This window comes from Nicotiana sylvestris, chromosome 12 (assembly GCF_000393655.2).
Source record: "Nicotiana sylvestris chromosome 12, ASM39365v2, whole genome shotgun sequence".
In the NCBI taxonomy this organism is placed as follows: Eukaryota; Viridiplantae; Streptophyta; class Magnoliopsida; order Solanales; family Solanaceae; genus Nicotiana; species Nicotiana sylvestris.
The window spans coordinates 48,360,864-48,505,042 of NC_091068.1; the positions used below are offsets into that span (position 1 = coordinate 48,360,864).

A 144,179-nucleotide genomic window follows, 5' to 3' on the forward strand; every position below is an offset into this window, starting at 1 on the left:
ATGACTTCCCCAACATAACCCGATGACTCTCTCCCTTTTCCGTCATAACTCGATGACTTCCCCGGCATAACCCGAGGACTCTTTCCCTTTTCTGGCATAACCCGATGATTTCCCCGGCATAACCCGAGGACTCTCTCCATTTTCCGGCATAACCCGATGACTTCCCCGGCATAACACGAGGACTCTCTCCCTTTTCCGGCATAACCCGATGACTTCCCCGGCATAACCCGAGGACTCTTTCCCTTTTCCGGCATAACCCGATGATTTCCCGGCATAACCCGAGGACTCTCTCCCTTTTCCGGCATAACCCGATGACTTCCCCAGCAAAACCCGAGGACTCTCTCCCTTTTCCGGCATAACTCGATGAATCTTCCCGGCATAACCCGTGGACCCTTTTCGGCATAACCCGATGACTTCCCCGGCATAACCCGATGAATTTTCCCGGCATAACCTGTGGACCTTTTCCGGCATAACCCGATGAATCTTCCCGGCATAACCCGATGAATCTTCCCGGCATGACCCGATGAATCTTTCCGGCATAACCCGATGACCCACCGGCATAACCCGAGAACTCTTTCCCTTTTCCGGCATAACCCGACGAATCTTTCCGACATAACCTGGACAGTTTCCAGAGCAATCCTCCCAATTTAGGGCTCCGATCCCTAAGTTGAGCAAGTTTCCATTTAGCCAGCATTAGGGCTCCAACCCCTGAACTGAGCATTTTTCTGTTAGCCAGCATTAGGGCTCCAATCCCTGAACTGAGCATTTATTTTCTATTTAGCCAGCATTAGGGCTCCAATCCCTGAACTGAGCATTTATTTTCTGTTAGCCGACATCAGGGCTCCAATCCCTGAGTTGAGCACTTTTCCATTCAGCCAGCATTAGGGTTCCTATCCCTGAACTGAGCGTTTTTACCTTATGGCGACATTAAGACTCCAATCCCTGAGATGTGTTTTGTAGACTAGAGTTTTCCAATCCCCTCATCAATGCTGTAAGTTTTTATGGCGATTAATTCACGAAATTTTCCTAGTGAAACTGGGGCAGAAAAATTTCGTTCGTTTGTTTTGTTTGTCTTAGCAGGTCTGACCTCGAGGCGCATGGATCGAGACGACCTACGGGATGAGTTTCAATCCAGAATAAAGAAAAGAAGAAAGGAACAAAAAGAAGATGTTCCGAGATACTGGAACAAACAAACGGCGGATCGCTCCAAAATTCGATCAAGGTCCCGAGCTCCGCCAATTCCGTTTCACTCAATACTGCAGAAATAAACAAGCGCCTACAACTTGCGAGCATCAAGATTCGGATCGAAGTCTACAAGCAGAATCAGCTAAGACCCATGATCAAGTTGCAAAAGAATTATAGATAGGAATCTTGTAACTAGCGGTTGACAGGCATAAGTAGCTATTTCAGTTTCAATTTCCTTTGGTTGTAATAAGGAGGTCAGTAAAGCGGTAGTGGCAACAGCATCAGCAGTAACAACAAGCATCGCAATCCCAGGGTAGTCCCAACTACCAAAGTTTCCCGAACTACATTAACCTGATTCCTGTTTAGCCCAGGATATGTAGGAAATCTTTGAAGCAAAGATCCGGTCAAATCTTTCAAAATGTGCTTCACACGGAGTAGTCCAATGGGCAAAATCGCTCATATCCGCTCACTTTATCTTTGCACGAAAACTCTTCGTGTTTTCGGACAAAGAGGGGCAGCTGTGAGCACGTGATTTTTGTTTACACGACAATTACTCCAAAAGAAATCAAAAATAATAACAAATGGTCTTGCTGTACAATTTTGGAATTTACGTGGCATTTTTGGTAGTTATTTGTTGGTCTTGTCCATTCTTATTTAGGCTTATCAAACAAAAATACAAAAAAATATGTCGTATGTAATTAAACCATAATTCGGTTATTAAAAGGAAAACACAAAATATGCAGGTGTTATTCTATTTGTTGTCCTTGAGTGATTTTAAATGTTAATGTGTGTGATAGTTGTTTAATATTTGTAATAGTTTTGTTTTACAATTTAGGTGAGATTTTTAGAAATTAAAGAAGAAAGAAGAAAGGGATTTTCAGATTGGGCCAGTTTGAATTAAATAAGAACAGGCCCAAACCAAAATAACCCAGTCCGAATACCCTTTTATCCGGTCCAATTAGGCGGGCCACACGACCGTCCAAACGACGTCGTTGTGTCACCCTCAATTTGGACCGTTGATCTCACTAGATTGACGGTCCAGATCACTCACCCATAACCCCATACCCGACCCATTACCCCAACAAACCCCGACCCCAACACTAAACCAAACGACACCGTTTGATTAGCTCTTGGATCTTGGCCGTTGATCTTGACTGATCCAATGGCCAGGATCAAAACACCCCCCCCCCGTATATAACCCCTCATCTCTTACCCCGCACCCCCAAGCCAGACCCCTCCCTCATCTTCATCTCCCTCACCAGACCCAGACCCCACGAACCCTAGCGCCACCCCCTTTCCCCCTCACCGTAAAACCGGCGGCAACAACGCCGGTGACCCCCAGACTAACACCCCTAAGGCACCTCGACCCCCTGAATACAGATCCACCAGCCATGGGTCTCGAATCTTCCTCCACCATCTCGAATCTTCATTTGAAGATTCGAGCCGGACCCCAACCTATGCCAAACCCCCCCCCCCAAAATCCATGCCAGGTACTCCCCTGACCTCCCTCGTGGCCAAACCAGGTTTGGTTTTGTCCAAATCCAACTAGGAAAACCTGAACCCCAAATCCGCCCTAGGAACCCTAGAAGTCCTGAGTCCGAGTTTTTGTCCGTTTGAACGAGAAGATTAGGGTCTAATGGACCTTGAGAACACTTTGATTAAAGTCCGTTCAACCCCAAAGAAGTTTTGATTCGAAATCCGAGATAGTGTTTGTGATTTTTTTTCAAACCTTTAAGTTATTTCTGCTTTTCTTTTCCCTGTCAGTTCATTTTGTTGTTTTGTTAAATGTCTGTTCATATGTCCAAATGTTTAGTTGATTTATTTTTAATTTTTGTATCGAATGTTCTGTCCATCTTGCCCGGACCTTTTATTTGGTCGAATCTCTTTTACTATTCATTGATAAGTGTATGTGTTTAACAGTGTAATCGATTGAAATGAACTTCGATCGATTAATTAGTTCCCAGGATCATTTCTTGTTTTGACAGTGCAATCTGAACCCCCTGTTCAATACTGTTCGATTCTGATCATTAGCTATTGATTGTATGTGTTGTAATTCGCGTAGTCGATTCGATATATGTCATCGATTAGTTTCAGCTTTAAATGGTAATAATTTGACGCACGTTGTTTGATTTCTGCTAAAGCATCATTCGAATCCAATTACGAATTGATTATAGCTCTTATAGTTTGTGTATTTGAATCAGAAATCGTTTAAGGATTGCTTATAGATGCAGTTTTAACATAGATTTCAAAGTTCAAATTGACATAGAATTTGTCCCTACGTGGACAGCATGTGCATTATCAGTGGTGAATGAGTTAGGTTTAATTGGACAGCATGTGCTGTCAGGGCATATTCAGACTGCCCATACTTTTGCTTAGTTTAATAAATGATAAACCATTTTAATAATGAAAAAGAGGCTGTCAAGAGAATCTCATGGGAAGGGTTTTTAGTTTAATCTTTTAGTGGAAAAACAGCAAGAGAACATGGGAGGGAGTTCAGTGGATTTTAACAAGCTGTTTTGAATGGGTTGATGCTAGGATAAATAGAGGAGGATTCCATTAAATAGAGGGGGAACGAGACAGTGAGAGGGCAGAAAAAAGATAGTTCAGAAAATCAAAGATAGTTTTGAAAATCAGAAAAGAATGGTTTCAGAAATCAGGGAGGGAGATAGAAAAGAAAATTTCTGCTGTTTGATTGAAGTTGAAAACTTTGCTTTTCCTCACCTTTTGTGTTTGAAATCAGCATCAACTGCTTTGTTTTATTCGAAATTTGGGGTTTCTTTCCTTTGAGTATCTGAAAATCAGAAACTGTGTTTCAATCTTGTGTCGGATTCATCTATTACCTGTTTGATTAACATTGGAGTTTCCTGGGTCTCAACTGAGCCTTGTTGAGTCTTTTACTGGGACATTGGGTATTGTTTCATTGAGTTACTGCTGTTTCATTCTGCCTGGGTGTGCTATTGCTGCTGTATTTGTTGTTGTTGCTGCTATCCTTTGCCACTGCTGCTGACTTCTCTATCCTCCTTCTTCTTCTTTGCATTTCAGCATCTAGGTACACATTTTGAATCTCACCTTGATGTAACAGTAACAATGAGTATGAAATGAAAGACGCGAAGAACTTTTCATTCATTTGGTGCTGTACCTATAGTCTTATAAAGTGTTAGTAGATTTGTGCAAATCTTTAGGTTGTAACTCAATAGGAAAATACATCAGGTAGTTTCGTATCTAATTGAAAACTTAGTTTATTTAATTATTGTGATTTACAATGGTTTAGCTTGTTTAGTTTGTACATATGATGTAATTGTGTAATTCGTGGAATGCACGAGTAATTGGTATATCGATAACTAGACTTCATTTTCAGTTATACTCTGTATGTATAAGGTAGATTGCTACTAACCTGGACAAACGCAATATAGCTTTAAATCATTTAATTTAACTCTGTCACGTCCGGATTCCATTAGGCAGTTTCGAATCCAATTAGTAGCATCTTCTAATAAGTAGTTGATTCCATTAATCAAGCCCAAATAAGTTAGTTTAAATTCGAACTTGAAGAACATTTAGTGTAAGTTTAGTATTTTATTAATCTTGCCTGCAATCTCATTTAGCAAATTGACAGCATGCTCCCCCGTAAAATAAGGCACGAAACAATTCCCGCCTCATAAACAACTAATCAGATAATCAAACAAGAATCCGGAGTTGGCCAAGCATGCAATTTAATTAGAATGTATTTTCTTTCTTCCATTTCTTAGAGACGAACATAATAAAGATGGAGTCATTGTAGGTTTACCCGTTTCATAAAATGAGACGAGCCTCGCCAAATGAGATGCACAAACTGCGGGGCCCTCATAGATGTATATATTGAATACTTAGAATCTGGGATGGGTCATTTAGTGAATTTCATGACCCTCCCCAAAAATAATAACGTGATAGTCTCTTTAGGCGCGTTTTAATAATATTACTTTCTTAAATTCGGGTGCGCATTTATGTGACCCAAGTTCAAATCTCAACGGAGTCGAAATGTGTTAACAACTACGGGTGCATTGATTGTGACGTGGTTCGAGATGCATTTTCATGACGTTGCAACTCTATAAAAATAAATGATAATAATAAAAGCGGTTTAAACTTAATAAAAGCACATAAGTCATAACGTGTATTTAAATCAGATATTTAGCCATTATAACAATTTAAGCGACCGTGCCAGAACCACGGGATTCGAGGGTGCCTAACACCTTCCCTCGGGTCAACCGAATTCCTTACTTAGAGTTTCTGGTTCGCAGACTTCATTTGGAAAGTCGAATATTTTCCTCGATTTGGGATTCAAGATAAACCGGTGACTTGGGACATCAAAATCCAAACCTTTCCCAAGTGGCGACTCTGAATTAAATAAATAATCCCATTTCGAATATTGTCACTTAATTTGGAAAAACTCCCTCACGCATTTATCCTTCGGGGTAGGCGCGCAAAAAGGAGCATTTAGGAAAGACTATGGAGGTATATATAGATGATATGGTTGTTAAAACTCAGTATTCAAAAGATCACATATCACACTTATCTGACACATTTTCAATTTTGCGCAAATTTAATATGAAGTTAAATCCCAAAAAATGTGTATTTGGCATTGCATCAGGTAAGTTTTTGGGTTTTCTTGTTTCTAACCATGGTATTAAAGTGAATCCTGCACAAATTAAGGCCATTGAAGAAATCCCTAATATACTTTCAAACAAGAAAGAAGTTCAAAGATTAACAGGGAGAATTGCAGCCTTGGGAAGATTCATTTCTAAATCATCAGAAAAGTGTTTTAAATTCTTCTCAGCCCTTAAGAAGCAGGATCATTTTGAATGGAATAAGGAATGTCAACAGGCACTCAGGAATTTGAAAACGTACTTATCAAATCCACCTTTGCTGGCAAAACCAAAGGCTGGGGAAAGACTACTCATTTACCTTGCTATTTCGGAAGTTGCGGTAAGCGCTGTTTTGGTCCGAGAAGAACAAGGTAAGCAATCACCTATCTATTATGTTAGTAAATCTTTGTTAGATGCGGAGACGCGGTATCCTCAGTTAGAAAAGCTTGCACTTGCATTAATCATGGCATCTAGAAAGTTAAGACCTTACTTTCAGTGTCATCCTATCGCTATAGTAACTGTCTACCCTTTACGTAATATATTACATAAGCATGAGTTATCAGGTAGGTTAGCTAAGTGGGCAATAGAGTTAAGTGAATACTAAATCACATACCAACCTAGAACTGCTATAAAATCACAAGTGTTAGCTGATTTCGTGGCTGATTTTAGCTAGGGGATGCAATTAGAAGCAGAAAAAGAATTATAGGTATTCATGGAGCTAACCCGGGAACTTGGACTTTATTCACTGATGGCCCATCTAATGTAAAAGGTGCAGGTTTAGGGATTGTCTTGGTACCACCTACGGGTGAAACCATTCGACAAGCTATTAAATGTCACTCCATAACTAACAATGAAGCGGAGTATGAGGCTGTGATTGCAGGTCTAGAATTGGCACGAGAGCTTGGCATAAATCAGATTATAATCAAGAGTGATTCGCACCTCATGGTTAATCAAATACTGGGGACTTATATAGCTAGGGAAGCAAGGATGCAACAATACTTAAAAAAGGTACGGGAATTGATAAATCAATATCAAACCTGGAGAGTTATTCAAATACCAAGGGATGAAAATGTTGAAGCGAACGCCCTAGCTAATCTCACATATGCAGCTGATGTGGCAAGCGATGCAAACGCCTCAGTTATACATTTATTTTATTCAGTTCTCGATCCTAATAAGAATGAGGTAAATTTTAATAATTTAACTTGGGATTGGAGGAACGAGATTGTTGCTTTTTTGTAGTATGGTACCGTCCGTGATGATAAGAAAAAAGCTCATGCACTTCGAAAGAAGGCTGCTCGGTACTGCTTAAAGCAAGGCAATTTATATCGTAAAATGTTCGGTAGTCCCTTAGCAAGATGCCTCGGACCTTTGCAAACGGAGTATGTAATGAAAGAAATACACAAGGGACATTGCGGGAATCACTCAGGAGGAAGGTCATTGGTAAGAACCTTAATTAGGGCAGGTTATTACTGGCCTAAAATGGAAGAAGAAGCAGAAAGTTTTGTGGCCAAATGTGATAAATGTCAAAGGTACGGTAACAATATGCATAGACCTGCAGAGTTATTACATTCGGTCATTGCATTGTGGCCATTTATGAAATGGGGAATGGATATTGTGGGTCCATTACCACAAGCAAAAGGACAGGTAAAGTTTTTGCTCGTACTCACTGATTATTTTACTAAATGGGTGGAGGCAGGAGCATTTAAACAGGTGCGAGAAAAGGAAGTCAAAGATTTTATTTGGCAGAATATCATATGCCTATTCGGTGTACCAAAGGAGATCGTGTGTGATAATGGCCCTCAATTTATTGGAGCTCAAATCATGGAATTCTTTCAAAGTTGGGAAATTAAAAGGATTACGTCAACACCTTATCATCCGGTGGGTAATGGGCAAGCAGAATCAACGAACAAGGTTATTATCAATAATTTAAAGAAACGATTAGAGTAATCAAAAGGTAACTGGCTTGAAGTGTTACCTGGAGTTTTATGGGCATATCGCACAACTGCAAAAACAAGTACAAGAGAAATACTGTTTTCATTAGTTTATGGAGCTGAGGCTTTAATTCTAGTTGAGATAGGGGAACCAAGTACACGGTTCACACAGGCGACACAAGAATCTAATGACGAGGAGATGCGGGTCAATCTAGATTTACTCGAGGGGAGGAGAGAAGCTGCATTAATAAGAATGGCAGCACTAAAGCAAGTCATAGAACGATATTATAACCGAAAAGCACGCCTCAGATTCTTCAAAGTGGGAGACTTCGTGCTTAAAAAGGTTTTTCAATCTACAAAGGCGCGGGTAAATTAAGTCCAACATGGGAAGGACCCTATAGAGTTCGTGATATTGCAGGAAAGGGAGCATATGAACTGGAGACAATCGATGGCAAGATACTACCTTCACATTGGAATGCTGTTCATTTGAAGAGATACTATTTCTAAGGAATACCCACGGTCAGGTATCACCATTTTAAATTTAATTTTTGAATTGTTAAAATTTTACTAACGATTTTAGATGATAAGCAAAAAGCTTACCCGTACTAAATGATGAGTCACGACCTGTAAGGCACACAGAATAACCTAAAATTCCTGGCCTAGGGTTACAATTATTCTGATAGAAATTCAAACGGGTTAAGAAGTCTTCATCTATAATCGCACCTCCGAGTCCCGTATGTTTTTCCTTTTCAGGAAAAGGACTAAATGAGAGAAACTATCAAGTGCTCGAGGCTTCATACTTCAACACTCAAACACTTGGGGGACTACATAATATACATAGAGATGTGTATAAAGAAGGCAAAGAAGATTGAGGAAAAATCAAGCCTAAAAGAGTCAAGTGCAGAGTAAAAGTCACAAAGTCACGAGATGGAGCCACGAGCTAAGGCCAAAGAAAAACCTCACTATAGTTAGGGTAAAGGCTATGTACTAAAACGGGTTATAAGGAAAAACCCCGTGTCTATTATTCTTCTTTTGTAAAAATCTATTACAAGAAAAATAGTTACGAGAAAGTTATAGATGTAATTCAAATACATGTAAAGTATTATTCTAAACTTGTCAAAGTTATTTCAAAGAAACATGTGTGTTCCTATTTCTTTTATCGTATGATAGCACCATTATAAAGTTGAGACGTCTTCTTCATTAAGTGTCGAAATATAAAAGGGCCCTCTTTTATAAAACTCATGTTTAAATTAGTTAGTCATGAGATTAACAGAAGCATTTTCAAAGAACAAAAATGCAAATTATTCTATAAATCCTTAAAAAGAAAGTCAAGAATAAAGCAGGCAGAAGTTTAAGATAATAACATGAAAAACTTCTTAATACTTAAAAACTGAAGACTAAGTACGAACTTAGTCATAAAACTATGAAATTGTTTATACAAATTGCCCCATAAAAGACTTGGGGACTTGCGTTTCCAAAATCAACCATCAAATGAAGCTAAGGGTTTGATTACAATTTTCCAAAATAAAAATAAAAACAAAATCATTCAAATGATTAAAATTGGTCACTGAGAAGTTTGTGGAACTGAAGTAGGAGCATCTATAGCAGCGGGCTCAATTTGGGAAGGTGTATCAACAGATGCGGTTTCAATTTGGCTTGCAGCAATAGGCTCGATTGGGCTTGAAAGAGTTGGGATACCCGTATCAGCTTCAACATTCACGGGAGCTTCAACAACGAGAGAAGGGAAGTCCTGAGTTTGCTGAGCTTTTTCAATGGTTTCATTGATCTTATCTAACTCGGACTCCAGGTTGAAGTTTTCTTGGTCAGCTTCAATTAGGGTATCACGACGTGAATTCAAAAATGCCCAACTTACCTCAACAATAGATTTTTCTTCAAGGATCTCATAATCCTTTTCCCAATCAGCAATCTCATTCTTTAGCTCTTCATTTTCAGCTAAGGCGGAGTTATAAGAAGCTTGAAGAGACGTATAAGAGCTCTCTAAAGCACTCACCTTATCAGCAGAGACTCAAAGGTCTTCTTGTGCTTGAGTTAAGCTTTGCACGAGCTCCCCAGCATAAACTTCTTTTTGACTCAAAAGAGCTTTCAACTCTTTGTTCTCTTCACTGGCCTTAGATAGTTGTTCTGAGAAGGAGGATTCGAGACGTTCTTTTTCTTTTTCTGCTTGGCTTGAGGAAGCTTTTACAACCGCAAACTCTGAATTTAAAACCCGCACCTGCTCCTCTAAGGTACTCTTGCTCTCTTGTAAATCTTCCATATCAATTTGTGCACTCTCAAATTGTTCCTTCCAATTGATCGCCTCCAACTGAGAATCACATGCTATCTTCTCTGAATCACGTGCTACCTTCTCCAAGAGGGGGATTTTGTTCATCATTTCTGTGCCGATAAGATTGGCCTAAAAAAGAAAGGGAAATAAGAATCCCAAAGATAAAAAAAATTTACAAAGTAAAGAAGGGAGAGAAGGAAAATACCTTCAAAGTGGCATGCACGATATCATTCATTAGAGTCAGGGAACTATGGCTCTCCAGCTTTGCTTTTTCAATTGGGTCAATTAAAGGCTCCAGCCATACATCTGCCTGACCTAACTTCATCAAAAGGCTGCTATCAACAGGAACTTCAATAGTTACCCTCCTCATAGCAGCACTTCTACTTGAAGAGCCCACTTCCGTATGACGAACGATACGAGGGGAAACTTCAACTTCGTCATCAGAGACGATGCGTCTCCTAGCTCGTGGCCTCGTTACCAGGGAGCCCCCATCTTCCTCTTCTTCAGAGTCTTTCTCTTCAACAGCTTTCCTTTTCGCAAAAGAAGAACCCAAGACTATTTATCGGGCTCTTTCTAAGTAGATATGGGTCCCCAAAGGAGTACGGGTTCCCGAAGAGACACGAGAGGCCGCAACTTCTTCAGTAGTAACTCCTCGAATAGCAAATCCTGATAAAAAGAAGGATGTGAGTTACAGCAATAAAGAAATATATATATATATATATATATATATATATATATATATATATATATATATATATGCGTGAAAGATGAAATAAAAACTCTTACCATGAGTCTTTACTTTCCAACCGTAACGGTTAGAAAGTGTTCTCCAAGACCTACTATCTATTGGTGCGGTCTTCAGCAATTTATCTACCCAACCACGGAAATTGGGAATATCCTCCACAACTCCCATGGTTGCTAAAAAAGGGGGCAAAATTAGAGAAGTTGATAAACTTGAAGAAAAAAGGCACAAGAAGGATAAAAGACTTACGTTCAAAATTCCACTTCTTAGGGAAAGGAACGTTATCCTCACCCACTAAGCCAACAGTGGGGGCAGCAACAAATCGGGAATACCAGCCACGGTCCTTGTCATTTTCAGGGCTCACCAAAACCCTCTTACTCCTGGCCACTAGGGTAAAAACGCCATTACAGAAAAGCCTAGGGGAGTAAAGATGAATAAGGTGAGAAAAAGTAAAGGAAACATCGGCCATATTGGTTAAATGCCTCAAACAGTCAATAGCCCTCCATATGATTGGGCCAATTTGACCAAACAGACATTAAAAAACGGCAAAATTCAAGAATGACTGGTCAATAGCTGGTTTGAACCCTAAAGTGAAAGGGTATGTATAAACAAAAGAGAACCCAGTCAAGTAAGAAGTAATTCTCTAATTTAGATTAGGGATAATTATGGAAAAATCATTACTGCAATGGCAGTTTTTGCGAACTACAGGAGTCAAAACTTCTTTAATTTGAGTAGGGTAAGCATCATCACGATCTAAAGCGGAAACCTGGTTTTTAAGAGATTCCCTATCATGGTAAAAAGATAGTTCTGTATGGACTATCTCCTCTACTAAAGGCTCACGTAATGGTTCAGAAGGTTCTTTACCCCTAGAAGAAGATTTGTGAGAAAGGGAACCTCTGGTTCTAGAAGAAGGACCGGAACTAGGAGAAGGTATAGACGAACCACCACCACGAGTAGACTCTAAGCTACAAAGCCTACCTCTCTTTCTATGCCTAATGGGGGCATCAGGGAAGGTATCAACAATGGGAACTATCCTAGGGTTAGGGTTTGGTGAAGACATGGCGAAGAAGTATAATGTGAGGAAGAAGTGAACTGAGATTTGAGGAATTAAGTGTTCAATAAGATTTATGTGGTAAAAGACAAGGAAAGAAGCTATATATATATATATATATATTAATAAGCAACCGCCAAAGGTAAAAGTGTAGTGATGGAAGGACCATAATAATGATAACTGGCACTTCGTGAATAGTGGAGCCGTAAAAAAGCCTTGAAAAGGGCTGCAAAACTGCAGAACTAATGGAAAAATGACATGTGTACGGAGCATTAAATGGAAGCGACAATTGAAGCGTCAATTTTGTCATAGCATTAATGGTGACAAAAATTCTCTTTCAATGAAATCCACTTCCCAAATATTCAACTGATGAATAAATGGAAAGTGGGGGGGGGCTATCTGTATTGGGAAAAATTGTATTTAAATATAAAGGTGACGTGTCGAGACACGTAGACTGGTCAAATAGTCAAAGAATTACAACTAGCCAAGAGGCACGAGTTGCAACAGATACGAGCAAATGGCAGAGGAAGAGGCATGGGTAGTTATTCAAATAACTCAGCGCCCGTACCTATCTAAGTCATTTATGTTCGAGAATCAAAAGGAATGAATCTGACAATAGAAAAGAGTGAAGATACGGTATTTAATAGGCATTAAATGTGGAATACGTTAGAGAATTTGTATTGAATGTAATGATTATGTAACGTAGCATTCAAAGTCTTTAATTACTCATAATAGCCTCATTATGATTTGGGCAAAACGTATATCTCCAAGATATCTATAAAAGGGAGATATCTGATCAATTGTAAGGACACGAAACACTATTGGAATAAACTTTGATTTACTTGTTTTTCTCTTGATTACTCTCTTGCTACCTAAATTACTTCCTTTTATACATTCTTTTGATTATCAGTAACCCGTGTTCTTCTAAATTCTAGCTTTGACTAAAATTTCATTTTTTGGTTAAACAACTTAAAGAAAGAACCAATTAAAAAAAAGGTTTCATGTTGCATATTAGAGGCTGTGTTTAGTTGGCTTCAAAATGAAATACAACACGAAATCGTCTTCGATGAGTAAGACTTAAATCATCCATGAGATACGTGGAAAACGTTTTATTGGTAATAAATTTGCCGATTTTTATGCAATATTCTATGTATATGGTCAAAATCAGGTATGCTCGATTTAGTGGGCTTGAGGAACCATCTCAAGAACAAGTCCGAGGTATACTGGGTTCGTGGCCAATGGCAGAGTTCGAAGTTCAAAGGTTAAAGTATCCGATGAATATCGAGGCCGAACGTGACCGGCCTCGAGATAATGCCGTTGTGGTTTTGTAAAAAAAGTGCAAGATTTCCGCCACGTCCCCAAGATCATAGCGAAAATTCCAGAATAGATTTGTATGAGTTGGTACAAATCCGTACTAGGCGGTAAGACAGCTGTCCCAATAAGATTCCCTACTATGAATAGAAATGTACCTTATTTAGGGTTCCCCTACTATATAAAAGGGATCCCAATCATTTGTAACGATCATCAATCATTGACAAAAGAATATATTCTCTTACTTTATTGTTCATTACTCATTAGAATTGTCCTTTAACTTTTTTGTTCTTACTTTATTGTTCTTAACCTACCTCGAGGCCACCTGAGCTCGAGGTCGAGACTAGCTTGCACACTGGTTTGATTTTACTTACTTCTCTCATTTATTCATCAAATTTCTTGGTTATTAGTTAGTATTGAATTAAATCACGTATCTTTAAAACCACAAATAAGTTTAATTGTTACTCGTATTTTCGAGGTAAATAGTTTAGCGCCCACCGTGGGGTTAAAGATAATAGTGTTTATTTTGGTACTGATTCTGATAACACACGTTATTTTCACACTTGTTCTTATCAAAGATTCTTTATTTTCAAGATAAAACATGTCAAACTCATAGAATGCGCCGGTACATGGTGATGACGGTCTTAGGTTCCACGTAGAAAATGACAACATAATTGCTCGGGAGTCGGGGTGCCACCGGTTAACCCTGGGGAAGTGCATGCTACCGACCCAGTCGATGTCAGTTCGCACATTGCTCTAAACGCAGATTTAGGTACGGATCCCGGAGGGCGTGTACGCAGGGAAAGCCAAACTGGTTGTCAAGGAACTCAGGGCATAAGAGATGGGGGAGTCAGTCTCCAAGTAATATTCGAGATGTTACAAGCTCAACAGATTGCTATCGCTCAGCTTCAAAGTCAGCATAAAACCCCAAGTGTGGTCAAACCAGGAATCATTCGTCGTATTGGGCCAGTGCTTGAAAGATCGAATGGTAATGGCTCGTGGACTGACCCCACGATTATGAGGATGCTCGAGGAGCTCACCAAAAGAATTGAGTTGGGGAAGAAAAAGATTGAGGATAATGACAAAAAGGTGGAGACGTATAACTCCCGTGTTGATCAAATATCGGGGGCACCCTCAGTCTTGAAAGGATTGGATGCCAAAAAATTCATGCAAATGTTGTTTCCCCCGAGCGCGGCTCCGATGCCCATCCTCAAGAAGTTCTGTATGCCTGATATACCCAAATACAATGAAATGAGCGATCCAAATGAACACATTACCTCGTACACTTGCGGGATTAAAGGAAACAACTTAAATGACGATGAGATCGAGTCAGTATTGTTGAAAAATTTGGGGAAACTTTGTCAAAAGGAGCAATGATTTGGTATCATAACATGACACCGAACTCTATCGATTCATTTGCTATGTTAGCAGACGCCTTCATGAAAGCACATGTCGGGGCCATAAAGGTTGTGACAAGGAAATCAGACATTTATAAGATAAAACAGAGGAATAATGAGATGCCAAGGGAGTTCGTATCCCGATTTCAAATGGAGCGAATGGAATTTCCACCGGTCTCGGATGATTGGGCAGTGCAAGCTTTTATACAAGGGTTGAACGAGCGGAGTTCGATCGCGTCACGACAGTTGAAGCAAAATCTGGTCGAGTATCCAGCCGTGACTTGGGCAGCTGTATATAACCATTATTAGTCAAAGATCAAGGTCGAGGACGACCAGCTGGGAGCCCCTTCGGACTTAGTTCATCTGAACAGATTGGCGGTTAAGGCCCCGAGGGATATAGACAGGGAGCCAAGGTCAAATAGGGACAGGTATCAGCCATATGTCTCGGATCGAAGAAACAACAGCTCAAGGTGCAATACTCCTCGGAACGATCAGAGAAACGATCAAGGACAGAATTCTTGGGGACTTATGAGTAAGCATGGTTTCGATAAACATACCGATCTCGCAGACGTACCTAGGCTGTCGGAGTATAATTTTAGTGTAGATGCATCGGGGATTGTGTCAGATATTGGAGGAATCATAGACACCAGGTGGACCAGGACTATACAAACTGATCCTTCTTAAAGGAATCCAAACTTGATGTGTAAATATCATGGCACACATGATCATAAGACCGAAGACTGCAGGCAGCTGAAGGAGGAGGTAGCTCGATTTTTCAATGAGGTCCATCTTCAAGAGTTTCTCAGTGATCGAACTAAGAACCACTTCAAGGAAAGAGATGCAAACAGAAAAAATGAGCAGGAAGAACCGCAACATTTAATTCATATGATCGTTGGCGGTGTCGATGTTACACAAGGGCCTGTATTCAAACGCACTAAAGTGTCGATCACCAGAGAAAAATGGACTCGGAGTTATGTGCCCGAGGGCATCCTATCATTCAATGACGAGGAAGCAGAAGGCATATATCAGCCGCATAATGACGCCCTGGTAATTTCTATTTTGTTAAATAAAAATCAAGTTAAACGTGTTCTAGTGGATATAGGTAGCTCAGTAAATATAATCAGATCAAGGGTTGTAGAGCAGCTCAGCATGCAGGACTAAATTATGCATGCATCTCGAGTCCTAAATGGCTTCAACATGGCAAGTGAAACAACTAAGGGGGAGATAATCATACCAGTAAACATGGCCAGGACCATCCAAGATAAAAAATTCCATGTCATCGAAGGCGACATGAGGTATAATGCACTACTCGGGAGGCATGGATCCACAACATGAGGGCAGTACCTTCAACCCTTCATCAGATGATGAAATTCCTAACAGTGGATGGTATGAAAATGGTTTATGGAGAACAACACGCTCCAAAAGAAATGTTTGCAATCGATGTGGTGACACCGATACTAGTGCCTTCAACCTCGGAAAAATCGAGCACCAAAGATAAGCAGACGGCCAAATAGCAATCACCGTCCCCAGCCTCGACCGAATCGGAGGAACAGGTCATCGAAGAAGGAGAGGATTTCCTTACTCCTCGAGATTTTGTTGTTCCCAAAGAGTCAGATGTAACCAAGTCAACGGTCGAGGAACTGGAACAGGTCATACTGATCGAGTACGTGCCCGAGAAAAAGGTATACCTGGGAACGGGGTTAACCCCCGAACTCAGGAAAAAACTCATTCAATTTCTTATCGATAATATGGATTGTTTTGCTTGGTCTCATTTAGACATGACAGGGATCCCGCCAGAAATAACAACACACCGGCTAAGCCTCGACCACAGGTTCAAACCGGTAAAGCAAAAAAGGAGGACCCAGTCCGAGGTGAAGCATGCATTCATAAAGGATGAGGTAACTAAACTTCTTAAAATAGGGTCTATTCGGGAGGTAAAATATCCCGAATGGTTAGCCAACCTAGTTGTAGTCCCTAAAAAGGGGAACAAACTTAGAATGTGCGTAGATTATAAGGATTTGAACAAGGCATGCCCTAAAGACTCCTTCCCACTACCTAACATCGATCGCATGATTGATGCCACGGCCGGCCACAAGATCCTTACCTTTCTCAATGCCTACTCCGGGTACAATCAAATTCAGATGAACCTAGAGGACCAGGAGAAGACCTTATTTATCACTAAGTTTGGAACATACTGTTATAATGTATTGCCCTTCAGGCTAAAAAAATGCAGGAGTTACATACCAATGCCTAGTTAATAAAATGTCCTAGGAATAGATAGGAAAATCAATGAAAGTTTACATTGATGATATGTTAGTTAAGTCCCTGCGCGCAGAGGACCATTTGATTCATTTGCAGGAAGCGTTCGAAATCTTGAGGAAATACAACATGAAACTTAACCCCGAAAAATGTGCCTTCAGGGTCGGCTCGGGCAAGTTCCTCAGCTTCATGGTGTCCAACCGGGGAATCGAAATCAACCCCAATAAGATCAAGGCCATTGAATATATCACTATCGTAGATGGTGTGAAAGCTGTACAAAGGCTAATAGGTCGGATAGTTGCCCTAGGCCGATTCATTTCGAGGTCATCAGATCGGAGCCACAGATTCTTTTCCTTACTCAAAAAGAAAAATGATTTTGCATGGACCCCGGAATGTCAACAAGCATTGGAACAATTGAAGCGATATTTATCAAACCTACCTTTGCTTCACACGTCAAAGGCAGGTGAGAAGTTGTATTTGTACTTGGCAGTGTTTGGAGTGGCGGTAAGTGGTGTATTAGTTCAAGAAGAGCAAGGTACGCAATTCCCTGTTTATTATGTGAGTCGGACCTTAGGAGATGCTGAAACTAGATATCCACATCTAGAGAAATTGGCACTTGCATTAATAAGCGCATCTAGAAAATTGAAGCCATATTTCCAGTGTCACCCCATATGTGTGTTAAACTTATCCTCTCCGAAATATTTTACATAAGCCCGAGCTATCAGGCCGATTGGCCAAATGGACAATCGAACTTGGTGGGTACGATATTGAATATCAACCCCGGACGGCCATCAAGTCTCAAATCTTGGCTGACTTCATGGCCAATTTTACACCAACCCTCGTACCTGAAGTAGATAAGGAACTTCTACAGCATCAGGGTACAGCATCAGGGGTATGGACCCTTTTCACGGACGGTGCCTCGAATGTGAAAGGGTCCGGGCTCAACATTATTTTGAAGCCACCCACATGAAGTACTATAAGACAATCTATCAAAACTTCTAGGTTAACTAACAATGAGGCCGAGTTTGAGGCCATGATTGCAGGTCTCGAGCTAGCTAAAAGCTTGGGGGAAGAAGTTATAAAAGCCAAGTGTGACTCCCTGTTGGTGGTGAACCAAGTAAATAAAGCTTTGAAGTTCGAGAGGATAGAATGCAGAGATCTTTGGACAAGTTATAGGTGACATTGCACTGCTTCAAGGAGTGGACCCTAGATCACATGCCTCGAGAGAAAAATAGTGAGGCCGACACACTTGTAAATCTGGGATCATCGGTTGAAGAAGACGAATTTGTCTTGAGGATTGTCGTCCAATTATCGAGATATGTGGTCGAGGAGGGTTATGCCGAGATAAATTTTACAAGTTTGACTTGGGATTGGAGGAATAAGTATATCGAGTATTTGAAAAATGGAAAGCACCCATCGGATCATAAAGAATCGAGGACTCTACGAACCAAGGTCGCTAGGTTCTCATTGGATGAAGATGGAACGTTATACAGGAGGACGTTCGATGGACCATTAGCGGTATGTTTAGGGTCGGGAGATACCAATTATGTTCTACGAGAAATCCACGAAGGCACTTGTGGGAATCACTCCGGCGCCGAGTCTTTGATTCGTAAAATTATTAGAGCAGGGTATTACTGAGATAACATGGAAAATCACACTAAGGAGTTCGTTAGAAAATGTGATAAATGTCAAAGATTTATTCCAATGATTCATCAGCTCGGAGAGCAACTTCACTCAGTCCTGTCCTCGTGGCCTTTTATGAAATAGGGAATGGATATTGCCGGCCCTCTACCAATGGCCCCAGGTAAAGCTAAATTCATTTTGTTTATGACTGACTACTTTTCAAATTGGGTGAAAGCACAGGCCTTCGAGAAGGTCAGAGAAAAAGAAGTTATTGACTTCATCTGGGACCACATCGTGTGCCGTTTCGGGATACCTGCCGAAATCGTATGAGATAATGTCAAGCAATTCATCGGTAGCAAGGTAACGATATTCCTTGAGGCATACAAAATAAAAAGAATTTATTTGACGCCATATCATCCGACCGGAAACGGATAGGTCGAATCAACAAACAAGACTATTATTCAAAACTTGAAGAAAAGGTTGAACAACGCTAAAGGGAAATGGAGAGAAATTCTGCCCGAGTTTCTTTGGGCATATCGAAGAACATTGAAGTCAAGCATGTGGGCTACCCCGTTCTCCCTAATATATGGCTCCGAGGTTTTGATTCCAGTCGAGGTCGAAGAACCTAGTGCCAGATTTTGACATGCATCGGAGGAATCAAATAACGAGGCTATGAATACTAGCCTCGAACTATTAGATGAAAAATGAGAAGCTGCACTTGTTCGGATGGCCACGCAGAAGCAAAGGATCAAAAGATATTATAATAGAAGGACCAACCTCCGACACTTCGGAATCGTGGAGTTAGTTCTACGAAAAGTCACCCTCAATCCTCGAGACCCGAATGAAGGGAAACTAGGCTCGAATTGAGAAGGACCGTACCGAGTCATCGGAGTTATTGGTAAAGGATCTTACAAACTTATCACAATGGAAGGCGTACAATTGCCAAACAATTGGAATGGATTACTACTCAAACGATACTACTGCTAAGGCATGACCTTCTCCTTTTTTCCATTTGTATCTAAAACTATTTCATTGTAGGTGTTCGATCGAAGATGTCGAGAGAACCTTTACACCCGAAGACCATAGGTTTTAAAGCACGCGTTGCACTCTTTTTCCCTTAGATCGGGTTTTATCCCAAATGGGTTTTTCCGGCGAGGTTTTTAATGAGGCAACAACTATGTGCTACCTAAGAAGAATTCAACAGTATCCAAGGCCTCTTTTCAATCAACCTCGAATATTGGGGGGGCATCACCATCGTAGGTTATATTTTCGAGGAAAATACTTTACGCCAAAGAGGGCCTCGATAGGGAAACCTTGTAATGGGCCAAACGGCCGAATGAACCATGTCCATATAGAATAGCCGAGCCCCGATGGAAAAACATGTACGCATGCATCAATTATTCAAAGAAGAATTCCTTTTATATCATAATACTTTGTGTCTCAAAGAAATTTGCTATTATACAAACTCCATACTTGTGATTATTGAAAAACGGCTCAAGGGCCAAAACACAAATACACCTTGAATACTCGGGGATTGTCGTCGACAGCCAACACATTCGAATATCTAAATTCGAATTTATAAGACCTCAAAGAGGCATCCCCCGACTCGAAGAGAAATTTTCACTAAGTCTTTTAACCGAAAAGAGGAAAAAATTATAGCCGTTTTAGAGGCCGAATTGGACCAACTTAAAGAGCCTAAGGGCCAATATAAAAGAGCCTAAGGGCTCAAACATGTAGAGTTAGAGACCTTGCTCTCACTCAACTCGGACCCAAGAATCCAATCATCCCAAGCTCGCATCAAATCGACTTAAGCACAGCTCGAAGGTTAACAAAAAACCTTAAGAGGTGTTCTATTATAAGTTCTAATATCTCCCATTGATCACTAAAAACCCAAAGGTTTGCTCTATTCTGAGTCCGAGCCAGTACTCACTGGATCATTGAAGTTATAACATAAAAAAATTTCACAAAACGAAGACGAAGAAGAATTTGAAACAAGTCGGAGATAGAGCGAGAAGAAAAGGAATTCCATATATTCATAAAGGGCATTTACAGTGCCCACGAGGGGCCTTACACAAAAACAAAGAAACAAAAACAAAATCCTAAGAGCCTAATCTACTTTGGGAGACGCATCCTCGGGAGCCTCACCTTCGAGGGCCACTTCTTCGGGAACCTACTCATCGGGTACTCCATCTTCATCACCCCCGCTCTCAGAACCACTAGCAAAATCTTCATCGTTGGAAGAAACGAGAAACCTGGCATCAGTTTCCAGCTCCCTTGCTTGAGCTATCTCTTCAGTGAGGTTGAAACCTCGGGCGTAGATCTCTTTGAGGGTCTCCCTATGATGGGTTTTCAATGTCTTTGCCTTATGCTTCTTATGTTTTGATGGTCTAACAAACTTATTATAAAGAACCAAATAGAGAATCTGACCCACATGCTATACATTTCAAATGAATAATGTCCAGTCTGATCTCCAGCAAATGAATGAACAACCACAGGGAGGAACACAACAGGGACCTGGTGACTTGCTCCCTTAGGGTTCTCCGATAGAAGTACAAGTTAGTGACTGTCCGCAACCATTGTAAAGAGGAACACAACAGGGACTTGGTCCCGTAGGGTTCTCTGACAGAAGTTCAATTCAACTATACAGCTGGAATGTAACAGCAGGAAGTGACCATCTCGCAACTGTTACAAAAGAGGAACACAATTGGGACCTGGTCCCTTAGTGTTCTCTGACAGAAGTACAAGTCAACTATACAACTGGAACACAACTGCACAAAAGTGGTTGTGCAGCAGACAGTGCAGCAGTCACTTCTCATTGGAAAGAAGCGTGTACCAAGAATTAACATCACTATCCATTGTGATGTCTTTTGTGATATAACAACCTAGTGCAAGGCACAACATTTCACTTGTGCATTCAGTGATATTCTCTCAAGCATAATAGTGTTCATCCGGCATTGAAGTCACTGGTGTGTTAAGAACAAGAAGACAACCCACTAAGGATCAGTATGAGTTTATGTATATTCATAGTTGAGTTGTAATCTTGTTATTTGTTGTATCTCCTATTTTGCTTTTTTAGAAGCTTTGTCTTAGGAAAACCAAAACTCCGTAAACTTCCGAGTTTATGTTGTGACTAGGATTAGTCATAAGTTTAAAGTCTTTGTAACTAGAAGAGTCACAAAGTGGCTTGTGGTGAGAGCATCACAAGTTAGTTGAGGTCTTTGTAATAGGGTTATTACAAAGTGGCTTGTAATAGTGAGATTGCAAGTTAGTGAAGTTAAAAGCCTACAAGTGTAGGTCGTGATTTTTTGACCCCCTTGTGTGGGATTTTTCCACGTAAAACTCCCTTGTCTTCTTTACTTACACTTTTAGCATTCTCAGCTTGACCTTATAGAGGACCAGGTACTCTACTATTTGGTGGACTCATACAAACTAACAATTGGTATCAGAGAAGGTTCTTTCTAAAATGCTAACACCTAGAAAGGATCTCAATGGCTGCTCCACCCAACTTTGAGGAAGGACAATCAACCTACAGACCTCCTAGATTCAATGTTCAATACTACGGCTGGTGGAAGACTCGCATGCATGATTTTATAATGGCCAAAGACTCAGAACTATGGGACATCATCTGTGATGGTCCACATGTTCCTATGAAGAAGCTTGAAGAAACTGGACCAATGGTGCTGAAAGACAGAAAAGAGTACAGTGACATTGACAGAAAAGCCGTAGAAAAGAACTATCGCGCCAAGAAAATCTTGGTTGGTGGCATAGGACCCGATGAGTACAACAGAGTCTCGGCTTGTGATACTGATAAAGAAATATGGGAAGCGTTGCAAACCGCACACGAAGGAACTACTCAAGTCAAACAGTCCAAGATTGACATGCTCGCCATAGAGTATGAGCTCGTTAAGATGAAGGATGATGAGTCTATACAAGATATGCACACTAGATTCACCTCCATCATAAATGAGCTTCATTCACTTGGAGATGTTATTACCAGAAACAAGCTTATAAGGAAAATACTCAGTGTTCTACCTGGTTCTCGGGAAAGTAAGGTAAATTCCATCACTGAAGCTAAAGATCTACAAACTCTAACCATGGATGAGTTGATTGGTAATCTGAAGAAATATGAGATGAAAAGAAAGAAAGACAATGAAAGGAGAGAGTCGAAGAAGGAAAATAACCTGGTACTCAAAGATGAAAGCAGTGACTCAAGTGATGAAGATAGTGACATGACCTATCTTACTAAATGATTTCAAAATATGGTTCGAAGAAATAGCGGTATACTAAAAAGGGGCAGTTCAAGTAAAGCAAGGAACAATGATCTCTGTCACAGGTGTGGAAAGCTAGGGCATTTCATCAAAGACTGCCCACTCGCGAAACATGAGCAATACAAACAAAATCCTGACAAAGCACCAAAAAGGAACCTGGTTCCAGACAAACGATTCAGTCGAAAAAGTACAGCTGACAATATTATGAAACAAGATCTTGCTACTTAGGGAGACTCCTCCAGTGTATTAGAAAGGGAACCAGATGCAAAAAACAGTTCCATGATGGCAGTAAAAACTGAAGCAATGAAGTATGATTCACTGTTCACACTGATGGCTCAGTCTGATGATGATAAAGACTATGAAGATGATGAGGTAAATTTCAGAGATGTTCCGAGAAATCTAAAATCTTACTCTTCTAAGAAGTTAAGTTCATTAGCAAATGTTCTAATTGATGCTTATTATAGCCTTGACAATGATAAGGAGACCCTGACCATAGAACTAGGAGAAGCTGAGGAATCTAGAGATGATCTGGTAGTCTGTGTAATGGACCTAAATGAGACCATAGCCAGCCTTGAAGAAGAAAAGAAAACTCTAAATGAAAAAATAACTAGTGTAGAAAATGAGAGAGATGACCTGATGGTAGTAGTTGTTGACTTGAAGGAAACAATAGAAGGTCTTAGTAATGAGAAATACATTCTAGAAGAAAAAATTGCTGCTATTGAGCAAGAAAGGGATGGAAGTAGTCAGTGAGACACACATCAAGCTTGAACATGAATTAAATAATGTGAGGACTAGTCTATGAGGTGAACTTGAGAAAAATTGGCAACATCAAGCTGAATTGGAGAAAGTCAAAATTGATCTTGAGAAATCTCTGAAAAGGACCTGGTCCTTAGATGTTGTGACTACCATGTATTTGATTAATAGTGGAAACAGGCAGGGAATCGGGTTCCAAAGGGAGAAAACTCCTTACAACCCTCACAGCAAGTACGTCACCATTCCTGATAACTGGTTGTGTACCCACTGTGGGAATAATAGGCACTTCAAAGAAAATTACCAGGCCAGGGTTCAATCTGTTTAGAAAAACAAAGTATTTACTGACAAAGTGACTACTGACAAGGGACAAGGTACTGGTCGCAAGAAATGAACATTGCTTGTATGGACTAGAAAAGCCCTTATCCATCCCTTTTATCATAACAAAGGACCTAAACTAGTTTGAGTTCTTAAATCTAACCCATAATTTACATGTGCATGGAATAGTGAGAAGAAGCGGACTACAGTAAACCAAGGGCATTGGATGCTCAAATCACGTGACTGGAAGCACCATAGATTTCTTCTCACTGAAAGCCCTACAGGAAAGGGATGTATCTATTGAAAAAGGAAAGGGTACATTCTCAGTGTTGGAAAAGTTGGAAAATCTCTTTGTCACTCAATTGATAACGTGTACTATGTGGATGAACAGAAGTACAATCTCCTGAGTGTATCTCAAATCTGCGATAAAGGGAACAAAGTAGAGTTCTTATCAAAAGTGTGCACAGCTACCAATCTGGTAACTAGGAAAGTGGTTTTAGTGGCAAAAAAAAGAACATCTACGGTGCTAACTTTGAATCTTTAAAAGCTGGTGATATGAGATGCTTAAAGTCAGTTGATAATGATGCAGAACTTTGTCATGGAAGATCCGGGAAAGCAAGCCTCTCACTTCTGAATAAATTGATTCAGAAGGACCTGGTTCGTGGTTTGTCAAATTCAAGATTCACCTGGACACTGGTTCTGAAAATAAAGAATGAGACCTTCTAGGTGTTTTAGGGCCTTTGTCAAGAAGATCCAAGTTAAGATAAAATTGAAGGCAGTATGCATTAGATCTGACCACGGGACTGAATGCGACAACGCCAAATTTGATGAGCTTGTAACAAAAATGGAATCACACACATCTTCTCAGCACCAAGGACTCCATAGCAAAATAGTGTTGCTGAAAGAAAGAACAGAACTCTGGAAGACATGGCAAGGACAATGCTCATCGACAGTGGAACCGCCAAGAAAATTTTGAGCAAAAGCAATAAACTCTTCTTGCTACTTGGTGAACATGTGTATGATCAGGTCCCTCCTGAACAAAACCCACTATGAGCTACCAAATGGAAGACAACCAAGGACAACTTATCTGAGAGTCTTTTCGAATGAAAATGCCATGGTTTCAACAATAGGAAGGACCAGCTAAGGAAGTTTAATATAAAAGGCGATGAAGGAATCCTTCTTAGATACTCTCCACAAAGCAAAAAGCCACAAATTCTACAACAAAGGGCACACTAAGTGGAAGGAAGTGCTCACGGGGTATTCAACAAGATACCTTCCTCAAACCAAGGAAGAAACAGTGATGGTCAATATAATGAACCATTTCTGGTCCCTGGGAAATATCTGAGGTTTCAAATAGGGAGGTTGATATGATAAGTAAGATGAAGGAGACATGTGAAAGACAATGCAACATCATCCTTCACTTCTCACAAGGAACCTGGTACTCCACTTACTACTACTGAAGCTGAAGAAAGAGTGGAGATGCAGTTCATGGAGCTCCACAAGTAACAGAACAAAGAGTGTAGGGAAATCAAATTAACCTCCTAAGTTCTCCTACCAATAAAGCCTCAGTCCCAAACTGGAAACACAAAAGCTCTTATCTATCTGATAACCTAATCACTCCCTTTTCTCTAGGGTTAGACAAGTATTAAAAAATAAAATAAAAAATTGTCCCTTCTATATTCCCACTCCAAAATAGAACCCAAAGTCAAGTCCTTAGCAATCCTACTTGAGGGCCGCCAAAAGAAGTTTGAGATATCTTAAAAGAACTCAGGACTTGGTCCTATATTACCCCTCAGGTGACAATTTTTAATCCTGTTGGGTATGATGATGTTAACTATGTAGGTTTTCTTGTGGACAGAAAAAGCACTTCTGGAATAGTTCACTTACCATGTTCATATCTCATTCTTTAGGGAACAAGGAAGCAAAACTCAATGGCCTCGTAAACACCTGAGGAAGAATGTGTAGCGGGAGCATCCTGTTATGCTCAAACCCTATGAATTGAGCAGCAACTGGAAGATCTTGCGGTATCTTCTGATGGTATATCTTCTCTATCCAGGTCAAAAAAAGAGGACCAAGCACATTGAGGGGTAGCATTATCTTCTGAGAGTCAATATGGAGAAATGGTTGATCTGTGAAAAATCCTGCAGCACAGAAGACCAAATTCCAGATACTTTCACCAAAGCTTTGAGTAGGGAACATTTTGGAAGAAACAAGGTGAAGCTGGGGTATTAAGATCTAATGGAGAACTTGATTCCCCATTAGATTGGCTATGAAAAACACCTTCAGGTAAAATTAGCTAAAGTGTTTTCTGGCCAAGCCTAACTCACATCAATACCATTGCAGGTAAACACGCATGACAATCATAGAAGCTAAAGGTACAGTTATGAACTGCGAAAGAAGAGCTGCTAAAACCCTTTTCAAAAAACTGTTCAGACATCAAGTTCTTACACCACAGGTTAGTAGTGATGTGTTTATTCTGCATGCCTTCTCAAAATTGTTTAACAAAATCAACTCAACTGCCACATCATCCGACTTTTAAAGTCTGCATGTCATGTCTTTTCTTTCAAATCCCTTCATCCTCTCTACATGATAATGTTTTCCCACAAACCTACCGCTGTTTTCAGAACTATTCAGAACCCGTTTCTCTCTCTTCTCATCATTAGTCCTTCTTCCAATAAAACCTTCTTTCTCCCTCACAACAAGTCATGAACTTTCATCTCTCCTGTATAGCTGTGAACCTCTCTTTATCTCTCCCTCTCACTCCACTTATCTTCCAAATACTCCTATAAAGGCAATCGAACGATCGCCTCATTCTTCCACCATTAACACCACTCCCACTTCCCTATCATCCTTGAAATCATTCCCAAAGATTCACTATTTCACTCCTTCCAATACTGTACACACATCTGGTTCCTTCTTTTTCCTATAGTTTTTCCTTTTCTGACAAACCCTATTTTTCTCCCATATATTAGAACTTTATGTCTCGTCACTCCTCTGATCTCATCAAAGAACACTCAGAGGGTTTCACCTCTCAAGTGTCAAAGGTCCCTGAGGATGATCCTAATCAGTATCTGAACTCCTCCATTTTGGACTTAGTGACTCTCACGGAGTCACCAAAAAAGGAAGCATCACATAACATCAAGGCTATCACTGCTGAGAATCTGATGAATGAAGGAGCATATCTCTCGTCTGAGTATCAGGGGAAGAAACTCCATTACTAGGCGATGTAAGAACCCTAGTAATCCTCGAGTCTTTGGCTCATGAGACATTCCTATAAAAACCTACTAAAGAACCTGATCCTCTTCTAGGCAAACCCACTTCTGCACCTCCTGATCAGCCTAAGCTCTTAAAATCCTCCTCCAAGTCACCCACTATCAGGTCACAGCTAAAAGAGGGTTTTGAGTCTACATTGCAGAAAAGTAGGAGGAGTGTCAAGACAAGGAAAAAAGAGGTTGATGAATCAAGGAGAATTTGTCGCTGACAAGAGTGTTCCAGTAAGTGGGATTAACAAAAATGCTCCAAAGGAACCTGTTTCCATAATGCAACAACCTTTGAAAGCTCAAAAATCTGTGGATAAAGCTTCCGATAAAACTATTGAGAAACAAAATGGTGCATCCGTGAAGGGCAGCAGCAAGTCTAAGAAGAGTCCAGTTGAGCAAGCCATGTCTGAATATGATGCTGCGGGGCTAGTAAGCTAGAAAGAAAAGTCTGTTGAAGGATCTAGCAAATGAAAATGGGAAACTGTTAGAGAACCTGGTGCTCTAAGGACCATGTCCAGTGATAGTGGTCTTTGGCAGCAGAGATTAAGAACTCAAAAAGTCTTGTGGGGTCATACATTTGACCCAGCAATTTCAGAGATGGCCGGTATGAGACAAATTCTAGAGATAGTAGAATTTCAGCAATGGGAGCACTTGTTTGAAGGGAGTATGCCTCTGGTGTACGAAGATGCGGTACAAACTTTCTACGCATCTCTCTTCACCGTTGAGGGGGATCACATTTGTGCGCTAGTAAATGGAATATACATTGTACTCGACGCTTCAACATTGGGAAAGGTTCTCAGAATTCCATGTGAAGAAATGTCCTCAGTCAAGGGTGTTTGTGGTGTCAACTTTAGGAGAGCCATCATGAAAGAGCAAGCTATTCAACAGGGGGAACAGGTGCGTAAGAAGGTACTACTTCCTGAGTATCAGCTTCTCTTTGAACTGGTCAATAAGGTGCTCTTACCTCGTTCTAAGAGGCGGTCTATTGCTACAAAATTGGATATGACCTTAAAGGAAGCGATTGATGAGTTTGTCCCAATCAATCTGCCAGCAATCATAATAGATCATATGCAAAAGGTGGAAAACTTTAAAGGTGGGAATCATGGGCTACCATATGGCTTTCTCCTCACTCAGGTGTTCAAATTCTACAAGGTCCCCTTGGGGAATCCCAGAGTGGGCACACGCAAGCAAACCTTCTCTAAAACCATTTTAGAAGAATGTGAATGTGTAGAAAGAGTTGGTGGAAGCATCTCGACCAATTCTCAGCTGATCAATCCTCAAAGTGTAGCTTCTCAAGAGATCAGAAGGTTGAGGGCTCAAAATGCCATACTAGAAACTCTGCTCAGTCAAGCAGTTAAAGGACCTAATTCTGTTAATGAAGAAGTTTCCCGACTGACAAAGAAAAATGATAAACTTCGGGCACAATTGCTTGAAGAACAACTGTCTGCAAATGCTCGACTAGACCTGGTTCTCAAAACCATTGATGCCTCTCCTTCCAAGCCTCCTTCTTCTAGTGTCCCCTAGGATCCTCTTAGTGGCCAGCTAATTTTGCTCTAATATTTTGTGGCTGCTGTTTTCTTTTTGTTTGCCTTTTTTTATGATGGCATGTTGGACTTCACCGTTATTGCTCCTGTCTTGCTTAGTCCATTGTTAATATTAATGAAATCGCTCCTCTTTTAGCCTGTACAATGTTGTGTTCCTCTGGCTTCTCTTTTCTATCATGTTGTGTGCACATATGTGTCATGAATTAGCTGTGTTAGACTTCTTTATGCTGATTATCTGCTTGTGTTCTTTTTGGTGATGCCAAAAGGGGGAAAAGGTCATCAGGGATTTAAGGGAGATCTGAGAATTAAGGGATTTAAGGGATCTGAGATTAAGGGGGAAATCAAAAGCAAATGGTCAGGGGGAACTTGTGTAGTTTCTGGTATCTTATCTAGTTATTTCTGCTCTAAACAAATACTATCAATGCCTAAGTTTGTCATCATCAAAAAGGGGGAAATTGATGGGTTTTCAATGTTTTTGCCTTATGTTTCTTATGTTTTGATAATCTAACAAACTTATTGTGAAGAACCAGATAGAGAATCTGACCCACATGGTATACATTTCAAATCAATAATGTCTAGTCTGATCTCCAACAAATGAATGAACAACCACAGGGAGGAACATGGACCTGGTGACCTGGTCCCTTAGGGTTCTCCGACAGAAGTACAAGTCAGTGACTGTCTGCAACCATTGTAAAGATGAACACAATAGGGACCTGGTCCCATAGGGTTCTCTGACAGAAGTACAAGTCAATTGTACAGCTGGAACGTAACAGCAGGAAGTGACCATCTCACAACTGTTACAAAAAAGGAACACAACTAGGACCTGGTCTCTTAGTATTCTTTGACATAAGTACAAGTCAAATATACAGCTGGAACGCAACTGCACAAAAATGATTGTGCAGCAGACAGTGTCACTTCTCATTGGGAAAAAGCGCGTACCAAGAATTGACATCACTATCCATTGTGATGTATTTTGTGATATAACAACATGGTGCAAGGCACAACATTTCACTTGTGCATTCAGTGATATTCTCTCAAGCATAATAGTATTCATCGGGCATTGAAGTCACTGGTGTATCAAGAACAAGAAGACAACTCCACTAAGGATCAGTTTCATAATGAGTTTATGTATATCCATAGTTGAGTTGTAATCTTGTTATTTGTTCTTCATTGTATCTCCTATTTTGCTTTCTTAGAAGCTTTGTCTTAGGGAAAACCAAAAATCCGTAAACTTCCTAGTTTATATTGTGTCTAGGATTAGTCATAAGTTTAAAGTTTTTGTAACTAGATGAGTCACAAAGTGGCTTGTGGTGAGAGCATCACAAGTTAGCTGAAGTCTTTGTAATTGGGTTATTACAAAGTGGCTTGTAATAGTGAGATTGCAAGTTAGTGAAGTTAAAAGCCTACAAATGTACGGTCATGGTTTTTTTATCCCCTTGTGTGGGATTTTTCCACGTAAAAATCCCTTGTCTTCTTTACTTACAGTTTTATTAGCATTCTTAACTTAACCTTATAGAGGACCAGGTACTCTACTGTTTGGTGGACTCATACAAACTAACACCCTCTAGGATTGACACTTGGCCAAATCATTGCTCCGTTTTTCCCCGTCGGAGGCCTCCCTTAGCTCTGCTTGAACAGCCTCAACATACCTTAAGTATATGGCGATGGTTTTATTAACCGTGGCCTTTGTCCTCTCTACTTCGGCCCTGGCTTCGGCAACCTCAGCCACGGCATCAGCGAGTTTGGCCTCGAGCTCCTCGATCTTCTTGGCCTGGGCCAGATTTTTCACTTTGGCACCCCGGAGCTGGGTCTTAGCCGAGGCCAGTTGGGCTAGATCAGCCTCTTTATCAGCAGCAAGCCGATCCATGTTCTCCTTCCATTGGGTGCAGTCAGCCTTAACTTGATCGACCTCGCCCCGAAGCTGCCTGATCATCTCCAATTTTTGCTGCAGCTGAGACGTTGAAGTGTTAGCCTCCACAGTAAGGCCAAGAAGATCATACTCTTTCAAAATCATAGTTACCTACTTGTCTAGCTCGGCCTCATTTTTACGAGCTTTGACCAAATCTGCCTGAAGGTCCTTGAGCTCCTCCTCCTTTTGGGTACAAAGGAGCTTCAGGTCCTTCTCTTCATCTGAAGACTTCTTGAGCTCGGCCTCACATTGGCTCAGCTCGGCCCTGAACTTGGTAATAGCCTACACCAAAAAACAAAAAGATATCAGTCAAGAGAAGGGGAGAAGAAAAAATTGCAACAGTAGGAGCTAATACTTACGCGGGAGAAAAGACGATAAGCCTCTTCGAAGAGGGTAGATGCGTCGTTGAGGTCAGGGGCATCATCAACCCTAGTAAAGAAATCCCGGAAAGGCTCTTCTTCACCGGGGACTCTGCTCGGGTCAGGCGTTCGCATAGCTCGAGCTTCATTTATTGTCTCCTCGGAATAAGATGGTAAAGAAGGAGAGTAACCCATTGTCATGGCCCCGAACAAGTCACTCGGGGCGCTCTGATTATCCTCGGGTGTCTCGATACTTGTCCCATGTGGTATACTTGTCGAAGGCATGGAATAATCTTGACCTAGGCGATTTGGGGGCTTTGCCTGAGTCTTCCTTCGGAGTTTCCTCATCACAAGGCAAGGTCTCCAGTCCGAGGGGTTTGGCGGCCTCAACTGGTTTCCTAGTTTGGGTCACTAGCGCCGATTCTTTGCCCTCGTTCCCTTCATCATCCAGAAACTTGTGGGCCGAGTCCACGTCCACGTGAATAACATTCCTCCTGAGTCTTCGAGCAAGAGCATTTTTGTCTCGGGGGTCTTCGGGTTTCGAAACCCTTTTTCTCTTATTATCTCTCCCCGATTTAAGAATCGGGGACTTGATATCTTCCCCATGAGAGGCCGGTCTTATCTCGGAGAAATCTCCAATGCCTGCATAAATTAAAAGTTGAGTGTGAGGAAACAAACGACTTCGGTAAAAGAAGGAAAGCATAAAAAAACTTACAAAGAAAAACTCACCATAGTGTTTGGCTTCCCATATGCCCCTCGACAAGTCACTCCATTTGCGCTCATCATATGAGGAGGTCGCAGCTCACTTCCCGACCCAGTTTTCGAGGTCAGGGATACATGGGGCATCTAAGAAACAGCTGCAAAAAGGTAAACGCGTCACATAATGCGGAAACAGAGTACAAGGGGATACTGGGAAAAGGATTTCACTTACGATAGGGTTTCCTTTTCTCTGGGAATGGCATTTTATCCCCGGAGTTGCTTTCGGAACAGTGATTTCAGCAGTAAATCCGAGACTAGCACATCCAGCTCGATTTTCTTGGGTTGCATAATTTTCTTGGATTTGATCAATCGTTAAATCAATATTTTTGCTCTGAGTTACCCAGCTAAGTTAAGCCCTATAGCATATGCTTCATACTCGGCTTTGTTTTTAGTAATAAAATAACTTTTATGAATTATCTAACTACTTTCCCTGATAGGCATTAAGCATTGTCCCTAACTCGAGAAGTTTAGAACTTGTGGACCTAATTGTGTAGAAGGTCCAGATCCCGAGAATTATCCCATAAATAACATGTTCGGGTAATATGTTCGAGCTAAGATTAATCATGAAATCTGCTAAATTTGTGATTTTATAGTCGTACGTGGCTGATAAATAATATCATATTCACTTAGTTCGACTACTCATTTAGCTAGCCTTCCTGACAGTTCATGTTTATGCAAAATATTGCATAATGAAAATATAGTGATTACGAGAATTGAATGACATTGAAATAAAGCCTTAGATTTAGGGTAACTACAATTAATGCCAACTTATCAAAATGTAGATATGTAGTTTCCGTATCTAAGAGCATTTTATAATAGATAGGAGAAGGTGTACCTTTATCTTCTTGAATTAAAATTACATTTACCGAGACATCCGAGATAATTTGGTTTACCGGCAATCATCTTTCTCCTCGGAATTTTGAAAGTAATGATGCATTGTTGTTAGATAGCAAGTTCGAATGATTCGACTTTTCGGACTAAATCGATCTTTCGAAGTTCTGTAACTTTATCTTTTATTATTTGACTCTAGTTTCTTCTTTTGCTTGACCGGATTATACCGCGGGTCAATATTGAGCATATAAACCTTTACCTCCAGTGGTACACCTGTTATGTTACCATGGAGGAAAGCAAAGCATTTTTTGTTAACATGTAAAAGTTTAATCAACTTACCTTTATATTCGGTGTCGAGTCTCGACCAACGTAAACCTTCCTATTTGGGAAGTCAATGATAATTTCTAGTTCTTCAGCATTTGACCTAGTGGCTTCTGATTCCTTCGGTTCAATGATTGCTTCCGAAAATATTTGTATAATTGTCCGAGGTTATTAATGAACCTTCTTTCCTCGTGGTCTATTCCATCCCGCAGTTATCTCTTCTTTTTCAGTTGTTAGGTGTGGTATATTTGTAAGCAATCTCGTGGCTGTTTTACCCATGTTCCTCCTAATCTTCATTCTTCTCCTATAAAATTTTACAATTTAGCAAGGTAATTCCTTACCTGTTCGGGTAGATCCGGATCTTTTCCAGCCCATGAAGAAAATCTCGTATTTCTTTTGCTCGGACCTATTTTTAGATTTTTGCATTTAGATTCGGATCACGCAAGAATCACATCCGCTTGCTCAGGACCTGTTTTTGACTTTCAATTGAATGAACGTGTCTTCCTCTATTCGAAGTTTTGTATTATATGGAATGTAAATTTTACTCCTCAGTTCCGGGAAGGTCCAGCGTTATTCTTCTGACTCCTTCAATCGGATTCGGAATCACCTCAGTTTGGACATCTTATTAGTGTCGATTCGACTTACCGTGTCTTCTTTTGTTTAAATTTTGGTGCTGCAACAATTATGCATATCATTCTCGCATGATAGATAAGAATTTCCGGAGGTGCTCTATCCGCTCGTTCTGTTCCTTGATCTGTTTCTATAAGGTTAGAACTAAATTTTGCAAATTAAAATTACCTGGTGTATCTGAACCTCCTATTCCGGAACTGTTTCGTACAGATCCGTTATAATGAGTTCTGGTACTGATAGTTGCGGTACCAATATATCGATGTACATTCTCCATTTTTCTCTACTTGTTGCTTACATATCATTATCATGGCTATTCTTCCCTTTTTATTTTGCATGGTAAGCCATCTCCAACTTGGTTGTCCTCAACTGTGTTGATTGGTAAATTTTGGCCATAATGAAGGTTTAAACTGAAAACAAGCGAATATTAACAAAAAATATTACTATCTTTGGATGAATAGCAAATTTGCTTGAGTTCCCGGTAACGGAACCAAACTGCTTAACCTAAAAAATTATTTTCAAGGTCAAAGCAATAATTTTATATGACGGGCCACAAGCGACCGATTCAATCCGAAAGATATAAAATTTCGTTAATACAACGTGATAGAGAAGTGAGAAATAAATTCAACGACAGATAATATAATAAAAATAAAGCAGAGAAGAAAGAATTCTTATTGAATGATCCTTGATAGGATAATGAGCCGAACAGAGCTTGAAGGGCAGAACTATGGCTAACTTGGGAGCAAGATGCTATGAATTATAATGTATAGAATTGTAGAGAAGAAAATTAGATTACCCTGATGGTGGTAAAAGTACGTTTATTTATAGGGCTAAATCTAAGTAACCAGTCTCCTTGAATTATGGGTCCATTATGAGCATTTACTCAATTCATCCATTACTTTTGGAAGACTTGTAACAGTTGTGTAAATGCTGAAATTCCGTAACTGATGAGTTAATTCCATAACTGATGAGTTAATTCTGTAACTGATGCGTCAATCTCGTGCCTGTTGAGTCAATCTTGTAATTAATTGCCTTGTTCTGACCGTTACAATCATTTATTGCATTTATTAATAATTGATTTGTAACTGATGGTATAATGATGGTAAATCTCATATAATCCGGAATTAATTGATTCATTCCTCATTTGTAATTATGAAATATTCTACTGCACCTGATCCGGGCTATTTTATGATGATCAGTTCCGAGGCTAGCAGACACGGTACGAGTATGTTCGGTCCCGGGGTGTTTCACATATCATCTTTATATGTCATTCTTCACTTTTCTTCAAACTTTGCTAACACGTGTCGCCATTTAATAGACTCACATAACGAGTCTAATTTTTACTAATACAAGCGTGAAGAATCAATTATTGCACGTGTGTGTATCCTCTCTATATATAACCATGATGAAACTATAGTTTACTTAGGTCCTTTTGTTTTATTAAAATTAAGATGCGAAAATTTAAATATATTACTGATTATTAAAATACTATCTCTAAATCTGAAAGCTGGAAAATTAAGATATGTTTTCTCAACATCGAAGTGTAAAATTTGTTTTATTAAAATCCACTTAATATAAATTTAAAGTAAATTAAAATTTAACAGCCATATTAATAAAATATATACTAAAATAAATTAACAAAGCTATTTTTGTAACACGTGAGTAATACGTTTGAAAATTGAATTTTGTGTAAAAAAAAAAAGTAAGCGAGGCTTTGACATAGGCAAAAGAAGAAGTTTGACATCCAATGAATGAATAAATAATGAAGCATCATATTGCCAACAAGGGAGATATTCTAATAGTTGTAGAACGTGTTCAACAATAACGACTTAACAAGTAACAACCAATACATAAATACATTAGAATTTTGATCTCCCTTCACATTAGCCATTCTTATTCCTTCATTAGTCTGCAGGGGTTACAAAAGGAAAAAAAATAGACAAACTAATCGATCACAGAAAATGTGTGGAATATTTGTGTATTTGAATTACAATGTGAGCAGAGAAAGAGGATATATTCTTGAGGAGCTTTTTAATGGGCTGAGGCGTTTGGAGTAGAGAGGGTATGGTTCCGCTGGAATTTCTATTGATGATTCTTCATATAATACTCCTCTCCTCTTTCGCTATGTAGGCAATATCCAATCACTCGTCAAATCCGTCTACCAAGGTAACTACATACTATTTCCTTATTCATTTTCTGCTGATGATCTGCATTACTGCTTCTTCTTTGTTTCTACTTCCTAATTTCCTTTTGCAATATGGATGATAGATATGAAAAATATTCTAAAATTCGGAAATCAAGCACAAGAAACTTTTGTAAAATACGGAATGATCGTATAGTTTCCAGTAAACTATCTTTAGAATAGTAATTTTCTTACAATGTCTAAATGGTTAAATACAATAGAAATCATAATCTCTTATACCACAAGAACTCAATTCAATAGAAAAAAGAAGTGAATGAAAGAACTGCAGAGTGGCTTTAGAAGAATGACTTGGCAGATTATTTTTTTTTATTTTTATTTTCTTATTTTATGTTGGAACTCTTTGATTGCTATTTTTTATGTGTATCATAATAATTATATATTATTATGCATAACACATAATGTTGAGGGTATGGCTGTGTTTAAATATTAAATATTCATTAGTCCATTTGGATGTGCTTATTTTAAGTGACTTTTAAGTTAAAATAGCTTTTAAACCATAAGTTATGTATTCTATTTTTGACTTTTGGCTCGTTTTTGTCATTTTAGATTAAAAACACTTTTTTACTCTATCCAAGCACTACAAAATGACTTAAAAGTTATTTTTACTTAAAAACACTTAAAATAAGCCAATCCAAGTGGGCACTAAGAAGTCCTGGTTTGACACTTTAAAATATCAAATGGTTTTGTGGTCTGATCTTTACAAACTTGTTTTTAGTTTTATGATCCTATCTCTTTTTCTTACACATGGGGAATTTACTTTTACATAAGAGATCTATTTTACACACTAGCATCAGGATAAGCGCTTTGCACGTATACCTTATATTAATAAGTATAAAAAATTTTAAAAAAAATTATTTATATCTAATATGCAGTTGCTAAGTGTCATTTCAAATTATTGCTAGAATTTGACATTGAGTTAAAGCTTTTCTGATTGCAGTACTTAGTGTTAGTTTTGGATTTTTAGTTTGATTTTTTGATTGGTATGCTTGTTGTTGCCCTTCCTTTAACTTTTCCTAAGCCGATGGTCTACCTGAAACAACCTTTCTGCCTTCTTGAAAGTAGGGGTAAGGTCCATATACACTACCTTCCCCAAACTTCACTTGTGAGATTATGCTAGGTAGGGCGGCACAGCGAGCTTGGTTGCCTAAAGCCAAACTTAATAAGGATCCTTTACTGTTTTATATATTAAAAAAAATATTTATTTATTTGAAGTCTATTTTTCTAGCGTTTCTTAGATACAAAGTTATTAATAATTTTCTTATAGTCAATAACTCCTAATAAGTCATTCTTAATTGACAATATAACTAATCCATTTAACCTTTCTTGAGACATTGTTGATCTGTAAGATTTTATCAATTCTAATTTTGAAAACTTCTTTCCGCTGAAGTGACAGTAACATAAGTTATTAACATTATTCCATAAGCTATATAGGCATTGGAAAAAGAATCAAATTTTTTTTATTTGATCGAGTGTATCAGTTAAACTGTTATCTTCTAATTATACTATTTTTCTTAATACTTTTAATTCCGAAAATAAATCTAAACCAATAATATCGAATTGATTATTATGCTTTAAGGAACATTCAAGATTAAGACAAAAATATTTCTTCAAATTTCCATCATCAAATGATCTTAATTTTTATCGCTAAATAGAAAATCAAAACTATTTTCATATGCTTCGAATTGTTCAAATCTATGTTGAAGTGAAAAAGATAGCCTTGTCTATTATGTATAAAGTAATCAACTCCAAAGGACTCTTCGAAGATTTTGAGATGTTATTATCAATATTCTCATCAAATTATTACTTCCTATATATTACACGTTTCTTATGAAATTCGGGTTTTATATTCATTTCAAATGCAATTTTCTTGGCAGAAATCATAGCAGTTGCAAATCCTTCTTCTTTATACTTGTTAAAGAAAGAAATCAAACTTTTCACTTCACATAACCTTTTTTTAAATTATACGTAGCCTATTAATGTAATAAAAAATGGAGCCCTCACAAATGTAGGACCTACGGGCATCTCCAACCCTCCCTCATTTCTCCATAATGGGGGCATTTTTTTGCCATAATAGAGCTCCAATGCTCCCCCCATTTTTGCCCCCAAAATAGGGGATGAATATTGTTACTTCAAATATGGAGTGACACTATTCATCTCCTCCATTACTGTGAGCACGTGATTTTTGCCACGCTTATATTACTCCTATAAATTCCTTAGAATTAGGGTTTTTCTTTATTATTTAAATTTTTAGGAACTCATTGCATGATTTTGTGTCTTGTTTGCATTTTTTTGTGCACTTTTAGTTGCCATAATTCATGAAAAAAGATACAATAATAGTAGTTAATTAGCATTACTAAAATAAGAGAAAAATAACAAAAAATAGTCTTTTACAATTTTAAATTTTACATTTTTTACATTTTTGATTTAGTTCCCTCTTAAAATAGGAACTAGTTAATTAGTATCATCTTAGATTTAATTTGGGTCATTTTTATTTTTGCATAATAAAATCAGAAAATAAAATAAAAAGAGATAATGAGTAAAATACACAAATAAATAAGAGAGGGAAAACAAAAGAAATTAAATAACAAGGAAAAGGAAATTGGGTTGTTACATTGAAGTAATTCTGAGCCCAAATACACGCCCAGCCCTTTGGCCCAAACCAACCCCCAACCCAGTCCCTGATCCGGTCCAGAGACGCCCAAAACGACGTCGTTTTGATGTCAATGGATCATGACCGTCCATACCTTCAAATCCAATGGCCCCCAATTAATATAGATTCTACATAAAATTGTCCAAAAATCTTAGCAAACCCTAGACCAAACTCCATCATCCTCGTACGCACCCCCGTCTCCTGTAACACCACCACCGCTCGCCTTCTCCGCCGTCCGCCGCCCACCGGAAATCGCCGTCGCCGGCGGCGATACTCCAAACGACCCCAAAAATACACCCTAGAATCCTTTTTCTCCCCTCTTTCCAACTCTCAAAACCTTTTCTTCCAATTCCTAGCCGATTTTTTCGAATTTTAGATCGAAAATCCGGCCAAAATGCAAACTCGCCCAAATTCAACCAAATTCACACCCTGTACTCTCCCAACCCTCCTCATCTCTAATCCCAAGCCAAAACCTTTCAAATTCCAACGAAACCTCTCCAATTTTAGATCTAGGGTTTTTCGATTTCACCCATTTTGGAGTTTCAAGCACTCTGTTGGTTTTTGATTCATGTTATATGTCTATTTTTGGATAAAATAAACATATAACATTAATCGAAAACCAAATTCGGAGTCAATCCCAATAGAAGACTAAAAGCGGTAAGTTTCTTTTCAAAATTAATTCTATCTCTTTTAGTTTTAATTTGTTCTTACTGTTTTAGTTTAATTCTCGTTTTATTGGAATTAGTTGTGATTTAGTTCATAATTATGTTCTATTTTTAGTTTCAACCTTTTGTTTAATTCGTGTTTACTAGTTCATGATTTTAGTTTATGATTTCAGTGTTTGTTTATCAGTTATTAGTTCATTTTTTCTGTTAATTGTTGGTTACTTTAGTCTAATGTCAGTATTAACTAAAGCATTTAGGTTAGTTAGTATTAATTAGAGTTAAATTTTAGTTTTGTTGATTGGTTATAGCTGATTTAGATTCACTAGGATTAACTATAGTTAATTTTTAACTCAAGTAAAGGGTTTGTTTGAGTCAGTAATTTCAGGTGGCAAATAAGGGTAGTTTGGGCATGGGAAAGGGCTATTTTGATTAAGAATAGTAATTTCAAAACCAAAATAAGGGTAGTATAGGTATTCTATAGGTAGAAGAACACCCTAGGGCCTTCTAGAAGGGGGCCTTAGTGTAAGTTTCTGCACTCTTAATGCAGTAACTTGGGTAACAAGTCAAAACTTTAGGATTAATATGCTAATTTCTGAAATAAAAAAGGGAGGATTTTACTCCAGAACATTCTGCCCCATTTCTTGCCTATAAAAGGCAACCCCAATACTTTCATTTACAAGGTTACACACCCCTGAAAATTCCAAAAGTTTTAATTCTGATCAAGCATAAACATTGAATGAGCCTTTAACTTTAATTCTGTGACTTAATATGAGACTGTATTGGTTCCGTGCTTCACAGCCTGATACTGAACCCATTTACTTAAATTGTAGGATTGTTTAAAAGGTAAAAATCACACGTAGATTACTTTGTTTGTCCCAATCTTCGCTGCAAAGAAACGTAAAAGTATGAGTCAATTTTATACAATCAGAAACATCAAATCTCCATGTGTACATGCTCATGTAAATACCAAAGTTTAGCCTGGTTATGCAAATACAAGCCTATTTGTTTTGTGAATAAATATGTCGACTGTAAGCTGGTGCAGTCCTTTTTTGAATAGAAATCCAGTTAAAGCCCAATGATTTGAGGGCTTATTTGCCCTTGACATATTAACTGAAATGATGATACCTGAGCATGGTAGTTAGTTTGTGCCTTTTCTTTATTTTTGAGACAAGAATAAATAGAAAATCATAGTCTTTTAAGGATTGGCCTTAAATAAAGATGAGATGAGCCTCGCCAAATAAAAAGCAAAATTGCGGGGCCCTCGATAAATATTACACTAAAATATTTCAGAATTCGGGATGGGCCGTTTAACGTATTTTCACGACCTTCCACAAAGATAAAAACACGTTAGTCTCTTTAGGCACGCACTTTAATAACATTATCTTCCTAAAATTCGGGTGCACATTTATGTGACCCGAATCCAAATCTCAACGAAGTCGAAATGTGTTAACAACCACGGGCGCATTGATGTGACGTGGTTCGAGATGCATTTTCACGACATTGCAATTCTTCTAAAATAATGATAAAAGCGGTTTAAAGTAAAAAGGCACATAAGTTACAATATGTATCAAAATCAGATTTTAGCCATTTATAATAGTTTAAGCGACCGTGCTAGAACCACGGGCTCCGGGGGTGCCTAACACCTTCCCTCGGGTCAACAGAATTCCTTACTTAGAATTTCTGGTTCGCAGACTCCAATTGGGAAGTCGAAAATTTTCCTTGGTTCGGGATTCAAGATAAACCGGTGACTTGGGACACCAAAAGCCAAACTTATCCCAAGTGGAGACTCTAAATAAATAAATAATCTCGATCCGAATAATGTCACTTTAAATGGAAAAACTCCCTTATACATTATCCTTCGGGGTGATGTAAAAAAGAGGTGTGACAGCTCTGGCGACTCTGCTGGGGATCGAACCCAGAATCTCTGGTTCAGGGTTTAAGAATTCGAGCTTAGAATAATTGTTATGTTTGGCTTTATCTGATTTTTCTGCATATTTCATGCTAAATGTGCTAAATGCTTTACCGCTTTGATATTATTTGAATTGTATATAAACTGTGCCGAAAACCTTCTCTTCTCACCTCCGGGGATGTGCTTACTGGTTGAGACTCCCTATTCTGTTAGTGTCATACCCTGAAATAAGAAAGAGGTCGGACAAGTTACAAAGCCGGACGATCTCGCGGGTCCCCGGTACGTTGCCCCCTCCTCGACTTGAGTTGTCCGCTCGGGTACACAGTCTAGAACACCGACCCAGGTTTTGAACATAGAATAACGTGACTTCATGCCGGATCCCTAGTAGGAACGCTTATTTGCATCATGTTGCATTTGACTTAGGGGACTCAACACAGGGGTTGGGTCCGTCTAGGACTAGCAACCTGAAATGAAAAAGACCATCCTGATGCATCCTATTTGTTTTCCGCGCATTTATTTGTTTCGGGCCTGCATGCTGACCGGTTTCTGAATATCAGGAAAATTGAAAAAAAAGAGAAATAACAGTGTAGAGAGTTGACTGCCTACTTTTAGAAAACCAATGCCCGAATGCTGTCGAAACTCTGCCGAAATATTTATATATTTTTATAGTTTGTTTTACTCAAAAAAGCAAAAAAAGGAGAAAAGGAAAAAGGGTCTTGTTTTCAAAAATAGTTTATTTTCCCGAATTACGCCGGTTTGATTCTCACAGGGTGTGGGATACGTAGGCAACCCTCATCGGGTCCAACCTCCCTTTTGCAATTAAATGTCAAAATTTTAATTTTTGTCATAAATAAGTCGGGTGATGTCATTCTTGCTTAAAATAAGCCTTATATCCCCAAAAGGACGTCAGAAGGCTGTTTTCGCAAGAAGCCTCCCTGAGTCATTTTTAAATGGTTTGCGGGCACCGCCTTAAAATCTTCCTCCCGGAAGCGCTGAAAGGCCGTGTTTTCAATACCGGGTCTTTTATTTCAATTTGAAAAAAACAAGAAAAGAGTCATAAATAAATCGAGTAATGTCGTTTTGTCAAAAATAGCCGAATGTTCCCGAAAGGGACGCCGGAAGGCTAACTTTGCATAAACGGCCACTTTTGGTCATTTTTTAGATTTTTGACCAGTTGACTCACACAGCCTTAAAATCTTCGTTCCCGAAGTGCTGAAAGGCCGTGTTCGGAAAACCGGATCTTTCTTTTAATCTGTGAAAAATTAAAAAAATAGTCAATTTGTTGAGTCAAATTAATTTTATTTTTATTTTTTTGCTTAATCACCTTAATAAATGTGCAGGATGAGCACGATGCAAAATGAACCTTTTTCAATAATGACTAAAATCCCTTTCGAGTTGCGGCTATGGTGGGATGATTTAGGTGGTGAAGGGCAAGATGACGTCAAGAAATATCTGAAAGGTCTTACGAATTTATTGGAAATTCAGCCTCGGGGAGATATCATAAAAGCTTTGGTCACCTGCTGGGACCCGACACACAATATCTTCCACTTCTCCGATTTTGAACTCACCCCAACTTTGGAGGAAATAGCCGGGTACATCGGAAATGCTGAAGTTCCGTTAAGGCAAAAATACCTGGTTGCTCCAAGAGCTGTCACTGCACATCGGTTTTTAGATTCATTAAAGATACCCAGGACGGTCCATAACCCAGATTTGGCCGCAGGTTTTTGTAATTCGTGCTTCATATATGACAGATACGGTCATGTCGGAGGATTCAACAATTTGGGTAACAAGTTATGCAGCAAAAGTAACCGTCAGAAATGGGATGAGCATAGACGAGTGGCTTTTATGATAACCTTTTGGGCCTTTTGGTGTTCCCAAGGAAAGACGGGAACATTGATCTGAAAATAGCTGGGGTCGTCAGTACCTTGCTCACTCAAGATGAAAGCACTCTTGCGCCTATGATAGTATCTGATATCTTCCGAGCTCTCACAGCCTTCAAAGCCAGAGGGAACTTTTTCGAGGGGTGTAACTTGCTGCTACAAATGTGGATGACTGAGCATCTTTGCCACCGTTCCCAGCTCTTGAGTTATGGTTCCTCGAAGAAAACTTGCATAGAAGAGTTCTATACAAGAATCAAGGGGGTCAGTCTACCTGAGGGAGTTACGGCGTGGACATCATTCTTTCGGACCCTCACCGCCAGCCAAATACAGTGGACGCTAGGATGGTTGCCTGTTGATGAGGTCATATATATATGCCGGCAGCTAGGACCCACTTTCTATTGATGGGACTCAAGAGCATTCAACCCTATGCGCCATATCGGGTTTTGAGACAACTCGAGAGATGCCAAACAGTGCCACAGGAGGAAGATCTTAGTGCTCAAGTAATTGAGATTAGCCCTGACGGACAGTTTCCTGAAGCAAGAGTCCGCCAGATCTGGATTGAATGCTAATATTTAAAAGCAGATACTTGCGTGCAGGATCGGGCTAAAGGCGAAGTGGCACCAAGATACCTTGCTTGGTACAGGAGAGAACTTGAGCACGAAAGGCCGGCTAAAAGACCCCATCTCCAGAAATTTGCTGACTCATCACAGGAACAATAGGGTTGGCTGGCAAAAGAAAAGAGTTACGCGGCAGAAATAGGCCAGTTAAAACAAAAGATTAGAGACCTTTGAGTTTGAAAACAGCGTGCAGGCCGCAGCTGATGATGGAGATAAAAAAAAAGTTGGCCCAGGAAAATAAGATGCTCAGGGCCCAGATCCGACAAATGAGGATAGATGTTGATAAACAACAAAGGAGTCGGTCGGATGAACGGTTGATAAAAGGGTTGAAAACGGAAATCGTTGAGTACCGGGATGAGCTGAAGAAATTCGAGGGTACCATAGCAGAACTCCAGGCACAGTGGGCAAAAAGAACAAAAGAGCGCACACAGTATCTACAGCAGGTGAGGAAGGATTATGAAAATACCATTGCTAATATGAAAAGAATAATGATCACTCTTGAGGACAAGGCAGCTAAGCAGGCCCAAGCTTTTGAAACCGAAAGTGGACACTGCTATGATTTACTGGCCCAAATGGAAGTAGAAATACAGCAGCTGCAGAGACAGCATCTTCAGGATTCTCAGGTTTTGGAGGCCCGTAATGATCAAATAAGGCGTTTGCTCATAGAAAAAGGTCGAACCAGGGACAAGATTGAGACTATTGCCTATGCCATCATTAAGAGATGTCGACTGTGTGAAGACATGACCCGCACTACCTTCTTTTCATCCATAATGATTTATGTCAAGCGGACAATGTATGAACTGGAGCAACTTGAAAGGGATCTCGGACCTAAGCCCGCGGCGAGGCCGAACGACGCCCCGCGGGCACCCATTTTTGAAGCTTTAATGTACTCATAGTTCGAGTCTGTATTTTCCGTTTTAGAGTCTGTTGTCTGTTTGTCGGCTTCCTTTTCGCATCAGTAGTTTTTGAGTCTGTATTTGGCTTTATTTTGAGTCTATTAGTTCCCTTTTCAAAAATGTTTAGTTTGTAAAAGAATGTTTTAGTAATGAAAATTGAAAACTCCCAAAAATTGTTTCTTTATCTTTCGCATTTAATTTTCACGAACTACACTTGGTCTGATTCGTGCGGGGTCATGATACGTAGGCAATCCTCATCAGATTCGACCGTAACCATAAAGAGAAAAGCAAAAAAGAGGGAAGAAAATAAAGGAAAAACAAAAGAAACAAAAGAGTGGAAGAAAAATCAAAGGAAAAACCATGGCAAAAGGAAAAGGGAAAGCAGAAAATAAGGAAAACAGAGGGAAAACAAAGTGAGAGAAAACAAAAGAAAAACAAAAGAAAGCCGGGATGACGCATGCAACCGAGCAAAACATGTAAAAGTCCATTTAACTGTGTAGGTGCATCACGCCCCAATGTGCGATTACCTATCTGTTATTTATCTCAAACTAACCATTTGCCGCTGTCACTTCCAGTCAGGTTTATAGAAACAGGTGGTTGGTTTTGTGGTAAACTGGCTTTGCACCACTACTTTACCAGATCTAAAGGTAATACAGAAATGTCGTCAGAAATGACCCTGCCAACAATCCCTATTTCGGAAGATAGCCCACTCTCGGGCATCCCAACCTTAGAGTCCATAGTGGCCGAAGAAAACAGAATCTTACGTCTGAGGGTAATGGAGATGTGGGACGCATGGACAAATGGAAAAGAACCCCCGAGTGTCATCCCTGGATTTCCCGAGTTGTTCCCAAAACCAATAGGTACCTTTAACATTCCCATCAGCCACCCGAACATCTCGCTAGGACAGCCTACTATATCCGCTCATTTCGTGGGAGCAACTTCTGAGGTCCGGCCCCAGGCATTCATACCCAGGACAGCTCCAAACATCTTCACTGCTCCACCATCTTCTGCTACAACACAACCCGCAGTCCCAAGGCTTGTGTTTGATCCATCGGCCTTCACTTATCAAACCCCTACTTACCAGCCCGAATTTCCTCCATACTCCATATATGCTTACCCTCAGCCACCACCATATGAGTTTACACCGGGGCAAGACAAAACCCTTAAATCCCTAGAGCAAGATGAGATGGCCAGGAGAATGAGAAGCCTTGAACAGAGCTTAAAGAACATGCAAGGTTTGAGCGGGCCAAAGAGTGTCTCTTATACAGATTTGTGTATGTTTCCGCATGTACATTTGCCGTCAGGGTTCAAAACACCAAAATTTGAAAAGTATGATGGGCACGGTGACCCCATTGCTCATTTGAAGAAGTATTGCAATCAGTTACGGGGGGCCGGTGGCAAAGAAGAATTGTTGATGGCATATTTCGGGGAAAGCTTAATCGGCATAGCTTCAGAGTGGTATATGGATCAGTACATATCTCGATGGCACATTTGGGACGATCTTGCCAGAGATTTTGTTTGATAATTTCAGTACAACATAGACATTGCACTGGATAGGAATTCTTTGACAAATCTAAGGAAAAAGCCCTCAGAAAGCTTCAGAGAATACGCCATTAAGTGGCGCGAACAAGCATCAAGAGTGAAGCCTCAAATGGATGAGGTAGAGATGGTCACTGTCTTCCTTCAAGCCCAAGAGCCTGATTACTTCCAGAATATGATGCCGGCCATGGGAAAGCCTTTTGCAGAAGCAATTAAAATAGGGGAAATGGTAGAAAATGGTCTGAAAATGGGTAGAATCTTGAGCCAGTCAACCATAAGGGCGACCTCCCAAACCATCCAAGGCGGGTCTGGAGGAATGGCCAAAGGGAAAAAGAAAGAAGAAACGGCCATGGCAGCGTCAGGAGGAAGGAGATACCGGGATCCTAGACCGGTGTTCTCCAAAAGAACACCTCAACACTACTATCCTCACAATGATATGGCCTACGCTCCCCCACCTTATGCGGTCATGAATGCTCAACCTTTCGGCCGATCGCAACCACAAGCCAACCGAAATTCACCTCCATTCCAAAGAAACCAACCTCCTTACCAGAACCAATATAATCCCCGACCACCACAAAATAACTTTCGCCCCCGGGAACCATCCAGGAGGCCCAACTTTACACCAATCGGTGGACCCTACTCCACCCTGTTCCCTAAGCTTGTCCAGATGAATTTGTTGCAGCCTATTCCCCAAAATAGGCAGAATCCGGAATCTCCAGCTTACCAACGAGGTGTCCACTGTGCTTATCATTCAGGAGTTGAGGGGCATAGTACTGATAACTGCTGGACCTTGAAGAAAGCTGTGGAAGATTTGATTGAACAAGGAAAAATAGTGTTGAGGGATGAAGAAGCCCCGAATGTGACCAATAATCCATTGCCCGCTCATAACAACGGGCCAGTAATCGGGATGATCTATGAAGACAAAGAGTTTGATCCCGCCTTGAAAGCTATAATTGCTATTGCTGATGTAGAAAGAAAGCCTAAAGCAACCCCGAAGCAGGAGAAAGGGGGAAATAAGACTAAAACTGTCAAGATTGAACTTGAAAAGAAGGTGGAAACAAAGGCAGAGATGGCGCCCTCGAAAAATGGGGTTCTCTATATTCCGCGAGGTCGCCAAGAAAAGCCATTAGTCGTGGGTATTCCAAAGAAATTTGAAGTGAAAAAGGGAACACCAATGTATGTGCCAAAAGGAGCCTATGTGGTCCGGGGGACGATTAAACCGCCTCGGCTGAATGATCCAGTGGTTATCGGACGCGTGCCATAGAAGCCAATGACGGACTTGTCTGCGGTACCATGGAATTATCAACAGACGTTGGTTACATACAAAGGTAAAGAAATCATAGAAGAACTTCTGGGAAATACCTTCGCTGGTAAATATTCAGATGTACAAGAAGTGAACAATGCCACACAGAAGCGCTTTCCACCCAAGAAGCCTATAAGTGCTGACGAGGCAGAGGCTTTCTTCCAGAAAATGAAGATGTTTGATTATGAAGTGGTGGATCAGTTACGCAAGTACCCTGAACAAGTGCCTATGCTATCTTTGTTAGTAAGATCTGCAAAGCATCAGAAGACCCTAGTGAAAACTCTGAATGAGGCGTATGTGCCTACTGAGACTTCAGTTGAACAGCTCGAAAGAATGGCAGAAAGGTTCTTTGTTGTTAATCAAATTTCCTTTAGTAAGGATGATTTGCCTCCAGAGGGAGCGGCTCACAACAAAGCTTTACATCTAACTGTCAAGTGTGAAGGTTTTTATGTCAAGCGAGTAATGGTGGATGGGGGTTCGGGTGTTCACATTTGTCCACTCTCTACACTGCAGAGAATGGAAATCGGGACTGGAAAGATTTGTCGCAATAACGTCTATGTAAGAGCCTTTGATAGCATTAAAAGGGATACCATCGGAGAGATAGATCTAGTATTAACCATAGGCTCGGTGGATTTCGAGGTGACCTTCCAAGTGTTGGACATGGATACATCTTACAACTTTCTTCTAGGAAGGCCTTGGATCCATGCCACGGGGGTTGTGCCCTCCACCCTTCACCAAATGGTAAAGTTCTAGTATGAAGATCAGGAAATTGTGGTCCACGGAGAAGACGAGCAGTTTATTTATCGGGACCCATCTATCCCATGTTTGGAGGCTAGGGAGGGAAGTGAAAACATTATTTATCAGGCTTTCGAAGTTGTAGTGGTGGATCAGTACGAAGAGGGGAGCCCTTGCCCCCAACCTTTCCTATCTAATGCTTCGATCATGGTGGAAAAATAAATGATCAAACATGGTTTCAAGCCAAGAAAAGGATTGGGAAAAGCTCTACAAGGAATATCGGAGCCAATAACCCTACCCACAACAGAAAAGTTTTTCGGGATAGGTTTACACCCTACCCCAGAAGATGAAGATTGGGCAGACAAGAGGAAAAGGGAAGGATGGGCCTTGCCAAAGCCATTGCCACAATTATATCAGACCTTTGTCAAGCCAAAATACAGCGAGAATGAAGATGGCGAGGCCTTCATGGCCGAAGAAATCGAAGATATATGTGGAGCTATGAGGCAAATGCTTTATGAAACCAACATGGTTCAGCTAGGGGAAGGTACTAGCACCGCTGAGGTGCTCTACATGGGACCAGATGCTAAACTCCAAAATTGGAAGGCTACGCCATTCCCGATCAGGCGGGAGTTCGGGTAGACTTGTCCTGCCACCTTTTCTGCATCACGAGTTACCCCAGGGTGTGACTCGGATGTTTGTTCTTTAAGTTTCCTATCTTTAAATTCCTGAATGTAAACCCTGTTATCTTCCCAATCCCAAGAAACGAAATCAATATTTCATCGTTTATTCTCTTTATTCTTTCTGATTTTTTGCTATTTTTCTCTTTTATTTCTACTTTTTAGTTATAATAATGCGGCTTTAAATAATATGACATGCTTGCGGACTTCACGCTCAGATCCAAACACGCTATCTAATTGTGAAATCATGAACCAAGAACCAGAATATGATGAAGAAGAGGCTTTTAGGGAAATAAATCCAGAACTGGAACAATTTGAGAATAAACCTAAGCCGAACTTGAATAATACAGAACCGGTTAATTTGGGAACCTCTGAAGAAATTCGGGAAACAAAAATAAGCATTCACACTGATGAGAAAATGCGGGATGCAATAATTCAACTTCTGTTTGAGTTTAAAGATGTGTTTGCTTGGTCATACGATGATATGCCAGGATTGAGTGTCGATCTAGTGGTGCATAAATTGCCAATTTACCCTGATTGTCCTCCGGTTCAGCAGAAACAAAGAAAGTTTAAGACTGATATCAGTGATAAGATCAAAGAAGAAGTCACAAAACAGTTGAAAGCAGGGGTAATCCGGGTGGTCCAGGATACTATGTGGCTGGCTAATGTAGTTCCCGTGCCAAAGAAAGATGGGAAAACCCGGGTGTGTGTGGATTACCGAGATTTGAATAGGGCAAGTCCTAAAGACAATTTCCCTTTGCCCAACATCCACATCCTTGTTGATAACTGCGCCAAACACGAGATACAGTCCTTTGTGGATTATTATGCAGGATATCACCAGGTGTTGATGAATGAAGAAGATGCCGAGAAAACAGCTTTCACTACACCCTGGGGCACTTATTATTATCGGGTCATGCCATTTGGGTTGAAGAATGCCGGGGCAACTTATATGAGAGCTATGACTGTCATTTTCCATGATATGATGCATCAAGAGATAGAGGTGTATGTGGACGACATGATTATCAAGTCCAGAACTCAGGATGATCATGTTCGAGACATGAGGAAATTTTTCGAAAGGTTACGCAAGTATGATTTGAAGCTGAATCTGGCTAAATATGCCTTCGGAGTCCCATCAGGCAAACTTCTGGGCTTCATAGTCAGCAGGAGAGGTATCGAGTTAGATCCAACAAAGATAAAGGCTATCCGAGATCTACCTCCTCCGAGAACTAAGAAAGACGTGATGAGTTTATTGGGCAGGTTAAATTATGTCAGTCGGTTCATTGCTCAACTGACTACCACATGTGATCCCATATTCAAGCTATTGAAGAAAGATGCAGCAATCAAATGGACATCTGAATGTCAAGAGGCTTTCGATAAAATCAAGGAATATCTGTCGAACCCTCCAGTTTTGGTCCCACCAGAGTCTGGGCGACCTCTTTTCTTGTATCTGACAGTGTTGGAGAATTCTTTTGGTTGTGTCCTCGGGCAACATGATATAGCCGGCAAGAAAGAGCAAACGATTTACTATCTGAGTAAGAAGTTCACTAGCTACGAGGCCAAATATACTTTGTTGGAGAGAACGTGTTGTGCCTTGACTTGGGTTGCTCAAAGGTTGAGACATTATCTTCAAGCTCATACTACTTATCTCATAATCAGGTTGGATCCTTTGAAGTACATATTCCAGAAACCGATGCCCACTGGAAGACTAGCAAAATGACAAATCTTGCTCACTGAATTTGACATAGTCTACGTTACTCGCACGACAATGAAAGCCCAGGCGTTGGCAGATCATTTGGCTAAAACCCGATTGACGAAGAATACCAACCGTTGAGCACATACTTTCCAGATGAAGAGGTAAACACAATAGAAGTAGTCCCTGAGGACACTCATGCTTGGAAAATGTTCTTCAATGGGGCAGTAAATGCCAAAGGTGTAGGTATTGGGGCAATCTTGATCTCACATACTGGTCAGCATTATCCGGCTACAGCTAGGCTCCGGTTCTTCTGCACGAACAATACTGCTGAATATGAAGCCTGCATCATGGGCATGAATATGGCGATTGACCAAGATGTTGAAGATTTATTGATCATGGGGGATACATATTTGATTATCCGACAAGCCTAGGGAAAGTGGGAAACTCGAGATGTCAAACTTATTCCTTATCGGCAGCACGTGGAAGATCTCGGCAAACGATTCAAATCGATAGAATTCAGGTACATCCCTCGGTGCCACAATGAGCTAGCTGATACACTTGCTACTTTAGCCTCGATGTTGCCTTATCCAAGAAATGCCCACATCAATCCCTTGGAAATCCAAATCAGGGAAAGGCATGTTTACTGTAATGCAATTGAAGCAAGGCCAAACGTCCAGCCATGGTACCATGATAGAAAGAGGTTTTTGAAAACACAAGAGTACCCCGAACATGCTACTGGAGATCAAAAGAGGGCCATTAGGCGGCATGCGAGTGGTTTCTTTTTGAGTGGTGAGGTCTTGTATAAAAGAACCCCGGATCTCAATTTATTGAGATGTGTTGACACTGAGGAAGCTAGAAGAAACATGCAGGAAGTACACGCAGGAGTGTGTGGACCTCATATGAACGGGTATGTCCTGGCAAAGAAAATACTTCGAGCCGGGTATTATTGGATAACTATGGAAAAAGATTGCTTCAACTTTGTCCGAAAATGTCATCAGTGTCAGGTGCACGAAGATCTGATTCATGCACCTCCAACAGAATTACATCCCATGTCAGCGCCTTGGCCTTTTGTCACCTAGGGTAGTGATGTCATTGGTCCGATCGAGTCGAAAGCTTCAAATGGGCACAGATTCATATTGGTTGTTATTTATTACTTCACAAAGTGGGTCGAAGCCATCACTCTCAAAATAGTCACTAAGAAAGCTGTAGTGGATTTTGTACACTCGAACCTTATTTGTCGTTTCGGCATTCCTGCAACTATTATCACAGACAATGCTGCGAACCTGAACAGTCGTTTGATAGAGGAAGTATGCGAACAGTTCAAAATAACGCATAGAAACTCTACTCCTTATCGGCCCAAGGCCAATGGCGCTGTTGAAGCAGCGAATAAGAACATCAAGAAGATTTTGAGAAAGACAATCCAGAGCTCCAGACAGTGGCATGAACAGTTACCTTTTGCCTTACTGGAATATCGCACTACAGTGCGCACATCGGTAGGAGCAACACCGTATTTGCTGGTTTATGGAACCGAGGCTGTGCTACCTGCAGAGGTGGAAATTCCTTTGCTCCGGACAATTGTTGAAGCAGAGATCGAAGATAGTGAATGGGTTAAAACTCGATTGGAACAGTTGATTTTGATTGATGAGAAACGGATGGCCGCAGTTTGTCACGGGCAGTTGTACCAACAAAGAATGGCCCGCGCCTATAACAAGAAAGTACGGCCCAGGAAATTTGAAGTAGGGCAGTTGGTATTGAGGTGAATTCTTCCTCATCATCAGGAAGCAAAAGGAAAGTTTGCTCCTAACTGAAAGGGTCCATATATCATTAGAAAAATATTGCCCAGAGGAGCATTATACTTGGGTGACATTGAAGGAAATGATCCCGAAGCAGCTGTGAACGCGGATGCAGTAAAAAGGTACTATGTCTAAGCTTGCTTCAGGTGACGTCTTTGCACAATTGAGATGACGAAGGCTTTTGTTCCCGCTACCCAAACTAAACATTTGCAAACCCATTTGAGCCGGTTGTTTTTCTTTGATTACCCTCTTTGGAACCCGGAAGTACAAAAAAGAAAAAAAAATACAAAAAAAATTATTTATTTGAACTACGTCTGACTTGATTCTGAAAGGATACGTAGGCAGCCTCTTTCTGGGGTTCAGTCACACCAAAACCAAAATTCATATTTCCCCGAAATTGAAACTGGGGCAGATGTTATAATGGTTCGTCCATGAACCCATCTAAATAGTTCCAAAGTTGTAATTTTGCCCAAAAATCTCTTTTCCAAAACCCGGTACAAGTCCTTCTGATCAATTGCCAAAGGCGTAGGAACTAAGGAACATCATTGTTGAAAGCCGATGCATTCTAAATTGAGAGAAATAAAATGAGAGAGTCTTATCGGTGAAAACCTTCGGGCACCATAAGGCGACGGGAGCAGAGAAATTGAAAATGAGAGAGTTCGCTTAGTGAAAACTCGTAAAGAGCACTATCGGACGACGGTGAGAAGAGAAATGAGAGAGGTCGATTAGCGAAAACCCGCAAAGGGCACTGTCGGCCGAAAAGAGGATATTTCATCACTAAAAATCTTGGCAAGGTTCCCTGGTTTGGAAACACGGATCAATGGGTTCATGAGAAGCTGGAAGTTGGTGCGGGTCGGGCATCCAGTTCAAGAAGCATGTCATGTCAGTTTGAAGCCAGTATGCACCCCAGATAAGTCCTTCTTTTCACCCGAAAGGGACGCTTCTATTTAAAATCCATTATCCTGATCTCTGTTTACTTCTCATTGAATCCCTTTCGGCTTAACTCTGAATTCCGAAACTGTTACAAAGAAAGGTGGCAGGATCGGTTTCACAGGGCTCTGCCTGGCAAGAGTCGAAGAAAATACCCAGCCTCAGTGGTGTGTCAGTCCAATCCCGACTGACCATGGTGGTTGATTGCTTCCAAAGTAAAAGACATTGGAAAAGAAAGAAAATCAAAGGCAAAGGTCCTAAAAGCAGAAGAAGGTAGAAAGGCTAGAGCCCACACGGGCAAGTCATCATGAAATCCAAAGGCTGAACCCAGTCAGTGTGAAAAGAGATTCACCCTCAAGACCAACAAGCAGCAAAATTCTCAACGGAAATGGGGTCGGGATCAAGCGGTGGGAATGATCAAGGCCACAAAACCAACCACCGTTTCGACTAACAAAAAGGTAAACGACCCATTCCTTATGAAGTTTCCTCAACATTCTTTCAGGCATTTTGCTAAATAAAAGGAAAACATATAAAGAGGAAAACCAAAGAAAAAGAAAGAAGAAAAGAAATAAAAATGAAAATCCCAAAAAGAAAAAAAAATCAGGGTAGCATAGGATCCCATTCCTTAAATATCCCGGCCAAAAAACCGAGGACCTCCCGGTCAAAACACCGAGGAGCTTTTTCTGTCCAAATCCCGACCCAAAAACCGAGGACCTCCGAGCCAAAAAATTGAGGAGCTTGTTCTGTCCAAATTCCAGCCAAAAATCGAGGATCTCTCAGCCAAAAAACCGAGGAGCCTTTTCTGTCCAAATCCCGGCCAAAAACCGAGGATCTCCCTGGCAAAACCCAAGGATCTTTTTCTTTACAAATCCCGGCCAAAAAATCGAGGATCTCCCGGCCAAAAACCAAGGAGTTTTTTCTGTCCAAACCCCGGCCAAAAACTGAGGATCTCTCGGCCAAAATACCGAGGAGCTTTTTCTGTCCAAATCCCGATCAAAACCGAGGATCTCCCCCCCAAAAAACCGATGAGCTTTCTCTTTCCAAATCCCGGTAAAACCTGAGGACCTTTTTCCTTTCGTTTCGGCATAACCCGAGACTTTTTTTCTTTTCCGGCCTAACCCAGCCATTTCTTAGCATAACCTGGATTCATTCACAAGGATACACAATCCTTATTTGATTGCTTAGATATTGTCACAACTAACTCACGAAATTTTCCTAGTGAAAACTGGAGCAGAAAATTTCGTTTGTTTGTTTGTTTTGGTATCTTAAGCAGGTTGACCTCAAGACACAGGGTGCGAGATGATCAATGGAATGAGTCTCAATCCATGATCAAGAAAAGAAGCAAAGAACAAAAGAAATGAACTCAAATATGAAGCAAGCAAGGGTGCGGATTGCTCAAAATCTGATTGAAGTCACAAGTTCCGCCGATCCTATTTTTGACCCAATGCTGCATGAAGAAGTAAACACCTACAACTTGCGAGCATCAAGATTCAGATCGAAGTCCACAGCAAAATCAGCTAAGACTCAAGATCAAGTTTCAAGAGAATTATAGATAGGAATCTTGTAACACATAGTCGTTAGGCATAGCTAGCTTAGATTTGATTTTCCTTTTGGTGTAATAAGGAGGTCAGCAAGCAGTAGCAGCAACAACAGCAATAAAATCAAAGCTCCTGGTAGTCCCAGCTACCGACACTCCAGAACTACACTGACCTGATTCCTTTATAGCCAAGGATATGTAGGCAACCTTTGAAGCAGGGTTCGGTCAGACGGTTTTCAAAATGCTTCTCATGGAGTACTAAGCAGGCAAAAATTTCTCATGGTTGCTCATTTATCTTTGCCCGAAAACCCTTCGTGTCTTCGAGCAAAGAGGGGCAGCTGTGAGCGTGATTTTTGCCACGCTTAAATTACTCCTATAAATTCCTTAGAATTAGGATTTTTCTTTATTATATAAATTTTTAGGAACTCATTGCATGATTTTGTGTCTTGTTTGCATTTTTTTGTGCACTTTTAGTTGCCATAATTCATGAAAAAAGATACAAAAATAGTAGTTAATTAGCATTACTAAAATAAGAGAAAAATAACAAAAAGTAGTCTTTTACAATTTTAAATTTTACTTTTTTTTTACATTTTTGATTTAGTTCCCTCTTAAAATAGGAACTAGTTAATTAGTATCATCTTAGATTTAATTTGGGTCATTTTTATTTTTGCATAATAAATTCAGAAAATAAAATAAAAAGAGATAATGAGTAAAATACACAAATAAATAAGAAAGGGAAAACAAAAGAAATTAAATAACAAGGAAAAGGAAATTGGGCTGTTACATTGAACAAAATCTGAGCCCAAATACACGCCCAACCCTTTGGCCCAAACCAACCCCCAACCCAGTCCCTGATCCGGTCCAGAGACGCCCAAAACGACGTCGTTTTGATGTCAATGGATCATGACCGTCCATACCTTTAAATCCAACGGCCCCCAATTAATATAGATTCTACATAAAATTGTCCAAAAATCTTAGCAAACCCTAGACCAAACTCCATCATCCTCGTACGCACCCTTGTCTCCTGTAACACCACCACCGCTCGCCTTCTCCGTCGTGCCTCCGCCGTCCGCCGCCACCGAAAATCGCTGTCGCCGGCGGCGATACTCCAAACGACCCCAAAAATACACCCTAGAATCCTCTTTCTCCCCTCTTTCCAACTCTCAAAACCTTTTCTTCCAATTCCTAGCCGATTTTTTCGAATTTTAGATCGAAAATCCGGCCAAAATGCAAACTCGCCCAAATTCAACCAAATTCCCACCTTGTACTCTCCCAACCCTCCTCATCTTTAATCCCAAGCCAAAACCTTTCAAATCCCAACGAAACCTCTCCAATTTTAGATCTAGGGTTTTCCGATTTCACCCATTTTGGAGTTTCAAGCACTCTGTTGGTTTTTTATTCATGTTATATGTCTATTTTTGGATAAAATAAACATATAACATTAATCGAAAACCAAATTCGGGGTCAATCCCAATTGAAGACTAAAAGCGGTAAGTTTCTTTTCAAAATTAATTCTATCTCTTTTAGTTTTAATTTGTTCTTACTATTTTGGTTTAATTCTCGTTTTATTGGAATTAGTTGTGATTTAGTTCATAATTATGTTCTATTTTTAGTTTCAATCTTTTGTTTAATTCGTGTTTACTAGTTCATGATTTTAGTTTATGATTTCAGTGTTTGTTTATCAGTTATTAGTTCGTTTTTTCTGTTAATTGTTGGTTACTTTAGTCTAATGTCAGTATTAACTAAAGCATTTAGGTTAGTTAGTATTAATTAGAGTTAAATTTTAGTTTTGTTGATTGGTTATAGTTGATTAGATTCACTAGGATTAACTATAGTTAATTTTTAACTCAAGTAAAGGGTTTGTTTGAGTCAGTAATTTCAGGTGGCAAATAAGGGTAGTTTGGGCATGGGAAAGGGCTATTTTGATTAAGAATAGTAATTTCAAAACCAAAATAAGGGTAGTATAGGTATTCTATAGGTAGAAGAACACCCTAGGGCCTTCTAGAAGGGGGCCTTAGTGTAAGTTTCTGCACTCTTAATGCAGTAACTTGGGTAACAAGTCAAAACTTTAGGATTAATATGCTAATTTCTGAAATAAAAAAGGGGGGATTTTACTCCAGAACATTCTGCCCCATTTCTTGCCTATAAAAGGCAACCCCAATACCTTCATTTACAAGGTTACACACCCCTGAAAATTCCAAAAGTTTTGGGCCATCTAATTTCCCAGTTTGCTCTCTCTAACTTTCAGATTAAAAATTCGAAATTCCAAGTTCAAAGTCAAGAAATAGAGAGGAAAAACCAAAAAAAACAACAGAAAACTTTCAAAAATCCCAAAAAAAATAAACTGTTACATTGAAAACCTTTAGGTTACTTTAGATTTCTAATTGTTGCTTTACATTTTCTGGTTCAATACCTAATTGTTGAAACGTCAGAAGTGACTTGGTTATAATTTCGAGTTGAATTTGGGGTTATTTGAGTTCGAAATTTGGTGTTTGCTGGTTGTATGGATTGTTGAACGTCATTTGCATATTAATCCTGGGTTTTGAGATCAATTCTAAGCTGTTGTGACTTGTTGTTTGCTCCTGTTGATTAATCAAATTGCCGTTGACCTGCCCCTTCTCCTTGATTTCATTTGTAATCCAGGTACACGCTTGAATATGGTTTTGATGTAACTTTGAAGTGAAGATGAAATGAGAGATGCTCGCATATTTGATTCCTGAATTGTGTTTGTTTGGATTGTTATGTAGTAATAGCTAAATAGATACTAGAGTCTAATATAATTTGATTCCAATTTGTGTGCATATGAACCCTAGCTGTATAATTTGGACTTTTGTTAGACTGTTTTGGACCGTTGGGACATTATTGATGTAGTGTAATATGTAATGATAACAGATTCAGTATGGTTGGCACTGATTGTGTAAACTTTAGTTGAACTAACGTCTGATCAAGCATAAACATTGAATGAGCCTTTAACTTTAATTCTGTGACTTAATGTGAGACTGTATTGGTTCCGTGCTTCACAGCCTGATACTGAACCCATTTACTTAAATTGTAGGATTGTTTAAAAGGTAAAAATCACACGTAGATTACTTTGTTTGTCCCAATCTTTGCTGCAAAGAAACGTAAAAGTATGGGCCAATTTTATACAATCAGAAACACCAAATCTCCATGTGTACATGCTCATGTAAATACCAAAGTTTAGCTTGGTAATGCAAATACAAGCCTATTTGTTTTGTGAATAAAGTCGACTGTAAGCTGGTGCAGTCCTTTTTTGAATGGAAATCCAGTTAAGGCCCAATGATTTGAGGGCTTATTTGCCCTTGACATATTAATTGAAATGATGATACCTGAGCATGCTAGTTAGTTCGTGCCTTTTCTTTATTTTTGAGACAAGAATAAATAGAAATCATAGTGTTTTAGGGATTGGCCTTAAATAAAGATGAGATGAGCCTCGCCAAATAAAAAGTAAAATTGCGGGGCCCTCGATAAATATTACACTAAAATATTTCAGAATTCGGGATGGGCCGTTTAACGAATTTCACGGCCTTTCCCAAAGATAAAAACACGTTAGTCTCTTTAGGTGCACACTTTAATAACATTATCTTCCTAAAATTCGGGTGCACATTTATGTGACCCGAATCCAAATCTCAACGAAGTCGAAATGTGTTAACAACCACGGGCGCATTGATGTGACGTGGTTCGAGATGCATTTTCACGACATTGCAATTCTTCTAAAATAATGATAAAAGCGGTTTAAAGTAAAAAGGCACATATGTTACAACATGTATCAAAATCAGATTTTAGCCATTTATAATAGTTTAAGTGACCGTGCTAGAACCACGGGATCCGGGGGTGTCTAACACCTTCCCTCGGGTCAACAGAATTCCTTACTTAGAATTTCTGGTTCGCAGACTCCAATTGGGAAGTCGAAAATTTTCCTCGGTTCGGGATTCAAGATAAACCGGTGACTTGGGACACCAAAAGCCAAACCTATCCCAAGTGGCGACTCTAAATAAATAAACAATCTCGATCCGAATAATGTCACTTTAAATGGAAAAACTCCCTTATACATTATCCTTTGGGGTTATGTAAAAAAGAGGTGTGACAATTACTATTCATGTTTATTTTATTATTATTTTTATTATTTAACTCTTTTAATTTATCTCTTTATATACACCTAATTATGTTTATGTAATATTTTTATAATATTAATTTTACATCTTAACTTTGGCGTATAATTTTGATAAATTAATTTTTGTGTATTTATTATTTTTATATAAAATTATAAATTAATTTTATTATAAGTTATAATTGTACAAAAAATATATAATCATCTCAAAAAATGAATGGTGAAAATATAAAATATTAGATTTTGCTAAAATTAAAAGGTGCAAAATATAAAATATTAGATGTCGCTAAAATTTAAAAGTGAAAATTGAAAATACATTAAAAGGGAAAAAAAGATAGATTTTCTTTAATAGAAATAAGAAAATAAAATTTAAATAAAATATAATAATATAATATGGAAGAGAGAGAAGAATATAAAATGGAATATTCTTTTTTGGAGTAAAAAATAGAGTAATGGTTGGAGTAACTTTATTCTATTTTGGAGTTTATCACATTTTGGAGGAGAAAATGGAGGCAAGGTTGGTGATGGCCTAAAGCAATTGATTTACTTGCTTTATGGAAGGGCTGTCTGATATTGAGTTTGTCGTTATTGTTATTGTGGTTGTTGACATTGAGTTAAAGTGTATAATAATTATGAATACTGGGAATTCTAATATTTAATAATTCAAAACTGAATAAAATTTTATTTATATAAATCCTTTTCGTATTTGAATTGTGTAAAGTAACTATACTTTTGATTAAACATTTGAATTATCATTTACTTTCTCTCTAAATAGATTCGTTTATTTGAGAAGTGTGGCAAATAAGATGGCTTGACTTAATTTTAGAAAAAAATAGAGCTCATAACCCTTTTAAATTTGACTGGATGTGTTTTTCACGAAAATAATACTCAGAAAATAAAAACGTATAGAGATGTTCGAAGTCGCAAAGCCATATGCTTAATTCCACATGGAATAAATCTCTACTTATAAGAGCTCCAATGGCACATTAATTATATTCTTACCTTACCGCATATAACATATAAAATAATGCTTATCCTTTATATTTTATGTTAAGTTTTTTCAAATAAAAATAATTTATATAAGGTAAAATTTTAATTAATTTTAAAGTCCTAAATATTATGACTTTCTATATAGTTCAAATAGGGAAAAGTTTAGTAATTAAAATTTTAGTTAATTTTATCTTGATCTCTTAAGTATGGTATAGCAGATTTATTTTTAATTAATATTATTTATATAAGTTTTAATTTATTATTTAACTTTAAATTCCTAAATAATAGGACTTCCTACCTAGTTTAATAAGGAAATTTAATATGAAATATTTTAATTAAGTTTAAAGTCCTAAATATTAGGAAAGTTACTTAAGTTCTAATTTTGTCCATGGTGAAAGCTATTTTTGAAGGGTAAAAATGACGAACAATATTTCGCTAAGTGGCTTCGAGCTTTTAATATAGAATATAGATAAGAGATCTAAAAATGTCACTTTCTTAATTTCAAAATAGTAAATGGTCATGAAGGCTTATTTTCTCGAAAAATTGTATTTTACGTATATATATAGATAATAGAAAAAATTATCCGATCATTTACAAAGAATTAAAGGTTAGTAATAGATGCAAGTGTCAACTCAATCATGCAACTGTCTAAGGTCCATGATGAGCGCCAAACTATTTATCCATAAAACGGTACGATTGAATTTGTACATGGTTTATAGACAAGCGAATCGATTTGACCCCAAAATGATAAATAAATTAAATAAAAATACAAGACTTGGCATGAAAATCGAGATAATTAAGACAACAAATAGCTTGGTTCCGGAAGCAAAGCTTCCGAAGGCAATACTAAGAATATAGAAACAAAGTGTTATTGCGCTTAGAATAACGTGTAACATAAGTTTGTTAGAGAATTCATGTCCTTACAATGGTTGTTGAAGTCACTATTTATAGTTGCACCTACGGAACAAGATCCTAGGATCAAACCCCTCTTAAATGACAATTATGCGGGCCATTGATGAATGTGTAACGACATGCTATGAATGCCAAAATTCTCTATAACGCATTGTGTATTTAATACTGAAGAATATTCCTCATTGAATTTCATCGGGTGGCAAACATTCGTTTGTCTTCATTAGCAACATTCCCTTTGGGATTTTCCCGGTGCCAACCAAAGATGTTGTCCCCGATCTTTGTTTCTACTTGCTTTGCTTTCCTTCTGTCTCCGGCTCCACGTGTCGCTCTACTATTCAAGTATTAAATACGAACCGATTTTACCCTCTCTCTCTCTCTCTCTCTCTCTCTCTCTCTCATATATATATATATATATATATATATATATATATATATATATATATATATATATATATATATATATATATATATATATAGATAGATAGATAGATAGATAGATAGGTAGGTAGATATTCCTCCGTTCTGATTTATGTAGTACTCTATTATTTTTAGTCTGTTCCAAAAAGAATAATATATTTTATCTTTTGTAGCAATTTAACTTTAAAATATTTTTAATTTATCTTAATGAGATAATTTATAGTCACACAAATATCTATAGCTCATTTTAGATCACACTTTCATTAATCTCATGTATTTTTTAAACTTCATAAGGGCCGTTTCGCCATACAAATTATTTTTTTTTCAAAAAACAAATTCATTTTTTTTTTCAAATCATGTTTGACCATAAAATTTTCAATTTTCACTTGAAAAACTCCAAAAGGTTGTTTTTCAAAATTTTCACTTCAAATCACTCACAAATATTTAAAAAACATCCCAAATTTGTATTCTATCTCCAAATACAATTTAACTTTCAAATTACATTTTCACTTAGAAAAAAAAAATTCCGCAATTCTTATGCCCACGCAGTAAAACACCGTCACATAAAAATTGGGACGAAGGAAGTAATACGTTTGAGAATTTGGTGTGACAAAAGGTAACACTCCTTTGACAGAGACAAAAAAGGAGTTGACATAGAAAGAAAGAGATTAATATTCCCTACTAGGGGAGCTATTGTAATAGCTGTAGAACGAACCCGATCGACAATCAACGACTTAGCACTTGTCGTGTAGTGAACAAGTCACGTTTAAAAATGCAATCCCATCTCAAAATCCAGCTTCCACAGTCAAATCTCACCACCTTTCACCCAATATATACATAAGACAGTTTTTCATCACTTCCTTCAAATCAACCATTCATTCAATCTGCAGAGAGCAGACTATAAATAATAAATAAATAAAAGAAAGAAAATGTGTGGCATATTGGCGTATTGGTGAGCAGATACATAGTTGAAGCCCTTTTTAACGGACTGAGGCGTTTGGAGTAGAGAGGGTATGATTCCGCTGCAATTTCTATTGATGATTCCAAATTCCTTCCTTTACTCTTCCGCTAAGCAGGCAATATCGAATCACTCGTCAAATCTGTCTACCAAGGTAATTACTTTGTCTTCTCATCTGCATGTTTGCTCTTTTTTCCTTTCTGTTTGGGATGAGGAAAAAAAAAAGGAGGTATTTTGCTGCTCCGAAATAAAGTCATGAAGAGGCTGTAAAAAGTGAGATGTACGTTGCCGGATCGTTATTTTTTCTAGCTTTCTCAGGTTTTCTCCCTTTATTGAGTTAGTGTGGCTCTTGCAACAAACATGCATTTGCCCCCTATACTTCTGCTAGTGGGAGATAGACAGATACCGTAGAAATAGTAGCAAGCTAGGCCAAACACTATTGCTATCACAAAAAGAAAAGAGAAACAAAGCTTTCACCCTGGGCTTATGAAGGGGAGACTAGAGGCAAAGGGTTCAAGCTGTGGAAAAGGAATGTATAGTAAGACTGTGTACATTAGACACAATGTGGTTTAGTCCTTCCTCGCACCTTGCACATAATGGGAACTTAGTGCACTCGGCTGTCCTTTTTTCTATCCTGAGCTTCCCTTTCATGCATCTTTCATGATGAGAGAACCCCCCCTTTTCCCCTATTATTATTACTGGTATAAAATGGTAATGGATAGTATTAAGTATTGGTTAAAGTATTAGCCTCACATCAGTGTCTAGTGCCTCCTGAAGCACTGCAGTTCTTAGCAGAGTAACATGAATTCAGATGATATATGATAGAAGGGATGATCTTAGTGGATAACTGCAAATTTAAGTGCTGAATCTGCGAATTTTTTTTCCCTTATTTTTGACAATTTGAATGATCATACATAGAAAGTGGGTACTAAAATATTCTATGAAAAGCTCTCCCTTGGCTTTCTAGATGGTTGTTGGAAAAGGTGATCATTGTTAAGACTAGATAAGAGTGAACGTTGTGCAAAAGCTCCTAATGTTGAGGGGAAACTGATTCATTAAAACATACACACTGTAATGTCATGTCAAAGGGAATATGTACTACTTTAATCAATCCGTAACTGAATAAATATTCAAGCAGTCTCCACCATAATGAGTAGGTTGTTTGTTTCCTTCCATTATGCTTATGAAATGAGAACTTTGTGATAGTTTATATGAGTCCACCAAACTATAGAGTACCAGGTCCTCTGAGTTTCCACTGAGAATACTAATAAAACAGTAAGTAAATAAGACAGGGAGTTTTACGTGTAAAAATCCTTGCTCAAGGGATTAAAAATCACGACTTACACTGGTAGGATTTCAACTTCACTATGAACAACTTTTAGATTACAACCTATGCAATCTAGGAATTAAACTCTTAATCCCTCACTAACTCGTAATACACCTATTACAAGCCACTTTGCAATAAACCTATTACAAAGACTTCAACTCATGACTAACTCTAGTCACGACACAAACACAAAGGGTTTATGGTTTTACAAAGGGGTTCCTAAGCAACGCTTCTAGCTAAGCAATTTAGGAATTACAATGGAGAACAATTACAAAGTTACAACTCAACTAAGGACAACAAAATACTCATGATTAACTTTGTTCTTGAGGCTCTTGAGAATTAAATTCGCTGTCTTAGAAGGCTTGAATGCTTGAAGAAAAATCTCAAGTATTCAAGTGATGTTTTGTTGTAATACTCTTGTTAATACACCTTTGATGACATCACTTGAATGTTGTAAGCACTTGGTTGGTCAAAGGATAAGTGACTGCAAAACTGCTGCACTATTTCTGTGGCAGTCACTTTCTAGCTGTGCATAGTTGACTTTCGTACTGCTGTCAGGGACACACAAGGGATCAGGTCCCTGTTTTGTTTCTCTATTTTCTACACTTGCAGCAATTCTCATTAGCTGGAGTCATGGCTGGAATCCGTTGATTAGCAATGTGTACCAAGTGTGTCAGGTTCCCTATCTGGTTCTTGACAGTAAGTTTGTTAGATCATCAAAACATAAGGCAAAGACATTGAAAACTCATCACTTTGTGTAGTATACTATTCACTACGTATGGGATTTAACCAAGTATACATAATTTTCTAAAATTTACCAAGATTTGATGTTTTTGTTCTTCTGTATGCAAGAGCTTATTAGGGCTTATTAGCAGGCATAAATAATCGACAAAGCTCTGAGCCTAGCTCTGAGCCTTTAATGGGTTTGAAGTAGTTTATTTTTGGAACCAATTAGACTCAATAATGTTGAGCAATAGAGGAAATGTGGCATGATGTTGAAGGACAGAATAGAAGTTGTGTAGGATAAAACAAAGAGATTACATTTTTCCCGAGTAGAAAGTATAATGATTGTAAACTTAGAGTTCATTATGCTCACTATCAACATTTTAGACTACAGCTAGTTTCTTCAGATGTTAGGCAGAATGATGCGTGCCACAAGTTGAATATGAAGGGTTTTTTATGGCCACTCTTAGCATGTTCAATAGTTTAAGAAAATGACCATGCTTAACTGTTGAAAAGATTTCTTCCTTGGCCAAGAGCAAGAATTAGAGGACGTGAAGGTTTGAAGACATTGTTCGCCTTTTTTTCATGTTTTTTCTTTATTAAAAAGCATTTTCAAACCTTAATGTTCTGCTTCCTAGTCAGCGTTCATTGAATTCATTTTGCTTGATTATGTAGCAGTGTATGTGGTTGGGCCTGCTGAACCTCCAACATTCTATCTTTTTATGAAAATTATTTTGTTAGAGATGTATGGGGTTCATTTTATATAAGTAGTCACATTTAAATAGTATAATCATGTAACTACTTAATTAGAGAAGATAAATCAAGCAGATAACTTCTAGGTGGTATTTCACAATCATTGGGATGTAATTAGTCACATGTATTGTAATTATACAACTATGTTATTAATGAAACATAATTCAGCCAGATACATTAGAAGTAGTATCTCATAATCATTGGGACTAGGAGTCTTTAATAAAGCAAAATTATTTTTCTGTATCACAAACGGTTGAAGACATTGCTCTCATACATTTTCAAACTTTTGGTTTTCTCTCTTGCTTACTTTTCAAACTTTTGAACCTTAACTTATGCTTTCTTGTGAGAGTATGTTGAGTCAAGTTTGCTTGATATTGAGCAATGACTATGTTCAACTGTGGTTAACAACTTGTCAGAGTACATAGCGACGTCGTAAAACCAGGATCAGAAATTTATCTGTTTATGTCTTCCATGGCTCCATTCTAATAAAATGGCCAAAACATTATTAAACATTTCTCCTTTAAAGTTTACTTATACATTTACATTTTTTTGTTGGGGGGGGGGGGGGGGGTTGAGTCTCATTTTCTGGCGCTTACATTGAGTTCATGTGCTCAGACATTGCCACTATAGATTTGAATCTGGAGGAATCATTTTCTATTCATGCTGGAATAGCACACACTCGGTGGGCCACACATGGGGAGCCTGCTCCTCGGAATAGTCATCCTCAGTCCTCTGATGCTAGGAATGAATTTCTGGTTGTTCACAATGGTGTTATCACCAATTATGAGGTTCATATGATTCTCTTGCTAATAGATTTCTTTTATAACATTTTTTGTTCGATTCTCATGATTACTCTCATTCTCTGTGACATGCTAGAGGCTGTTTCTGTTACATGCATGATTCTGTTCATTGGATTTTGGCCTAACGAAATGTTATTATTTGCTTCTTGAACTATTTATAGGAGTGATTCTACTTTTTGTATTATGTGTCTTATTTTTGGATTACAGTTCATTCATTTGTTAGAATTTGGTTGCTGTTGATAAAAAAATACATTTGTTAGAATTTGGAACTTCTCTCTGAATTCTGAAAGATTCTTTTAAAAGGTAAAATTCGCAGGGACTATATCCTAGCTGAAAAACTTATTTTTATCCTTGAATTTATTCAGTACTGGAAGTACTATCTTGATCCTGTGGAACATTGTCAGCATTTTCTCTTTAAGCAAATTTGAAGTTACAAATTAGAGCTGACATGACATTCGAAACTACTTTACAGTGTGGAAGTATTAGGCTAAAGACTAACAATTAATTCATTCTTGGTGATTTAAGCTAATGTAGGGAGACAGTGAAAGCTTTATTCATTTACTTTGAACATTGGATGAGAACTTATGGAAAGAAACTTCTGATATCTGCAAGGATAGAATATTTGGTCAACAACAACAATATACCTAGTGTAATCCCATAAGTGGGGTCTGGGGAGGGTAGAATGTATGCAGACCTTACCCCTACCTTGTAAAGGTAGAGAGGTTGTTTCTGGTAGATCCTTGGCTCAAGGAAAGCATAATCACAACAGTTTTGAAAAAGAAATACGGTTGTGAAGAAGCCATGGGAAAGAGACGGATAGAATATCTGATCAATGTCTTTAATTAGTTGGAAGGAAAGACGAACAGCTGATAAATGCAAGTATGAAATTCCCTTGTAGATCATGCAGTTGTTACACATAGAAACATGCATGAAAGATATGCTTCATTAAGGATATGATTTGGCATATCTGGAGACCCGACCATCCCTAATCCACAATATTACATACTCTTCTTTGGTGATTGGTGGTGAAAGTCATGCAACAAGCGTCTAGGTCATATACTCACAACTGGATACCAATGCTCAAATTGGTAAACGAATCCAGTACAGTTCTATTTCTATTGTGATCGAGGAGCTATTTTCTTTTCTGTAACAACTTAACTTATGACAGCTCAGTTGAAAAAATAACCTGTTCAAGCATCTTCCAGAAATAAGACGAAATATCAAAGGTTCAGCTCTATTGGAAGAATGGCAGCCATGTTGGCTGACACTCAATCTATTTATAATACAGACAAGGAATAAAAAGGACACTATAAGATATCAAGTATTCATTTGTCTAACAATATATCCAACAATAATATTAACTTTGCAGTTGTCAAGGGTTCTCAGATTGAAAGCCCTATCCTTAGAGCCATAAAATGACTTCCTTTATCCCAAAATAGAAAAAAAAAGCCATAATGACTCCCTCAGGGCTGTGTAATCGTAAGGTTGCTTGTTCATGTAGTCGATTGGAATACATTTGATTTTAGTTAGTAGATATCAGAGTATTTGGAGTTTGTCTCATATAAGTACTCAGAAACTCGAGTTAGCATACAGTTCCTTTAGCAGAAGATGGAACTCATTCAGTCTGTTCGCAACATATAGTTTTTTCTTGTATAGGTGTCCAGATCATGGTGGTAAGAATTTTGTCCAGATGGAGGATTCATGATAACTTGTTGGCAATGCTCAGATGTAATATCTCTTTCCATGTGGAACCTGAAGTTTTAGTTCATGTTCCACGTAAACAATGGTTTTTCATGTTTACCACTACGTAGATAACTTATAATAGTGTCATGTTTCCTTTCTGAGAGTTAGTGCTCATCTAGTATTTTTGCTTGTTCGTTCTGAAATGAGAAATAAGTTTGGACTTGAAATATCTGTTGAATAGTAATCTGGAGCACGTTAATTAGATATAGCTGTTTTTTTCATTTTGATTTTTTGTTTTAGAGTTCCTTCTTCACTTTCTTTCTTTAATTTCTTTTTGAACTGATTGAAGTTCACGAGGAGAAAAATATATACCGCAGATTACCAATAAATAAAGATGCACCCCGAATTGTGTTGTCTCTTGATATTTTTTTCTGTTTGCATTAAGATATTGTCGATCACTTTCCTGTAATATGTGGCTGAGTGCTATATGCTGATGCACCCTCTGTCTTTTGATTCTCCAGGTGTTAAAACAGACCCTTGTCCGTCAAGGTTTCACCTATGAATCTGAAACAGACACAGAAGTAATTCCAAAGCTAGCAAAATTTGTTTTTGATAAAGCTAATGAAGAAGGTAAGTTTCCAAGTAAATCCAGTTAATTTATCAGAAGGCAGTTTCATTTTGTCATCTAATCCTCTTTTTCTTTTTGATTCCTTATCCATGAAATGTGGGAAAAGGATAGCCAGTCATCAGTCTATTACCCTAGGATAGATTCTAAAGATCTAGAGCATCAAAAGGGGGTAACACCCTGAGATGTCTAAATTATGTGAAAAGTGAAAAATCCTTGGAAAAGATACAGCCAGCAAATTTATACTTGATGGATAACACTTGATTATACTCTAATAGTAAATATAAGACCCCCCATCTCACAAGTCATCACTCGACAAAAATATCAGAGGCTTAAGAGTGAAAACTAATAATGATAATAAGACCAATTTAAATCTTACAGGGGAAAAAGAATCATAATTAACTCATGTGCCTTCCATTAATTTGAAAATGCACTGCTTTGGTGTTTAACCTCTGGCAGATTATCAAATACATAAATACTGGCTAGAGCTCCAATTTGACCCAAAAACCTAGCATATTAACTATGCAGTTTTAGAAACTAAGCAAATGATATTTTACACTCTGATTTTGTGGTTCTAGGTTGTTTCGAGTTCCAGCACTTGACGATTTTAGCTCAATCCTATGAAATCTCACTTTTTGCAACTTATTTAATTGGCTCCTTTGGCACCTTTCCGCAAAGAAATTTGCTAAGTACTTGTCACGACCCGAACCGATGGGCCGCGACGGGCACCCGGTGCCCTTACTCAACCGAGTACCAACGTAACGTATCTTTCTCACTATATCAACATGGGTAAATGGGCCAGAAGGGCCGTATGAGGTAACAAGAATAAAACATGAGAGAACACTCGACATAAAACGATACAACCTGATATACTGACTTATACATATGACGTATGGGCCTATAAGGCCAAAATAATCACTCGTACACTGAACATAGGCCGACATGGCCATACAATCTTTCATATACATGACATATTTCTACAAGCCTCTAAGACTACATAAACGTCATAAGGCCAGGACAGGGCCCCGACATACCAATCAATACATGTCTAAATCATACTAACCAATAAGCAACTCCGGAGCAAATGGAGCGCACCAACATCTTCCGCTGAGCTGATAGCATACTTGGAGGACTCTCAACCTGTCTATCGGGACCTGCGGGCATGAAACGCAAAGTCCGCAGGCAAAAGGGACATCAATACAAATAATGTACCGAATATGTAAGGAATGAAAATCAGTAAACAATATACATGAGAGAAACATGGAGTAAAAGACTCAACATGTATATCTGAATAGCTCTGTGAATCATTAATATGTATAATGCCATGCATATGCGTATAAATGTCATGTCATGCATAGGTACATGTGTTCATAACATCATCAAGCCTCTGAGGGCATCCCATCATATTATCTCGGCCACTGTGGGCAAAATCATCAACGTATACTAGCTGATCAGGTGGTAGTGCGTATATAATGACGTAACCTTTTCCTATATCCCATATACATATAATATACATATATAATGTCATCTGGTCATGGGTCAATGTACATGTATAAATGAATGCAATGCATGAGAAGTACGTCAATAAAATCTCTCGGAATGTCATAAGACCATTATGCCTTTGAATAATATTATGAAGTAAACTTTATCATCTTACGTATTTTCTGAGACCCATGAACACACGATAGACAATAAGACATATGGGAATTCAAGAACATAGTCACTTCAATACTTCTATGAATAGAGTCATTTATGGAAGTTGTGCATTTACTCGTTTCGTTTGTGTCGTATAGATCATGCCAAAAGGAAAGAAGGGATAGTCTTAACATACCTGAGTCGATTCTTTTGACAATCTCTCTAATATACGTCAATTGTGACAAATCACGTAACGGCAAGATCGGAGTAGGGAAAAATCCGTATGATATTCTTGAGAAAGATTGCACCGTACTCCCTTATAATTGCAAAATCTCACGTTGCTTAAGATGCTATGAAATCTCACGTTTTTGAATTCTTGAAGATCCCTGAAAGCTCACGTTATTGAATTCTTGAAGATCTATGAAAACTCACGTTATGGAATTCTTGGAGATCATACTTTAGCATTTGATAAACTCACGTTATGGAATTCTTGGAGATCATACTTTAGCATTTGATAAGCTCACGTTATGGAATTTTGGGAGATCATACTTTAGCATTTGATATATACTAAAGTGGAGAAGCCTTTTATTGAGTGGGTGTGGGCCCCACTTCATGTGGTGGCTTAGCCACATAGCCCTTAATATTGCCATCTTAACAAAATGATTTTAAGAGTCATCAATTGGGGATGAGGGGTGCTGCCACGTTAGGGAGATGTAATTCTTATCCAAATATTTGAATTAATTATCCACTAATCACTTGATTAACTTGTTAATCTCTCATTAACCAATAATTACCCAATTATCCACATAATTAGGAATTATCTCAAATTACTTAAAATACTACTCGCTTTTAACACACTTTATACACCTTTCTATTATGGTCATGTGGTACCTTGTATGACACTAGTTCATAAATACCAGGTACTATAGCTCGGACTGTATCTTATCCCAAATTGTCAAACTTAGACGAAACTCATTTTCTTCGATTTGCTTACTCACCTTCATGAATTTACTTATCCCTTGTTTGAAATAGCATAATACTTATAATCCCAAAATAATCTCATTCTCGAGTTTATGTCGATTAACTTACGACGAAACTTTAACGTATAAAAATACGGGATGTAACATCTCGTTTCCGAGCTTTCATCAATTTACTTATGGCATACTTCCACGTACGAAAACATGGGGTGTAACGGTACTGTTGTGATACTTTAAAATCTTCTTTACCTTGTTAAGGAAAACCTTAAGTCCCTATAAAATAGGGGTTAATATGTTTTGGGATTTATAATACCATTGACTATCTCTGTCCAGATATACTTGGCAATTTTCTGTTTTCACATCCATCCCAATTTCCTTCACAATTTTACCTAATTTTCTAATTCTTGTATTCCAAAAATTCAAATGCATATACAAGATAATACTACGTAACGACTTCTTGGTCATGGTTTCATATTGTTTTAAAAAGTTACCCCTATTTTCACTCGTTTCAATGTAAGGCTGTCCAACGGGACGGGCCGTCCTGTCCCGCGTCCCGTCCCGTCCCGCTTCAAGTTAAATGGGATGGGCCAATGTTTAACGAGACACGGGATGGGACGACCATTTCGTCCCGTTTGTCCCGTCCCGTTTCGTCCCGTTTCATCCCGTCCCGTCCCGCCAGAAATTAATTTTTTTTTTAAAACTAGCCGTTGGGCAACGGCTTAAATGGAAAAAATAGTTGTTGCCAACGGTCCAAACAGCCCCTACACCCCCCAAAACACCCCTAACCCCCCCAAACTTTTAATATAACCCCTAAGTTTATTAAATTACACTTTGGCCCTATTTTCTACTATAAATACCCCCATTCTTCTTCATTTTTTCCCACAAAAAATCAATCTTCTCTCTCAAATCTCTTACATTCTAATATTCTATCTATATTCTATATTATTCTCTCAATTTTGTTACTATCAAGTATCAACTATCAACTATCAAGTATCAAGTGATAACTTTCAAGTTTCAATTTTCAAGTATTTGGGCAAATTTTTTGGAGCAACTTTCAAGCTTCAAATTAATTCGTCAAGTATTTGGAGCAATATTTTGGGCAATTTCTTCAAGTTTCAATATTTAATCACGGTGCACTCGTTCCATCTCCTAATTTTAATATATAATTTTTGCGTATCATTTTAGTGCTTAATTTTTGTGTTTACTTTACGTGTTATATTTTCGTATTTCATTTGTGTGTTTACTATTTGTGTTAGCTTTTTTAATTTAATTTCATATTTAAATTATGGCACCTAAAAATATATTTGGTATTTTTAAAAAAAGTAGTAAAAAAATAGTAAAGGTGAAAGTAGTAGTAATCTTAATCCTAACCCTTCTCCTAGACCTAGAGTTAGAAAGCATATTGATGAAATGACTCATGTTGATGAAACTTCATTTTTCCAACCCCCCACATTTTATGATGTTCATGTCGGAGAATAATTAGATCATGAAACTTACAAAGACAATTTGGCAATGATATTTTTTTAAAGGATGAAGAAAATAAGGAAGAAAAATTAGATGAAACACCCACTAGTCCCGCAACACAAGCTCCAACTCAGAGTCAATCTCAGTCTGGAGCTTTACCCCCTATACCCCTTGTAAGGGGTAAGCCTAAGACTGAACGTCCCAAAACATCACTTGTATGGAAATTTTTTAAACATGATAAAGTCAATCATCGTGCTATATGTGAAAAATGTAAGCAAGTATTTGCACACTCAACAAGTGGTGGGACGGGGGTTTAACTAGACACTTAAGAAAGGATCACAAATCTTTACGGATACAAGCTAACATAGAAGCTGGAAAAATTATAGATCCTACCATCAGTTTGGCACTCCTAGTGGATCTGGTTCTAATCAAATTCAACACAACTTGACCCTGCTTCTGGTCATGTTTTACGCAAATATAACAAAGATAGAGATCGTGAGAACTTAGCAAAAATGGTGGCTGTCTGTGGCTTACCTTTTACTTTTCCTTCTCACCCTGCTTTTGTGCATTATATACAAGAAACTTATAACCCTGCATTTCAAGGTTTTCCTAAGACTACGGTTAGAAATGATGTTTTTAAATTTCAAACCGAATATCTTCAGTATATTCATTGTGTATTTTTTCACTTAGATTGTAAAGTGTCTATCACATCTGATATAGGTCGTAGTCCTAATGGTTGTGATTATTTAACTGTTACATGTCATTGGGTTGATCATCACTGGAACTTGCAAGAACATATTATTGGTCAGAGAGCTTACTGATCAAATTGTTGATTCTGATTGGGATGCGATCAGAGAGCTTACTAAATTTTTAGAAAAATTTTATTATGCTACAAAACAATTTTCTGGTATATATTATCCTACTGTTACACAAATATTATGGTATATTTGTGGAATTTCTGTTGTATTGGGTAAGTATAAAACAAATCCAACTTATGCACCGGCCATTAAAGAAATGATTTTAAAATTTAAAAAGTATTTTTCCCTATTCCCGAAGTTTATTTAATTTCTACTCTACTTAACCCATCTTTAAAACTAAGAGGTGCAAAGGGACTTGTTCGTAAAATTTATGAGAATTTAGAAATTCAAGAAAATGAACAACCATCTCTCGAAAACTGCCAAGCTAGCATATATTCTTATGCTAGATCAATGTTTGATAAATATAAATCTATGGATACAACTGGTTGTGAAACTGCTCCTTCTACTTCTAAGTCTAGAGCAGAAGTTTTATGGGAAGATATGGATGATATAACAGGTTTTGATTCCTCTATTGATGATGAACTTGATTCTTATCTTAATCAAGGATTGGAAAATATTAAAGACGAAGAAGGCAAGGAACAACTTTTGTCATGGTGGAGGGAGCGTGGCAAGGCTTTTCCAACACTTTCAATTATGGCCCGAGATATCCTGGCTATTCAAGCATCATCAGTAGCATCTGAGAGTGCTTTTAGCGCGGCAAGATTTCAAATTGGAGATCATAGACATTAATTAGCGGAGGACAGTCTAGAGATTTCTGTATTATTCAGAGATTGGATTAATTCAGAAAGAAGAAATCTTGGTTTTGAAAAATTAACCACTAGGGAAGAAGAAGAATACAATGAGATACAAACCACTGGGAGCGATGACGGCATGGAGCTCATGGAACACCAATCAACATTGCCAATTCCAGCAGAACGTCCGAGAGATATTATTGATAAGTTACAAAAAAGCTATATAGGAGCTTACAAATATTAATATGATAATTTGTAATTGGCTACTAAGAGGCCTAGTTCAAACAGAACCCTTCCTAGAAGGTGGCTGCGTAGATTAGGTGCTCTTCAAAAGAATTATATTTGTATTTGAGATTTGAAAGTTCTATTAATAACATAAAAGGCTCTAAGTGTTGAATTTTATTTATGAATTGTTTTAGTTACTTAATAGTTAATACTTTGAAATTATATTAAATATATTATAACTCTATTATAAATTTATAATTACTAGAATATTTCATTACAAGTCTTTTGTTTTAATATTTTATAATTCTTTACTTAGTTTTTTAATTTTCATTTTAACATAGTAAAATTTAAGTTTATTAAATAGTTAGTCAAAAATCTAACCGTTGCAAACTTTAAAAACAAAGTAATTTTCAAAAAACTAGACGTTTTTTTTAAAAAAAAAATACACTTAAGGCCCACGAACCCGTCTCGTCCCGTCCCATCCCGTTTGTTAGCGGGACGGGATGGGACGAACGTTTCGTCCCGTTTGTCCCGTCCCGTTTCGTCCCGTCCCGCCACCGTCCCGCTTAAATATCGTCCCGTCCTGTCCCGTTGGACAGCTATAGTTTCAATGCACCTAAATATCCGAGCTATATTTTCAGATCTCCACTTTAGTCGAGTGGAGTCAAGTAAACTGTGACAGAGCTTGTATATCTGTTTCTGCAATGAAGTTACTTTCATCATTATTTGGTTTCTCTTTACAATGTTCTATCCCAGTGGTTGACTTCTTTGGGTTTCTCTATGCAACTTATTCTCCCCAAATAGTCTTTGACTACTTGTTTTACCCCAATGGGAACATGTTATTATATATATGCTTTTGCCTACTCCGTCATTGACCATTTGTCACGATCTAAACTAGGGGTTGTGACCAGCACCTAACTAGTAACCCCCTTCAAGTGAACCTCTGGTAAGCCTGTCTAAAGTAGCAGATAACTATCTCAATATACTTAATATAACCATACATGTATATACACCTTCATACTTGCTAACAAAACTTACCCAGGATTGGACTGCAAGTACATGGAGCAAAATCTACAACATTGAGCTTAAGCACCCAAGGATCAAAATATAAGAACTTCCGAAAACCCTTGCTGATGTTACACCGGAACGAGACATACGCTGCATGGTAAATCCTGCATGTTGCAGTAACCCTCAGACCTACGTTCCTTACTCATAATGGTTTTACCATGTCACGCTAAGTCCTTCTCCATGATACGGAAAAGCTTCGTTGCTTTGGTCCTACCATGAAAGCGTCAAATCTACCAGTTGTGGCAACTGCTCTGGTGCTGTACCAGCTTCATATTTCAGCTTTTAACCTATTTTCACTTTCTCCAACTATTCTTTATGTATTCTAAGGATCATTTCTTTATGACAACATGTTAATCAGGTTTTAAACTACCATTACGACTTAAATCAAATTAAATTAAAAAGTTAATGACTCATCCAAGTTGGTGTTACATCTTATCCTGTGAATTATAGCAGTACAATATATGTTGGTAATTTTTGTTCATTGCTAGAAGTTGTCCGTACATTCTCTCCTTAGTCAGTTTAGTGTTTGAGAAGTTTATCACAGTCACAGCTGAGGACTAAACAAATTCTCATCAGATTCTTAGAGTTATGGTTGTCTTTCTGATTAATGTAGATGCATTTTGACAAACTTCATTGTACATATTTTGGCTGGAGATGTCAGACGACGGATTTTCAAGTAGTTTCTTTCCTTTTGGATTTCTGTTCTTATAAAGCATACAAATTATGGATAAAGTTAGTAGGATAAGTGTTAGTGTCATCACAGGTGACCAGAGCGTGACATTCAGTCAAGTTGTGCTTGAAGTAATAAGGCATCTGGAAGGAGCGTATGCTCTCATATTCAAAAGCCGACATTACCCCAATGAATTGATTGCTTCCAAGCATGGTAGTCCACTGCTTCTTGGTGTGAAAGTAAGTTAAACTGGAAATGAAGCTTGTATCAGCATATATCATATTCCTTAAGTTTGCTTTGATAAACTTGTTGTTTGCCTTTATATTTACTTGTTAGATGGGCCTTTACCAGTGCTATACCTGTTTGATTAAGGGTTTGGCTCTTTTACCCACTATTTCTTATTTCTTGAGAAACTAAAGATGATAGATATTAGTGTTGTCACATATGAAAGGACACTATTGTCTGATATTGATGTTGCACCAAAAGAGAGAAGAATATAGAGCGAAAAAAGAGAGGAATAAGAGAAAGAGAAAGAGAGAGTGTGTGTGTTACTTAACCAAAAAAGGAAAGAGAGAGAGAGGGAGGAGGGAGGAGGGAGGAGGGAGGGAGGGAGGGAGGGAGAGAGAGAGAGAGCAGGAGAGAGAGAGAGCATCAACTGGCATATGCAAAGATATGGAGATTTTTCCCCTTCAAAAGCAGTGTATAGAACCCTTTCCCAAAATCTTTTAAGCAGGGAAGCTTTGAGAGACGTGAACTTAAGACCAGCTATATCAGATAAGGGTTAGGGAAAGATAGTTGGGGAACTTTAAGAGGTGGAGTAAACTAGTCTTTGACCAACATTAACTGGCATATGCAAAGATATGGTGATTTTCCTGCTCTGCAAGTTCATCTGACTTGGTGTCTTTAGAAGTGAACCGTGTACTTGGTCCTCTCAATCTCTTATTAGGAATTCTCTATATAGCTTCACAACTTGGCTGCTTTAGAATTGTCAAAACTTTTAGTAAAGAATTGGATCATACTAGTTTTAAATCGATACAAACTGATATATGTAGGGACAGTGATGTTTTCTTAAACTATTCTAAGTTGGGGTATGGTGTCCATACTTGTTCATGTGAATATGTATATCTATATGTGTGTGGGTGTACAAATCATGCTATCCCTGAATGCTTTTGAGCTGACAGCTAATGACCCATATAGGGTCAAAAACATCATGTACGCAGATAGAGAAATAAATGATCACTGGAAGTATTTTACCGATAATGCTAACATTTAGCAAAGTTTCTTGAATAAGATTATTTGATTTCCAGGACTCGGAAGAAGAGGCCACTGTTGGATCATCATTTAATAATGTTAAATTTCCTTCAAGCAATGGGCAACCAAAGGAATTATTTTTATCCAGTGATGCTAATGCTTTGGTTGACCGTACAAAAAAGGTCTTGGTTATTGAGGATGGCGAAGTTGTTCATATTAATGTACTCTCTTATTGTTAGTTCTTTATGCTAAGCTATTTCCTTATCCAAAATGGTGCTTTTGACAAGCGAGCTATGAGTATAATTCTAGCTAACTGAGTAATACGACATGCTGCTTAACAGAAAAGGTTTAGTTTTCTTGGTTCTGTTGAGATGAACGCAAGGGCAAATCATTTGGAAGGTCTTCTTCTCCTTTTGTTTTCTTCTTCAAGTATTTAGTTTTGAACTATCCTGCCTTTTCGTAGTATTTTCTTTCTTTTTGCTATATTTTACTTTCTATTTTTTGATGGAATGTTCTCAAACTTCTCTTACAAAAGTAGCAACATTTCTCAACTTGTATGATATATTAGTTGATAATCCTTCGTTCTGAGCGTATTGGGAAAAGAACATTGCCAATTTCTTTTTTGAATAAATATTTAAAGCCGCATTATAGTGGGAGGTTAGGCATGGACCCCTACCCGTAAATGAAAATCCAAAAAGTGTATACATATGAGAGGGGGACGTGATGCCTTACCTCTTCAAAGAACAGTGTCACTAGTCCAAGACTGTCAGCATGAAGAGTTAGTGGATTTTATATATATTTAGCGGCAGAGCTGCTGTTTCATGAATAGAATTCTTGGCTATATTACCGTATTTTGATATGGGTTTACTGTTCCATCACCTTGAACATGCCTGAGTTCTCTTTCTGGTTTCATTCTCTTTTTTCTTTACCTTCTAACTTATCCTTCTTAGGAGGGACTCTGTTTGATTTTGTTGAGTTTTCAAAGAAAGAAGAATTTGTACTTAGTGAGGAACACCTCACCAGCACTTGGTCAGTACCGTTCTCGGCCTTTTGGCTAAGATCAACTCAGTTATTTATTGTCAGTGTTGCCATTTCATTCTTAGGCCTGCACAATGTCTATGCGGTGTATTGCCGGATTTTAGCGTCAATTTCATATGGAGTTAAGAAAGTCAATCTCTAGAGAATAAATTTTGAAATTTTCTTGTAAAACTCTCGGAAAGTTCATAAGAGAACCCAGTTACATTGGTCAGAGTACTATTAGGCCTAAGGAGTAGAGGCTTTTTGCTGCCCCTCCACTCAACTTTTCCCTGTTGTACCATCATGTCTATCTGCTTTTTTCCTTTGATTTTTGAAATATTTCTTGAAAACCTGTGTGAAAGTGACTCACCCATCATTTCTGCTTGTTAACCTGTATTGAGTGACAAATCAGCTGGTCTAGCCTAACCTTTATCTCATAGTTGTAATAATACACTCGGCAGGGCTCTTTATTACCCTATTTTAGCTTATATTGAAGATTTATTCATGGGTTATGAACTTCCAACATTCTGTCAGTTCACAATACATTCACATGTGTAAGTACTCGAAGTTTCTGTGTGAAATATTTCACATTATTCTCTGGACTGGATGCTTCAGGAAGGAAGCTTCTCTAGTTAAATCCTATGTCTAGTCAGAAGTATCACTGTTATTTCATATTCTGATTCTGAGGTAAAAAAAGGGCAGCTCAGTGCACAAAGCATCCCGCGTTCACGCAGGATTCGGGGTAGGGTCGCACCCCAAGGAGGTGTGATGTAAGCAGCCTACCCTGATGCAAGCATTAGTGGCTGATTCCATGGCTTGAACCCATGACCTATAGGTTACACAGAGACAATTTTACTGTTGCTTTGCGAAAACGCAGGATTCGGGGAATGGTCGCACTCCAAGGAGGTGTGATGTAAGCAGCCTACCCTGATGCAAGCATCAATGGCTGATTCCACGGCTTGAACCCATGATCTATAGATCACACAGAGATAATTTTACTGTTGCTTTGCGAAACATAATTTTGGAATTGGATCAATACTTCCAAGTGAATAAGTATGAATAAAGGATCCATGGATGAAGATAGAAAGTTGATTTCTAATTTAAATCTTCAATTTCTTATTTATAAAGAAGAAATTGAAGCAAAATAGCTATTAAACGATGACTTTGGTTTACTAGAGATATCAACATATTGTTTTAGCTCGGTGGAAACAAAATCCTTTTCCTTAGGATCCTATTAAATAGAAATAGAGAACGAAATAACGGTGGCTTAACTAATCAACAAAATCACTTGTTACAAATAAGATCTTGCTGTTGCATCAAAAGAGATAAATGTTGACTAATCTGAACATTGAACTTGGTAAAATGAAATGGTTGAATAATTGAAAAATGAGATTATTCAGTAATACACATTAAATGCTGAGAGGCCTTCTTCGCCTTCCACCTAAGCTGCGCAGGAATGCTGATTATTGCTCATTTCTTTTCAAAACCTCCTATAGACTAGATTGGGATCTTATCCATTTGTAGATGGAGCTTCTATAGCAGCTAGGTCTAGAGGGAAGTTGTGAGCATTACGTTCATGCATAACTTCCATACCAAGGTTAGCACAGTTAATGATATCCGCCCGGGTATTAATTACATGACCTTGACTATCAACTACAGATTGGTTGAAATTGAAACCATTTAGGTTGAAAGCCATAGTGTTGATACTTAAAGCGCCCCCTCCCATCCAATCGCCCTACTACAAAATAAGGCGAGGGATCGACGCCCCACAGAGAACCCAACCTTTTCAAGTAGGGCCTGAAAGAAATCAATTGAACCAATTTTCAGACAAAGAAGATAAGGATCTTCCAAATCATTCCCGTAGGAGATCCAGACCCATTTTTTTTTCCTGATCCTTCGAGAAAAAGATTCATTCTCTTCATAAAAAATAAGAGGTAGAACCAATAAAGATTTCTTTTTCTATTCATCCCTAGCCTCATTCAAGAATTGTTTTTGACCCTATCCGCAGGAATCAATAGAAAAGGCAAATCCCTATGATACACCAGATCGGGCTCGGTTATTGACATAGTGAATAGATATGCCTTTTTTCTTTTTATTGTCTGAATATTCAGGAGCTAAGACTATTCCAATTGCCCCTTTCGCCATGCAATGCTCCAAGGCTATATTATGATTCTAAGGTAATTAAAGGTAATAATGGAGGTCATACTGGAGAGTGGAGACTTAGGGGCTGCGAAAGGATTGTAATGGGAGAGAATCCCCCTCCTCCCCCACTCCCCCACCCCCTCCCAAGAGAAAAACTTTTATAAATACGATTATTACAATAAAAGATCTCAAGTGGACATCATCAGAGGCTGGTAGAATTGTATATGTTCAAAGACTTGGATCATTATCATTTGCCAAAGAGTATTATCTGGTTGTAGCATGTTAAAGAGAACAGGGACCATAGCAATTCAAGGTTGGACTAGGATTATTGCCTTCTGGTGGGTTTGCACTAATGGTTCCCAAAAGGGAGAGGGGGTTGAATGTGTCAGTCAGGGTTCTGTGAAGATGTGGATACTCTCACATCTCTATATTGGGGCAACACCTGGGAAGCACATGAGTGAGCCCCTGAATGGTTAGATTGCGCCTCTGTCCAAAACCTACAGATTTTGTTGATCTAGGACATAAGGACTAACTAGTGATGTGGGGTTAAACAAACTATTGATTCTATGGTGTTCAGCCTTTGCATCTAAGAAATGTTACTGCAATTGTTGCTACACCCATAGGATTTTGTATTAATTTTTGGCAAAGAAGTAATCAATTCTTTCCAATCCCCTAAAGGGCTGAAAAAACTCCAGAGGTTGGAGGACATTCATTTCCCTACAGACTTTATATCTATTTATCTATGTTTATGTAAATTGTTTTCTTCTTCCCCCTTCTTTTCTTTCTATAGAATCAAATTTAGAACTTACCGTGTTGGATGATCCAGGATGGAGGTGTATCAATTTTAAAGTTAGACATGGCTAAGAATAACCGCGGTGGTACTCTTAGTCGGCCTGTTTCTGTTCAACGTGCCCTGTCAATTCTTGAGATGGAGGTGGAGCAGATAAATAAAGGAAAATATGAGCATTACATGCAAAAAGAAATTCATGAGCAACCAGAATCTGTGACTACTACGATGCGAGGGAGGCTTATTCGTGGAGGATCATCTAAAGCAAAGACTGTTCTTTTGGGGGGCCTAAAGTATCACCTCAAAACTATACGGAGGAGCAGAAGGATTGTTTTTATTGGGTGTGGCACAAGTTGCAATGCAGCTTTAGCTGCAAGGTCCATTGTGGAAGAGCTCTCTGGTCAGTCTGATCTCTATCATCATCTAGTGGAGTCATTGGGATTTCGTGCACTAATGGTTTGACTGGTTTTATTTGTCTATTAGGTATTCCTGTAACCATGGAGATTGCCAGTGACTTGGTGGATAGACAGGGACCAATATATAGAGAAGACACAGCTGTCTTTGTTAGTCAATTGGGAGGAACTGCTGACACTTTGCTTGCACTGGAGTATGCTTTAGAAAATGGCGCATTATGTGTTGGCATTACAAACACTGTTGGTAGTGAAATTGCTAGGCGTACCCACTGCGGTGTTCATATAAATGCGGGCTGTGAGATAGGAGTGGCCAGTACAAAGGTACATAAATCATAGTTTCTAGACTTTTAATTGCTATTATCTTTGGCTTCATTTTACCTCCTTGATCAACAGGCATATACGAGCCAAATCATTGTGATGGCTATGTTGGCTCTTGCAATCGGAGGTGACACACTCTCGAATCAAGCAAGAAGAGAAGTAATAATAGATGGTCTAGTTGACTTGCCATGTACACATTCATTTGATGTTACGGTCCTCTTATTCCTGTTTTGTTTTAGGATACATGTAACTCTAAAGGTTCATGTTTCATTTGCTTTTCTTTTTTTGTACGTGTATGGATGATTTCAGGTAAGGTGAAAGAAGTACTCAAGCTTGATAACGAAATAAAAGATCTTGCTAAGCTACTGATTGCTGAGCAATCGCTTCTTGTATTTGGAAGAGGTTATAACTATGCAACAGCTCTTGAAGGTGCTTTGAAGGTAAAGGAGGTAGCACTGATGCACAGTGAAGGAATACTTGCTGGCGAAATGAAACATGGTCCGTTGGCTTTAGTCGATGCAAATCTCCCTATTGCAGTAATTGCCACTCGTGATGCTTGTTTCAGGTTAGTTTTTATCTTATAAAGTGTGTTTACACAAGTTTCCTTCCTATTTGCTGAAATTTTGCTAATGTGCAGCAAACAGCAATCCGTCATTCAGCAGCTTAATGCAAGGAAAGGCCGACTGATAGTAATGTGCACAAAAGGAGATGCAGCATCTGTTTCTGTTGGTGGATCCTGTAGAGTAATTGAAGTTCCTCAGGTTGAGGACTGTTTGCAGCCTGTAGTTAACGTCGTTCCGTTACAGGTAGCCCTTCTAATATTGCTTTAGGTGCATATTGCAATACTTCAATGGATCTCTCTATTTTTTTTTTTTTTTTTTGGCAAGTGCCGGTCATACTTTTGGCCCTAAACCTTTTTGCTGTGAATAAATTTCTATCCTATTTATAGCTCTTGCTCTATAGTAACACTTTTGTGGAAAGATAAGCATGACAGTAGTGTTACCTAGTCTTGATCTTAATGTAATCTTGATAGAGTTTGTGGGAGAACATGGAATTAGCGAAGAGTTCCTCCTTTACCTCATGACACCTAAGATAAAGCTACTATTCTGTGCTTCTAGGTGATCTGGAGTTAAAATGCCGTAACTTATAGAGCTTTGAAGTGCATGTCTTAGGGTTAGTAGATTGTCACACAAATCTCCTCCTCATGTCTTGAGAGAGTTTCTGGGAAAACATGGAATTAGGGAAAAGTTTATCCTTTACCTCATGACATTTAAGATAAAGCTACAATTCTGTGCTTCTAGCAATTTGGAGGTTAAAATGCTGTAGCTTATGGGCTGTGAAGTGTCACATGAATGGCTTTCTGTTTCCTCATAGAAGGAGCTGCTTCAATTTCTGGGTGCGAATGTCTGTCATTTTGCAAAGTACTACTGTCTTTTCACTTATAAAATATCTTAAACAGTTGTGTGTGTGTTACATATATATACATACACATATGTGTGTGTGTGTATTTTTTTTTCATTCAGGGGTCAAATGGCAGATTGTCCTTTAGTAGACCTAGCATTTTATACAGAAGGGCAATTTTTTAAAATCCTGTTATAATCAAATCTACACTAAGAAATCAGATAGTTGAGTAATGTCATGTTCTGGTTGGGATTGGACTGCAAACATGAATCTTTGTTTTACTTAGTTGGCTGGCTGATTGCTTTTAACCTTAACTCTTATACCCTGTGATGTGACTCTTTCCTACCATAAACGTGCATAAGAATGAAATCTACACTATGAAACAGGATATTAAGTAAGGTCATTCTATGTTTGTGTCAATTCCGAACAAGAATCTTTATATTAGTTTGACAGCCAGCTTATTGTTTCCGACCTTACTGCATATACCTTGTGTATGACTCCTGTTTATCATAAATCTGCAACTCACAACGCTCCTAGAACATCTTGTAGAAAGTCAATTGCCCAATTAGTTTTAATTTCCTAGTTCATGTTTATTAGTTCTAATTGATCAAATAACAAAATACAATAAGCGCACACTAGTGAATTTGTAAGAGAACAGTTCTGTGATATGACCTCAGCTGCTGTGAATGACTGGGGAAAAAAAATACTCTTTTCTCTTAAATGGCCATAACGAGTTTCTAGTTTTAAGGTGCAATTTGAAGATTTATGATATCTATACCTTTAAAGTAAGACAAAGTCTGACAATTTCCATAAATCCAAAGATTTATGATATCTATACAGAGAAGAGGAATGATGAAGTGTAGGACTAGAAGTCAAACTAGATCACTCCTCTTTCAGTTAAGTGCCTACTAGAGGTTAACTTAGACCACTCCTTGTCCAATCATTCTCTCAGTTAGATTGACTATTCCTATTATTCCTAATAGTGTGATTCTTTTGGATTAGGTAAGTTATTACGTCTAATAATAATGTACAAAGGTCTGGAAGCCATACTTTGTTACACCTCTGCTTTTGACTAAGCTGCCAATAGTAACAGATAGACCAGTCCTTTTTCAATTAAGTACCTTATAAAGTTTTCAGCAAAAAGAAAAAAAAGTTAAGTGCCTAATCAATTTGATGTATTTATTTGGTGCTTAATTGATAGGATAAGATGTACTTCTCATGGATATATAACTAACCGCCCAATCAAAGATAATTCCCCATTAAATAAAAAATCGAACATGTATGGCCACAAAAAGATTCAACAAGAATTGAATGCAAAAGTTCAGTAAATCTAATAAACACAATCGCCACAAAATTCAATTAAAACAACTCCAAGTTAGAGACATTGGATTCCACTATTCCTAATACAAAAGAATATGCTCAATATACCATTTAAACATCACAAGAATAATGTTAATTTCGACATGGTAAACTTAGATACAGAGATTTAGAGAAAACTTGTCTCTCCTCTTCCTCTCTTCATCCTTCTCCAAGGATTCCATTCCTCTCTTCATTCTTCTCCAAGGATTCCATTGGATATTCTCTTCTCTATTCAGGCGAAAACTTCTAGCATTTAGAATCACCCTTTTTAGTGTTGAATGTATCCATATATAGTGCTCGAAATCCAGGCTTGAGTACCAAAGATTTTGATTTACTGACTGAGGCGTTGCAACACGCTGTTGCAGTGCTAACCAGAGGTGCTATTGCAGCTCTAGTCTCAAGCTCCGTCTTTTCATGTCTCTCTCTCTCTCTCTCCAAATTGCTTATTTCTTCAGTCCCACATCAGTTGAGAGAAATTAACTAATTAAGTGAAAAAACATAGAATATTTAGGGGAAATTGGATTCACTGGGAACATTCTGCATGTGTAAATTCAAGCCTATTATTACTTTTCTGATTTCTTCTATAATTTGTCAATCCTATGAGCTTCATCGATCTTTATAGTCTTTTGATCTTATCTTCCTGGAATTCTGGTGCCAGTGCCAAGCAAAAATTAGCTGTCAAGTTTTCTCCTCTTTAGTGGGTCACAGCTTATTATTTCAATTTCTTAAGCCTTGGTGTTGGGCAGCTCACTGACATTATAAGGTACACACACACACACACGTGGTATGTTTGTGATGTGCATTTCTCCATAATTTTCTTTGTTTCCTTAATTAACATTCTCCTCATTTTAGGATAAGGAACTTCAATGTGTTGCTCAATTTACTGGCTAAGTGGAAATTCTTGGAATACAAGCTTCTTTTATGATTAATGTTCCATAATAATTTCTGGCCAGCAAATTCAATGATCTACAAACTGCTAGCTAAATTCTGTTCTAAAGATATGTTCTATATATTTACCTTCTTTGTCATGTTTTTCAGTTATTGGCATATCATTTGACTGTTCTACGTGGACACAATGTTGATCAACCTCGCAATCTTGCAAAGAGTGTGACAACCCAGTGAGCTGCATGTTAACCTTCAGCTCACCTTGCGACAGTTAGGCAAGCAAGGTGGAACTCAACCATTTTTGAGTCTTCTGCTATGTTAATACCATTTGACGACAAGAATTTGATGGACATGGATCAGTGCACCTTTGGCATTTGTGTCGTTTTTCCACAGGTGATATTGACCCCAATATATTTATTTCAATATGCGACGTTGGTAACACATTTAAGTATTTAGCCGAGCCATGCTCTACTCTGTTTACTTGGTGTTATTAACATTTGCTTCTGTATTGTCCTGTTGAGAAGCAGTTATAGAATCGAGCTAATGTTATAGATTAAGAAATTTTTAAGGGTAGACAAGGAGCATGTTGTGAAAAATCTCACAATTCATCTGTTTAACTCTTATTTTGTTAATATTGTAATGTGGATACAATGAGAGCATTTGTATCTCAAGAGTTTATCTCGGCACAAGTGTCCTGTGATGTTCGCAATTTTACTTGTATGTTCGGATTCGGCCCAGAAACTGCTTTAATACATTATGAATACAGGTCTTTAATAAAGTCAAAGGAGATCACAGAAGCTACAAGAGAAGTGAGAGAGTGCTTTGCAGAAGAGAAGGTGATAATGTTGAGGCTGATATGAGTTACAGTACTAATCTTGTACTCCCCCTAGTGCTGGGTTTTCCATCCTATATACCTATGTCTAATAGGTTTGTGTACCATCAATGTTGATTGTTGAAGTAGTTCATGTCAAAATCTGGTGGTGGCAAAATAGATTAAGAAAAACAGTTATCCATCCATATTATCCACTAAAAAATGGATTGGATAATGAACTTTTTAAATATAGGTCAAATATGGATAAGAACCATATTGTACACTTAGAAAATAAATAACTAATGTGTTAAACTCTTACACTTATAAAGACTCAAATTAGGGGTTCCTTAATTTTGGGAGATTAGGAATTCTCCCAAAAATGATCATATTCAAGAAGCCATGGATAATATGGTTATCCATACTATTCGCCGGTTAACTCATTTTCTATCCGTATTAAATATGGGCCGGTCCTAAAAAGAGATTTATACATGAAAGTAATGTAACGTATACATGTTTTTTACACAAGCAGTACATACTAACATAGAACTTAAACTCTTACAATTACATATAAGGATTAATTACCTCCTATAGCAAAGATTGATGCCTTATTTATTTTAAATAAATATCCTTTTAAAAATTATATTCCACAGCTACCTTTTGATTTTTCATAGCCAAATATCTATTTATGGTCACCTCCTACCCTTAAGCCATAAAATAAGCTTTGTATTATTTTTCTCTCTCATATCCCCTCAAATTTCTCCTATCCCCTACCTCATATCTATTCTCCCTCTCTCTCTCTCTCTACTTAACCTACTGGCTCTTCTCCGCCTCCGAACGCCTCCACGCTTCTCTCTATCCCTCCGTCCCTCTCATAACCAACTGGTTCAAATTGCCTCCGACCTGATTACAAGTAGATAAGGCCTTAAAAGTCGTCTCCACTCGCCGGTCCGGCGAGGAGAAAGAGAGCGAAATTGTGCTTGGGAATACTGAATTTAAGGACTTCGCGGTGGAGGTATTTGCAGACGCTATCGTTTCGGGGACTAGGAAAGAGTTGTCGAAGCGGGTTCCATTGGGGGCTTTTGGTATTGTTTGTGTTGGTGCGGTGGTGAAGCCCGGAAAAGAATTGGTTGCGGCGGCAATTGGTGCTTACGCGTTTGGTGTTGCCACTTCGGTATACGTAAGCTTAGGGTTGTTCTTGAACAAAGACGATGGAGTTGGGGGCTGAGCAACTTGAATTTTCTGTTAATATATTTCAATGTATCTCGATGTATTTCATTGTATTCATTGTCTTTTTTTTCATTGTATTTCAATGTATCTTGTTGTATTCTATGTATTTCATTGTATTCATTGTCTTTTTTTTAATTGTATTGTATTCACTGTCTCGCTATATTCCATGAATGTATTCATATGTTTTTTTTAATTAATATAATTTATGTATTCAGATGTATTATATGATTTCTCTGAATATTGCTATGTTTTTGGGGTGTTTTTCGGTTGAGAATCTTTTTTATAACTGAAAATACAAAATTTGTGTGTTATAATTGAGTTTGTTGAGTTATATTAGGAGTCTATTATGTTAATTGATTCACTTTTCGTTTAAAAACAGTGTAATCCCCTGTTTCACGCCGTGAATACAGTCGAATACAATAATCTGTCCAGCTGTAATCCCATGTTTCACGCCATGAATACATTCAAGTACACTCGAATACAAAAATCTGTCTAGCTGTAATCCTCTGTTTTACGTCTAGAAATGCAGCTGTATTCGTGAATACAGTAGCTTAAATACATCGAATACACTCTAAAAAATCTGAAAACATAGCTATAGGAAGTAATATAGTAAATGGTAGCTACAACTAGCTAATAACCACTAAAACATAGTGGTTTGTGAAAGTCTCTCTACATATAATTCATGGCAATTATTCAAGTGTTTATGAATTCTGACAAATAATCAAATTCAAGATCAATTCTCCACGAAAAGAATTTGAAGATACTTTGGAGATTATCTCTTTTATTCTAAATCAAAGATTAAATTGTGTCAAATTTCTACTCCCTCCGTTCCAATTTATGTAAACTTGTTTGACTGGGCACGGAGTTTAAGAAAAAAATGAAAACTTTTGAAATTTGTGGTCCTAAACAAGTCAAGAAGGACCTAGAGTATTTGTGTGGTTATAGAAGCTTCTCATTAAGGGTATAATTGTAAGTTTAAATTAAATTGTTACCAAATTTAGAAAGGGGTCATTCTTTTTGAAACGGATAAAAAGTAAATAGATTCACATAAACTGAAACGGGGATTTTTTTCTTCAAAACTCTAACATTGTGCGTACAACCCAACCAAAAAAAAAAAAAGACTAGGTCGATGAAATTTGGTCCACATTTGAAGGAAAAAATATGTGGTAGAAAATGATAAGATACAAGTAATAAGTGGAAGGCAATGAACACATAAATTGATTAGAATTGGGTGGGGTGCATCTATTGAATATGCTAAGCATGGCTTGTGTGGGGAGTAGTGTAAGCGGTAGCATCTGCGGAGCGGGAATAATTAATGCCAATAGATGTTCCAACATATTCGGCAACAAAATACCATTATTAACTAGCAGAAGAAGGGGAGTGAGAATAGAAGCAGCAGAAAACATGGCTGCGGAGATAGCGGGAGTGAAGGTCATTAAGAACCCCCCTGAATCTAAACTCACTGACCTCGGCGTCAGATCTTGGCCCAAGTATACTTCTTTTTCTCTTCTTTATTTTATGTTTTGATTTTGCTACTTACGTACGTTACTTTTTTCATTCAATTCTCTTTGTATTTCTATAGTAACATTTAAACCCTAACATAAGAGTAACCCCTTTTGCTACCACCAAGGAGTGTGGTAGAATGTATCGAATTAGGGAATGCTTCCCCCTTTGAATTAGTCCGGCAAGTGAGTACTGGATAACCAATTTTTGTTAGCGGAGCTACCTTTGTCCGTACCAATTGGAGGGTGTACGGTTTGACACCCGCTGGATGATGAGCCAGCTCCTCTACCCTACTTCACTTAAATATCAAGCTTTTGTCCTCAACAAGTGTACTTAACATTGAAGCAAATATTAAGGCTCCATTTGTAGTTTTATGGCTCTAAGGGTCAGAGCAATGACGGAATCAGAATTTTAATTCAAAATATAAAGAAGCAAACATACGAAAAAACCAAGGGTGCTCAACATATTAGTATATTTACATAAAAAAGTTTAAACCTATCTACACTAGGAATTTCGGCGAACTCCGCCCCTGCCTCAGCGATTTCTCGGTTATTCAAAAACTATTTGCTAAAAAATACAAATCACTCTTCTGTGCTCTTTCATGAGGTTTATCCTTGTGAACATCTTTTCATTTGCTGATAGATCACTCTATTGCAAAAGCCTGAGCTCTTCCATTTAGCTCTGATGGATATCAAATCAACTAAACAAGCTCTGATTAAAATCACTTTGAAAGTTAGTCAAATTCTCATGTTGGCTCCACCTCATCATGACCACAGTGGTTATTTTTAGAGAGAGAAAAAAGCTATTTTGATGGTTATTGCTGCTATCTTAGAAGTCACACCATCCATGATTTCTACAACCTTAAAGCTGCAAATTTCTCCTTACCTTCACGCCGATAAAATCAAAGGAGCTTCCAATCATCTTATTCAAATAACCAACCATTATCCAACCTTTAGTTTCTCGTCTTTTTTCAGAAATATTTTACCTGGCCGATGACTCCATGAAATGCACGCATCCATTTGACTTAATTTTCTCCTTCAATTAGATCCCCTGACATCCCTTTAGTCATCTTATGTTTTCTCCTTTTTTCCTTTTTGGGGATTAGACTTAATTATCTTAATAAGTTTGTAAGTTTCTGCCATGTCTCCACTTTTAAGATCTCAAGGGTGGATGGACTGACACTGTAATCATCAACATTGCGGGGAGAAAACACTATAAGTAGATAAACCGATAAAAGAAACATTATAAGTAGAGAATGTCTGTAGAAAAGAAAATTCAGGCTTTGGCAAGCATGCATAAGCTCAAGGAAGATGCCATTCATTTAAGTTAGAAGTGCAGTTTTGGGTGGCACTGGATTTAGTGCACATATGTGAGCGTGCTTTAATCTTGTGAAATAGTTTACTCAATTTTAGTTTTATCCTAACTGAAAGGAATACTTTTCCCTTTAGCTCCAAGTCTTAAAATGATATTTTGGCCTCTCTGACCTGCGTGTAGAGAAGATTTGCCTTGTTTTTTCTTCTTGATCTCTGAAGTTAGATGGCCAAGAGAAATTTCAAAATATTGTTCCTCATCATAACACACTTTTGACATTTTCTCATGCTCCTGCTCTGTGGAATTCTTGATGTGGTAAGAACTGTTTTATGTAAATTCTGGATATCACGTTGTTTATCCACCTGAAGTCTTATTGACATTCAATTTTCCAGGGACAGGTAATTTCCGTTTCAAACCTAGGCAGCATCTTTCGCTTGTGTACTTCCACTTTCCTGATCTTTGTAGATAAATATAGTGGTTAGGCATGCGAAATAGAAGATCTTTTCCTCCTCTGATAGGATTAAACTTGAACTCGATTAGCAGAGAAGAGAAGTAAATAAAGGGGAGAAAAATAAAAGAGGGGAGGGGATAATACAACAGCTTTCTACAGTACCTAAGCAGAATACTATGTGATTTAGACGATGCCCTCTAATTGTGATTAAGCATCAAATTATAAGAATTGGGGCCTGTTAGATGAAATATACCTCCATAATTTAAATTCAGAATTTTATTTTTGTCTCCCAGACTCTGCGGATAGCGGGACTTTAGTGCACCGGGCTGCCTTTTTTGTCTCCCAAGAGACTGAAGCTTGCAAAAGTAATCGGTATGGTGAATTTCAAGGTTACATCAAACCTTCCTTGAAAGTGAAACTTTTACCTAGAGGTAGAAGGTACTTTACAATGCTTAGAAACAGATTGCGCCATGTTAAAATGGGGATCCTTATTAAACCTTCACTGGCTGATTCACTCTGATGCACCATGTTTAAAGGGGTGGTCTATCTTCTGTTGCTCCTTCTACCCTGGAATTGTCTCCTAGTAGCACATCATTTCATCCAGAATCTTTTTTTTTTTTTGCTTAATCTGACTGTTGTTTTACATATTTGTTTACTCTAAACGCTATTTTTTTTTTGGGGGGGGGGGGGGTGGAGGAGTTCCTAATTAAAGACTTTCTTAGGTGGGGCTGTCCTCCTAGCAAATTCCCATGGACATACTCTGCCAAAGAGACATGTTACTTGCTGAAGGGAAAAGTGAAGGTTTACCCTGATGGGTCTGATGAGATTGTTGAGATAGGCGCAGGCGACTTGGTTGAGTTCCCAAAAGGAATGAGCTGTACTTGGGATGTTTCTGAAGAAGTGGACAAGCATTATAACTTTGAGTAAATGAGTTGTAGTCTCCAGACCCTTGTTGTAATAAATTTAAGCAGAATGTTTTAACTTGTCTTTAATACAGGTTTCTGATGCATGCTGCGTAAGATACCTGAAATCTTGGACTGCAGATGTATAAGGATTTTCACCAGATTAGAGTAATGCTTTTGTCATTTATACATTTCATGGTCATTGAGGTTTATCTACTAATTTGTTGTATGCTAAAGCTTTCCTCTTATCTCTTTACTTTCATTTCTTTCCATATCTTGCACCTAGCACACACCTGTACGCATACGCTTCACACGAGCACGAAGAGGAAAACCTCCCTCTCGAGGGTAAGCCTCAGTCCTGATACCACTAGTATTTACTTGGATTATTTTTCAGGGACTACACTAACTTGGACACAACTAGATACAGCTAGTGCCTAGTAAGGTGCTATGGAGCATCATCCTAGGAACTAAATGGTCAAACACGCATACAAGAAGCATCTTTTTTATATCGTGACAATCCTAAATCACAGAAATGCGGGGCCGAAAGCAAGATTATTTAAGTCATGAATTTAATTAAGAATACAACTCCATATTGGTTGATCCATCTAGTTGGACTTCACAAGGTGAACCCAGTTTATTAGCTTGGTGCGCATTCGGATGTCACTTCATTTAGAAGCCGAAATTCATGCCAGTGCTGAGTGACGACGCATCCTAGTCAAATACGATCATGTCACATGCCAAGTAAATCAACAGGACAATTAAAGTCTTTTAAGTTTTCAAGTAACGTGGCCCAACCAGTTCACATATTCAATTTTCGTTGGTATGACCGTATGATAATTCCAGGAAGTCAATTAAATGGAATAAAATAGGTTATCTGCAACAGTTATCTCTCTTTCATAGTTATAAATAGAGGTCCCTATAAACTAAGAGGACACACTAGAAATTGCAGGAAGCCGCCAAAAAGAGCTTTTAAAAACAAGTTGGTGTTTGTTTGGTCTTTTGCAACAATAGTTTTACGAAAGCTCAAACAAATTGCTACCAGTATTGCTCTTTCAATTTTCAAGCATTCAAGTACTTTTCTCATAGAAACTCTTTCCAACAACCTAAAAACTAAGTTTGCAAAAACTAAAAATAAAACAAATTAATATTAAAAACTATCCAAGTGTTAGTTTACAAGTTTCAAGCATTTAAGTTCATGGTCAAAATTTATCGCTTGCATGACTGAGCGGACGTTTCAGAATAGCTCGGATTTTCACTTAGATATAAGCACTAATATAATTTTAGTAGAGAGGTTGTTGCTTAAAAAGTATTCTGCCGTAAATAAAGCTTGCACATGATAATGGAAATATTAAAATACAAGTTGACCAAAACATAAATTACAAATTTAATACTATATAAGACATAAATGAGTAGAAACAAAAGTTGACATCAACCTAGCAATCGAAATTAATAAACTAGTATCTGTTTGATTCAAAAGATATGGGAATCTTTCTGAACAAATCAATTAAAGAAAATAAAACGGTAAATCTTAATTAAACATAATAAATTCCAGAACAATGAGCTAATTGAAACTCTTCAGTGTGGCTCCCATTAATCAATGCGAGAAGTTGTTTTACATGTTTTTCTGGAAATAGCTTCGTGCTTCTTTTCATTATGAAGATTACAGAAGAGAGAACTAGGGGGAGAGGAAGAAGTGAAGACCCCCCCCCTAACCGAAGGTTTTCCCATATTATATATAGTCATGGGACCTTTGCTATTTACTTGGTCCGACACTCTCTCATACTATGTCTGCCTTGGTCGTCCTCTAAACACTATTTCTTCTGAATCGACGGGTATCGAGAGTGTCGGATGTGGAATGACCATGTTGTCTTTCGCTGCCTTGCCGCCTGGACGGGATGTCGGTTAGCTTGATCGCAGCGGTCAGATTTTGACCAATACAGTTAGTTTCTCCATCTGTCGGGGTCGTCCCCTGTCAGGCCAGACAGACATATCATGATTGCTACGAATTCAAGAGAAATCTGACTACTTGTTTCTTGGTTATGCTTCTTAGGTTTCAAATGGGATGACGACGCTCTTTCGATATCCTTGGACCGTTGCGGCTGTTTCGGAACCAAAACATCATTTGGTATTAAAACATTGTTTTGTGGTTGCCGCCATTATGACACACGTTTCTGGGGAACCGAAACGTTTCGTGCCCTATCAGATTCCATTGGCGACTCTTGGGTTTCGTGCTTTGAGGATTTATGTCTCTTATAAATAGAAGGAACACATCATTCGATTGACACACTTCTTTTCCCTTTGCTTGAAAGAATTCTGCGAATATACTTTCTTCTTGATACTCCGAATTTTCATTCGCCCCCAGTTGACCGAAAACTTTCACCCTTCCTTTCCATTGTCTTTTTGCCACACCATCTTGACAAAATGACTGGTGATTCTTCTCGCACTGATCTCCCTGTCACAATTTCGGTGCCGGAAAACGTTGCTCTGGCCACCGGAGGAGTAGAAGTGGTGGAAGATGAGGAGGTCCCGTCGGTAGCCGAGATCTTGCCTCGTCCTGAGAGAGAATGGACCGATTTCTGTAGTCGCGCCGGGGTGGAGCTGGAACATGTCCCCTCTGTTATAAAAGAAGAAGACATTGCAGAGTTGAAAGCTAGGTGGGGAATCCCCAGTTACGTTGGCATGCGGCCAGTGGTAGGGAACGACATAGTCCATTTTGCCGCCCTGGGTACTGCATGTTCTACGCCTACCCCTTTCTTATTGGATACACACTTCCTCTCCCTCTCCTGGTGGTAGATTTCTGCCGTGTTTACGACGTATGCCCCGCCAAACTTTTGTCGTACCTGTACAAGCTGTTCCTTATGTTGCTCAAGTTTGCGAAACTCGCCGGTCGTGAGATCACTTTGGATCACATGCTCAATATCTTTGCCCCCCAATTCATTCGCGGCACGATGATTCACATGCGTCCTTGGGGGTCGAAGAGTCTGGTGGTGAAAATGGACGATAGGGCTAACCGTCGTTTTTACGAGAATTATTTCTATGTGCGGACTAAGCACATTGTGGCGGATCAAACGAGGTTCCCTGAGAAGTGGAACTTTGAGCTTAAGTTTCTTATGTTTTTAGTCGGTGAGATGCCCGACCACTTTTTGTTACAGTACTAAACCCTGTTACGTCTCTGCAACTGAGAAATTTCCCTCTCCATCTGTCGAAGGTATCCACGAGTGGGTGAGTGCCATCTTCCCTTATACGACGGGGGTTCGCACATGGTCAACCTTTTATGAAAAATTTGGACGTAGGCCCCTAACAGGTGAGATGTCGTTTCTGTTTGCTATTTATTCTCTCTTTTTACTTAGTTTCTTATGTGCTATTTGTCGATGTCAGGGAGAGTGCGGAGAGCGAGGGCTCCTCCATCAGCTTTTCGTCAATCGGCATCGTCTGCTCGCCCCGCTGCAGCACCTACCACTCGGTCTTCATCGAAGGCTGTTTCAGTTGAGTTTGCGGTTGTGGTTATTCCTGCGGAGGCCACTTCTCAGACTGAGGTCCCGACTCGTGTCGCTCGTTTGATGGTTGAATCTCCCCATGCTAAGGAAGAAGAAGGGCCGTCCAAGAGGCGGCGAGTGGAATTCGAGACAACCCCTCCAACTGTAATACACCTGGACGACTTTCCCTTGACGTGATCTAGGGTGGGGATTGATACCGCTCCTCCCGTAAAGATAGAGCCGGTCATCGTATCTGCCCCGTCGACGGAGATTCCTGCCATTATTGTTGATCAGCAACCTGCCGTGATGGGGGCCAGATTTCTTCCGCCGTTGTGGTTTCAGATGTACCCTCGTCCTCCGTACCTAGTCGTGCTTCCTCCTCAACTGCTGAAAGAGGAAAGGGCATTGTAGTCGACGACTATGAATCCGAGTCGGACCTCGATCCTGATGATGTTAGGATGTTTGAAGAGGGTATTACCCACTCTATGGTTCATGCGGGAGGCCCGACCCGTATTCTTGAGATCTCTTCAGATGTTAATCTCCTGGGGGACACGGAGGATTTGGTACCGCAGTTCGATATTTTCTGCTCCGCTGCCGAGAACGAGGCTCTCTGGAATGTTCCTGATAGCGACTTGATGAATGAAGTGGCCGCTATGGGACTGAGGGTATATTTCGCCTTTCCTTCATGTTTCTTTTATTTTTCTGGATAATACGTTCTTAACTTGTCTTTTTGTTTTTCAGACGTACATGTTGGAAATCGAGAGTGCTCGTAGGGCTGACATTTGGACGAAGATTTTCCTGAAGGCATTGGAGAAATATCAGCGCTATCGCAATAAGTGCCGTGAGTTACACGAGCGGCTGAGGGAGAATCTTGGTGCTTAATCCCTCGGCGAAGAACTGGAGAAGAGAGACCAGCAGTTGATGGAGGCCGTTCGCAGAAATAGTGTGCTCGAGGAGAAACTTCGCGCGAAGGACGAAGAGCTTGAGTTAGGCAAGGGGGTAGCCGTAGAGTATGACTATCTGTAGGGGAGACTGAGGTCGATGCAGGCCGAGATGGATCAGAATCTTATCAAGGTTGAGGCGATGAGTGCGGAGTGGATGGGAAAGTTGGCCGAGTTGGAGAGAAAGGTTGCCGGGTTGGAGAGTATCGAGAGTGCCTGGTTCGCTGCTTCGGCAAGGGCGGCGGCCCTGGAGAACACTATCCGCATCCTCCAGTCCGAGCAGGAGTCGGAGAGAGCAACGACCACGCTAATGGAGGCGAGGCTTGAGGAACGCATTGGTGAGATCGACCAGGAAGCTTCGACCTTAGGAGATCGGGTCGCCGCTCTGGAGGCTGAAAAGGAGCAACTATTAGCTCAAATAAAGTCTTCCTCCGCCGTTGTTCCCCGTTGCTTACACGAGCTTTGGGTTCATGTTGAAGCTCAGCGGGATATATACAAGAGTTTGTGGGAGGCAGGCAATGTTACTGAGGCCGCATATAAAGGAGCACGGGCAAATGCGCGAGAGGCTCGTGTCAACTGTGGTTGTGACTCTGCGACTCCGGAGGCCGATGAGGGCGCGGATGATAAGGGAGGGATTCCTAGAGATGGTGGCGATGATGATGCCGCGTGAAAGAATGCATGTTTTTTTTATTTATTTGTTGTCAGTTGTCATTGTTTCTTTCTCCTTTCCTCTTCTTCTTCTTTTTTTCTTTTTATTGTTGGCTTGGGCCGTGTGTAATGTGTGATCGTTTGCGTAGTGACTTTGTATAAAGAAGAATTTTTCGTTGTTATTTGCCTTGCACTTTATCTTTGTTTTTGCTTTTTGTGACTTTGGTGCGAGGTAAATTCTTGTATGGCGAGTCCTGATCTTTCTTTCCCTTTATATATTCTGACGGTTCTTGTACTTAGGAATATTTTGAATATTCTCTTTGGTGATGGCTCGTGGCCTTTAGGGTGTGATTTCGAGCTTTTGTCGAAATATCAACTCGTCGTTGTTCGAGCAAGGTCGAACTCTTCTTTTTGGCGAAGGCCCTTGGCCTTAAAGGGTGTTATTTCGAACTTATCGAAATAGAAACTCATCGATGTGCGATCGAGGTCGAACTCTTCTTTTTAGCGAAGACCCTTGGCCTTAAAGGGTGTTATTTTGAACTTAACGAAATAGAAACCCGTCGTTGTTCGATCGAGAATGAACTCTTCTTTTTGGCGAAGGCCCTTGGCCTTAAAGGGTGTTATTTCGAACTTATCGAAATAGTAACCCGTCATCATTCGATCGAGGTCGAACACTTCTTTTTAACGAAGGCCCTTGGCCTTAAAGGGTGTTATTTCGAACTTATCGAAATAGTAACCCGTCATCGTTCGATCGAGGTCGAACTCTTCTTTTGGCGAAGGCCCTTGGCCTTAAAGGGTGTTATTTCAAACTTATCGAAATAGTAATCCGTCGTCATTTGATCTACGTCGAACTCTTCTTTTTGGCGAAGACCCTTGGCCTTAAAGGGTGTTATTTCGAACTTATCAAAATAGTAACCCATCGTCATTCGATCGAGGTCGAACACTTCTTTTTGGCGAAGGCCCTTGGACTTAAAGGGTGTTATTTCGAACTTATCGAAATAGTAACCTGTCGTCGTTCGATCGAGGTCGAACTCTTCTTTTTGGCGAAGACCATTGGCCTTAAAGGGTGTTATTTCGAACTTATCGTAATAGTAACCCGTTTTCGTTCGATCGAGGTCGAACATTTCTTTTTGGTGAAGGCCTTTGGCCTTAAAGGGTGTTATTTCGAACTTTATCAAAATAGTAACCCGTCGTCATTCGATCGAGGTCGAACTCTTCTTTTTGGCGAAGGCCCTTGGCCTTAAAGAGTGTTATTTCAAACTTATCGAAATAGTAACTCGTCGTCATTCTATCGAGGTTGAACTCTTCTTTTAGCGAAGACCCTTGGTCTTGAAGGGTGTTATTTTGAACTTATCAAAATAGTAACCCGCCGTCGTTTGATCGAGGTCAAACACTTCTTTTTGGCGAAGGATCTTGGCCTTAAAGTGTGTTATTTCCAACTTATCGAAATAGTAACCCATCGTCGTTCGATCGAGCTTGAACTCTTTTTTTGGCAAAGGCCCTTAGCCTTAAAGGGTGTTATTTCGAACTTATCAAAATAGTAACCCGTCGTCGTTCGATCGAGGTCAAACACTTCCTTTTGGAGAAGGGTCGTGGCCTTAAAAGGGTGTTATTTTGAACTTATCGAAATAGTAACCCATCGTCGTTCGATCGAGGTCGAACTCTTCTTTTTGGCAAAGACCCTTGGCCTTAAAGGGTGTTATTTCGAACTTATCAAAATAGTAACCCGTCGTCGTTCAATAGAGGTCAAACACTTCTTTTTGGCGAAGGCCCTTGGCCTTAAAAGGGTGTTATTTCGAACTTATCGAAATAGTAACCCGTCGTCGTTCGATCGAGGTCGAACTCTTCTTCTTGGCGAAGACCATTGGCCTTAAAGGGTGTTATTTCGAACTTCGAAATAGTAACCCGTCGTCGTTCGATCGAGGTCGAACACTTCTTTTTTGTGAAGGCCCTTGGCCTTAAAGGGTGTTATTTCAAACTTATCAAAATAGTAACCCGTCATCATTCGATCGAGGTCGAACTTTTCTTTTTGGGGAAGGCCCTTGGCCTTAAAGGGTGTTATTTCAAACATATCGAAATAGTAACCCGCCGTCGTTTGATCGAGGTCGAACACTTCTTTTTGGCGAAGGATCTTGGCCTTAAAGTGTGTTATTTCCAACTTATCGAAATAGTAACCCATCGTCGTTCGATCGAGCTTGAACTCTTTTTTTTGGCAAAGGCCCTTGGCCTTAAAGGGTGTTATTTCGAACTTATCAAAATAGTAACCCGTCGTCGTTCGATCGAGGTCAAACACTTCCTTTTGGAGAAGGGTCGTGGCCTTAAAAGGGTGTTATTTTGAACTTATCGAAATAGTAACCCGTCGTCGTTCGATCGAGGTCGAACTCTTCTTTTTGGCGAAGACCCTTGGCCTTAAAGGGTGTTATTTCGAACTTATCAAAATAGTAACCCGTCGTCGTTCAATAGAGGTCAAACACTTCTTTTTGGCGAAGGCCCTTGGCCTTAAAGGGTGTTATTTCGAACTTATCGAAATAGTAACCCGTCGTCGTTCGATCGAGGTCGAACTCTTCTTCTTGGCGAAGACCATTGGCCTTAAAGGGTGTTATTTCGAACTTCAAAATAGTAACCTGTCGTCGTTCGATCGAGGTCGAACACTTCTTTTTGGTGAAGGCCCTTGGCCTTAAAGGGTGTTATTTCGAACTTATCGAAATAGTAACCCGTCATCATTCGATCGAGGTCGAACGTTTCTTTTTGGGGAAGGCCCTTGGCCTTAAAGGGTGTTATTTCAAACTTATCGAAATAGTAACCCATCGTCGTTCGATCGAGGTCGAACACTTCTTTTTGGCGAAGGCCCTTGGCCTTAAAGGGTGTTATTTCGAACTTATCGAAATAGTAACCCGTCGTCGTTCTATCGAGGTTGAACTCTTCTTTTTGGTGAAGACCCTTGGCCTTGAAGGGTGTTATTTTGAACTTATCGAAATAGTAACCCGCCGTCATTTGATAGAGTTCGAACACTTCTTTTTGGTGAAGGACCTTGGCCTTAAAGGGTGTTATTTCGAACTTATCAAAACAGTAACCCATCGTCGTTCGATCGAGATCGAACTCTTCATTTTGGCAAAGGCCCTTGGCCTTAAAGGGTGTTATTTCGAACTTATCGAAATAGTAACCCGTCGTCGTTCGATCGAGGTCGAACATTTCTTTTTGGAGAAGGCTCGTGGCCTTATAAGGGTGTTATTTCAAACTTATCGAAATAGTAACCCATCGTCGTTCGATCGAGGTCGAATTCTTCTTTTTGGCGAAGACCCTTGGCCTTAAAGAGTGTTATTTCGAACTTATCGAAATAGTAACCCGTCATCGTCCGATCGAGGTCGAACACTTCTTTTTGGCAAAGGACCTTGGCCTTAAAAGGTGTTATTTCGAACTTATCGAAACAGTAACCCGTCGTCATTCGATCGAGGTCGAACTCTTCTTTTTGGCGAAGGACCTTGGCTTTAAAGGGTGTTATTTCAAACTTATCGAAATAGTAACCCGTCGTCGTTCGATCGAGGTCGAACTCTTCTTTTTGGCGAAGACCCTTGGCCTTAAAGGGTGTTATTTCGAACTTATCGAAATAGTAACTCGTCGTCAGTCCCAATTTTTGGTGATTCAGGCATACTTTAGGGGAGTCCCGGTTCGCTTGATATTGGTTGCATTGGAGAGCGTAATGTCGGAGATTACGAAACGTTGCCGTTTCGCTTATGTTCTTTTGGTGCACACATTGGAGTTTCCTTGTTTAATTCCTGCCTTCTGTCCTGGAGGTGTCATCGGCGGGCGATGTTTCGGTTGTCCTGTAGTAATTTCCCATTCTCTGATTGAGATGTTTCTTTGCTCACTCGCCCGCACGACACTTGTGTTCTTGCTTCAGCAAAGAGCAGAAGGTGAGTTAAAATGATACTTTCCTTACCCCCATTTGATGGATCGGTGAATGAGAGTAGGTTTATAACGTTGCTCATTTTTTTTGGCGTTTCGACGGTTGATGGGGCGATGATTCCTAAATTCGGTGACTGTATTTAACTCTCTTTCCCCTCCTATGTTACGCCTTTGCCCTGCGTGGATTGGGCTTTGCCTTAGCGCTTTTTTCGGTGGGTAATCGTGTTTCTTGTCTTTGATCTGGAAGAGACTAGGACATTTCACTAAGAAATCCCTATAGACGGCACCAAATTGTTTGACTCAAAATATATGGGAACCTTTTTGAACAAATCAATTAAAAAAATAAAAGGGTAAAGCTTAGTTAAACATAATAAATTTCAGATCAATGAGCTAATAAAAAAAATAGTACATGAGATGAAATAGAGGTAATCAATCTTATTGAAACTCTTAATTGTGGCTCCCATAAATCAATGGGAGAGGTTGTTTTACATGTTTTTCTGAAGATTGTTTCGTGCTTCTTTTTATTATGAAGATTACAGAAGAGAGAACTAAGGGGAGAGGAAGAAGTGAAGAAAACCCTCCCCCCTAACCTAAGGTTTTCCCCTACTATATATAGTCATGTGACCTTTGCTATTTACTTGGTCCGACGCTTTCTTCCACTATGTCTGCCTTGGTCGTCCCCTAAACGCTGTTTCTTCTAACCCGACGGGTATCGAGAGTGCCAAATGTGAAAAAGACCATGTCGTCTTTCGCTGCCTTGCCGCCTGGACGGGATGTCGGTCATCTTGACCGCAGCAATAAGATTTTAACCAATACAGTATCTGGCTATCTGCGGGTCTTACGTTTGCATGTTGGTATAATAAGCGTTGACATGAACACCGACCCACAATTTAGCTAACACGAAAAGGACCCATAGCGGAGAGTTCACTCAACGGTTGCCCCTTAGCAGTCAATGGGGGGAGAAATTCAAAAATAGCCAGATTTACAAGTGGTCATCCAAAAATAGCCACAATTTCAAAAGTAATCGAAATTTAGCCACTTTTCATGTAAAGATAAATCTGAACAAAATCACTATTCAAAATCCGAAAAAATACTCCAGCATAATATACTGGAGTTCCAGTATATTATACCGGAACTCCAGTCTAATATACTGGAGTTCCAGTATAATATACCGGTCTAGCATAATATACTGGAGTTTGGAGCACCGGTGCTCTAGTCTCCAGTATATTATACTGGAGCCAGCAAAGTATATTGGTCCAACATAATATGCTGGAAGTTCATACACAAGTGCATCGAACTCCAGTATATTATGCTGTACCGGTCTCTGTTGCAGCAAAATAATGGCTATTTTTTATTGACTTAGCAAACGCTGGCTATTTTTGAATGACCAGTCTGAAAACTGGCTAGACCGTGCTATTTTAACGTCAATGGGAGGCCAATAGAAATAGAGCCAGAATTTTGAGTTTATGAGTTCTATAGCTTATTGAATTTTGGATAAATTATTTATATAAGATAGAACTGTAGCTTTTATTTATCTAAATTTTGGTAGGAGATTAGCATGTATTGGACGATTCCTTTGTCTCATTTTATGTAACAACTATTACTCAAAATTAACATCGAAATTCCAGCTATATAAATTAACATGCTAGAAATAGTTGGATAATATACCCCAAAAAAATTCTTTAGTAGCATAGAATTTTTTTTCTAAAAAATGAATAAGATGGAAAGTGATATCCCAATCATCATCTATTATCATTTCGTGAACAGATTCAACATGGGCATAGAACATGTTGATAATAGGACAATCGATATTCATAGGTAACAGACGACATATCATATGCTGAATTTCATCTAGTTGCAACTTCTTTAGAAATTTTTCTAAAGGGTAATTCACAAGATTCATAATGCATCTTAAATTCTCTAAGTCTAGCAGGTATTTGAGAGCAAAAAATATAACCAGCTGCAAATTTGATTAGTCAAGAGCAGTGCCAAATAAAGTAAGTCCATCTTGAACAACTAAGTTATAAATATGACATGCACATCTAATATGAAATAAATCCGCAAAAGGTGACGTTAATCTAGTTTTCAAAACTCCAACTGCGTAAGCATTGCTAGAAGCATTATCTAAAGTAATAGTAATAATTTTGTTAGAAAGTCCAAAAAAAAAATCACAAATTTCTTTAATTTGTTTAGAAATAAAAATACTAGTGTGTCGGATACCACTAATGCATTTTTGCATAGCCCAGATGTTATCTATCCAATGACATGTAACTGTTAAGTAATCATAACCATTTACACTACGACCTATGTCAGAAGTTATAGAAACTCTACAATCTAAGTGGAAAAATAGATATCGTAAATATTGTTGGTATTCACATTGAAATATAAAACATCATTTCTATCAGTTGTTATAGAAAACCTTGAAAAGCAGGATTATATGTTTCTTGTATATAACGAACAAACCCGTCTGGAAAAATAAAAGACAAACTCTCTACAACAACCATTTTGCAGTATTTTCCGTATCCCCTTTTTTGGTCATAATGGAGAAGTCCTCCCGTCACAAGGTTAATTTGTGGTTGTACAGTATGAGAACCATGCCCTTACTGAGTAGGATTTGTTTCTGAACGGGGACCCTCCTCCCTAGCAAGCCAAACATCTTTGTGGTAAAGTTGCATATGCTTCATTAAACCTCTCGTTCCGCCATAACCATATTTATTCTTAAAAGATAATCGTTGTTTACAAAGTTTACAAATAGCCTTTTCATTAGTCTTATCCTGCGTAAACCATTGCCAATAAATGGATCTTTCTTTACGTTCAACTAGTTCTCTAGTGGTAGGTAACGGAACATCAACTCCAAACTGAGATCGACTCTGAATTGGAGCTACAGAAACATGACTAGTACATTTTTCATCTAAGTTCTCTTCTTCCTCACTAAAATCATCAAAATTATCATATTGTGCTTGTACTGTTTCGTGATATAGTGGTTGATAATTCACATTAACATCATGATATTCAGGTGTTTCATCTACGTGAGTGAAGTCGTCAACATAAGTAGGAGTACTAGAGCTAGCATTATCCTTAGTTAATTTTTTTAACACGTTTTACTAGTTTAGGAGCCATTTCTATTAATTAATAATTAAAATAAAAACAAATAGCAAAACAAGTATAACAAAAATAAATGCGAAAATTAATGAGAATTGTAACAAATGTACCAAATACCGATGTATAATTGATGCTGATGGAAGAAAATTGCTCCAATTAATAGTGTAGTGCCAAGAAAAAAATACGCCATCAAATACTTGATGTTGATGCTTGAAAAGTTATACAAAAATAATTGAGTGCTATAAACGTTAGTTGCAATTAGAAATAGAGAGAGAGAGATAATTAGAAAGATATGAGAGTTTTTGAGTGAAAATTGAAAGAATAAAATGAGGTATTTACAGTTTTAAAATGGGGTCAAAGTATATTTGAACAAACTTAGGTATTAAAAACATAAATTAGGGGGTAGGTGGGATGTTGGGGGTTAGGGAGGCAAAAATAGCCATTTTTGGCAGTTGCCAAATGCCAAAACATAAGGGTACCGATACGGTACCTTAAAGGTACCAACTGGACCGGTGCTAAGGGTATTTTTTCTAGTACCCTCTCATTACCCTTACTCTTTACCCAAATCCCTTACCCCTACCCCCAATCCGGATCGGTACGGTGCGGTACCGATACCGGTACGGGTAATACCCTCTCCTTGGACACCCCTACCCAAATCTCCTTTATGTATCCTTGACCACGAGAATCATTGTATATCTAATACACACCTCTTATGCTTGACCACTTCTTTCTAAAGAGGCATATGTCAAGCACCAATAAGGTTCTGAAATGTGTCATTAATTTATTTTTTAAATGAAAACACTTAAAATTACAATTTTACCCCGGATTACCAAAAAAAATCCAATTTCTCCACATTCTTCATCTTCCCAAAGTTGCCTCCTCCACCATGGCTGCCACTACCACCAAAGACCCTCAACCAAATTTTTCCTGTGCTACAACGCCAGACATCACCAAAAAAAAGCCATAACCACCACCAAAAAAAGCCATAACCACCACCTATAACCTTCACACATATTTCATTTTCCAGTGCTCTCCATTATTCCAATTAATCCATAAAAGACCCACTTCACAAACATAAATTTCAAGAAGTTAATTCATACACAAGTGCAAGATACCCCGGGAGAAATATGCATAATACAGATCTAGCCCTTGTTGAAAAAGGACATCTAGAACCTCGCCTTGCCACATCCCAAAATGTCCGGACCCGTCAAAAATTTCTACCGCAAATTTCGCATTTGACACAATTCTTGTCATAAGCGAAGATGCCAATGATGACGTATTGTTGACACTTGATGTAGATTCTTCTTGTTTATTGTCTCCCATATTTGACACAAATATTATTTAATAGCTGACGACACAAATCAAGATTATTTCCTTTCTGATGTAGAAGATCAGACTAAGCTGCAACCACAGAGCATACTCAGACAGAACCTTGACTCAGTTACCAAGATAAATCTTTTCTGATGTGGAAGATCAGACTATGCTGCAACCACAGAGCATACTTAGACAGTACCTTGGCTCTGATACCAATTGTTGCGGAAGCCAAATGTATATAGTGTGAATAAGTCACAACTACTATACCAAAAATTATGACAACCACCAAATAATAAATAAGACAATAAAGCAACAATAAAGGGAACACCAGAATTTACGAGGTTCGGCTAATTTTGCCTACTCCTCGGACACAACCAATATTTTATTTCACTCCAAAAATACAAGTGAAATAATACTAAAGAGAGAAGATACAAATGCCTTAAACAGATGAGAAGGCAAATGAGAGGTGTGTTTCAATCCTAAACATTAGGCCTTCTTTTATAGGGGAAAAATCCCCCCAAACTTAACTCCCAACCAATGTGGGACTTTGGCATTTTGCCAAACTTCAACAAATCTCCACCTTGGCAAAATTCCACATTTTCAATTCTCTCTCAATAACAAATTTTGGTTGTGTCTTCATCTTCAATCTTCAGTGTTCAACAATGTTGATCAAATCCAAACAATGTTGAAACTTGACCGCAGTCACCACCTTTGTCAGCATATCAGCAGGATTCTCTGTAGTATGAATTTTCTTCACCGTGACTCCACCTTCTTCTATGATTTCTCGTACGAAATGATACCGAACATCAATGTGCTTCGTCCTTGCATGATAAACTTGGTTCTTCGCTAATTGAATAGCACTTTGACTATCACAAAAAATTGTGATACCTTTTTGTTCAACACCAAGCTCCTTTAGCAATCCTTGAAGCCAAATTGCCTCTTTCACAGCATCTGTAATAGCCATGTACTCTGCCTCTGTTGTAGACAAAGCAACTGTTGACTGCAAAGTAGACTTCCAACTAACTGGTGCCTTTGCAAAAGTAAACACATAACCAGTAGTTGATCTTCGTTTGTCCATATCACCCGCAAAATCTGAGTCACAATATCCAACTACAGACTGATTGTCTTCCTGCTCAAAAACTAACCCGACATCTACAGTATTATGAATATACCGTAGAATCCACTTCACAGCTTGCCAATGCTCCTTCCCTGGATTGTGCATATATCTGCTAATAACTCCAACAGCTTGTGAAATGTCAGGCCTTGTGCAAACCATTGCATACATCAAGCTACCAACAACATTTGCGTATGGTACCTTTGACATATACTCTCGTTCAGCTTCATCCATTGGCGACATAGTAGTACTTAGCTTAAAATGGGAAGCAAGTGGAGTACTAACTGGCTTAGTCTTGTCATCTATGCCAAAACGTTGAAGTACTCTCTTCAAATATTCCTTTTGAGATAAACAGAGTTTCTTTGAACGTCTATCTCTAATTATCTCCATGCCAAGAATTTTCTTTGCCTCACCCAAATCCTTCATCTCGAACTCCTTCTTCAGTTGAATCTTCAACTTATCAATTTCTTCCAAATTCTTGGAAGCTATCAACATATCATCAACATATAGGAGAAGATATACAAAGGAACCATCTTTAAGCTTGTGCAAATACACACAATGATCGTATTTGCTTCTCTTGTACCCTTGCCGCAACATAAACTCGTCAAATCGCTTGTACCATTGTCTAGAAGATTGTTTCAATCCGTACAACGATTTTTCAAGTTTGCACACCATATTTTCTTTTCCAGCAACTTTGAATCCTTCTGGCTGAGTCATGTAGATTTCCTCCTCCAAGTTTCCATGTAAAAACGCAGTTTTTACATCCATTTGAACTAGTTCCAAATCCAATTGTGCTACCAAAGCCAACATAATTCTAATGGAGGAATGTTTTACAACTGGAGAAAACACTTCATTGTAATCAATTCCCTCCTTTTGAGCATATCCTTTGGCCACCAATCTTGCTTTGTAGCGAACATCTAATTGGTTAGGAAATCCTTCTTTCTTTGCAAATACCCATTTGCACCCAATTGCTTTCTTTCCCTTCGGGAGATTGGCCAATCTCCATGTATGATTCTGATGAAGGGACTGTATTTCATCATTCATGGCAATCCTCCACTTATCTTCTTCTGAACTTTGGACAGCGTCTTTATAAGTAGTAGGAACATCATCAGCTACAATTGAGGTTGCACAAGCAACCGTCTCTATGAGACGAACAGGTTTCGTTATTGTTCTTTTTGGCCTGCTGGTTGCTATTGATTCAAGTTGTTGTTGAGATTCCTGAGTTGGAATCTCCTCTACTGGCTCTCCTTCCAGAGGGTAATCTTCATTTGTTTCCTCCTCTGCTTCTTGTGTAGGAAAAATAAATTTTCCCTCAAACTCCACCTGCTTAGAAGCACCTTCATTTTGTTTGGTATCTTCTGTTACCTTATTTACCATAGCAAATTCATCAAAGGTAACATCTCTGCTGAATATTACTTTCTTTGTCATAGGACACCATAAGCGATATCCTTTGACTCCAGAAGTAATTCCCATAAAAATAGCCTTCTTTGCCCTTGGATCCAATTTTGACTCCGTCACATGATAATATGCAGTTGAGCCAAACACGTGCAAAGAGTTATAATCTACAGCAGGTTTTCCGTACCATTTTTCAAATGGTGTTTTGCCATCAATAGCAGCAGATGGTAGACGATTAATGAGGTGGCATGCATATGTAATTGCCTCAGCCCAAAATTCTTTGCCCAAGCCAGCATTGGACAACATACACCGTACCTTCTCCAGCAAGGTCCGGTTCATACGTTCTGCCACTCCATTCTGTTGTGGTGTATGTCTAACAGTGAAGTGTCGGACGATGCCATCATTTTCACAGACCTTATTGAAATGATCATTTTTGTATTCACCTCCATTGTCTGTGCGAATACACTTGATTCTCCTGCCTGTCTGATTCTCCACCATCGTCTTCCATTTGAGAAAAATTCTCAACACTTCATCTTTGCTCTTCATTGTATACACCCATACTCTTCGGGAAAAATCATCAACAAAGGTTACAAAATAGTGCTTCCCACCCAATGAAGGTGTTTTGGAAGGACCCCAAACATCAGAGTGTACATAATCCAAAATGCCTTTAGTATTATGGATCGTTGTACCAAATTTAACCCTTGTCTGTTTCCCTTTAACACAATGCTCACAAAACTCCAAGTTGCAAGCCTTTACTCCTTTTAACAATCCTTGATCTGATAGAGTTTTCAAGGATTTTCCTCCAGCATGTCCCAAGCGCATGTGCCATAGCTTGGTTGCTTCTGCCTCTTTGTCGTCACTGGATGTTACTGTCGCTGTCCCAATAACTGTACTGCCACGATAGCGGTACATATTATTATTCTTCCGATTAGCCTTCATTACCACTAGTGCACCGGAGCATACTCTCATCACTCCATTTTCTGCAATGATTTTGAACCCTTTTGATTCTAGGGCTCCCACAGAGATGAGATTCTTCTTCAAATCCGGTACATATCGAACATCTATCAATGTTCTGATCATTCCATCATGGTTCCTTAATCGTATTGAACCAATGCCATATGAGGTAAGAGGGCTGTTATCCGCTGTGTGGATGACTCCATATTCTCCTTCTTGAAATTCCACGAACCAGTCCCTGTTGGGACACATATGATAGCTACAAGCCGAGTCCATCAACCATATGTCTGATGATGTTGATGACTCTGTTGTAACTAATGAGAAGTCTGAATCATCACAATCAGCTACATTTGAATCCATAATAGCCTTTCCATTGTTATGTTTGGCCTTATTCTTCAACTTCGGACAGTCTTTCTTCCAGTGCCCTTTTTCTCGACAAAAGGCACATTCATCTTTGCTGGGTCTGGATCTTGACTTGGATCTTCCCTTCTTTGTCCTCGTTTGATTTTGAGGACGACCCCTCACAAACAGTGCTTCTCCTTCTCCGCCCTTCTGTTTTTCTCGCTTTCTTTGTTCATAGCTGTACAAAGCTGAACAAACTTCTCTGAGAGAAATTTCGTCATTTCCATGGAGTAGAGTAGTTTCAAGGTGCTCGTACTCATCAGGAAGTGACGCCAACAACATTAAGGCCAAGTCACCATCATCATAAGTTGTATCCATATTTTGCAAATCTGTGACCAACTTATTGAAACTGGTGATATGTTCATTCATCGTGGTACCAGGAACATAGGTGAAGTGAAACAGTCTCTTCTTCATGTACAATTTATTTTGACTGTTTTTCTTCAAAAATTTATCCTCCAGTGCTTTCCATAATTTACTTGCAGAAGTTTCCTTTGTGTATGGATATTTCTGCTCTCTAGCAAGGTAGGATCGAATGGTACCGCAAGCAACACGGTTGATAATTCTCCAATCTTCTTCTCCAATAACATCTGGTTTCTTTTCTTCAATGGCCAGATCTAGCCCTTGTTGAAAAAGGACATCTAGAACCTCGCCTTGCCACATCCCAAAATGTCCGGACCCGTCAAAAATTTCTACCGCAAATTTCGCATTTGACACAATTCTTGTCATAAGCGAAGATGCCAATGATGACGTATTGTTGACACTTGATGTAGATTCTTCTTGTTTATTGTCCCCCATATTTGACACAAATATTATTTAATAGCTGACGACACAAATCAAGATTATTTCCTTTCTGATGTAGAAGATCAGACTAAGCTGCAACTACAGAGCATACTCAGACAGAACCTTGACTCAGTTACCAAGATAAATCTTTTCTGATGTGGAAGATCAGACTATGCTGCAACCACAGAGCATACTTAGACAGTACCTTGGCTCTGATACCAATTGTTGCGGAAGCCAAATGTATATAGTGTGAATAAGTCACAACTACTATACCAAAATTATGACAGCCACCAAATAATAAATAAGACAATAAAGCAACAATAAAGGGAACACCAGAATTTACGAGGTTCGGCTAATTTTGCCTACTCCTCGGACACAACCAATATTTTATTTCACTCCAAAAATACAAGTGAAATAATACTAAAGAGAGAAGATACAAATGCCTTAAACAGATGAGAAGGCAAATGAGAGGTGTGTTTCAATCCTAAACATTAGGCCTTCTTTTATAGGGGAAAAATCCCCCCAAACTTAACTCCCAACCAATGTGGGACTTTGGCATTTTGCCAAACTTCAACAATGTTGTGTATATAGACTTATATTTTCTAATAGCTCCTACATACGTCTATGTTCTTACGAAGAAGATCTAATCACAAAAACCTCAATGTATAAGATACTCCATTATTTTACTGTTAATTTATTGAGATCTAGCAATCACCTTCAGTCAAAATCTAGAAAAAGGCTGCTTTAATTTTTGAAAAGAACATTTCAAAAATAAACTCACATTAAGACCACTCATAATGCGAATGCAATTCAAATTATCAAACGCTTAACTTGTATTTAATACGAATGCAAAATATATTTCCAAACCAAGCTAATGTATTGCAATATAGACTTAGTTCTAATCAACTAACAACAACAATAATAACAAACTCAGTATAAACAAAGTGGGATCTAGGAAGGATAGAGTATGCACAGTTCAGAATGTTCCCTCTAGTTCAGATTCAAATTACCAAACTTTGACTAAATTATAGTTCCCTCTAGTTCAGATATCAAACTTTTACAACGCATGAAAGGTAGTCTTTTCTACTTATAAACACATCAAATATCATTAAAAGACACCTAAAGGCAATATGAGATTGTTGCCGATACTAGAAAATTGACTATTTCTAGAAAGTGATATGCAGTGTCTCTAAGGAGAGAAATTAGTAATCTGTAGTTATTTTACATGGAGGTAAATGCTTACCTCGATTATCTATCATGTCTTTTGAGGCTAATTAACAAGTCCTCGGGCTGATGATCTTTTTTCACCAACTATACCTCCTCCTTCCTGTTTACACCTTTTTTTCTAAATAAGCATCGCATGACAAACATTTTAGTGTGAGACACGGCTTCTACATGATGCAGGCAAAGATATGTCGCCTACTGGAGTCTATTGGTTTGTCAATGTTAGAGACATTGCTAATGCACATATTGTATATGGTAGAAACCGGCATCGTCTACGAAATGGTAGATCGGGCTCGGAACATGAGGGACTGAAGATCGACCCCCGGTCCCACCGGGCCGGAACCCGAGATCAGAATGTCCGTTCTCGAGAACATTGAGACCGTGATCCCGGAATCGACCCTGACCTTGAACAAGCTCGAGGAAACATTGTCAGTGTAACCAACAGAAGACCGAAATAACAGTTGCCGAATATCCATGACCGGTCGGATATTACAGTGGGAATATCTCTCACATATCAATAAGGAACCGACAAATCAGTAAATCAAGAGATTTTTTTACCTTTTATAGAATTGTACCTAAAGTAGGACTCCTCTGCTATATAAAGGGGGTCTGATTACTTGTAAAACATATTGTAACACGCATTCCAAAACAATGTATTATTTTTCTCTTTAAGTTCTTATTCAACTGTGCCTTGTTACAGACTGAAGTTCATCCAGTTCGAGGGTGTTCAACCTCCCAAGACTGTAACTGTTCAATTCGTGTGGTTTGAATTTACTTTATCATTGTTTATTTCAATTGCAACTTAATTCATCGCTTTGTCTCAAGTTAATCCACGTATCCTTAAAACTACTTACAAATTCAATTATTATCCGATTTTGAGGGTAAACACATGTTCAAGCATTAGAAGTTCCTTCAGCTAGTGGCATATACTGTTTAGTTGAGATAACTATGTCCTCTTCTAGGGTTATGAAGACTCTACACAAGCCTTACCCTTCTATCACTACCCTGAGAAGTAAGTATCTGATAGTAATATTTAAGGTATTAAACACATGATGACCGATTATGACACATAAAACAAACCTCGGCATGTATAAAACAGAAATAATTTTCATATATAATTCATATCAATACATTTTTTCATAGCTAACTCTACATTGTTCAGCAGAGACAATTAAAAAATTCACCTCAGAACATCTAGTAACTTATGATATTTTGATGAAGCAAGTGAATAAACTTTGAGAGAAAACAGAATTTGATGCCTTCAAATTATTCAGATGTACAACTTCCTTCATTATAGCTTAACTCTTAAATAAGCTATTTACTATCTTGAGAATTCTTTATTCTAGCTAATTAAATTATATATGGTACCTCAAACTCTTGAACGTGGATGTATGTGTGAAAAGGAGCTGCCTATGATGTTACCCTACCAAGTATCTACTGAAAGGGCAAAAGGCTTAGGCATCAATTTCACTCCTCTAGAGGTTAGTTTGAAGGACAGTGTTGAAAGCTTGAAGGAGAAGAACTTTCTCCAAATATGATATGCTAATTAAAGTAGTTGTATATATGTGTTGCAATAAGGCCTATCTTTAGGTCGTTAGGTATTTTGCTGCTCTTCAGAAAGTAGCATCAGATTCAAACGCTGTCCTGGACCTTCCGATCCACTTCTAGAAAGTAATGTGCACTGCTCAAGTAGCATATGGTTGGTCACTCAAGGACATGGTACTCTAATAGTTATGGTCAGAAAGAGTAATAATTTAATTCAATCATATACAATAATTCAAAGTCTCAGAAGCAGCTTTGGAGGACCATTCCCCTATGCATTTTATGGACCATTTGGACAGAAAGAAGTAGTGTTTGTTTTGAAAATAAAAAGAATAATATTTCTAGTACCAAAAATTTATGTCTGCATAATCTGTTTTTCTGGTGTAATAGGTGTTTATTAGATAGTATGGATCAGTATCTGGAATTTTTGGATCTGTTGAGAAAGATGTAAAGAGTACTCTTTGTAGGTGCTGTTTGCTCTATTTTGTGCTCGTGTACCTTCTTGGTACGCTTTTTATTAATAATGCTTTACCTTATCAAAAAAAATGCACTTTCTTTTATTTTTGTTTTTTTAAAGGTAGTATTTAGTCCAATTTGTGTGCACTTTGACTATTCTACCAAATACTTGTGCATGGGCAAGAGTTCCAGTGTAACCATCCTCCAAACCCAACCTGGACCCCCGAGCGGGGACAAGTGCAACCATAAATTAAAATTTCTTAAATCTCAGTCAACCACAGAACCTACTATATTGTACAGATGGATCTATTGGTGTATCCACAAGGATCAGCTGAGATAATATCCCTCAAAGAGCAAAAGTAGCAATTACAAGGCAGAAGCACTGACAGTAACTCAACAGTTTCTAATGGAAATTTTTGGTTTTTTCCCTCTTAGGCTTGTGCTGAATCCATTTGAATTATTTAGAGATGCGTCAAACATGAATTGTAATTATATATCCAATAACAGGTAACAAGCAAAGGGCTGGCAAATGGCCTTACATTATAATGCTCCATATGTCTGCCACACAGCTTGCAGCCAGTAAGAGGTAAACAGACCCAATTCAGAAGGAAGAATCAGCATCTGCTTTAATACTGCTCCGCCATGTGCATTGGTTTGCCCTTTTAAAAGCCCTGTTACATCACTGACCTGCTCCGACCCTACCCTCGAGAATGGCTGTGAGTCAAATCCCAGATAACTAGAACCTATCTTCTCTCTTCTCTCATACACAGGCAGACAAACCATAAAGCTATACAGAGAAGTTACACCAAAGTGGCTGCCCAGCAAGAGCTCTACAATCTTAAATTGCCGTCCCTTGATCACGTCCTCCCTCTCCACCATTAAAACCGCAATCCTGTTTAGTTGTGAGTTAAGGCCTTTCAAATTAACAGAGACATGTGAAGAGAAGTTTGACCGCTGCAAATAGACTCACTATGTCTATGTTCTTTCCTTGGATCAATGCCATCTGATTTACAAATTGTTATAGCATCCTTCTACACAAATAGATCAACAGTGTTACGATGAAGTATAGTCAAACACATATACAGATGATATGTATTTTCTCAACAAGTAAATATAAGAGAATTTACAAGAGCGACAGTATTTCACATCCAAAAACAAAAAGAGAGGAAATACAGTATTTCACTTCCAGTAAATACATGTATTCTAATAAATACTCCATCCGTCCTCAAATTATCTGTCGTGTTTCTCTTTTACACGCCCCTTAAGAAAATATTAAATAGGAAAGGTTTTTGACTATTTTATCCTAATTTATGTCTTAAGATATAATCTCTTCTCATTTAATACTTACTCATAATTAAGGTATTTGTAGTCATCAAGAACAATTAATATTAAGGGTAGAATAGGAAAATAATAATTAATTTACTCTTGAACTTCTAAAATGACAAATAATTTGAGACAACTATTTTTAGAAACCACGACAAATAATTTGAGACGGAGGGAGTAGCTAATAAGGCATCTCTGTCAGGGCATCAGTCGCAGCACTACTTCTCTTTCTTCTTTCTCTTTTCTTTCCCTTTATTTTTTTTGGGTTTAAGACAAACTTGATTTCTATTTAATAAAAATAGATTAATCTTCAGTTGCACAAACCAAAAGCATGAGCTTTGAGTGCATGAAAGCCTTCAACTTTGGCTCACCACTTTGACTGCTTAAAAGCCTTTTAACTTCAGGCCATTTAATGAGTTTAGATGAGTTCCCACAAACAAAAGCGCAGAGACAATGAACAAGAGAACACAAACACTTACAAGCTCGCATGCAGATAACACTCTGCGCACTTTCACAACATTGATGAACAGAATTCCACGTGAAAGTTTTCCTCCAGTGACAGAATAACAGTACTAGCCTCTGATCATTTCATTTGATTCTAAGAAAATGTAACAACAAAGTGTCAGATATCAAGCAGCCAATTGAAAGAATAACTTAGTACAGACAACAGAGAAAAATAAAAGCTGATTTATTAGAGAATACGACAACCTTTTTCATTATCATCTACATTTAGCCAGAAATGTGTTGGAGCTAACTTAAATAGCTCGGTTTTATGCTACTAACTGTAAGTCTGTGAGGATTCATACAATGAAGCAAAAATGATATGCATAAGAAAAAACAGAGGCTGGATAGTATGAGTAGCCAAAGTACCACAAGCAGTAATCAGTTTACTCTTCAAGTCATTGGCAGCTTCGATCATCCCTTGTGAATCGTAGGCCTGGATCATGGTAGAAAATGTGATGTAGTTTGGTTTACATTTTCTGACCTTCATTTCCAAGAACAATGCCACCATCCTCTCTAAATCACCAGCTTGACCAAAAGTACTAATGATGCAATTGAAAAAAGGAGTATCCAGAACTACGTCCGAATTCTCTACTTGCCTCATGATTGAATCAACTTTTTCCAAAAGTCCAGCTCTACCATAAGCACTAACAAGAGAGCAATAAGTGAATGAGGTTGGCTTCACTCCTTGGTGCTTCATCTGTAGGAAAAACTCTTCCATGTTCATAATAAGTCCCACCTTCCCAAATATCTCAATGATAATATTGTATGTCACAACTGTTGGGGAATAGAACCGGTTCCTCATAAAATCAAGTACAGACTCCATTTTCTGATACATGCCAGCTCTTCCATATGACTTGATTAGAATGTTAAATGTCATAACATCTGGCTTTATTCCCATTACCCGAAATCTTTCAAACCATTTCTCCATTATCTCAAGTTTCCCACAGCAACCATAGGACCCAATTACTGAATTCAAGGTGAAAACGTCTGGAGAGGCAGTCTCACTTTCGATCATATCTGTCAAGGAGCTTTCCATCAGCTCAAACAGCTTAGCTTTACCATAGCCGTCAATTAAGGTATTGTAAGTCACAGAAGTACATTCTATTCCCAAATATGCCATCTCGGCTAAAATATATTCAATCATATCAAAACGACGAAATTTAGTGCAGCAATTAATAAGGATTGAGTAAGTATACACATCAGGCTTGCAATTACTAACTGATTTCATATCATCAATGGTGCGCAGCGCCTCATCAAGGAGGCCACTAAAGCCATATGCACTAACAAGTGCAGTGTAAACATCTAGTGTTGGTTGAAGCCCATCGGCTAGCATGATCTCAAAAAGTAAGCTAGCTTGATTTGGCTGCTTGCACTTGCCGAGCATTACCAAAAGCTTAGCATATGTGTGGCATCTTGGCTCATACCAATGTTGCTTGCGAAGAAGGCCAAAAACCTAATAGTAAGAACACATTTCTGTCAGAAAAATTGTTAAAACAATAAATACGAGTTTTATCTACAGTTTTATTTGGAACACAGTAACGACTACATAAGCCTCTGGTGAGTCAATCAACTAAGCCTCAATCCAAACTATTGTGGACATAGGCTTCAATATTTGTATGCAACCGAAGATTCATAAATGGATAATGCAACCCAAAGTAAATTAAGAAATACTACTTATGACTTCACGATTTAGAATTACAATATTAAACATTAACATACAAGAGTTTACCCATTTTTCTAGTCTCCCCTCCATTTTAGTCGAGCATGTGATCAAGAGTTAAACAGAAGAATAACAAAAGGCTTGCAAATGAAGGTGCTTGAAGAGAAATGTTTCAAGCCAGTCTTAGAAAATTATTCCAACTCACTAAAAGGTCTAAGCAAAGATGATCGGTTGCACTATTTGAAAGTGACAGTTAGCGATTTTGTAACTAGGAAAGCTGTATCTGACAAGAATATAGCCATTGCTGCATAGGTTGCAGAGAAATCTACAACACCATATGGGTGCACTAGCATGAAGATTGAGAGTATGTACAAGATTCAATAATAAGCAGTTTGATGACACTTAGAAGTTGATGCAAGAAAGCAATGGAGAATGCATTTTATGGCCAAATTAATAGCAAGTTTGACCAAGCTTCTTCAAAGTCAAAAGCATTTTTTTTCAAAGTTTGAAGTGTTTGGCCAAACTTTAGAAGAAGAAAAAAAAGTGCTTTTGAGCAGAAGCAGTTTTGGAGAAGCGGAAAAACGTAGCTTCTCTCCGAAAGTACTTTTGTGAAAATCACTTTTGAAAAAAATACACTTAGAAGCAGTTTTTAAAAGTTTGGACAAACACTAATTGTTGCTAAAACAAATTAATTAGTCAAACACAAACTGTTTCTCACGAAAGTACTTTTGAGAAAAACACTTCTCAAAATAAACTAAAGCTGAGTTTTGCAGCTTGGCCAAACAAGCTATTAAATCACCTCGGTCTGTTTCATACTAACAATGAAGCCCAATGGTAAATAGCGGAGACATAAGAACCTTAAACCATGGGATATAACAACGAAAATGAATGATTATTCACATTATATTAGTTCCAACTCTATCTTCTTTTACATTTCAATTTGGTTCTTTTTTTCTCCTTTTTTTTTTTGGCAATCTATAAGCCGAGGGTCAACCGGAAACAGCCTCTCCATCCCCTCTGAGGTAGGGCTAAGGTTTGCCTACATTCTACTTCCCAGACCCCGTGAGATTTTACTGGTTTGTTGTTGTTGTTGTATTGAATCCCTTCTTATGAATTTTAACTCCTTTATATTTCAACTACAAGGCAAGAAAAAACCCTTATAAAATGTATTCAGAAATTTATTAGTGTATGAAGTAAAAAAACCTTAAGAGCAGAGTCCCAACGGTTTTGTTTAATAGAATCATCGAGAGCCTCCAAAACAGCTTTGGGCCAAAGGTTAGTGTATTTCTCAGAGTCGGCTTTCCTCTCGATACCTCTAATAGCGGCTTCTGTTCTCAGTAAACGAGACAGATCTTTCTTTGAACTTTTTTGCAGGCCTCCCGAAGTGTTTTCTGGATTTAAACTTGATGATTTGATACTCAAAACTTGTGCTTTTTGTTGGTTTATATGTTGTTTGGGGACTATCATCAAATAGGGGCTGGAGATGGAGGATGAGAGGAAAGTGGAAGACAATTGAAGCTCCATAGCGCACTGCATAGGGAACCAAAATGATAAGAATTAAGATGAGACGTTCCAGGTTGAGAGGTTCCAAGTTTTTACTCTTTTTTTTTGTTTGTTTAAGCACTCACTTACCCAAAGGAAAAAATTTAATTTAGTCCAATTAAAATCTTCACCACCAGGGTTTAAGCACACATCTTAGTGAGCGTTTGGACATAAGAATTGTAAAATTTTGGAAAAAGTGGAAAAAATTTAAGTGAAAATAATATTTGAAAATTAGAGTTATATTTGGACATGAATATAATTTTGGGTTGTTTTTGAATTTTTGTGAGTGATCTGAAGTAAAAATTTCGAAAAATATCCTTTTGGAGGAGGTACCTCGTTGTTGGACTTCGTTAAGACTTTTGGATTGGTGATTGCGCACTCTACCTTTCTGAAGAGGGAGGAACATTTGGTTACATTTCAAAATGCGATGGCGAAGATTCGGATTGACTATCTCCTCCTCATGAGGTGTGACAAAGGGTTGTGCAAGGATTCCAAGGTGATTCCAGGTGAGATACTCGAGACGCGGCATAGGCTCTTGGTGATGGACGTTGGTATTATATTAAAGAAGAGGAAAAGGTTTGCTCGAGAAAGCCCGAGAATTAGGTGGGGAGCCTTAACTAAGGATAAATCCCAAAAGTTGGAGGGGCGGTTGTCGGCTATGGGAGCTTGGAGGAGCAACGGTGACGCAAGCACTATATGGTCAACGACATATAAGGGAGGCTGCGAGATAGGTGTTAGGGGTTTCGAGGGGCGTCTCTGGCAGGCATAAAGGAGACTGGTGGTGGAATGAAGTGGTCCAAGGTAAAGGGGAAATGAAGATGGCGGTGTACCTGAAGTTAGTGGGGAGCACAGGTGAGGAGGAAAGGCGAGCGTACATGGAAAGGTATAAGGTAGCTAGGAAGGAAGCTAAGCTGCCAGTCACGGAGGCTAAGACTGCGGCTTATGGTCGTATGTAGAGGAACTGGGGGAAAAAGGTGGGGAGAAGAAGTTATTCCGGATGGCCAAGTTTAGAGAGAGGAAGGCTTGGAATTCGGACGAAGTGAGATGCATCAAGGACGACGATGGTAGAGTATTGCTGGAAGATTCCTAGATTAAGAAGAGATGACATACTTGCTTTCATAAACTTTTGAATGAAGAAGGGGATCGGGATATTGTGTTAGGTGAATTGGAGCATTCCGAGAGTCACCATGACTTTGGGAACTACATGCGCATCAAGGTTGAGGAGGTCGTGGGAGCTATGAGTAAGATGAGTAGGGGTAGAGCGACCAGGCCTGACGAAATTCCTGTGGAATTTTGGAAGTGTGTGGGGAGAGCAGGTTTAGAGTGGTTGACTGGGTTGTTCAATGTTATTTTTAAGGCGAAAATGATGCCGGATGAGTGGAGGTGGAGTACGACGATTCCATTGTATAAGAACAAAGGTGATATCTAGAGTTGTAACAATTATAGGGGTATCAAATTACTGAGTCATACCATGAAAGTATGGAAGAGGGTGGTTGAATAGAGGGTGAGGATATCAGTGTATGTATCCGACGATCAGTTCGAGCTCATGCCGGGTCGTTCTACTACAGAAGTTATACACCTTATTAGGCGGTTGGTGGAACAGTACAGAGATAGGAAGAAGGACATGCACATGGTGTTTATTGACCTAGAGAAAGCGTATAACAAGGTTCCTAGAGAAGTTCTCTAGAGATGTTTGGAGGCAAAAGGTGTATTGGTTCCCTACATTATGACGATTAAGGATATGTATGATCGGGCTAAGACTCGGGTAAGGACAGTAGAAAGCAATTCTGAACATTTTCTGTTTGTTATGGGGTTACACCAAGACTCTGCGCTCAGTCCGTTCTTATTCGCCCTGGTGATGGACGCATTAACATACCATATTCAAGGGGAGGTGCCATGGTACATGCTATTCGTCGATGACATAGTTCTGATTGATGAATCACGAGCTGAAGTTAATGAGAGGCTGGACGTTTGGAGACAGGCTCTTGAGTTTAAGGGTTTCAAGTACCTTGGGTCGGTTATCTAGGAGGAGGGGAGATCGGCGAGGATGTCACACACCGTATTGGAGTAAGATGGATGAAGTGGAGGTTAGCATCTGGAGTCCTGTGTGACAAAAGAGTGCCACCAATACTCAAAGGTAAGTTCTGTAAAGCGGTGGTTAGACCGACCATGATATACGGGGCTGAGTGTTGGCCTGTTAAGAACTCACATATCTAGAAGATGAAAGTAGCATAAATGAGGATGTTGAGGTAGATGTGCGGGCACAGTAGGATGGATAAAATTAGGAATGATGATATTCGGGAGAATGTGTACGTGGATCCCATTGATGTCAAGATGCGGGAAGCGAGGCTCAGATGGTTTGGGCATGTACAGAGGAGAAGCCCAGATGCCCCGGTAAGGAGGTGTGAGTAGCTGGTTGTGGAGGGCACGAGAAGAGGTAGAGTGCAACGTAAGAAGTATTGAGGAGAGGTGATTAGGTAGGACATGACGAGGTTTCAAATTTTCGAGGACATGACACTTGATAGGAAGATGTGGAGGTCGAGTATTAGGGTTGTAGGTTAGGAGGTAGTCGAGTCTTGCCTTACCTCGTACCGTTGTGAGACTAGGCTAATAGGATTTTTGTCGAAGATAGCTAGTGACAATGTCGTGTCTTATTATTTCGCTTTTCAGTGCCGGACCTATTTACTAGCTATCGCTTTTGCTTTGCATCTTTCTTCTGGATTTCATGATGTTCCCATTTTTCCTATGATTTCTCTGGTGATACTGATATTGTCTCCTTTTGTCTTTTTGTCTCTTGAGCTCAGGGTCTTTCGGAAATAGCATCTCTACCCCTTCGGGGTAGGGGTAAGATTTGCGTACACACTACCCTCCCCAAATCCCACTAGTGGAATTTCAATCGTTGTTATTATTGTATCTTCAAATGAAAATCGAAAATTTCACAGAGAAATATTGGTTTCGGGATAAAAAGAAACAAAGTCGAAAAAAGAAATCTTTTTTTACGACCAATTGGGCCCTTAATATCGAAGGAAAAGAAAATTGTTAGTCCAATTAACATCTTCACCACCAGGGGTGTGTTTGGTAATTGGCATCATGGAAAACATTTTTCAGATTTTATTTTTATTTTCTCATGTTTAGTTGGCTTAAATATTTTTAAAAATATTTTTCTTATCAAAATTCTTCAAATATTTTTCAAAATTCTTTTTCTCCTCCCTGCCAACCCCCACCACCCCATCCCCAACACATCAGCCCCCACCCAAGCCCCACGCAGCACCTACCCCGCCCCTCCCCAAACCTAACCCCATCCTCACCTTCCACCCCCGCCCCCAGCCCACACCCACCTCCTTAACCATTTTGTCTCTCATAGTGTTTGCCTAAAACATATATTTTTTATAAAAAATACTTTTAACTCACTAACCAAAATTAGAAAATATTTGCAAAAAAAAAATTCCTTTCACCAACCAAACATGGAAAATAAGTAATAAAATCACTTATAATTCAAGAAAATATTTTTTAGAAAAATATTGTGCAAGTAAATATTTTTCTTCATACCAAACACACCAATGTATGTATTATTCTTCAATAGTTGAACTCAATTTATTACAGTTAGAGGTCATTAGGTAGAGTGTATAAGAATATTACTGAATATGATGTATTAGTTATGTTAAAAATAGTAATATTGAGATTAATTATGCTGAGACTAATTATGCTGGGATTATTTTTAATTGATTGTTTGATTTGATGTATTAAAAATAACATATATTGCATAATTTTTTTTAAAAAATATATTGGTTTACAAAAATACCCTCCACATTAACTAGTTTTGTATACTTTCTTTGGAAAGCTTTAGTTATTCATTCTTAAAAACGAAAAACCAAAAAAGCTTGATATTCTCACATAAACTATTTGTGGAAAATGTCATCTTGATAAATTGAAAATTAAGTGATCCATACTATATAAATATAAAGCAAGAAAACCAAACAATAAACAGTTTGGTATACTGATTAATCAGACAATTTGTATTAACATCAATAGCAAGAACAGTCGTGAAATTTAGGGGCAGAAACACGATTTTGTTCAGAGGAAAAAAGATACTCCCTCCGTTTCAATTTATGTGAATTTATTTGACTGCACACGTAATTTAAGAAAAAAAAGAAAACTTTTAAACTTGTGGTGTAAAATAAGGCACATATATTTTTTGTGGCTATAAATTATTGTATAAAGGTAAATTATTTCCAAATAAGGAAAGAAATCATTCTTTTTGGCATGGACTAAAAAAGAAATATGTTCGCATAAATTGATACGGAGGGAGTATATAAGCAAATAAAGAGAATTGATCACCGATACCTACCGTACTGACTAGGGGTGTCAATGGTTCGGTTCGGCCGGTTATTTTATAAAATTTGTACCATACCAATTTTTCGGTTATTCTATTATGTATAACCAAAATTAGACTTTTCGAAACCGTCCCAATCATGTCGGTTTCTCTTCGGTAGCGGTACGGTTCGGTTAATTTTCGGTATTTTTTTTAATATCATGTAAAATTCACCAGTAGAAGTAGAATGCAATAACATACGTTCTTTTATAGGACTTAGAAAAATTCTTTAGACATTTTTACTGTTTAAAAGGTGATGAATTAAAAAAAGAAAAAGAAAGATGGCTAGAGTATAGATCCATCGACTATTCTACAACAACGTAAAAGAAATCAAACAAAGGCAAAGAAAATATAAATCACACGAGTTGAAAGATATACCAAGCTGGGACTCAAGAATAGAGTCTATAGAAGATTAAATATTCAAAAAGATAAATCTAAATTATATGAAAGGAAACATATTCAATACATTGTAGTTTGCTCATAATCGCTAGAATACTTTGTGTCTTGCTAATAAAGATACTTGAAATAACTTAGTTTAAGTAGAAGTAACCTAATAGGTTTTAGGAATTAGTATTTTGAGTCTAATTACTTGTTGGCTTGTAATAGTTTTCATAATTCCATGACCCAAAGAAAATTTAATGCATTATTATTTTTAAACTTACTAAATAAATATATTTTCCACATGTAAAATTTATTCGGTACGGTTCGGTATTTTTTCGGCTTATTTTTATAAAATAAAAAACCTACCCTAATTATCGGTGCTGTTATAGATTTATATAAAAACCTACGGTTTCTTAAAAAGAAACCTAAGAGTCGGTTAGATACGGTTCGGTCGGTTTAGTCGGTTTTCGAATATCCATTGACACCCCTAATACTGACATCCAAATACTTGCTAGCAATTTGATAGCATGAATAGACTTCATACATTGCATACTTCACTTCCGGAAAATTTTATTTTGTGTCTCATACAATTAACATTAATTGTATGAGATAACTTTTTTGTCTCACAGTTTTGTGGACCCAGATTTCTGTGGACCCAGAAGTATAAGATTGTGGTCCACAAATTTGTGAGACAAAAAGGAGGTTCATACAACTAGTGTAAGTTGTATGAGACACAAAATAAAACTTCTCTTCACTTCCTCATACGACAGAACTTTATGTTTATCCTCAAATTCGGATAACAATTAAACTTATATTGTATGTTTTAAGGATATGTGATTTCGTCTAATACCAATTGATAAGCAAGAAAATAAATGAATAAATTAGAGAATAAAATAAATCAAACCAGTATGCTAGCCAAGTCTCGACCTCGACTTGGGTAGTCTCGAGGTGGGATAGTAAGAATAGTAAATAATAAAGTAACTATGATGAATAATAAGTGAAATAGCAGAAAAGTAATGAGTGTATATATTCTTGTTAATGAACAATGATGATCCCTACAAATGAATGGGATCCCTCTTATATAATAGAGGAGTCTTAAATAAGGTACACTTCAAATTATAGCAGGAAATCATGTTAACATCTGATTAACCACCGTAGATTGATCCGTTCCGAGATTCACACCATGATCCTCGACCAATCGCGGATATCTCACCTTTTCCGTTATCAAGTTATACCGATGTCACTTGAAGTCTGTCTCTTTCTGGCCGCGATCGGTGTTGACCTTGGCCCGGATTCGACATCCTAGCTCTTTGACGCGACATTCCTATATTGACCAAAGAATGAAATCGGGTAGCCCCGATTTCTACCATATATAATCCCCTCGTTTCTTAGAGTAAAACGATAAGAAACGACTTGAGCCTCGATAATAATGTCATCCGCGTGACGTAAGCGATTGAGATGAACGAAGCATCCCGCTAGTACAGTTTCCCAAACCATTAATGCTTACCAGTGGACGGTCGGCCACTAGCATCACCAAATCGTCGCTGTAAATCTATAAATACAGGCTCTATGGTTGAATCAAAATTTTACTTTCACCCCCACCAAGTTTTCTAAGCCTGTTACTCTCTCCATCTCTTCTCTTTCATCACCCGTTGAGTCAACTTTGTTATTAAAAATACCAAATTCACCTCTTTCCACTTCCTTCTACCTGAATCAATGGCGAAAACCTCCAAGACCATCCCACAAAAGGAGAAAGCTTCTTCATCTTCTTCCCGGCCGGCCAGTGACAAAACGCTGGCGGAACCGCTCCCTCACGAGTATGTTCCCGGCCCTTGTATCTTAAAATTTGACTTCAAAGTCGAGAACCCTCTATTGATCCCTGACCGATGTGAACACCTATCGAGATACATCTGCTCGATAATGGTGGGCCATCTCGAGGTTGTGAAGAGAGAGTGTAACTGGGGGGCCGAGGTTGTGGTACAAATCCCCGATCCTGAAGAGAGCATTACCACCTATGTGGAAGAGTTTCTAAGTGTCTACACTTACCCCTTCATATTGGGTCCTCTCGACCCAGTCATTGTCGACTTTTGCAAGAGGTACCAGATCATCCTCGCCCAGGTTCACCCCTCATTCTGGCGTATAGTGATCATGCTCCGCTTCTTTTCTAGCAAGGGCCGAGGGGAAGAAGTTCACTCTTAGCCCCTCATACGGTTATATCGACCTCGACTTTTTTGAGGGTTGATCAAGCTCCAACGCCAAGAGACGAAGTTCTTGTTTGCGAGCATCAATGAGGACAAAGATCAGGGTTGGATAAGCCGGGTCATGCGGGTAAAGACCTATGACCTCATCCTAGAGGAGAAACTGCCGTTCCCCGAGAAGTGGAACCCCGATCGTAAGTAACGTATTACTCATTAGTCTTCGTACTCTATTTTTTGCTTTATGTAATACTTTCATCTGTTATGCAGCGGTTGCTTGGATTCCTCACGCGTTCCTTGACCTTGAAGACTGGGTTCAAAAGCTGGCCTCGACTTCCTCCCATGTCGAGCGCTGCTGGCATGACTTGGCACGGGGTAGATGGGAAGCCAAGAATCATGGTAAGCTTATCCTGTACGCTTTCGATGCCTTTTTCTGTAATGTTTCTTTTTATTTATACTTGACTCCCTTTTATGTAGGCCTCGGAGATGTTGCTGAAATGAGGCCGGACCCGCTTGGGAAAGAGGTCGAGTCCCTTATTTCGAAGTCGGGGAAAGACAATAAGAGGAAAAGGGTCTCCGAATTCGAGGACCACCAACCTAAAAAGGCTTCAGCTCGAAGACGCAGGAGAAATTTCATCCCTCTGACTATAGAGCTAGTCCTCCAGCTGGGGGAAGAAGAAGAGGAAGATAAGGGCAATGACTCGGCGCTGGTGGTTCGAGCAAGAAAACCGGTCGAGGCCGCCAAGCCTTCCAAGTCGGAGGCGATATTTGAGACCCGGTCTCATGATGAGGAGGCCTCGAAGAAAGATTCAGGCAAAGCCCCCGAATCGTCTAAGATTGAGGTTATCCCTCGGCCATTAATGAACATACCGGAGGGGGCCGGTTCTGAGACCCCCAGGGCTGAACAGGGCACCCAAGTGATTCGCTCAGGGTTGCGACAGTAGGTCACTCTCCTTCTCTACCGGCATTTTCTAAGAAGGCTATAAGGGATGCTCGGGCTCTATAGACCCCTGACATAGGCGGAGTCCTCAGTGAAGAGGATCCCTTCCGGGATTGTTTTACTAGGGTTGATGATGCCGTTGATCTCAATGACGCATCTACCCTCTTTAAAGAGGCCCAACGCCTTTTATCTCGAGTAAGTACTAATCCCCGTTGTTGCAATTTTCTTTTCCTTCTTCTCACTTTAACCTAACTTGTATCTTTCTTCTCATATAGGCTTTTACCAAGTCTCGGGCCGACCTGAGCCAATGTGAGGTCGAGCTCCAGAAGACCTCGGAGTAGAGGAATGCTTTGAAGATCCTTTGCGGTCAAAAGGATGAAGAGCTCAGGGATCTTCGAGCAGACTTGGCCCAGGCTCGTAAAGAAGAGGCCGAGCTGAATGAGCAGGTAAATGTCCTTTTGAGAATGTTGGTCTTGACCCAAGAGTGGAGGCTAACACCTTGCTGTCTCAGTTGTAGCAAAATATTGAAAGGATCGAGTTGTTCCGAGGGAAAGTCGATCAAGTTAAAGCTGACTACAATCAGTGGAAAGAGAACATGGACCGCCTAGCTGCGGAGAAAGAGGCTGCCTTGGTGTGACTGTCATCAGTAGAAGTTCAACTTTGGAGTACTAAAGAAAAGAGCTCAGCCCAAGCCAAAAAGGATCGAAGAGCTCGAGGCCGAGCTTGCTAAGACCAAAGCGGAGGTCGAAAAGGCGGAGGTCTTAGCTGATAAGTCCATAGTTGTGTACCTAACTGATGTCGAGGCTGCCCAAACTCAGCTGAGGGAGGCCGGCCGATCGAGTGCGGTGGAATAATGATCTGGCCAAGTGCCAATCTCAAAGGGAGACCCTCGAGGAAATCCATGCTCGAGGTTTTGACCTCTCCAAAGAGATAGCTCAAGCTAAGGTGCTTAAAACCGATACCTGGTTGCTTGACTCCTCCGATGATGACGATGATAATGAAGGCAACTAAGGCGGGTCTGATAATGGCGAGTTGCTTGAAGGAGAAGCTCCCCCCGAGGGAGAAATCAGCCCCGAGCATAGTTAGGATTTTATTTTTTCTTTTCTCTTTTGTAAGACCCTTGTCGATACCTTGTACATATTTTTGCCCATATATATAAAGAAATTTCTCTTTGGATGCCCTCTCAAATTTTGTCTTCAAACATGTTTCGTGCTTTGTACAATTTTAGCACATTTTTATGCTTCAACAATATGTTCGAGGTTTTGGTTTCAAATGACTTGATAGAAGCCACAATAATAATTTTGCTTTTATAGTTGTATTTGAGTGAAAACTGAATTCAAAGCAAAAATACCCTTAGGTTCATTTTGAACGACACAGGATCCTCGATCTGTAGTCGAGTTCCTGTTGAATTCGGGATAGCGGGACCCTTAGGTTCGAATCGAGCAAGAACGTGTTCTCAAACTCAAAGTGTGTTGGCCCTTAGGCTCTTTGAATTAGGCCTATATGGGCTCTAAAGTATGGCTATTTTTTCCCTCTTTCGGCTGAAAGACTTAGTAAAATTTTCTTATGCCTTAGCAAGCATATTTTTTTTGTGCCCATTGGGTTTTTTAAGGGTTTAGTGTTGATCGAAACCCCTTTGTGTTTTGTGCCTTAGCACAAGTTTGTATTTGAATAATTCGATACCTCTTAAGGTTTTTCGAGGGCTGACTTTATCGAAGCCCTTTGATTATTTTGCCGAGGGTAGCCTTTTTTAACTGATTTTTGGAGAATTCAAAGGCTTGTTTTTATTGCGGGGTTCGACGTCTCCAAACCGCGTTAGTTTGGCTGTAGCCTTTGGGTGAGACTCTTGGTCTTACTTTCCCGTCAACACTTCGAAATTGTTCTAAGTGTTAGTTCCAGAGAATGATGGACTTGGCCTATAAATCGAGGGGTGCCTCTTTGAGGTCTTTAGATAATTCGAACATGTTGATTTTCGACGGTAGTCGCCGAGTAGGGGGTCAATTCGTTCGAGGTGTATTTATACTTAGCCCTTGAGCCTTTTTCAATAAAATCATACGTATGGAACTTGTATAGTAGAAAATTTTCTTTGAGGCACAAGGTATTTGATAAGAAAAAATGCTTCTTTGAATAATTTATACATGCGTACATGTTTCGCCATTGGGCTCAATTAATCTACATGGTCACGGTTCGTTCGACCGTTTGGCCCATTACAAAATTTCCTATTGAGGCCCTTTTGACACGAAGTATTTTCCCTTGAAAATAAATCATCCGAGGGTGATGCCCCCCAGTATTCGAGGTTGAATGTAGAGAAGCCTCGGTTACTTAGCACATATAATTGTTGCCTCATTAAAAACCTCGTTGGAATAACCCATTTGGAATAAAAACCGATCTAAGGGAAAAAGAGTGCAATGCATGTTTTAAAACCTAAGGTCTTCGTGTTGAAGAGCTTCTTCGACGTCTTTGATTGAACACCTGTAATAAGTTAGTATCAAATACAAATGGAAATGGAGAAAGTCATACCTTAGCATTAATATCGTCTGAGGAGTGATATATTCCAATTGTTTGGCAATTGTTCGCCCTCCACTGTGCAAAGTTTGTAAGATCCCTTCCCAATGATATCGAGGACTTGATAGGGTCCTTCCTAATTTGGGCTGAGTTTTCCTTCATTAAGATCTCGAGTGTTGATGGCGACTTTTCTTAAGACTAAATCCCCATTTCTGAAGTGGCGAAGGTTGGTTCTTCTATTATAATATCTCTCGATTCTTTGTTTTTGCGCAGCCATCTGAATGAGTGCGGCTTCTTATTTTTCATCCAATAGTTCGAGGTTAGTATTCATAGCCTCGTGATTTGATTCATCTGTTGTATGTCAAAATCTGGCGCTAGGTTCTCCGACTTCGATCGAAATCAAGACTTCAAAGCCATATACTAAGGAGAACGGGGTTTCCCCCGAACTGGACTTCGATGTTGTTCGATATGCCCAAAGAACCTCGGGTAGAATTTCTCTCCATTTTCCCTTGGCGTCATTCAATCTTTTCTTTAGATTCTGAATGATGGTTTTGTTCGTTGACTCGGCCTGTCCATTCCCACTTGGATGATATGGCATTGATAAGATCCTTCTTATTTTATGTTCTTCGAGAAACTTCGTTACCTTGCTGCCGATGAACTATTTTCCATTGTCGCATACAATTTCGGTAGGTATCCTGAATCGGAATATGATGTGATCCCAGATGAAGTCTATAACTTCTTTTTCTCTGACTTTGTCGAAGGCCTGTGCTTCCACCCATTTAGAGAAGTAGTCAGTCATCAAAAAAATGAATTTAGCTTTACTTGGAGCCGATGTCAAAGGGCCGACAATATCTATCCCCCATTTCATGAATGGCCACGGGGATAGGACCGAATGAAGTTGTTCCCCGGGCTGATGGATCATTGGTGCATACCTTTGACATTTATCACATTTTCAAACAAACTCCTTAGCGTCGTTTCCCATACTATCCCAATAGTATCCTGCTCTTATGACCTTGTGAACTAGTGATTCGGCACTGGAGTGGTTCCCACAAGTACCTTCATAGACTCCTCGTAGAACATAATCGGTGTCCCCTAGTCCCAAACATACTGCTAATGGTTCGTCGAACAACTTCCTGTACAATGTTCCATCTTCAGTAAGTGAATCGAGCAGCTTTTGTTCGTAGGGCCCTCGATTCTTTAAGGACCGATGAGAGCTTTCCATTTTCAAGTACTTGATATATTTATTCCTCTAATCCCAGTTAAGCTTGTGGAGTTTATCTCAGTGTGACCTTCTTCAATCTAGAGTTGAACGACAATGCCCAAGCTGATTTCATCCTCCTCGACTGATGACTCCAAATTTGCAAGAGCATCGACTTCACTGTTCTGCTCGCGAGGTACATGCTGCAAGGTCCATTCTTTAAAACGGTGGAAAGTCACCTGTAGCTTGTCCAAATACCTTTGCATTTTATCCTCTCAAACCTCGAAGGTTTTGTTTACTTGGTTTACTACCGGCATAGAGGCACACTGGATTCAATGACTTCTGCCCCCAAGCTTTTAGCTAGTTCGAAACCTGCATTCATGGCCTCGTACTAGGCCTCATCATTAGTCAACTTAGAAGTTTTGATAGATTGTCTAATAGTGTTGCCCGTGGGCAGCTTCAAAACGATGCCTAGCCCAGACCCCTTCACATTTGAGGTGTCGTCTGTGAAAAGGGTCCACACCCTCGATGATGTACCTGATTTTAACAAGAGTTCCTTCTCAACTTTGGGTACGAGGGTTGGCGTGAAATCAGCCACAAAGTTTTCTAAAATTTGAGACTTGATGGCCGTTCAGGGTTGATATTCGATATAGTAACCACTGAGTTTGACGACCTATTTTTCCAATCGTCCTGATAGCTTGGGCTTATGCACATTACTAAGTGAGTAAGTGATTAGTACACATATGGGGTGACATTGAAAATATGGTTTTAGCTTCCTAGAGGCGCTTATCAACGCAAGTGCCAATTTCTCTATGTGCGGATATCTAGTTTCTATTTCTCCTAGAGTTCTACTTACATAATAAACAGGAAATTGCATACCTTGCTCTTATTGAACCATGACACCACTTATCGCGATCTCTGAGACTGCCAAGTATAAATAGAGTTTTTCATCTACCTTTGGAGTATGAAGCCATGGTGGGCTCGAGAGGTATCACTTCAATTCTTCTAATGCCTGTTGGCATTCCGGGGTCCAGGCAAAATCGTTCTTTTTTTAGTAGATAGAAGAATCTATGACTCCGATCCGACGATCTCGATATGAATCGGCCTAAGGCAGCTATTCGCCCTGTCAGCTTTTGCACGGTTTCAACGTTGTCTATGATGGTGATGTCTTTGATAGCCTTGATTTTATCGGGGTTGATCTCGATTCCTCGATTTGACACCATGAAGCCAAGGAACTTGCCCGAACTGACCTGAAAATGCATTTTTCAGGTTTGAGTTTCATGTTATATTTTCTTAGTATCTTGAATGTTTCCTGCAAATATGTCAAATAGTCCTCTGCGGGCAGGGATTTAACTAGCATGTCATCAATATATACTTCCATTGATTTACCTATCTGTTCTTCGAATATTTTATTTACTAGGCGTTGATAGGTAGCTCCTACATTTTTTAGCCTGAAGGGCATTACATTATAATAATATGTTCCATACTTGGTGATGAATGAAGTCTTTTCTTGGTCTTCTAGGTTCATTTGAATTTGATTGTACCCGAAATAGGCATTGAGAAAACTACGGATCTCGTGGCCGGCCGTGGCGTCGATCATGCGATCGATGTTAGTTAGTGAAAAATAATCTTTGGGACATGCCTTGTTTAAATCCTCATAATCTGCACACATCCTAAGTTTGTTTCCATTTTAGAAACTATGACTACATTAGCTAACCATTCGGGGTACTTTACTTCCCGAATGAACCCTATTTTTAGAAGTTTAGTTATCTCGTCTTTTATGAATGTGTGCTTTACCTCGGACTGGGGCCTTCTCTTTTGTTTCACCGATATGAACTTTGGGTTCAGGCTTAGCCCATGTGTTGTTATTTCGGCGGGATCCCTGTCATGTCTAAGTGGGACCAAGCAAAACAATCTATGTGATCAATAAGAAAATGAATAAGTTTTTTCTGAGTTCGGGGGTTAACCCCGTTCCCAGGTATAATCTTTGCTTGGGCAGGTTCCCGATCAATATAACCTGTTCCAACTCTTCGACTGTTGATTTGGTGACGTCGGAATCTTCGGGAACAACTAAAGTTCGAGGGGCCAAAAAATCTTTCTCTTCCATTTCCTACTTCTCCGATTCGGTCGAGGCTGGTGGCGGTGATTGCTATTTGGCTTCCTGTTTACCCTTAATACCCGATCCGTCCAATGTTGATAGCGCCAAAATCGGTATAACCTCATCGACCACGAATATTTCTTTTGCAGCATGCTGCTCCCCGTACACTGTTTTTACCCCGTCCGACGTCAGGAATTTCAACATATGGTGGAGAGTCAAAGGGACTACCCTCATGTTGTGGATCCAAGGCCTCCCGAGTAGGGCGTTGTACCTTATGTCACCCTCGATCACATGAAACTTGGTATCTTGGATATGTTCACAGGTAGGATTATCTCTCCTTTAGTTGTTTCACTGGCCATATTTAAACCGTTCAAGTCCCGAGCAGCGGGCACGATCTGATCTTGTAGGCCGAGTTGCTCCACGACCCTCGATCGGATGATATTTGCTGAGCTGCCTGGATCCACTAAAAACACTTAACTTGAACTTTATTTAATAAGATAGAGATTACTAGAGCATCGTTGTAAGGCTGAGAAATTCCTTTTGCCTCATCGTTGTTGAATGATATGGTGCCTTCTGGCAAATAGTCTTGGGTCTGTTTCTCCCTAGTAATTGATACGTTAGTGCATTTGAACACGGGCCCTTATGGAATATCGACCCCTCCAACGATCATATGAATTACATGTTGTGGCTCTTCCTGTTCAATTTTCTTGTTGGAGTCCCTTTCCCTGAAATGATTCTTGGCTCGATCACTTAGGAATTCTCGAAGGTGGCCCTCATTGAATAAACGAGCTACCTCCTCTCTCAATTGCATGCAATCCTCGGTCCTGTGATCATGCATGCCATGATATTTACACATCAGATTGGAGTTTCTTTGGGAAGGATATGTTTGTATGGGCCTAAGCCATCTGGTGTCTTTGATTCTTCCAATTACTGATACAATACCTGACATATCGATACTAAAATTATACTTCGATAATCGAGGTGTCTCTATGGGGTCGGCGTACTTGTCAAAACCACTTTTGCTCATGAGTCCCCAAGAATTCTGTCCTCGATCACTTCTCCGATCGTTTTGGGCGTGGTTGCGTTTTGGACCATTGTTCCTGTGATCTGAGGTGAACGGTTGATATCGGTCTTTGTTCGATCTTGGCTCTCTGTCGATATCCCTCTGATTTTTGCCGGCTGACCTGTTCGGGTACACTGAACCGAAATGATCTCCTAATTGGTCATCCTCGACCCTAATTTTCAATTGGTACTGATTGTGTATATCTGCCCAAGTTACAGCCGGATATTCGATCAGATTTTGCTTCAGCTGACGTGATGCTATCGAACTTCATTCATTCAATCCTAGAGTGAAAGCTTGAATGGCCCAATGATCTGTGACCGGTGGAAACTCCATGCGTTCCATTTGATATCGGGATACAAACTCCAATTTCATTATCCCTCTGTCTTACTTTGAAAAGGTCTGATTTCCTTGTCGTAACCTTTATGGCTCCTACATGTGCCTTTATGAAAGATTCTGCCAACATGGCAAGTGAGTTGATAGAATTCGGTGGTAGATTGTGGTACCAAATCATTGCTCCATTCGATAGGGTTTCCCCTAACTTCTACAATAAAACAGATTCGATCTCATCATCTTCCAAATCGTTACCCTTGATAGCGCATGTGTATGAGGTGATACGCTTATTGGGATCGGTGGTCCCATTGTATTTAGGTATGTCCGGCATATGAAGATTCTTTGGAATGGGTTTTAGAGCCGCACTTAAAGGGAATGGCTTTTGTACAAATCTTTTCGAATCTATCCCTTTCAAGGTTGGTGGTGCCCCCGGTATCTGATCAACTTGGGACTTGTCGTTTTCCCCGTGAAACCCGAGACCATCTTTACCATGTGTGAGTGCTTTCTGTGAGTCTGACATGTTTTAACCTGAGAGAAAAGATACTTGACAAGAACAAGCATAAAATAATGTGTGTTATCAGAATTAACACTGAACAATCACTATTATCCTTAGCTCCACAGTAGGCGCCAAACTATTTACCCTCAAATTCGGATAACGATTAAACGTATATTGTGGTTTTAAGGATATGTGATTTCGTCCAATACCAATTGATAAGCAAGAAAATAAATGAATAAATTAGAGAATAAAATAATCAAACCAGTATGTTAGCCAAGTCTCGACCTCGACTTGGGGTAGTCTCGAGGTGGGATAGTAAGAATAGTAAATGATAAAGTAACTCTGATGAATAATAAGTGAAATAGCAGGAAAGTAATGAGTGTATATACTCTTGTTAATGAACAATGATGATCTCTACAAATGAATGAGATCCCTCTTTATATAATAGAGGAGTCCTAAATAAGGTACACTTCTAATTATAGCAGGAAATCATGTTAACATCTGATTAACTGCTGTAGATTGATCCGTTCTGATATTCACGCCACGATCCTCGACCAATCGCGGATATCTCGCCTTTTCTGTTATCAAGTTATACCAATGTCACTCGAAGTCCGTCTCTTTTTTGCCGCAATTGGTGTTGACCTTAGCCCGGACTCGACGTCCTAGCTCTTTGACACGACATTCCTATCTCGACCAAAGAATGAAATCGGGTAGCCCCGATTTCTATCGTATAACTTTAGAAGACGAGTTTTCACGCATTGCTCCATTGGTTGTGATGGGTTTCTTAATATCAACTCCAGCTTCAACCTATACTTCTTATATTTTGCTAGTGAGAACTGTGACGACCCAATAGATCTTTTTAAATACTAATTTTAATTTTTGTGTTCCGAGACCTCCCATAGCTTCATTTGTGTTCTTAGTCAAGTCGTTTTTCGAAAAACGTTTATGTGAAATTTGAAGAAAATATATTTTTGACTTAAAATGAGATTAGAGTTCACAATCAACATTTTGGGTAAAGGACTTCGGATTAGTGTTTTGACAATTCCGATAGGTTTGTATGATATTTTTGGACTTGTACGCACATTTGGTTGGGGTCTAGGATAACCCAAACGAGTTGCGGCACATTATGTGTGAAATTGTGAAAATTCATGAGTTCTGATAATCAATTCTTATTATTTTGATGATTTGAGGTAGCGAGCAAGTTTTTATCATATTATATGTGCATGTTCGGTTTGGATCCCGAGGGGCTCGACTGAGTTTCGGGTGAGTATCAAATGAGTTTGGTTGGTTTTAGGATTGCTGGTGCAAACTGTTGTGTTTCAGGTCTACAGATCTAGCTTGCATTTGCGAGCTCGCTTTTGTGGTCAAATGATCGTATTTGCAATAGGGGCTGGTACTTTTATTTTATAAATATCTAATCGCATTTGCGGACTCTGCGAGTTCGCATTTGCGAGGTTGCTTTTGCGGTCAAATGATTGCATTTGCGATAAGGGCTGTTACTTTGATTTTGCGAATATCTAATCGCATCTGCAGACTTTGAGAGTTTGCATTTGCGACCTTTGAGTTGCTTTTGCAACTTGGAGCTGGGGGCTGGAAGTTTTGCAAATGCAAAGCTTCGCTCGCATTTGCGGTGAGGAGACTCCTCGCATTTGCAAAGTTTGGTGGTCTGATGCACTGATCGCATTTGCGATCAGTGTATCGCATTTGCGATCAGTGTATCGCATTTGCAAACATCGTATTTGCAAACAAGTGTTCATAAATGCAACGACTGCAACTGGGTATAAAAATGGAAAAACGGGACTTAACTCATTTTACACCATTTTTCAACCCTAAACACTCTAGAGATGATTTTTGAAGAACTTTTTCTTTCCAAATTCATTGGTAAGCAACTCTAATTCATTTTCTATCAATTTTTCATTACTTTTCATGAGTTTTTAACATCAAGTCTATGAATTTCATGGTAGAAATTAGGGAATTTGGGTAGAATTTAGGTATTTTATAAAATTGAGATTTAGACCTCAAATTGAGGTAGGATTTCGATACAATTCGCATAATTGGGCTCTGGGGTGAATGGCTAATCGGGTTTCGGTCCGAATCTCGAATTTCGACCAAGCAGGCCCAAGGTTGACTTTTGTTGACTTTTTCAAAAATAATCTGCTTTTTCATTCGTGGGTAGTTTCTAAAGCTTATTTTGAATTGTTTGATCGATAATTGGCTAGATTCGGTTGGTTTAGAGGCTTGTTCGAAAGGAAAAGCCGTGGTTGATTGATTGATTTGGTTGCACAGTGAGGTAACTGTCATGTTTAACCTTGACTTGAGGAAATTAGGACTTTTTGGTCTATTTGCTATGTGAATTATATGTGGGGACGACGTACATGTAAGGTGACAAGTATATATCCCTTAATATGTGTTAAAGCATGCGGGTGAAAATTGATTTATTGTACCAAGTTTCTCCTTTTACCATACCATGCTTTAGTTATATTGGTATTCTTTGATTGTTCGCATTCGTGTTTATTGATTAATTTGAAGTTGTTGGGATGTCAGAAATTGAATTTGCTTATCATAACACCGTGGTTGGAGTTGAAATTTGCTTCCCACCTTGCATTGATACTTCAGATTATTGTTGTTGCTTGGTGAGGATGAGTGAAAAGCACGAAGGGTGTTGTCGTGCCTTATTTTACATATCGTTATCATTGATTGAGTGATTGTGAGAATTAAAGCACGAAGGATGATGTTGTGTACTTGATTGCCTTATTACCATTTATCTATTATGTGAGGAAGAGAGTAATATCACGAAGGGTGATGCCGTACCATTTTATTTATCATATTATATGGTGAGAATAAGAGTAAAAGCACGAATTATGATGCTGTGCTATTTGATGATTTCATTGCTTTACTTTATTTCCGGATTTATAAATTTACTTGGCTGCATCGTTATTTATTTCGGAAAGAGGCTACTTGGTGATTTTGTACTTACTGTTCTGATCTTACTCCCTTTTTACATGTTCCCTCCTCGTTCTTATTTTAAATACTCTACTAGTTATTTCTGTTGCTTTATGTATATCTGCACAGGATTTTAGTAGGTGTCTTGTCATAACCTCGTCACTACCTCGTCGAGGTTAGTCTTGGGACTTATAGAGTACATTGTATCGGTTGTACTCATACTACACTTCTACACTTCTTGTGTGGATTCTGGTGTTGGTCCCAATGGCGACTAGCGGAGTTTCTGCTCGGATCATATCTATATCTGGAGACTTGAGGTAGACCTTTACGATGATCGCAGTCCCTGAAGTCCCTTTCCATATCTAACTTTACTGTTTATGTTGTTTCAAGCAGTTGTATTTTTATTCAGACATTGGTTATAGCACTTTTAGTATGATCATGTACATGTGACACCAGATTTGGGGATTTAGCTAGTCATCGTTTGGAGTTATTATATCTATTTAAAAATTTACAAATTTAATTCTTATTATATTGCTTTCAAATTGGTCAATAAATGATTATTTATGTACTAATATTGGCTTGCCTAGCAAGTGGACATTAGGCTCCATCACGACCCTATAGTTGGAATTTCGGGTCGTGACAAGTTGGTATCAGAGCACTAGGTTGCCTAAGTCTCATGAGTCATGAGAAAGCTTAGTAGAATCTGGAGGATCGGTGCGGAGACATCTATACTTATCTTCTCGAGGCTATAAGGCTGTAGGAAATTTCACTTCTCTCTTACTCTGACGTGTGTCTTTATTCTATAGCTGAAGTTTGAATCATTCTATTCTTATTCTATCACAGATGGTGAGGACACGCACAACATCCATGGCTAGTTAGGAGCTAGAGCCCCAGGTTGCTGCAACTACAAGGGTTAAAGGCCAGGGCATAGCTAGAGGCAAAACAGAGATAAACTTAAAGCAAGTGCAGTCGCACCTATTACAGAGCCTCATATCGAGCAAGAAGAGGATGTCCATATTCAGACCATTCCAGTTAGACCAGCTTAGGTCCTAGAGGGGTTCATTGCCACCCCGTACTTCAGGATGCTCTAGCCGTCTGGTGGGCCTTATAGAGAGTGTGGCCAGCCCGGTGTGATTTCTGTGGCACTAGCCATCTCTCAGGTTGTGGGAGGATCCTAGATTCTCGCTACTCATACACCAGAGTAGATGGCTCATAGATATCAAGCTCCGGTAGTTCCGCCAATTGGAGCAATTCAGTGTATTATTGCTACACAGTTCGGGAAGAGACCCGCAATGTCTTTTGAGGGGCTGAAGAGGTTAGATAAGTTCACCAAGCTCTTTCCTATTCGATTTGGTGGTACATATTTTGAGGACCCATATGGTTTCAAAGACCGTTGACACAAGGTACTGCGTAACATGGGTATAGTGGAGTCCAATGGAGTTGACTTCACGGTATTTCAGGTGCACGATTCCTCCAAGAGATGGTGCCAGGACTATGTTCAAGGCAGACGAGCATGTTCACTTCCACTCACTTGGGATCAGTTCTCATAGCTATTCTTGGAGAAGTTCATCCCTTACTCTGAGAAGGACTATCGTAGCCAATTTGAGGGCCTCCAGCAAGGTAGCATGACCGTTACCCAGTACGAGACCAGATTCGTGGATTTAGCTCGCCATGCAGTTATCTTGATCCTTACTAAGAGAGAGAGGATGATGAGATATATATATGGCCTTACTTATGGTATCAGGCTATAGATGGCCATAGAGACTGAGGATGATATTTCCTTTACTCGGGTTTTAAAGATTGTTAGGCAGATCGAGAGGATTTGTGGTCAGGGTAGAGAGGCGACATCTAAGAAAAGGCCTCGTCACTTTGGTAGTTTCGGTAGTACCTCGTATGGTGGCAGCGGTTCATTTGGTAGAGGACTTCCTCCCAATCCGATTCAGTCAGTGCTTCAGGTATCTCATAGTGTTTTGGGTAGTCATGGTTCTTATAGGTCTCATCTTGAGCAGCTAGCATACAACGCACCTTCAGATCTGATTAGTGCACCTCGAATTCAGAGTTATCAAGGTGGTTATTCAGGTCGACAGGGTCAATTTCACGGTTAGCAGTCATAGTAGTCGAGGACTTGTTACACTTTGGGAGATATAAGGCATGACGCGAGGTTTTGCTCTATATCATAGAGCAGCATGCGATAGCAGGGTATTCGTGCCATGGTTTCGGCATATGTTGCTCCACTACCCACTCAAACAGCTAGAGGCGAGGGGTCAGACAGCCCGAGGTGGTGTCCAGGCCATTAGAGGTAGAGGTCAGGAAGTAAGGGGTCATCCGAGAGGTAGAGGTCAGACTAGTGGGGCTCAGCCTCGTTTTTATGCATTTTCAGCTAGACCCGAGGTAGAGTAATCTGATGCGGTCATCACATGTATTGTTCTAGTTTTCCATAGAGATGACTCAGTTTTATTTAATCCTGGTTCCACTTATTCATATGTGTCATACTATTTTGCTTTATATCTGGATACATCTTGTGATTCTTTAAATGCCCCTATTAATGTGTCTACACATGTGGGAGATTCTATTATGGTAGATCGTGTTTATCTCTAGTATGTGGTTTCTATCTGGGTTATGTGACTCAGGTAGATCTTTTGTTACTCAGAATTATGGATTTTGATGTGATCTTGGGCATGGACTAATTGTCACTATATCATGCTATTTTGGATTCCACGCTAAGACCATGACATTGGCGATGCCGGAATTGCCGAGACTGTCATGGAGAGGTTCATTGGGTTATGTCCCCAACATGGTGGTATCGTTTTTGATGGCACACCAGATGGTTGAGAAGGGGTGCTTGGCATACTTAGCCTATGTGAGGGATGTTAGTGCTGGTGCTTCTACCGTTAAGTCAGTTCCTATAGTGAGAGACTATCCAGATGCGTTCCCAACAGACCTACCGGGCATGCCGTCCGATAGGGATATTGATTTCGATATTGACTTGGATTCAGTCACTCAGCCGATTTCTATTTCACCATATCGCACATCACATGTAGAGTTGAATGAGTTAAAAGAAAAGCTTGAGAAGTTGCTTGATAAGGGTTTTATCAGACCGATTGTTTCACCTTGGGTTGCTCCAGTTCTATTTCTGAAGAAAAAAGACGGTTCCATGAGGATGGGTATTGTCTATAGGAAGATGAACAAGGTTACAGTCAAGAACAAGTACCCACCACCGCACATTAATGATTTGTTCGACCAGTTTCAGGGTACTAAGGTTTTCTCAAAGATTGACTTGAGATTGGAATATCATCAGTTGAAGATTCGGGATTCAGATATTTAGCAGATGGCTTTCAGGAGTCACTATGACCACTATGAGTTTTTGGTGATGTTATTTGGTCTGACCAATGCCCCAACAACTTTCATGCACTTGATGAACAGCGTTCCAGCCATACCTTGATTCCTTTGTCATCGTGTTCATTGATGCCATTTTGGTGTACTCTCGCAACTAGAGGATCATGAGCATAACTTGAGGATCGTGCTCCAGACTTTGAGGGAGAAGAAGCTATATGCTAAATTCTCCAAGTGCGAGTTTTGGCTAGATTCGATGGCATTCTTGGGCCATGTGGTGTCCAGTGAGGGGATCAAGGTGGATCCGAAGAAAAGGCAGTTCAGAACTGACCCAGTCCTACTTTAGCTACAAATATTTGGATCTTCTTGGGTTTAGCTGGGTATTATCGCCGTTTCATGGAGGGATTTTCATCCCTTACAGCTCCTTTGACTAGATTGACCCAGAAGTGTGCTCCTTTCAGATAGCCCGACGAGTGTAAGTTGGGCTTCTAGAATCCCAAGACTGCATTGACTACACTCCACGTGTTAGTGTTGCCTACATGTTTGGGATTTTACACCGTGCATTGTGATACATCGTGTATTAGACTTGGTTCGGTGTTGACGTAGGATAGTAGGGTGATTGCCTACGCGTCTCGACAGTTGAAGGTTCACAAAAAGAATTACACTGTGCATGATTTAGATTTGGCTTCCATTGTTCACGAACTGCAGATTTGGAGGCACTATCTATACGGCGTTCCATGTGAGGTCTATACCGACCATCAAAGTCTCCAGTACTTGTTCAAGAAGAAGGACCTAAATTTGTAGCAGCGGAGATGGTTAGAGTTATCGAAAGACTATGATATCACCATATTATATCATCCGGGGAAGTTCAGTATAATGGTCGGAGTATTGAGTAGGAAGACTGAGAGTATGGGGCAGTTTGGCATATTTATCGGCAGCATAGAGGTCACTAGCTATGGATGTTCAAGCTTTGGCCAATCAATTTATGAGGTTGGATGTTTCGGAGCCTAGCCGAGTTACTGCTTGTGTTGTAGCATAGTCATCATTGTTGGAGCGTATTCAGGCTCGCCAGTTTGATGATCCTCACTTATTAGTGTTGAGGGATACGGTGCATCAAGGTGGTGCCAAGGAGGTTGTGATTGGTGATGATGGTATTCTACGACTTCAAGGTCGTATTTGTGTTCCAAATGTCGATAGTTTGAGAGATTTGATCCTTCAAGAGGCTCACAGTTCACGATATTCCATTCACCCAGGTGCCACGAAGATGTATCGTGACATGAAACAACACTATTGATGGTAGAGAATGAAGAAAAATATTGTTGCTTATATCTCTTTGTGTTTGAATTGTCAACAGGTGATGTACAAGCATCACAAACTAGGTGGATTGACTCAGAGATTGGAGATACTAGAGTAGAAGTGGGAGCGCATTACTATGGATTTTGCGGTAGGCTTACCAAAGACCTCGAGGAAATATGACACAATATGGATTATTGTAGACCAGTTTCTGCACACTTTATTCCGATGATGACTTCCTATTTTTCAGAGTGGTTGGCTCAGATTTACATCCGGGAGATTATTTTCCTGCACGATGTGCCCATTTACATCATTTCTAACTGAGGCATGCAGTTCATACTGCATTGTTGGAGAGCCGTGCAGTGTGAGTTGGGAATGCTACTCCAGTTGAGTACAATGTTTCATCCTCATATGGACGGACAATTCGAGCGCACTATTTAGATCTTGGAGGACATGTTGCATGCCTGTTTTATGGATTTCATAGGTTCATGAGATCTTTACATCTATCAAAGTTTTCCCACAATAACCGCTTTCAGTCAAGCATCCAGATGGCTCCGTACGAGGCCTTATATGGGACATGATATTGTTCACCGATTAGTTGGTTTGAGCCCGAAAGGCTAGATTGTTGAGCACTATTTGGCATGTGATGTTATGGAAAATGTTAAGGTGATTAATGAAGTCTCGAACCCTTGCACCTACTGTTCAATCTGTAAGCTAGGGTCCTGACGTTAAGCCTGGGAAGCTACTAATCGATTTAACAATTGTACCACACTCCTCATGTCTAAATCCTGTTGGGGAGCAACCACATGACGAATATGAGGTACATTAGTTTCTCTAGGACCTTCCTCATCTTGGGGTTCACATTGGTCTATAGGGGTAGGGGCCCCTATCTAGTACCTTCTCTTGCCTCTTCATTCAATCCCTAAACAATTGTCTGGCATCTCGTAATAGATATCACTATTAGGATAAATAAGATAGTGATTAAAGGTAAATACTTACGACTCAGCTCCATCGCACGATCAAGATCAGAAAGAAAGGTATCCATCTTAAATATACTGTAGCCTCTTATTTATAAGTATGGTGCAGGACATAATCATACACAAAATTCTACTAGATACGGCTTGTAGTCTCCCTAGGACACGACATACTTTGATACCAACTTTGTCATACCCAACCTTGGGAGGTGCGACCAACACATAACGCCCGAAGGCCCGTGCGAATCGGCTCCCTTGCCTAGACCTCATAACACAGAATCTAGGCCAACAAGACCCAAAGTAATAGTACCATAGTTAAAAATGCACATAACTTACTTAGAAAGAAACTTTAGCATTAGAAAATACGTTTACATATACGTGGACAACTGTTGCCGACATGGCCATTACAATATTTACATACTCCCAAAATACTAGTCTACAAGCCTCTATGAGTAATATCTCACCTAACTTGGTCAGGACAGGGTCCCACCATACCTAAATGTTTAGAGCATATGCTTTAGTACCTATTAACTTCTGAACAGCTACTCCGAAGAAGTGGAGTACAACGACCAATTAGTTGGAACAATACCCTACTAGGGAGGGACGCCACTGGGTATGTTTGTACCTGTGGGCATGAACACATCGCCCAAAAAGGTGTCAATATAAAAAATGTACTGAGTATGTAAAGCTAATAGAATACTTGTAACCCGAAAACATAACATAGAAGACACTACTAGATAACTCCAACCTAAGTACCGGATACAAGCTGTCAGGGAACATACACTGTGGTAAGCTCGAAATAATGCATGCGAATTTTATAAAGAATAATACAGTCACATTTTGTGGACATATCCTCTTGTACAAGGTGATATTCAACCTCTCTTTGAGGCATATCACATCAACACCGTACCCGACCACACATGGGCTCGGTGACACCGCATAACCTATCATCTAGTACCTAGTCACACTTACATCATTCCGTACCTGGCCACGCATGGTCTCAGTAATATCTGATATCACGTTGTTCTATACCCAGCCATACATAGGTTCAATAGTATTTTGTGTTACGTAATTTCATACTCGGCAACACATAGGCTCGATGATACCTCATATTTCGTCATCTCGTACTCGGCCGCACAAGGGCTCAATAATGCACAATAGGTATAGGCGTATGTACATAAAGGCAACATGCGTTTAACTTTCCCAGACTTCTAAAATTAAACTTAGAATAAACTACACCTTATAGCCTTACGTTGCCATCCAGGAACATCCTTAACTCAAAGAAAGCGCTACCGGTAACTATGAACAAGAACATGAACAACTTTACCAAGGAAAGCTTAGGACATGGAAGTTTTACAATATAAGGATCATTGAGAAAGAAATGTTTATATTAAATCATGTAAAGAAGGAAAGATTGCCTTACATACCTTTTTGTAGAACTAGTTACATCTTCTGGGTTCTTACGCTCCTATAATGGAAAGCTTCACTTCTAAGGAATCTTCAATTACAAAATAACAGAAGAGCGTTTGATATAGGAATGAACACGAAAGCTTTACTCTAATCCTTTCACTAAGTTTACCTTTGATTCTAGCCCTGAATCATTTAGGGAATTTCTTAGAAAACTTAAGAGCGTTTTAGGTGAATTAAAGTGGGTGACATTTCCTAGAATGCATAAAAAATAGCTACACTGTCCTTTTATACTAACACAAGCATAGAAAATTCCGCCACTCTATTTGCAAAAATAGGTCACCCAGCCCCGGTTACAGAATCTGGTGGGACAATTGGTGCAAGCTTGCTGAAACGTGTAAACCTCACTTTCCTGCACATGCGCCGTAGGCCAATTTCTGGGCTAAAATCAAACTTATAAATCTTAAATTTTCAGGTGTGGGGTGTAATAGTGTGCCTTTTCCACTAATACTTTCCCATCCTAATCTTTCATTCACTTCACTTGATCAAGATCTCGGGTGCCCATGTCCCTTTCCTTGGCTAACCTGTACAGTTTTTTATCCCCGCCTTTGACCCCAAGCTCTTTATAGAAGAATTAAAACGCTACCATTTTTGCCTTTATGACTGCTAACTTTGCCTTTTTTTTCACCACCTTATACCTTCCTATATGTGCCCGCTTATCCTTCCCATCATTGCCTTCCACTAACCTCATGTAAGTGACCTTTTTGGTTTCCACTTTTCTTTGGACCTCTTCGTGTCACCACAATGCCCCGATGGTGAACCGATGATCACCATCGTTACCCCTCGAGACCCCTAACATATATCTAGTCGCTTCTCTAATGCATCTAGTTGTCCTTTCCCATATATTGTTTGCATCCCTACTACTACTCCAAGCCCCCATTGCCATAAACTTCTCCCCCAACTTGTGAGCTCTAGTAGTGGTGAAGCCACCCTATTTGATTCTCAGCCTGACACATGAGGCCTTCTTATGCCTCTTCCTCTTAATTTCCAAATCCATCACCAAGAGATTATGTAGGGTAGTTAGATTCTTAATCAGGATAACCTTTCAATCCTTATAGAGAACTCTATCAGCCTTCCTAAGCAGTAAGTATTCAATTTGAGTCCTAGCCACCGAACTATGGAAGGTTACCAAGTTTTCCTCCCTCTTCGAGAAACTCAAGATAGCTACCACCAACTCAAAAGTAACTTCAAAATCCAAATGCGAAACTCTACCTTCGTTTCGATCCCCAAAGAAAAAACCTCCATGGGCT

At 39.1% G+C, this 144,179-nt stretch overlaps 3 protein-coding genes across 4 annotated transcripts; 2 read left to right on the top strand and 1 right to left on the bottom strand.

The window, feature by feature from the left end:
- The first annotated feature begins 21,890 nt into the window (after positions 1–21,890).
- LOC138882996 (uncharacterized) lies at positions 21,891–22,652 on the top strand. The gene has a single exon (XM_070163648.1). It carries the CDS (start codon positions 21,891–21,893, stop codon positions 22,650–22,652), a length of 762 nt encoding a protein of 253 aa, XP_070019749.1.
- Positions 22,653–50,690: 28,038 nt separating this feature from the next.
- On the top strand, positions 50,691–85,607 carry LOC104214432 (glutamine--fructose-6-phosphate aminotransferase [isomerizing] 1-like). The gene is made up of 14 exons (XM_070163649.1): positions 50,691–51,022; positions 51,407–51,776; positions 63,567–63,636; positions 63,721–63,807; positions 65,200–65,372; positions 67,589–67,697; positions 75,374–75,519; positions 76,588–76,713; positions 80,517–80,877; positions 80,961–81,211; positions 81,284–81,398; positions 81,518–81,773; positions 81,846–82,014; positions 85,007–85,607. The coding sequence occupies exons 1-14, from the start codon at positions 50,691–50,693 to the stop codon at positions 85,088–85,090; spliced, it is 2,649 nt and encodes an 882-aa protein (XP_070019750.1). The 3' UTR covers positions 85,091–85,607.
- Positions 85,608–112,498: 26,891 nt separating this feature from the next.
- Positions 112,499–117,414, bottom strand: LOC104214053 (pentatricopeptide repeat-containing protein At3g53170). 2 transcript variants are annotated; one of them, XM_070165469.1, is made up of 5 exons: positions 117,003–117,414; positions 114,506–115,592; positions 114,115–114,233; positions 113,283–113,343; positions 112,499–113,204 (listed from the first exon to the last, which is right to left on the bottom strand). In XM_070165469.1, exons 1-3 carry the CDS (start codon positions 117,333–117,335, stop codon positions 114,208–114,210), a joined length of 1,446 nt encoding a protein of 481 aa, XP_070021570.1. In that variant the 5' UTR covers positions 117,336–117,414; the 3' UTR covers positions 112,499–113,204; positions 113,283–113,343; positions 114,115–114,207. The 2 variants fall into 2 exon arrangements, with proteins under 2 accessions (XP_070021570.1, XP_009761953.1); XM_009763651.2 differs by having other exon boundaries at positions 112,499–113,343.
- Between the last annotated feature and the right edge of the window lie 26,765 nt (positions 117,415–144,179).

Coding starts and splice junctions, on each gene's coding strand:
- LOC104214432 (XM_070163649.1), top strand. CDS start 50,691: ATGTTGCCTTATCCAAGAAATGCCCACATCAATCCCTTGGAAATCCAA. Junction 63,808..65,199: donor TCCCTATCTGGTTCTTGACA/GTAAGTTTGTTA, acceptor TCATGTGCTCAG/ACATTGCCACTATAGATTTG. Junction 81,774..81,845: donor ACTCGTGATGCTTGTTTCAG/GTTAGTTTTTAT, acceptor GCTAATGTGCAG/CAAACAGCAATCCGTCATTC.
- LOC104214053 (XM_070165469.1), bottom strand. CDS start 117,335: ATGCAGTGCGCTATGGAGCTTCAATTGTCTTCCACTTTCCTCTCATCC. Junction 115,593..117,002: donor GTTGGGACTCTGCTCTTAAG/GTTTTTTTACTT, acceptor TCTTACTATTAG/GTTTTTGGCCTTCTTCGCAA. Junction 114,234..114,505: donor TAAACTGATTACTGCTTGTG/GTACTTTGGCTA, acceptor ACATTTTCTTAG/AATCAAATGAAATGATCAGA.
- LOC138882996 (XM_070163648.1), top strand. CDS start 21,891: ATGGCTGCTCCACCCAACTTTGAGGAAGGACAATCAACCTACAGACCT.